The sequence below is a fragment of the Narcine bancroftii genome, chromosome 6 (genome assembly GCF_036971445.1).
Source record: "Narcine bancroftii isolate sNarBan1 chromosome 6, sNarBan1.hap1, whole genome shotgun sequence".
Taxonomy (NCBI): domain Eukaryota; kingdom Metazoa; phylum Chordata; class Chondrichthyes; order Torpediniformes; family Narcinidae; genus Narcine; species Narcine bancroftii.
The window spans coordinates 16,324,496-16,468,674 of NC_091474.1; the positions used below are offsets into that span (position 1 = coordinate 16,324,496).

General features: G+C 40.5%; 2 long non-coding RNA genes across 3 annotated transcripts; one reads left to right on the forward strand and one right to left on the reverse strand.

Moving 5' to 3' along the window:
* Positions 1-17,635: 17,635 nt before the first annotated feature.
* Positions 17,636-96,540, reverse strand: LOC138737429 (uncharacterized). Of its 2 annotated transcripts, none has more exons than XR_011340906.1 (4): positions 95,992-96,540; positions 94,240-94,592; positions 42,151-42,213; positions 17,636-18,159 (listed from the first exon to the last, which is right to left on the reverse strand). It is a non-coding gene; the product is annotated as an uncharacterized lncRNA (long non-coding RNA). The 2 variants fall into 2 exon arrangements; XR_011340907.1 differs by lacking the exon at positions 17,636-18,159 and adding an exon at positions 26,141-26,276.
* Positions 96,541-98,132: 1,592 nt separating this feature from the next.
* LOC138737430 (uncharacterized) lies at positions 98,133-109,350 on the forward strand. Its single transcript, XR_011340908.1, has 3 exons — positions 98,133-98,220; positions 106,017-106,118; positions 109,268-109,350. It is a non-coding gene; the product is annotated as an uncharacterized lncRNA (long non-coding RNA).
* Positions 109,351-144,179: the final 34,829 nt, after the last annotated feature.

Sequence of the window (144,179 nt, forward strand, 5' to 3'; positions counted from 1 at the left end):
GGGGGGGGATCAGTCACACTGACACTAGTAACCAAAGATCAGTAACACTGATCATGGTGAAAGATCAGTATTACTGATCTAAAAGAAAAGTGAGGATTGTGAGAGATGGGAAAATTGACCTAAAATTATGAACATGGAAGAAACTAAAGTTCATCAGTAAAATGGCTGAAACCAGTTCAAACAGGATAAGTTTGGGGCTTAGGATGCAGGAAAGCAGAGTCAGCACGATTAACATAAGAATCTTCTATCCTTTGTGACAAGACCATAGGACTAAGATAAGGAATGGTAAGGTACAATAGAATGTAGGAAGTTGAGGTAGTCTGGATCAGATAAGGGTCTCCTAGCCCTGGACAGAAGTACCAAGTCATACATTTCTAATTAGCTAACCATACACAGATTTATACATATGAAATTAGCCAACCCTAGATAGAATGAGTCAACCCTGCATATCAAGAGACTGTAGCCCCGAGAATCAGGAAGGTGTGAATAAGGACAATAACATGAAGGGACACCAACAGGATACCCCCCCTGGTCCTCCAAGTGTACTGAAACTGCACGTAGGCAGGAAGAATTACCTATGCCAAACCCATTCAGGGGGCAGAAGAATGTAAGGGGGAGGGCATTCTGATACTGAAATTGACTGTATAAAAGTTGGGTGAGCCCCAGTATGTGTGTGTATTCCCAGGGTAAGGGGAAGCACCCAACTTTGCATTGTTGTAGTAATAAATGTTCTTTGTTCTCAATTTTTGTCTCGAGCAATTTCTTTAAAGGTACTTTAATTCCTAACATCCAGAATATTGTTGTTTATTGTAAGGGAAAAATGAATATAGAAGTAAGGAGGCTTGAAACATTTATATAGGGCATTGGCAGACCTCATTTAGACAACTTTATATGGTGTTGCACGATTACTTCATGAAAGATGCAGCTTATTGTAAACGGTCAGGGAAAATGATATTAGCTTGATACCTGGAAGGGATAGGTTGTCTTTTGAGAAAATGTTAATGAGGCTCAGCCATATTCACCGCAGTTAACAAGAGTAAGAGAGATAATTTGTTTTAAAAAATATGTTGTTGGTGGAATGGATATGGTGGAGGTGAGTCCTCTTGTGGGAGAATAGTGAACCACAAGTCACTATTTAAAAGGCAGAAGCACATTTAAGATAGGATTTTTTTTTCCGTATATCATGGCGCAGATCAGTAGAATCAGAGACATGAAATATTTTTAAGGCAGATGCAGATAGATACTTTCTAAGAACATGGTGAAAGTTTGTCATAGATGGGATAGTGAAATCACATATGATCTTACCAAATGGCAGGTCAAGCTTATGGGTCCGAGGGACTCCTAATTTGCATGTTCATAATTAACAAATCAGTACTCAAGGCAAAAATGTTTAAGAAAAAATATATTATAAGGGAAAATGAGGACTAATTTTTCACATTGATAAGGTAGCATTGCCACACTTCACTGTGGATGGGATTTTAAAGCAGGATATTTCTGGAGCCTTTCACAAAGCGTGGATATCATAGACAATACAAGTGTTTATCGCCCCCCTTCAACAGTCCCTAATTAGTTAGCTTGGCATTTCAAGGGCCATTTAAGGGTCAGCCACCTTAAGAGTCCTTAACAGACAAGATAGAATGGTCCAGAATAACAGATTTCTTTATCTGAAGGGCATTTCTGAACCAAATTGTTTATTACAAAAAAAAACAGCTTGTATTTTCTTCCAAGGTTATTTAATTATTTTTATTGAAATTGCCCGGGGAGGGTCTTGAAGTTATATTGATAGATCAATTGTCACAGCTCTTACACACAATGATGGTAATGATCCTGAGTTTGTCATGTACAATGTACATATGCACCAAAATTTTTACTTGCTGCAGCCAAACAGATATTTGTAAATAAAACAACTCTAACACTAAACTTATAAGAACATAAGAAATAGAAGCAAGACCATTAAGTCTGCTCTACCATTCAATGTGATCATAGCTAATCTGATGGCAGGCTCATCTCCACCTACCTGCCTGCCTTTTCCCCCATATCCCTTAATTCCCTTACTCTGTAGAAATCTATCCAACCTTGTCTTAAAGATACTTAACCATATAACCATTTACGGAGCGGAAACAGGCCATGATGGCCTTTCGAGTCTGCACCGGATCATTGATTTTGTCCATTGGAGAAAGAATATTCTTGAACCTCGATGTGGTTAACTTCAGATTTCTATATCTTCTTCCTTTCATCATCCAATCATTTTACGCTGGGGATTTTCAGCCTCTACCCCCCACTCATATTCCCAGCATGCCGATTAAGCCAATGGAAAAAGGACAGCAGAAAGTCTCCTGTTTCCAGTTGAAGGTAGAACACTCCGATCTCTGGGGATGAGTGTGTTTAATGGAAAAGCAGTCACTGTCCTGGTAAAGGTGGCCCAGTGGAAACAACATAAATGGCTTCCTTATCCAGCTACACTGCATGGCCAATTAACTGGGATGCCAGTGGAAAAGGGACTTTTACTGAGGTTACCTCCACTGTTTCAATGGGCAGCAAATTCCACAGATCCACCACCCTCTGGGAAAAACAGTTCCTCCTCATCTCTGTCCTAAATTTACTACCCTGAATCTTGAGGTTACGTCCCCCAGTTCTGGTCTCTACTACCAATGGAATCAACTTTCCTACTTCTACCTTATCTTTGACTTTCATAATTTTATATGTTGCTATAAGATCCCCTCCCATTCTTCTAAATTCCAGCGTGTATAGAACCAAGCGACTTAATCTCTCCTCATAGGCCAACCCCTTCATTCCTGGAATCAACCTGGTGAGCCTCCTCTGCACTGCCTCCAAAGCTAGTACATCCTTCCTCATGTAAGGAGACCAGGACTGAACTCAGTACTCCAGATTGCAGTCTCACCAGCACTTTGTACAGTTGCAGCATAATATCCCTGCTCTTAAATTCAATCCCTCGAGCAATGAAGGCCAAAATTCCATTAGTCTTCTTGATAGCCTGCGACACCTGCAAACCAACCATTTGAGATTCATGCACAAGCACTCTAAAGTCCTTCTGCACATCAGCATGCTGCAATCGCTTGCTATTTAAATATTCTGATCTTCCCTAGTGGATGACGTCACATTTGCCAACATTGTACTCCATCTGCCAGACCCTTGCCCACTAACCTAACCTATCTATCTGCATACTAATTGAATTAAAAAAAACATATAATAAATAGATAATTCACTTAATAAATAGTAATAATAAATAAACAATCATAATTCTGTAATTTAATATAATTAAAATTGCTTTTATCGAAATGTATTTCTGACTCAAGGCAAGCTTGGAATACTTGGGCACAAGAGCAATTCTATTTTACCTGGGTTTTGTTTTTGGCTGAGTCCATCATCAACACTTGGCACAGTTTTTACTTCAGAACCTGTCACCAACTTTCTCCAACTTTTGCCATGCATTGAGGTGCAGAGCTTCTAGCCTCATCACTGTCCCTCTTTCTGAAAGTGCTGTGGGCAGGATGTATCCGATGAGTATATGACTATACTTGTGGTGTGTTGCCTTTCTCAGGGAACTGTCACTTTGTGCTCCTGTGCATCGTAAGCAGCCCCTTCACCATGGGCAGAGTGGGAGTTAAATTCAGTCTAGACAAATTCTTGATAAAGTGAAACTTAGGAAAATGAAAAGAGAGAAATTTGCAGATATGAATTTATATTTTATTTACTTACAGCATGGTAGAAGCCAATTCCAAACATCTTAATCCGTGCCACCCAATCACACCTAAATTGACCTACAACCTTTGTACGTTTTGAAGGGTGGGAGGAAACTGGAGCCCCCGGGGAAAACCCACACAGGCACAGGGAGAACCTACAAGCTCCTTAGAGACAGCGCGGTATTCGAACCCAGACTGCTGGTGCTGTAGTAGCATTACACTAACCATGAAGCTAATTGTGCCGCCCCTTCAGTAAATTCTTCAGTAAAATATTATTTAGCCTATAACTGCATAACCTTTTTTGGATAATTTGTGTATTAAAATTGACTATTTATGGATTTCTATTGAATGTTTAAATGTTTTTTTTGTATAGTTCTACTGTGAATAATTGGGAGAAAATATCTTGTTCAGTTGACATTGCTCACTGCACTTTGGAAAATGCAGTCTGCGGGTCTATATTCAAAACTTTTTTGGTTTCTAACAAAATGGTTCACAACTTGTCTCGCCATTTTAAGGGTAGTCTGTCCCCATGGGTATACAGTGACTGTTGAGTTCAACTGTGACTGGAAGATTCTCAATTTGGTGAAGAATGCCCTTTGGTCTGCCAGATTTGCATTGGTCTTGCAGTTGTCTTACAAGGAGATGTCTGGAACTCAAGGCAGTAGACTGGCATACTTCAAAGAACAGAACAATGATGAGAGCAGGCCTCACAGAGAAAGGGCCATCCCCTTATTTTTTCATTTCAAAAATATTAATGTATTCATCAAACTTGCAAATACATAAAAAGGTTACTTCAATGTTATCATTCACAGAACAAACCATATCATCCCATTTACGCTTCATCATAAAACCAATTTGAATTATATTTTTCTTGAGCAAACAGTTTAGTGGTCTTTCCTAAACCCTCACCGCGCAATGTTAGGAGGGCCTGAAACCTTGACCCTCTTCCTTACAGACTTTGCATTAGCTTCAGAGAATCCTTCATCATTAAATATTAGACCTTGAAATGTTCCAGTCCCAAACATTCAGTTGTCAACAGCTCATTACTCTGGAAAACCATTAAAATCCAGTCAGACTAGAGGATGGCTTTACAAAACTATTTATTTTCCTGATCATATATTTTGTTTTATTTATATACAGTTACACAATGGAGGATGTTGCTTGATTTTATTCACTTGCAAAATGCCTCCTTTGTTATAGAAACTACCTAGATGTTGCATTGCTACAGAATTTGCTGTTGCCATCTGTACAGTTTTAAATAGTATGTCCTTATGTGTAAACAATGATTGGACTGAGTGATTGCATGAAATTTTAAGTATAAGTAATTTTCTGTGGTAAACGTTTAGTGACAACTACACCAGGCAAGTTCCTACAGTGTCAAAACAACCTGCTGGGTGAATATTTTAATTAAGTAACAAAGTTAAGACTTTCCATTCAGCTATTACAACTAGACAAAATCTGATTAATAATGCATTATGCTTCTATAGACAGGAAGAAGATCGAAAACTGGAGGAGGTCTTTAATTTCCTTAGGGCAGTTTTAAAGAACATGCCTAATGATGGTAGATATCTGAGGATTCCAGACTGAACATCTTCAGTACCAGAGCTGAGATCAGCATGGGTGAACATGCATCTCACAGCTGTGGAATGACTCTACTTCAGGCCCCAACTTGAAGTTAGCTGCACTCACCACCCCTCAGTCCCAACTAGTCAAGAGGGTTGTATACAAGAGTCTACTTGTACATCCACTTTGATGCCAGCTCTGTTTGTTTCATTGTCTTCTTCTTTGGCTTGGCTTTGTGGACGAAGACTTATGGAGGGGTAATGTCCACGTCGGCTGCAGGCTCGTTTGTGGCTGACAAGTCCGATGCGGGACAGGCAGACACGGTTGCAGGGGAAAATTGGTGGGTTGGGGTTGGGTGTTGGGTTTTTCCTCCTTTGTCTTTTGTCAGTGAGGTGGGCTCTGAGGTCTTCTTCAAAGGAGGTTGCTGCCTGCCGAACTGTGAGGTGCCAAGATGCACGGTTTGAGGCGATATCAGCCCACTGGCAGTGGTCAATGTGGCAGGCACCAAGAGATTTCTTTAGGCAGTCCTTGTACCTCTTCTTTGGTGCACCTCTGTCTCGGTGGCCAGTGGAGAGCTCGCCATATAACATGATCTTGGGAAGGCGATGGTCCTCCATTCTGGAGATGTGGCCTACCCAGCACAGTTGGATCTTCAGCACCGTGGATTCGATGCTGTCGGCCTCTGCCATCTCGAGTACTTCGATGTTGGTGATGAAGTCGCTCCAATGAATGTTGAGGATGGAGCGGAGACAACAAGGTTCCTCGGTTCAAAAAATGTATTGGTGAAGACACATTCTCAGCAGTCAGTCCATCCAAGAACATCAGGGAATCTCAGACAATATGAGAACATGAGGGAATCTCAGACAATTTTAATGATTGGCCCTTGATTAGCATGCACACAATTCCTCTCCCCCCCCCCCCCCCCTCCACACTGATCCTCCAGCATACTGTCTTAACATCCAGTACTCCCCTTTACATCAGAGAAACTGGGCGCAGACTGGGTGATCACATTGTTGAGCACCTCGGCTCTGGCTGCTTCAATAACATGGCTCTCCCAGTGACCACCCATTTCAATTCTTTGTACCATTCCCTTGCTGATATGTCTGTCCATGGTCTCGTGCACTGCCAGACTGAGACCACCCGCAAATTGGAGGAACAACACATCATATTCAGATTGGGCATTATCCAACTGGATGACATTAACATTGACTTCTCTTGCGCTCATTAAACACTCCCCTCCAGCCCTGTCTCTCCCCCTTTTTTCTCTGTCTCCTTTCACAGAGCCAAGATCAATTCTCAGCTCTCCTCTTATCATATCCAATTAACACCCTTTGTTGGTCTGAACTCCTTGCCCAGCCAGCACTACCTTTATTCTGAGGTTCCCTTTCTTTGCTTATCCCTTGAAGAAGGGCTCAAGGCCAAAATGTTGGAAATATATCCATCTCCTATGGACACTGCAAGACTGGCTGAGCTCCTCCAGCATTTCTCTGTGTTTGTCTTAACGTTCCCACAATCTGGTGGGATCTGTAGAGGGCTGCGCAGATAAAATCCACATTCAATGTCGGAACACTCTATATAATGGAGCCAAGAGAAGCTTGTATCAATCACTTGCAAATAAACATTACAACTGCACAGGAAGTGTGCTTGATGTGATGCAAGAGAGGTCTGAGAAACATGCACATGGAGGATTTCACCGTTTGACTGCAGATTTGTCACAAGGTGGCAGTAAAAGCTATGAACTGTACTACTGGAACAAGCAATAGATCAGCAAATTCATTATTGTAAGTTGTCCTTGGAGAAAGGCTATAAATGTATTCAATTTTTTTCGAGACAGCTGCATAATTTACAAAACCTTCAGCTTTATTTATAGAATTATTTCAGTGTAGAAATGATAATAATAATAACTCCAGCAGCTAAACCTCGAACCAATATATGAAGCCAATTCATGATTTTTATAAATATACTAAAAAATTATTTAAAAAGATCCAAACTTTAATCATCTAATTTTGTAAACAGTTCATTTCTAGTTGCACTTCCCTTTGATTTAAAAGTATTTTCCAATTTAAATGTTTAAATTTTAAAGAAATACACATGTTAACTGAACCTAATCCACTGTAAAGACTTTTTTGGCTGTGGTTTGTATGGTTTTCTGGCTGACATCAATGCACGTTAATTATGACCATTACATCTTAAATGAAGAATATGTAGTTATATATTTTTCAATTGCCAGGTACTAAAAGAACAAGATAATTGACTGATTTCTTCATCTTCCACTTTGAAGGAAGACATTGAGGCCCAGTTCATAGGGATATAGATTTGAAATGAATACAGATTACTCACCGGGTTGGGTAGAGAGAAGAACAAAGTTTATATTTCTGATGTTCCATCAGAATATCTATTATTCAAATTCATAAAAAAAGGCCAATAAAACAATTTTGTAGATAAAGAAAGTGAAAATGAACTTACAAAATAATAATGTTTAATAATCGACTTAAGATACATTTGAAATTAAAATTGATTGAGTTTTTCACTGAGATAGCCTGTTTCTGTTAAGTCAATAAAATGTTGTCAGCCTTTTTCAAAATAACATTCACTTGTGCCATATGTAAGCAAAAAAAGGATTCAGTATTATAGCTGCGTAAAATAACCAGGTAAGTACTATCATAAAACTCTGCTGCAGACTGGGGACTTCTAATGGAGTACGCATTTTCAATGGAGTCAGAAATTCACCTGCTTGAGAACCGGTGAAGGGTTGATAAGCTGTGGAGTGGCTGGGCCATGACTGGTGGCCATTACATGGAGGCTTTTACATCCATTTTGAACTGAGTTGGGGATGCAAGTCTCTCATTGTTTTTACACCTGAGGAGATGCTGGAGGTCTTAAGACCAATGAAAGCTGATAAATCCCCACAGCTTGACCAAGTGTGCCTTAGGATATTATGAAAAGTTAAGAAAGAAATTGTAGGAGACCCAGCAGAGAGATTTAGCATTGACATTCAGCTTGGGTGAGGAGCTAGAAAAATTAGGTGTTGTTAAGCTTGAGGTTTTACTTAAAAGAAAGGCTCCAAAGACAACTAAAGGCTGAAGTAAAAACGCAACATTCTGGAAAAACTCAGCAGGTCCTTTATGGAGCAAAGGTACAAATACAACATTTTGGGCTTGAGGCCTTTATCAGGTATTAGAGAATGCTAGCAGGTATCCGAACAAAAAGTAGGGGGGTGGCAAAGGCAGGAGATGATAATGGAGGAAGGAGGGATGGAACAGCAGTAATGAGGGGGAGGAGGGATAGCTGGGTGGGTAAGGGGGAAGGGAGGGGAGAACTGGAAGGACAGGAAAGGGGGAGGGGAAAGAAAAGGCGAGCAAGTTTAGCAGAAAGCAGAGAAGTCAATGCCATCTGGCTGGAAAATGAAGTGTTGTTCCTCCAATTTGCAGGTGGTCAGGGAGGGATAGTCCAAAAGGCCATGGACAGACATGGGAGTCTGGGAGTGTGACTCACTATTGAAATGGTTGGCTACTGGAAAGTTGCTGTTGTTGCAGACCGAGAGGAGGTGCGAAGCGAAGCGATCTCCCAATCTGTAACTGATCTTTCCATTGTAGAGAATGCCACAAAGGGAGCACCGGATGCAGTAAATAAGTTATGAGGATATACAATCGATGTGTTGCTTCACCTGAAAGGCCTGTTTGGGGCACCAGAGTGAAGTGAGGGAGGGGCTCATGGGCGCAAGTGTTGCACCTCCTGCTGCCACAAGGGAAGGTACTGTTGGGGGGGGGGGAATGATAGGTGGGGAGGGATGAGTGCTCAAGGGAATCACAGAGGGAGCAGTCCCTGCAGAAGGCCAAGAGTGAAGGAGATGGAAAAATATGCCTGGTGATGGGATCCTGTAGTAAGTGTTGTCAATCTGGTGGATAATGTAACTACAGACTTAATTGGCAGTCATTAGGGCTAGGATTAGGGTTAGGGCACTCTGAGAGACAAATTCTACTTGCATTTGGAAAGCCAAGGTATGATTATGGATAGTCAGTATGCTCTTCTGTGTAGAAAATTGTTTCTTACAAATATTATTGAGTTTTTAATGAAGAGGTGACCAAGATGGAGGCAGGGTGGTAGATGTTGTCTATATGGACTTTAGCAATACTTTTGTCAAGGTATTCCATGTAAGGCTCACCAGAAGTTCAGATTGCATGGGATTCAAAGTGAGCTTGCCAATTGAATATAGAATTTGTTGAATGTAGAACACAGATGATGTTCGTTGAGAGTTGAAGGTCTGTGATCAATGGTGTGCTGCAGGATGTATGCGGAGTCTACTGTGGCAAAGTAGTTAGCACAATTAAAGGGTTTTCAGATGGCACCTAAATTGATGGCATAGTGGACAGTGCAAAAGTTTATCTAAGATTAGAACAGGATCCAGATGAACTGAGAAAGAGGACCAAAGAATGGAATTTCACTCAAAGAATTGTGATGTGCTGCAATCTGATGGATTAAACTAGGAAAGGCCTTGCATGGTGAATGATAAGACCCTGAAGACTGCTGCAGAACAGAGAGACTTCGGGTTACAGGCATATTGATCTACGGAAGTGGTGACATGGGAAGACAAGGTGGTGAAGAAGGCATTTGGCATGCTTGCCTTCATTGGCCAGGGATGTCATGCTCAACCTGTACAAGATGTCGGCGAGACTGCACTTTGAGTGTTGTGCATGTGGTACATAGTTCTGATCATTGAGCTCAAGGAACTATATACAGTAATTAAACTGGAAAGGGTGCAGAAAAGATTCACATGCATGTTTCTGGGATTGATAGGACTGAATTACAAGGAGAGGCTGGAAAGATGGAGACATACACCAAAGTGAGAACATACTTTGTACAAAGTATAATTTAAAATATTTGGCCAATCAGATATTTGTATTAGAATAAATGCTGCCATGATTCGAAATAACAACCTATTTATACTGTTAGAAATTCCTTTAATTGGAGACAGCTCTATTATCAGTGGCATCATCAAAACATAAGACCTCTTTTATTTCTTTATTTGGGGTAAAGTCCTGCTATGTGCAGTACAATAATTTGAGAGTTTGGAAGAACACCCAATATCCTTCCCACCCATGACCTGTTTCTAAGTTAAAACACAATGCTGGAGAAACTCAGCAGGTCAAACAGTGAAATAGAAAAGATAAAGATACATAACCAACCTTTTGGGCTTGAGCCCTTCATCACGGTAAAAAATGTAGACAGGCACCAGAACAAAATTGGCAGGGGGGGGGGGAAAGCAGGAGGAGCACAGTCCCAAAGGCAGGAGGTAATAGGTGGAAAAGAGAGGGAGGGCACACCCACGAGCAGTGGGAGGAGGGCCAGCTCTGTGAATGGAGAGGGAAGGGGGTGGCGAGCTGGAGGAAAGAAAATAAAGGGAAAAGGAAGGGATGGAGAACAGAGCAGGCTAGCAGAAACCAAAGATGTTGATGTTAACACCATCCAGTTGGAGAGTGTCCAGGATGAAGAATCAAGTGTTGCTCCTCCAATGTATGGGTGGTTTTGGTGGGACAGTATGTGAGGCCATGGACAGACAAGTCTGCAACTAATTAAATTTAGACTTGCATACATAGGGAATGGTGACAGGCCATTTCGGCCCACGTGTCCGTGCCGCCCAATTTACACCCAATTAACCTACATCCCCGTACGTGGTGGGGGGGGGGGTGGGGGATGGGAGCCCTCAAGAAAAACCCACGAAGACATAGGGAGAATGCATAAACTCCTTATAGACACCGAGGGATTTGAATCCTGGTCCCAATCGCTGGCGCTGGAAAGGCGTTGCACTAACTATTACGCCAACCGGGCTGCTCAATGAAGTGAAGGTGTGGACAGAGCAAAGGTGCTCAGTGAAGCAATCTCCCAGTCTGCACCCTGTCTCTCCAGTGTAGAGAACCTTCTAAATACCTGGACACAAAGCTTGGTAACAGGCTATTTTGGCCCACAAGTCCGTGCTGCCCAATTTACAGGATTATCAGCAAATCCACTGGTCCAATTAATAGGAAGTAACATCTGTGGTTATAATTTTTCACAGTATATTCCAAAATACTATCTATTTCATACAATAAATAAGCTATTTTAATTGCATCTGTAAGATTGGGTTTACAGCAACAGTCAATAACTCTTGTGAGTTACCAGCTCAAAACTCTTTCAAGAAAATAACCTGAAAGTGCATGGCCAGTCATTGGGCTGATTATACGTATTGAATGCAGTGAGCATTTAGTGGGAGGTTGAACCATTTTTGTAGTCTGCATTCAAAAAAACAGCATGTGCTAAATGTGTCCAAAACTGCAGAAAGCAGAATCAATGTAATACAGGTAATAGACAAAAGTGCTTGAGAAACTTTGCAGGTCCTACAGCATTCACTATAAAAACAGGGAGAAGAGGGAAGGAGCATAGGGCAACAGTCAAGAGGCCAAAGGTTTAGTACATGGATAGGAGGGCAGGAATGAAAATTTGAGGATTGACCGCAGGTTGGGAGATTGCTTTGTTGAGCACCTTTGTCTTGTCCACTCTAATAGCTGGAATGGTGGCAACCAATTTCAATTCCCTATCCCATTCCGACATGCAACCCCATGGTCTCATGCACTGTCAAACTAAGACCACCTGCAAATTGGAGGAACAACATCTCATATCTGTCTGCATACCCTCCAACCTGATGGCATTGACATTGCCTCCTCTGGTTTCTGTTAGCACCCCCCTCACCATCTCACTTCTCGCCCCAATGCTTCTTTTCCTTCAGCTGACATTTTTCTCTCCCCCCGCCCACCTCCCTTCCTCCAGTTCTGAATTCACAGATCTACCCCCCCCCCATCAATTCTCAGCTTTTCTATCCTGTCCTCCTATCCATATCCACCTATGGTGTTTTCTCTGTTGGCCTGTACTCCTTCCCCTGCCCCTTATTCCCTCCTTTCCCTACATTTTTATTCCAATGCCTGCCTCCTTTTGCTCATATCCTGATGAAGGGCTCAGGCCCGAAACATTGGGTGTCTATTTTTGACTTCTCCACACACTGCAGGATCTGATGAGTTTTTTCAGCACTTTTTGTGCATTTACTACTATCACAGCAATCTACAGACTTTTTTTGTTTCACAGATTATTATTAACCAGTCTCCTAAACATCAACTGATGGAAAGTGCCAGAAATAAAGCAAGTGTCTATTCTCCAATAGCCTCCATGTCATTGCTCAATTTAGGCTTCACCAAGACAACTTTGCTCCAGTTGGTAATACTTCCTCAATTCACAAATGAAACATAGCTTGAACTCCAGAAGGCAAGTGAGAATGACTGTCCTCGAAAACAAGGCAGCATTTTACTGATTAAGATATCAAGAGCCTTTATAGAACTGAAGTCAGGGGAAAGTACTCCAAGCACTAGGAGTCATAGCCCACACAAAGGAAAGTGAATAGGATCAATAATCTCTGCTCAGTGATTCAAGAGGAAATTTGTAAATTTGCCAGAGGAGGAGTTTGAGGACTCTTCCAAATTTTGACAGGTGAACCATGGAGAACATTCTCATTGGTTGCATCAATGTCTGGTATGGAGGTGCCAATACTCAGGTCAGGAAAAACTTGGCCTCTGCCATCACAAGCATCTGTCTCCATTCCATCAAGGGCATCTACCAGAGCTGGTGCCTTAATAAATCAGCCTCTATCCTCAAGGACCCCACCATTATGGGCATGCGCATGAAATAAGTTACATCTGATTTGTGGGTTCAGTTAGACGCCATCTTGAACAGAACAAAGAGTGATCACAGTTTGTATCATGTAAGACTATTCTTTAGGGTAAATACACAACAGAATTGGTGACAAGGTGAGGGCAGCTCTATGAAACAACACCATCTCGGACAAGGTAGCCCATCTGATTAATGTCTCATCTCCATCAGCCTATACATTTTCATCTCACCAGAATTTCACACTAATTGCAGTCTTCTCCTTCCAAAAACTGCACCCAGTTACTCTTCGATTTCAACCCAGTATATTTTCAGTCATGGAGTTTATCTTTTTTCTAAACCCTGCATACATAGAGTATCTTAAATAGGAAACAAAATCAGACCCTTCTTGAATCTTCTGATGCCTGATAGACCAAATCCACAATTGCTTATCTCTTGAACCTTTCAGCATTTTTCTTCCATTGGTCCCGGATTGACAATTTCTATTTAACTTTCATAATTTAGTTTCTAATTTTCTCTTGCTTGTTGTAAACACATTTAAATGATTGGTTTCCTCAGGCATGCTTGTTTTTGTACTTGATAATAGTTGTTCCAAACTTTAGTGGAGTTACATCATTGCACATCTCTTGGGGCAGTTTAACTTTATCTTAAAGTTACATACCAACCTCTTCTGCTGAGCCATAGCAACCGGAGATTGATTCATATTAACCAGTTTCCTTTGTCCAATGGATCATGTCTAACGGCATCCCTCTTTATCAGCTTGCATTTAGTGTGGAGAGTTTTATCACTAAAGGTCTTCTAATAAATCATTTTTATTTCCAGGAACCATTGTATTTCGCTCTTGCTTTAGAGAACGTGAAGTTGTTAAGGATTGTTAACAAGCAGCAGGATGTACAAGAGAAAAGGAACTAAATGTTTATACATTTCATTCATTGAGTGATAGATTGAATATTGCTGGAAAGTTTGGGAATCTTCTGATTAAGCACCATACTAAAACAAGATGTAATTAAAATGCCATCAGGATTGAAGAATAAAATTATGAAACTACATTTGAGTTCCTGCACTACTCACGACGAAGGAGGGAGCTAGAATAAATTAAATAATTTTCAGTGTGGAAATGTGGAAAGAGGCTAGATATTTTTGTAGGAAGCTTTGTTCAAACAAGTAAAAAAAGGTGAAGGTTCCATTATTGTCACGTAACACTACATTTAAAATGTAACATACATGAAATTCTTTAACTTTTGTCTACCTTAAAGCTGACAGTTGTCTAGCGCCCCTCACAGAAACCTACAGAACCTGGTGTTCTTATAATCTACTTTACTATAGGCTGAAGCTATTGTGTCTTCGATTTGATGAGGAAGAACAAAGCTCAACTAATTTTATATGTTACTAAAGAAAGATTGGGATGGTTACATAAGATTAAGATAGAATCTAAAAATTATATACAAATAATAAAGAAAACTATATTATTGAGCATATATGGGACGGCATGTTTAGTGTTGTGTTTAGCGCAGCGACCTGGGTTCAAATCCGGCCCTCTCCATAAGGAGTTCGTATGTTCTTCCTGTGACTGCATGGGTTTTGTCTGGGCGCTCCGGACAAAAATGTACAGGAGTTGTAGGTTAATTGGGGTATTTGGGTGGCATGGGCTTGTGGGCCAGAAGGTCTTGTTCCCATGCAGTGTGTCTAAATTTAAAATGTAAATATAAATGAGGGAAGTATAATCCACCTGGTTAAAATAAGTTATTTGGAGCTAGGTAGATTGGCAAGCAGCAATTTTATCTCAGTATAACATTAAATACTCACTTTGTAACTAAATACAGAAATCTCTACATTGATTTGGAACTAGTACATATTCTCAAATACTTGGATTGTGCTGGACTCACCTGCAAAAGCAAAGCAAAACTTTTTATTGCATCTCTGTTCGTGACAATAATAATAAAATTCAATTGAAAAATACCAGAGCTTCATTATGAGTGCTACATTATTGGCAACTTTGGGACATCCTCTTTTGAACAATGCAAGTGCAAAAATCTCAAACTTGTTTTATATTCATGGTGTGATGACAGCAACATTATGAAGGGTAACACCGAGATGAGCAACCTTCAAAAAAATGGAAATAATAGAGGTCTCACAATATCAGCACCAAGAATCACTAATGGTGACCATGAAGCAACACAATTGCTGTAAAAACCCATTGAAATCACTGATGTCTGGCAAAAGGATGTCAGAACATACGTGGTCAAATATGAACGCTCTCTTAAATGGCCAAGCATTACTCTCAATTCAGAGGCATTGAGAAATGTTGATTCAGTCAGTAATGCCCACAGCCTATCAGGTCCTTGCTGGCTTCCAGGAAAATAATCCAAAAAGTTCCGTGCTGCTTCACCTTGTTTTTTTTGTAAAATTTAATGAGCTCGTGCCTCCTAAATACATCAATGAACCCACGATCCCTACACATTTTCGAAGAGTGGGAGGGAACCAGAGCACCTGGAGGAAACCCATGCAAACACGAGGAGTACGTGCAAACTCCTTACAGACAGCTTTGGATTTGAATCTGGCTCACTGGCATTGCAATTGCGATGCACCAACCTCTACGCCAAACGTGCCTCCCATTTTCCTGGGCCCCTGGAATGTATTTCGTCTCATTCATGTCCACCAAAATTCCTTCAAGTCTTTTGCCACTTCCCCCTACATTTATGGGGGGAAATTATTCTCCCAGCAGGTTTTTGAAAGGCAGGAGGAAAAGGACCACGTGCTGAGAAAAGCTGTGCAGTCACGGAGTGGAAGGTCTGACTCTGCACGCACAGCACCAAAGGTCAGGATGGAATCCTGGTCCTTGCATTTGTGAAGCAATCCTGTTAAAAAAAAATCATTGAAAAAAACCAATGTGCATGAATTTCATTATTTCCATTAATAAGCCAAAATTAGTTTAACCTGTTACTTACAGCAATAAAGTAAAAATTGAACAATATTGCTGCAAACCACAGATGTTCAAATGGAAAATTAGCTTGTAGGTTTTGGACAAGTTTCACAACTGAAAGAGTTCTGGATATATTTATACATTTATTTTCATTTAGCAAAATGAAATACCACTTGTAAGTTGTGCTGCATGACTAGCAACGTGAAGATTTTATTAGTTGAGGGCCATCCACCTCCCTGATGCAAGGCTGTGTCTATAAATCACTTCTACTAATGAACTGATTGAATTCTCAGACTTGTACTGCATTTATGAAATCACAATGTGTACATGAAGTCCAAGGCTAATGGACAATTCTGCATTAATACTAAACATAGCTGCTTTCTCTTCTCTTCCCCCACTGCCCCCCACTCCTCCCCACACATACTCCCCTCCAACATAAAGTAAGACAATTTCTGGTAATAAAGAAATGAGTGATTTGATGTGCCTTGATAAGAGTAATGACTTTGGATTGTGCACTTCCCTTCCTAATGGTAGATGATCATTTTTATTCAGTGCAGCACTGGTGCTCATTTAATATATTGTAGAACGAATAAACAAAAATATATAGTCACAGCAGAAGTAGGAAGTTAGTCAAATCCTGTCATCAGCTGTATCACTGAAATTGAATAAACAGTACTGATACAATTTCAATTTTACAACTTCTAGAATTTCATTTCTACAAGTTAAATGGCATGATAGTGAGGTCATCAAAATTATGACGCTTAAAAATCTAATTTGTGCAATATAGTACTTAAGACATTATAAACAGCTTGGCATTGCTTGGTGATTGAGCAACATTCCAGAGAATATGAAATATCTTTGGAAGAGTATGCCTACATTAAAGGTCACCATGAGGACAAGGTCAGAAGATAGGGGATTAATCTAAAATAAATATACAAGGAAAGGAGAAATTGGATTCAGATCTTGAAACAAGAAAATTATGTCAATTATCCATGGATTATATGAACTTGTAGAAAGACAAGCTAGTTGGTTGTGAATTTCTTACTCACTGCTGCATGTACAGTGTGGAACTCCAGTCAAGAGTTCCATCTCCAGTCTGCTGAGTTGAAGTGAATTAATTCCACCCTGTGTCACATGTTCATGAAAAAAAACCTGTCCGCTTGATTTCTATTGCTCAATCAGCTTCCTGCTGATCCAACTGCTTAAGTCACCTGACTCCAATTAATTGGTGCAGCTGTCAGATAAAATGTCTGCTGAAGTCTACTACAGACTATTTAATCCAAGGGACCAAAGCCACACCATCCTATGTACTTTTAAAACATATGCAAACACACATATCAGCCCCCAAGGACCAAGTTTTTAATTTTGTTTCTCATTAGTGAAGCCAAAATAATGGATAGCAATTGGTATATATTGTTTAAAAAGCAGTTGCATAATATAGGATGTTATATAAAAAAACTAGGACCATCCATAAATGTATCCTGTTTAAACTTATAACACTTAATGATGGCCTCAAATAGCCTTCTCCAAAATGATTTGACACCTCTGTGCATGGGACACACTGTTGTATTGGACAGGGTTCTTTCAGACTTTGATTTTAAAAATAATCTGATAAAGCAACTTGTTGAGCAGCTAAATTATTAAAGTCTACTTCTAGTTAATAAAACAAAGGAAAATAATCACAAATAAATAAAGATTGGACCATACAACTATTGGAAAGGTCAGAATGAGAATCAGAATTTATTATCACGAAATTCAGTGTTTCAAAGCAGCATCATAGAGCAAACATTCATATTATAACCATCTTACAACATCAGATAGATAAATAAATAAAAAAAATTGTGCATGAAAAGTTAGGCAGTGTCTTGGGTTCATTGATTATTCAGAAATTTGTTGGCAGTGGGGAAGAAGCTGTCCTTGTTCTGTTGAGTGCTTGCCTTTAGGCTCTTGTACCTTTTTCCTGATGGTAGCGGAGTGAAGAGAGCTTGGCCTTGGTGATGGGGGTCTTTGAGGATAGAACCTGCTTTTTTAAGACATCACCCGATATAGATGTCCTCGATGGAGTGAAGTCTGGTGCCTGTGATGTCATAGGCCAAGTTAACAACCCTCTGGAGTTTATTCTTGTCCTGAGAGTTGGCGCCTCCATACCAGGCAGTTATGCCACCAGCCAGAATGGTCTCAACAGTACACCTGTAGTTTACAAAAGTCTTCGGCGACGGATCAAAGAGTGCAATGTGGTGTAGCTCGATTTCACAGGCAGCAACTTTGAATTTCCATCTTTAGGGTGAAGAATTTTGAAGTGTAAGCCTGCACAAATCTTGATTGGTCTATATCATAACAAGCACATGCATGGCAATTGTGAAGTAACTATTAGTTTAATGGGTTGATGATGAATTCCAATGGTTTTATCAAAAGCCAAAACATTTGAACAATTAGTACAATATACCAAAGATGCCAAACTACTGGAGAATATTTAACAATGAGAAAAGCACCAATATTATGCAAAGAAGTTATTAAAAATCTTGTGGGATGATATCAAGCAACAAATAATCTTTAATATAAAGGATGAAGTTATGTATTTAGCAGGATGAACAAAAATATAATCTCTGCATTAGCTACAAAGTGGAATGAGTCAGAGCAATGGTAATATGGTAGAAAATCATTAAAACACCAAAGGATAGAAAATAAATAAAAAATGCTAACAGTTTTGTGATTTATTGTTTGGGGGGTGGGGGCGGGGGTTGTTTTATATATTGATTGTGGAGGAACATATGACCTTGTCCAAAATATATTCAGAAGTCGCAGCACCTGCCAATCCAGATTGGACTCTGGCCACACATTAGTGCACACCTTACTGTTGGCTCATTTAAATGATTCAGTGTCATTATTAGCCAGATGCCCAGTTCAGCACAGTGTAAAACATTGATGCATATTACATTTCTTTCTCTCTGCCTCCTGGTCCAAGTCCCAGATATCACTCCACGCCAGGTATCTACCGTGGACATCACTGGAGGTGTCATGGGTAAGGTGTGCACTTCACTGAAGCTGATCCATAGAATTGCGATTGATCAGTGCTTGCAGAGAGCCACACCCCCATTAGTACAGGGAATCAGGAGTGTGTTTGAAAGCCCCTGTTTGTAAGTGTTTATAGTTGCTTAATAGTAATTAAGTATCTTTTCACATCTTCTCCTGTTTGTCTCCCATGTGTTCAAAAAAGTTACCTTTGATTGTAACACTTATGTCCAGATGTGTCTCTTTGTGAACCCACAGAATTTGATACTTTCCAAAAATGACAGGGGTGAAGAATTCAGAATATGAGTTTGATCAGTTCTCATTCATAATGTCATATAATTGAGTCTCCATGCCAAAAGACACGTAAGAAAGTAAATGGAAGACTTACAAATACCAGAATACTAGAACTGAGAGATTGCAACAACTCAGAAAATTGAGCAAAAAAGGGGGTATTATTCCTTTAAAATTAAATTCAGATATTTTTAGTCAAAAATGGGATTTACAAGGCCGATATGGAGGAAATATTTCTGCTTGTTGGAGAATTCAAAAAGGAGGGCATAACTCAAAAGATGTCGATAGCAAAATAAGAAAATTGATGTGTCAGAGTGCATTTAGAATATGGAATTGTCCACCACAGGAAGTAGTTAAGGGGAGTAACAGATTTTTATAAAATATAATACAGGAGAAGAAAGGAAATAAAAAGTTACACCAGAAGTCAACCCAGACAAGCTAAGCAAAATAAAGTCTTCATACACATGTTTATAAATGTTCAATATATTTATATGCATATTTACTAACTGCATTCTGTGTACAGGTACTCCACATACTGCCAATAGATTTGGGTGCTACTTCAGGCAAATTCTATTCTTATTCACTGACAAATATTAGCCCTTTCTAACCTTCTCAGTTCAGCTGTAAAGTAAGATACCATGGTTACCAAAACTAAGAGTTAATAATAGAAGTTGTGAACATTTACAATTGTCATACAGCATCTCTGCATTCAAGGACAATCTTTGTTACAGATTTCCTTCCTGAAATCTCTCTGGATGTCACCTCAACAGATAAGTATAGTATTTTGTGTTCAAATGAGTGTTTTAGAGGATTTAATACATAGATACTTCAAAATGCTCACGCCCATCACATTTAACTAAACGAGGATATGTTGTTGTTTATAAAGGATCAACTTTTCAATATCACCTATGCCAGTTCAAGTACAGAAAACAATAGCTGATATTTTCTAAATGTTAGGTCTTGTGTTAAATCAATGGTTTTCCAACCCTTTTCTTTCTACTCACATATGACCATAAGTAATCTCTATGCCTTAGGTGCACTGTTATTAGTAAGGGATTGCTTAAGGTGGTATGTAAGTGGGGAAAAATGTTGAGAACCACTGCTCTAGACCCGATTGTTACCGAAATAATTTGCTTGAAAAAATTGTCATTGGCCCATTTCCTTTGAAGTTATGAAACTGTGCACATAATGAGTCAATTAGGTACGATTAAAATATTTTCAAGAATCTTTGGTGACATACCAAATCTCTTCAAACTCCTCACGATGTATAGTCGCTGGCGAGCCTTGATTGCATCAACATGGAAACCCCAGGACAGATCCACAGAGATGTTGATACCGAGGAACTTGCCCCTCTCCCCTGCAGGGCCCTCCATGAGGGCTGGATTGTGTTCTCCCGATTTCCTTCTTTGGAGACAGATGCTTTGTCTTCATTATCTTTCTTCAACAACCTTCTGAGCTTCTTTCTTTCAAGTACAGCTTTGGGTATCATACTGATGTGTTGCTCCTTTCTCTGCAATACCAATATACTTAACATTTTTGCATTGGTTGTGAACGATGATTTTTATTTTAAGATTCACTTCTTTAAGAATTGTGTCAAGTGACTGACTGCTTTCTGGATTGCAACTTTTTTTTAAAAAAAAGGAAAGTTCCAGAGCTAGTTTGTGAAGATAGCAAGATTAAATGAGAATACACTCACATTATTTGCGCTTCTCTTGCAAAAATTAGAAGCAAGAACAGGCCATTTAGCCATCCAGGTTCTTCCACCATTCTGTAAGAATATGACTGATCTTTCACTTGTCATCAAGATTTGCTTGATAGCTAAAAAGCTATCACTTACATTGGTAGTTGGAAAACTATTGGGAAAAAGGTCTATAAGGGATAGAAGTAATCTTCACTTGGAAATGCAGCATTGATTAGGGACAATCATGGGAGAACCTGTTCAGAAATTTGATGAATATTTTGAAGAAATGTCAAAGGATAGTATAGAAGATATTATTGATATAGAGTTTAGTTCAGCCATTCATAAGCAATGTAGCAGGAGAAGGTTAGAAAAGCTGGGATAGGCAAGAGCAGGCTAACATAACAATGGAGGGCTATCTTCTGATGGAAGTGTGTGACAGGTGGTGTACCAAAGGATAAGTCCTAGATCAGTGGTTCTCAACCTTTTGCTTTCCACTCACACATCACTAAGTAATCCCTATGCCATCGGTGCTCTGTGATTAGTAACGGATTTCTTAAGGTGGCATGTGAGTGGGAAGGGAAGGTTGAGAATCACTGCTCTAGACCCAATTGTTACTGAAATAATTTGCTTGAGAGAAATTGTCATTGTCCCATTTCCTTTGGGGTTATGAAACTGCACATAATGAGTCAATTAGGTATGATTAAAACAGTGCTTTTCAAACTTTTTCTTTCGACCCACATACCACCTTAAGCAATCCCTTACTAATCACAGAGTACCTATGGCTTAGGGAACACTTACAGTGTTATGTGAGTGGAAAGAAAAAGGTTGACAACCACTGGTTGAGATATTTATGACATAATTAACAATTTGAATGTGTAAAGTATGATAAGTAAATTGGTAGATGATTTGAAAATTGGTTGTGGATGGTGAGAAAGGATGCCTCTTGTTGAAAGCACAGTGTTAGCAACACACTGTTTCTGTTCCACTCTCCACAGAGGCTGCTTCACCTACTGAGTAGCTCCAGCATTTTCTGTTCTTTTGTATGGTTTGTCCTGTCTGATGTTGTGTACTTTGTGATTTCAACTTTATTTTTTAAGATCCCTTCCATAAAATATGGAGTTGCCTGTCTAAATACAATTTGCTAATTGAGAAATTGATTTTTCAATTATTTTCACATCAATTAATCGCATAATTCTGTTTACAAGAACCAATTCAAATGAGAAGACAGTGGCTAAGTTTGCCTCAGAGTTTCAAGTCTCAACTCCAGATTTATATTAACATCATTTGAGGTGAAACCAAAAAAAAATTCCATGTAAATACCAGTTTGATGTACACAAATAAGTGAACACAAGAAGGAGGAACAGGTCAAAAGTCAAATCAAGTTTATTGTCATCAGATTGTACAAGTTTAACCCGATGAAACAATGTTCTCCTGTCCTTGATGCAACACAACTAGACATAATACACAGAGAGATAAATGATATATATGCAGGACAGGTGTTTGATCTATACAAATAAATAAAAAATCTTGCTTTACACATATGAGAAACTTGGATGGTTCATGTAAACTGTTCCTTTAGTCCTCCAGCATCCTCATTGCCCCTGGGAAGAACCTGTTCCTCAGCCTGGTGGTACTGGCTCTGATACTCCTGTACATCTTCCCTGATGAGAGCAGCTGAAAGATGGAAAGGGTCCTCAATGATTTTGCGCACCCTCTTCAGTCAACAATCCCGGTAGATCATGGGGAGGAATGGAAACTCCAGTGATCCTCTCTGCCACTTTTATGGTCCTGTGGATTGACCTCCGATGCATTGCTTGGCAGCAACCATTCCACACTTGGAGGCAGCCAGCCAGGATGCTCTTGTTAGAGCTCCAATAGAAGGTTCACATAATGGTGGCTAGTAGCATTGTCCACTTCAGTCTTCTCAGGAAGTGCAGTTATTTTTGAGCCTTCTTGACTAGTGAAGAGATGAGAGTCTACGATAGGTCAATTTAATGCCCAAACCCTGCTCTGCCATTCAATATGGTCATGGTTGAACAGATCATTGCACCACTCCATTTTCCTAACTCTTCCCCACAATAATTGACTTGCCCAATTCTCCAGAAATAAATTGCCACAGCCTGCACACTAGATGGGTCTCACACCCAATTCCTTTTCCCGAGAACAGACTACTAGTCATAGACTCTTCCACTGCAGGAACCCTCACAGAATCCATCCTGTCAGCTTTCTCTTCAAGTCTTGCATGTAGTATTTTCATTAATTAATTCCTAGGTCAATAGTTAGTTTAATATTGCATGATACCTACATCAATGCCATTAATCCAAACACTAGATAATTTAAAATCTCTTATCTGAATTCAAGCAAACAGCAACCTTAAGCAACCGGCAAAAAACAATCACTGAAAATAAATAAGTCACAAATACAAAAGTTTAAAATTGGCACCTTCCCCCTCACCCCAGCGGTTAGTTCACCAATTTACACAACACACAATTTCATGCATTTGGAACATTCAATGATCAGGCATCTACTAATCCCCATAGGTATCAGATACAGGGAGTTCTACTGTATTTTCTAATTAAGCCTTTGATAGAAATTTCAGTCCACAGTGACATTTGTCACACCCATTCCCTGCAATGGTCCTTGCCTCACTTTTTTTAAAAATGAGGATGATTTTTATTGCTTAAACGTTCTTGTATAATGCCCCAAGGCTCATGAGCGTAACCATAAATTTTAATTAATTACAGACTCCATCAGTGCACAGAATCTTTCAGAAGCGTATTTCTTCCGTCTCGCCAAAGTGGTTACCATTCCATAAAAATTCTGAAGTGTTTGGCTCTGTAAGTCCACACGAGTTTTGTCCGACGTGTACACTGTAGTTCAGATTCCAATCTGACATGCCCATTCCATTCCCATTATCATGTAGAAGATCAACTTTGATTCAATTGGATGAGATGCTCAATTCAACAAGGTACAACTGAACAATGCCCTGGGCAAAGGGGACAACCAGACATCATCGGCTGAATTGATATATAATATGGTGAAACTAATACAAATGTTACTTATCATCAGCATGGTAGTTTATCTTAGCTAATGTAGGTGTTCAAGCTACCTTTCAGCATTTCTAGCTTCATGAAAGGGCCTCTTTTTTTTAGGCAGTAGCTCAATACAGATTATATAATATTAGCTCCCCATTGTCCTCTCCTTTTAAAAATCATTATCATTGACCCAATAGAACTGAGGCTGGAAACATAACACGCTAGAAACTAAAACTGCTTCGCATGTTTTCTTCTCTGAGCTGGCAATTACTCTGTGTTAACAAAACCAATTAAGACAATTGGAAATTAATGAGTTTGTTTTATAAAGTTAATACAAGCGTCAGCAGAAATAAAAATGCCACAATGTTCTTATAAAAACAATGAAGGTTTTCTGTGATAACTACCATATTAGTTCGGACTCCCAGGTAAACTATTTTGCTGGAGCAGCATTGGCTTGCACCTCGATCTACCTGTCTAGGAAACAACAGAACACTAGCCTGTGGGACAGTCTTTAGCAATGATAATGTAACATAAGAAATGGGTGTAGGCCTTCTGGCCCATCGAGCCTGCTTCCGCCATTCGATGAGATCGTGGCTGATCTGATGATAGGCTTATTTCCACCTATCTGCTTTTTCCCATATCACTCAATTGTCCTACTTTGTAAATATCTATCGAATGTTGTCTTATATATATTTAAGGAGGTCGCCTCAATGGGCAGCAAATACCACAGATTCACCCCTCTATGGGAAAAGCAGTTCCTCCTCATCTTCATCCTAAATCTACTACCCTTGAATCTTGAGGCTAAGTCCCCTAGTTATAGTCTCCCTCAACGATGGAAATATCTTACCTACCTCTACCTTATACATGCCTTTCATAATTTTATACATTTAAATGATCTCCTCTAATTCTTCTAAATTCCAGCTCAGTCTCTTCTCAAAAGCCCCCTCAACCAGCTAAACTTCCTTTGCTTCACCTCCAAAGCCAGTACATCCTTCCTCAACAAAGAGACCAGAACTGTAGGCCTCACCGTACCTTGTACAGATGCAGCATAATCTTCACATTGATCTGACTTGCTGATTACTGAACACTCTATGGTCTGGTTTCACCTCCTGAAGTCATTCTGTGCCTGACGTTTTCTGACTTTCCATGCTAGGAAGGGTATTGCAAGTTACTGCAAAAGAGGAGGCTCATATTTTGACCAAGCCGTTCCCCTTCTTTCAAAGACCATATTTTTGAATGTAAAGGCTTCATTATAATTATATTTTGGTGGTGCGTTAAGGAACCATTTTCTCAAATGCCTATTTGCTCATTTTCCCAGATGCTCAATTGTCTTCAATCTTTGTAGCTTGTCACATATGATTTTTACACAGCTGTCACAGTAATTTCCCGTCGATAATTTTCACTTACCCTCTGTAGTGGCCATTCAAACAGGAAGGACATTTACACTAAAATACCTGAGTGACAGTGATTTCAAAGGCTGGGCATCAGTCGACGACGATTGCATGTAGACCCTGCGTAAAATGTACAGCATCACTGCGTCACTGTCATCAGTGATGTCATCATGTACATCGTATTCATTAGCCCATGTCTGCAGACAGCCTGCAGTTTCAGCTGTCCGTGAAAATATCTAGGGCTGCCGCAAGAAAAATTTTGTGACGGGAAAGAGTCGCTCATTAACGTTCTGAACTTTTTATACTGCCTGTGTTGCGGGAAATTTTCAAAAATTTCCCATTATGCAGTGGCTGTATTAAAACCATAACAGATTATTCATATACTAAGCCAGCAAAGTTACTTTAAACAATGGAAAATCAGTATATTGTCAGTAGAAGCTCATGGTTCTAGAGTGGGAGCATCTCTACTGAGAATAGAGGCAGGGTTTTGCTTTGTCTTTTACAAGTCTCTGGATATTCTATAATATTTTATCGCCACTGGAGCACATTGGAATTGTTGTCACTCAAGTAATGTAAGAAAATGTGATTAGAAAATTCCATTAAGCAATGTTAAGTATCGTGTGCTTCTTGGAGTGCAACATTAAGTACACTTTAAACAAGTACCCACATAGGTGTCTTCACTCTGTGGAAAATGGAACCAAGTCCATCATCCTCCTCCACCTCGAGGGATAGCCACGACTGACATGCCATTGTATAGGGTGATCCTGAAACTTAACATTTTCACCTTAAAATCTGGGTCATCCTATACAAAGGTTGTAAAATTCTTACCTTGATGACAAAGTCACAACACAGCTGCCATCGTCCAGCGGGGTCTAATGCAATCAAGTGCATGCCCTGTTAGTTATTTGCGAATTCTCAATGCGCCTCCACGGGGTCCATCTGCTTGGTCCGATTGCTGTCAGCTCTGTACAGGCTTTAAACAGTCTGTTAAGGGAGCCAACATTGGCTTATTTTAAAATATCCAAATACAATTTAAATCTTTACATGATAACTTGTTATTAAAATATTGCGATTTGCTTTCAACAGCATCCACTGGTCAATGGTTAAGTGCCAGATTTTTGGGGGAAGGGAGGTGGGAAATCAACTTAATCAAAGTGTATTGTTGAAAACCACTATTTTATGTGGAAATTACGCAGTCGTACTTTACACCAGTCAACCTGAACAACGGCAAAGAGGGTATTTGATAGCCCTAACATATACCATTTCTTTCATTTTTTTTTTACATTGCAAATGTTTGTAATGAACAGTAAAATACACGGAGCACTGCATACTTTGCATTCTGCATTGTAATTAAAATCAATATTTGAAAATTTAGCAAAACTTCCAAAAATATTGGCTTTTACAATATTGTTTAACTGCGCAATTAAAACTGCATTTGACTAGTGATTTTTTTTTAATTAGGCAATTAATTGAAATTAATTACTGTTCCTTGCTCTACAGCTCCAATTTCTCCCATTGAGTACCTTGACAGCATAAACTCAATTCAAAGCTCCCCTGAACAGGGTCAGTTGATGATGCTCCCAAATCCATTCAAGATTAAGGATGATCAGTGAAGATGTCAATCATCTCCTCCTTGAAATTAACTGCATTTAAAGATCAAAAAGAATGAAGCATTCATTTCCCCAAGGTGTGACTGTTTGGTGCAAAGCATTTTAATGAGTCCCTATTGTCTGATGGCATAATTGGCTTTTGATTCACTCGCCAGCATGAAACTATACTGATAAACTCACACTTCATAGCAAGATTACAGATGCAGCTTGAAAGTAACTCGTATTTAATTAAAATAATAAATATATATCAAGTTGAACAATTTTTTTTAAAATTAGGTGTTCCTTATCTGGCAAGCAGATATGAATCAATGAGCAATCAATCATTTTACATTAAAAAAAAACAGGGTGATGAAGTGTATATTCTATAGGCCATGTTCCAGGAAAAGGTTGTCTATTCCAGGACATCTAAGATGCCCTCCTTCTTCAGGAAACATGGCTTCCTATCTATTGCCATTAACTTAGCCCTCACCCACATCTCCACTATTTCCCACACATCTGCACCGGCCCATTCTCCCCCTTCCTCCCCTCACCCTGAGATCTAATAAGGACAGGGTACCCCTTATCTTCACCCACCACCCTCTGCATCAAACATATTATCCTCCACAATTTCCATTGCCAACAATGGGATATCACCACCAGGCACATCATTCCCCCCCTCCTCTCTGCTTTCCATAAGGATCACTCCCTCTGGGACTTCCTCATCCACTCAGTCTTCCCCACTAATTGCCCCCTTGGTGCCTACCCGTTACCACAAGAAGTGCACTTACAGCTTCTCCCTTGCCTCTATTTGGGGCCCCAAACAGACCTTCCAAGTGAAGCAACATTTCACCCGCGTATCTGCATCCAGTGCTCATGTTGTGGTCTCTTCGTCAGGGAGACTGGAAGCAGACTGGGAGATCGTTTCCTTGAACACCTTTGCCCTGAAGATGAGCACTCACAGAGTGACGGCTTCTTCCTCACTACCATCAGATTCCTCAATGTTCAATGAACCTAAGACATTGACTAACTTTGATTTTTCATGCACTATTTTTATTTATTGTTGTCAGGTGGTTGATATGAATGTTTGCACTATGACGCTGCAGCAAAGCAACAAATTTCTTGACTTGTTCTTATCAATAATTCTCATTCAGTCCATGGCCTCGTGCACTGCCAAATCAAGGCCACCCACTAAATGGAGGAACAACGTCTTATATTCTGACTGGCTAATCTCCAACTAGATGGCATTAATACCGACTTCGCCCAATTTTGTTCACTCCTCCCTGTTCTCTTCCTTTCCCTATCCCTTTGTCTCCTTTTCTCCAGCTTCCCACCTCTTCCCTTTCCTTCTCCTATCAGAGCTGTCTTTCTTACACCCCCATCCTCCCCCCCCCCCATTTCTCAGCTTCTTTCCCTTCTACCCTCCCACCTGTATTCACCTTGTGGTGGTTCACCACCGGCCTACTGCAGGGGGCAACCTCTGCACCTGCAGGAGTGTAAGGGGACAGGATAACACCTAGCCGGCTGTCAATCAGTCAGCCTGAATGAATCAAGCCCCACCCGGTCAGGTGTCAATCATCCTCCGGGATATAAGACTGCGCCGCCCTCCCGAAGTCTCCCTCAGAGATACTGCAGCTACAGCCACCCTGGCTCTGTGGAAGTCTTTGCGGATTAAAGCCTGTTGTACAGTCTTTGCCTTGTGTCTGTCTGATTCTGGCTAACAGCACACACCACACACCTATAACCTTTTTCCTGTTAGCCTGTGTCCTCCAACTTCTCTTCTCCTCCCACCCCCCCCCACCACCACCCAACCCCATGCTACCATTACATTCAGGCATCTGCCTGGTTATCACATTTCCTGATGAAAGGCTCAGACCTGAAACCTAGGTTAACTTTTACTTTTGATGGATGCTACATCACCTGCTGAGTTTCTCCAGCATATTTGTGTACCCAGTCAGACATCATTGGGGCTTCACACTGGTACAGCAAGTAGTTGCTGCTGCCCCATAGATCCAAGAGAGTTAGGTTTAATTCTGACTTCTGATTCTGTGGGGGGGGGGGGGGGAGAGGAGGGGTTTTCCCAGTCCGCTCTGATTTGTACTTTCTCAGTTCGCTCTGATTTCCCCCCCACCTCCCCCTCATTGCTTAGTTATTGTCCACTGCAAATTACCTTCGCATATTTGGGGATGTGGGAGGTGTTGATGGCTCTATGAGAGAGAATAAGTTACTGGGAAATTCAATCTCCTGAACCACCACTTCAGACGGAGAAATGATCCACAGGACTATCCTGATAAGTCCCAATTGACCATGGTAAAGAGAAAATGGATAACTTCTTAATATTAACGATTCTCTCTGGTGTACTCCAAACACCCAGGCCCCACAATATGTAATACCGTACTTACAGAACTTAGCTCTCAAATGCACATCCGTGATCCCAAATTCAACAGGAGGCAGAACAATGCTGACAAAGGCCTATCTGCAAATGCTGAGCTGTTCAGGTTATTTTCTATCAAATCAACTCCATCCGTGTTTCCTCTGCACTGATCCCTTCCTCTCCTGCTTTCACTCACCAGGAAACACCTTGTTTGGAACTAATGTTTCTTTTCTCCCAAAAAAACTAATACTTTATGTCTGTGTGATTTAATTTTAATGTTATTCTTGCTTGGAATCTACTCCTGAAACTTTCATCTCCTCTTGAAACTTTAATCTCCTCATATTACTCTGTGTTGAAGTGGGCCCCTTAATCATTAATTGAATCATACATTTCAATGACCAATTTCTCTTCTTATCTAAAGCCTTTCAGTAATTCATTGGTGATTTATCTGCCCCTAGTAAATGCCAAATCCTTTATATTGCATTATTCTAAAGTTTTTTCCTTGAACTACAGTACTTAATAGGCAGTGCAAATAAAAGTATTCTCAAACATTCTTACTTGAATCTTCCTTGGCTTCTACATGCTGACTTCTGATTTCAGCTTTATTGTCAGAGTACATACATGACATCACATACAACCCTGAGATTCTTTATCTCCGGGAAAAGCTGAATTACCACTTATTGGTAGTGGAAAAAAACAACTGTACACAACTTACGCATGTAAACAAATAATGAAATGTAAAATGGCTGTGTGTGTAATAGAGAAATTTAAAAAAAATGAGTGAAGTGCAAAAGTAAGGGTCCTAAAATAAGTCCCTGATGGAGTTTGTAGTTGAGGAGTCTGATGGTGGAGGGGTAGCAGCTGTTCCTGAACCTGGTGGTGTGAGTCTTGTGGCACCCAGACTTCTTTGCTGATGACAGCAGTGAGAACAGAGTGTTTGCTGGGTGGTGTGGACCCTTGGTTGTGGGATTCATGAAATATTTGGGTTCAGAAGAAGGTGATGGGGGGGGCAGTTTCTGTAGTACATTTTCCGTAGTCCGGCACCCGTCAGATACCAACATTGATTTCACCTCGTATAAAAATTTCTAGGTCATTGTTTCTTGTTTTCAATATGTCTATGAGCTTTTAGAAGGATTGTTTATTCAGTAGGATTAATGGTTACATTTAGTAGTTATTGGGAGAATTTGTCAGAACTGCATGCTTGAATAGAAGAAATGAGACTTACGGAGTGGTAAAAAAACAATTGGTGAAAAGATCGCCTGATTTTGATTTTTTTTTGTTGACACCTGCAGCTAAATACAATACCCAGGATATAGAGAGAAGCCAGCACTTTTGAAATGGGTTAATACTATTATTACTGGGACAGAAAAGATCGCCACAGCATGAAAAAAAAGAATTTAACCGATCAATATTAAACCTACCAAATGGAATATCATGTTACCACAGTTGTTACAAGTTAAACATTATCATAAATATCTGCAGTGATTTACCAATCTTATGACTGCCTGCTGTACAAAAAAAATCTATTTACAGTATTTAAAAAATGTAATTGTTCAATATTAATTTCAAAGTACTGCAATATTTTCCAGTCCTTGGGATCAGGTACAAAATCATTCTTTGTTCTCTCAGAGTAGTATGAGGAAAGACTTGCTGAGCTTATCTCAATTTTTTTAAAAATAGCGTGTCATTTGGAAAAAAGTGTTCTTCTCTATTACACTGAGTAAATCGACCCAGAAAGAAAGTACACTGATAAACCTACAAATGTCCAGAATGTGTTCATTATCATACTGCTGTGATAACACGTTCATTTTTATCCTTGGGTTATTAATAGCTCTCCATATCTATTTTTAACTCACACCAAGCAAATTCAAATGGACATAAAATAGCTGAGATTTCAGCTACCCAGACACACTGTACACCTATGACAGGGATAAATAGTTTGAGCAACTGAATACTTCGTTATATATTCATGCAACACCTTCCATACATTGAGTTCATGCTGTTGCCATATTCCATTCATATCTATATTATTTTATTCTCCCCACGTTTACGTCACATTCTCATAAATTCTACCACTCACCCACATAACAGGGACAACTTAACCTGTCATCCCGTCTGTGTTTGAGATGTTGGAAATAACCCAGGTGGTTGCTGGCAGAACATGTAAACCTCACACGGAGGTCAGGTTTGGGCCCCATTGTTAGTCCACAAAACCATTGGAGTTTGGAACAGAATTAGGCCATTTGGCCCATTGAGTACACTCTGCCATTCGAAACATGGCTGATGTATTCTTCCTTTCAACCCCATTTTCCCACCTTCTCCCCTTAACCTTTGATACCATTACTAATCAAGAACTTACCAGCCTTCAACTTTAAATCTTTCCAATGAATTGACCCCCACAGCCATCTGTGGCAACAAATTTCACTGATTCACCACCCTCCAGCTGAAGAATTTCTCCTTCTCTCTGATCCAATGGAGTGTCCTTTTATTCTGAGGCTGTGCCCCCTGATCCTAGACTCTCCCACTATGAGAAACATTTTCTCCATGCCCACTCTATCTAGCCCTTTAAATATTTGGTAAATTTCAATGAGAGCCTCCTCTTTCAAAGATCATCCTTTCAAATTCTAGCTAACAGAGGCCTAGAGGCTCAGAGTCCTTCTGCGTTAGCTCTCTCGTCCCTAGGATCATTCTCGTAAATTGGAGAAACCATTCTTTTTTTTTCCTTTTGTTCCAGCATTGGCCTCTGTATTCCTCTGTTTGGAATTCTCTCAGTAAACATATCCAGGGCTCCCTTACCCCATGAACAGGTGATGTTAGAAATTGAAATATTTTCATGTAATGTCTTCTGCTTTCAACCTTATTTCTTTGGAAGCCAATCCATTTCATTGAAACTTTAACTTTATTCTTCCCTCCACAGCTGCTTCCTGGCCCCCTGCAAATATTTTCTTCATTTATTTCAGATCAGCAATATCTGCAGTGGACTATTTTTGCATCCAATTATTTCTACCGATTTTAGCTCACCTTTACCTTTAATTTTTTTTTGTTAGGTAACAGGCCATTTTGGCCCATGAGCACCGAATTGACCTACAACCCCCAGTACATTTTTCTGAACAGAGGGAGTAAACCAGAGCACCCGGAAGAAACCCATGCAGACACAGGGAGAATGTACAAACTTCTTGGAGAAAGCGCCCAATTTGAAGCCCAGTCTCATTTACTGGCCCTGTAACAGCATAACACTGTAACACTGACCATGCCACATGATGGCAAGATTTAAATGGAATTTTGTCATAAATTGTTAGCAGCATTTTTTTTTTGCAGTATATCAGTGTAACCTGCCAGTTTTGCTATTTGAAGAAATGGTAACCTATAACGAGATAGACAACAGACTTGCCAAGGCAAATAGCGCCTTTGGAAGACTACACAAAAGAGTCTGGAAAAACAACCAACTGAAAAACCTCACAAAGATTACCGTATACAGAGCCGTTGTCACACCCACACTCCTGTTCAGCTCCGAATCATGGGTCCTTTACCGGCATCACCTGTGGCTCCTAGAACGCTTCCACCAGCGTTGTCTCCGCTCCGTCCTCAACATTCATTGGAGCAACTTCATCTCCAACATCGAAGTACTCGAGATGGCAGAGGCCAACAGCATCGAATCCACACTGCTGAAGATCCAACTGCGCTGGGTAGGTCACGTCTCCAGAATGGAGGACCATCGCCTTCCCAAGATCGTGTTATATGGCGAGCTCTCCACTGGCCACCGTGACAGAGGTGCACCAAAGAAAAGGTACAAGGACTGCCTAAAGAAATCTCTTGGTGCCTGCCACATTGACCACCGCCAGTGGGCTGATATCGCCTCAAACCGTGCATCTTGGCGCCTCACAGTTCGGTGGGCAGCAACCTCCTTTGAAGAAGACCGCAGAGCCCACCTCATTGACAAAAGACAAAGGAGGAAAAACCCAACACCCAACCCCAACCAACCAATTTTCCCTTGCAACCGCTGCAACCGTGTCTGCCTGTCCCGCATCGGACTTGTCAGCCACAAATGAGCCTGCAGCTGACGTGCACTTTACCCCTCCATAAATATTCGACCACGAAGCCAAGCCAAAGAAAAAAGAGAAGAACCTATAATACAAAAGGAAGCAAAAAGCAGAAAATTGTGGAAATACACAATAGGTCAGGCAGCATCTGTCAAAAGCAAAACAGGATCCACAGAGGGTGAAGCATTTACATTTTACCTGTCTTCACAGATGTGTCCTGACCTTACTTTTGATTTCTAGTACCTGCAACATTTAGTTTTGGAGTCTGAAAGTTAAGTCAGTGGTTTATGAAAATAGATAAATTACAAAATAACAAATCAAAGCTCCATTGCTATATAAAAATTACAGACAAGGCAATTTGTTAATTGTTGCTTAACATTATTAATTACAAGCTCAGAATATCAGGTGAGTGTTCAGTATTTCTTCATTTTTATCAAAATTGATCACGAGACAACTAATTCAATTCAAAAGAAAAAAATCAATTGTCGTAGAGTAGGCTGAATGGTGATTTTGGTAATTTCTTGGGTTTTGCACTAATAGCATTCTGGGTACAGTCTAATGGGAGAGCATTTACTGTCAGAATGAACCTTATTTTTTGTAAGGTGTCACATGTCCTATTAACATTTCAGAAGACATCATGGCGTCAGTATTTTTCTTGCATCAGATCAGAGAGCTATGCTGGTGTCATTCATGTTTTGGGAAAGGTACATTTGCAGAGAGACTGCAACAGCTGTAATAATAGATTCAAAACCCATCGCTCTATTTCCTTACAGGCAAGCCCTAAGGGAACAAGTAATGATTTTCGTCTATCAAGGTTAAATTGGACATCAGATTTTTTGCCGTGTAAAACAGTGCTACATTCCTAAAGCTATTTATTGTGTTCACACTTTTGTGCCAGTGGGTTAATTTAAAGGTAAAATTGCAAGATCCAAGGGACTGTGATAAAACTGTTTATTGTATTTATGAAGAGATTGAAAGGGGGTTGATTGTAGCACATAGAAATTATTAAGGCAGATTGTGTTCAAGCAAACAAGTTGCTGCACTTCCTCAAATAATATCCCAAGTGCTTTCAGCCTGTGCGCATTTGAAGACATATGATGGTTAAATATTTTCAATTTGAATCAATACCTGCATCCATCTATTATTTTTAGAGAAACAAATTGAACAGGAATGTAGTCTGGTGTTAATTTTATACTATGCTAAATTCAGATTTTCAGACACAGACACAGAGAGAGAGAGAGAGAGATTGAAATTATTTGGGAATTTCATTAATCTAACAGCAATAAAAAGTGGGGGAAATTTAAAAGCAGTCATTTGATTTTGCAATTGGAACACAATCATGGGAATAACACAATATTGACCATAAAACTGAGAATCTGAAATACATACAAAAATAGTCTAATCTTCATTTCAATTAATTAGAACTAATTGCAATAATAAAGTATGTTTATTGCAAATTGTTTTGCTGATTTTCCGTAAAGTTTGTTCTGTTTAATGGCAAAATAAACAATATTAGATGTGGACTCCCACAACAATTTCATTGATCAATCATTTCAGACGCTATATGCTCTTAGATAAAACCTGTGATCCCATTTTATTTTAAAAATTGTACTTTGAGTCAATCCCCTCTTGAATGTATAAATTGCCTGCAACCTTAAATTTGCACTTTCAGAACTTATGTTTAAATAGAATCTTACGAGAGAGCCAAATACTTATCTGATATCCTGGTTGGTGATTTTACTTGGCATGTTTCCGAATTGGTGAAAATACCAGGGATTTAGAGCATGAAATAGCTATAGACTCAGTGATTATAGCATAAGGTAATTGGATTTTATTAAATATTCATGTTGATATGTAGTATTTAACTGCAGAATGTTTTAATCATGTATGAAAGCATCAAAAATTAATTATACTTTCCATAATGTCCTCTAGATAAATGTAAGTAGCAAAATGAACTAAGTAGCCTCTGTAATGGTGACAAAGTATGCCTATTGATATCAAAGAGCCAGTTAAACCACAGTCATCCTCTGAGCATTCAGGCATATTAGGTCATAAATTGCCATTTCAATAATCTATAGAGTGACTTTCATGGAAAGATTTAACAATCAAGGTTATGTAAAATTATGAGGAGCACTTCGCTGTGAAGATTCTTCCCTCTCTTAAATCTACTCTGATCCCCTTACCAATCCATCGACTTCAGTCCTCAATTCTCTCCCCTTTTCCTCTTCTAACCTTGGCTCTCCTTTCAACCCAGGTCCTTAGTTTATTTAATTTCCTTTGTGTGCTTCACAACCATGAAGTCTTGAGCATGCAGGGCCTGTCAATAATGCGTCATGCTTTGAGCATCATGTGCTGGAGAGAGGCCTTCATACAAAAAGATTATTGACCTGTTTCATGCCAATGAAATAATGCACCGTTAGAGGAACCAACTAAATCAAAATGTGCCCATTTAAGAGTAAAGATAAAGAGATAACATTATTGGAGGCGCAATTTCAGACAAACATATGAAGCTAATGTTCAAACAAACAGGGAAAATTTATATTGAATCCAATTCTAGACTTAATAGGAACCCATCAATCAATCGTTCAAAATGTACTAGGGGTGTAAGCGGGTGGCGCAGGCTTGTAGGCCAAAATGGCCTGCTATCGTGCTGTATGTCTGAATAAAAAAAAATTTATCAAGTTACTTAAAAGGATATGGGGTGAATTGACATGTACTGAACTATCGATTCAATTCTAGTGAATAGGTTCACAATCCTGAAATCATTTATATAATTCATACTGCAATTATTTAAAATGATCAGTGAGCCTCAGTACAGCAGTGAATCACTAACAAACTCTCCTTCCAATTTAAAACAGTGCATATTTTGCTATCCAATAGGCTCCAAAATGCTCAATCTATTTATTCAAACTAAATTCACTTTGATGGATGCACTCATTTTAAGTTGAGTCAACCTATCCATAAGTTTATTTTTTTCTCTGCAAGAAGTCAAGATCAATGACAAAGATTAAATGTACAACAAGGTTAGGAACAGTATGAGAGAAGAAGAGGTAAATTTTCAATCAAGAATGAGCTGTGGGATTAAATTCTTAGAGATCGAAGGGAAGGTTATAATTGAGGAGGCAAAACAAATCTATTTTTTTGAGGCTTCAGAAAAAAAAAATCAAGAAAAGATGAAAATCAGGGTAATTTTCTTTAATGGGAAGTGATTACTGTAAAAAAAAGGCTTGCTGCCATCTGCAGTAAGTTGATATGTATGCTGTGCCCCATAAAAAACACTTAGCATGCCTTAATAGTAGTAAAATAAGACTGGTGATCACAGTTGTAGTCAGAGGAATTTACCCTATGATGCACCATCAACAACTCCAAAAGGGCTGGAAGTTATGTAAAACTGTTAGGCTTTTATTAGCAATAGGAAACATGTCTCTGCTGGTCGACGATCCTGAAGAGGGAAGGGGGCTGTGGGGTAGTCACCTTTCATTCAGGAGTCTGTGGGAGGAGCCACAGGTACAGTCAGCTAAGGGGCATGTCAGCCAGATAGCTAAACCTACATACAGTGGTTTATCACACTTTGATTATATTGGCAAAATCCTTGGATGCTACTTGATTTGATGGCCAAGGTTTTACTGGATGCTTCCTTCTTGACATATTTTATGTAAGACAATTCAACAGCAAATGAATCCAATTGAGGAAAGGACAAATATGTCATGTTATTGTCATGGAAAATGAGAGGACAGAAGGCAGAGAGGGCCAAACAGCTAATCCTCAGGCCCAAAATGCCAGTTACATATCTTTACATCCGATGGATGGGTTACTTCAAACAGGCTGAGGATTCTCACTGATGTATAACAATGATTAAAAAGTTTAAAGGTGAGTCTGCTAGTAGGTTTTCCTGCTCTGTTCCCACTTCCAGGGCTGTCTGTAAGGAGTTTGTATGATCGCCCTAGGAATGCATGGGTTTCCTCTGGGAGCTCCGGTTTCCTCCATCCTTCCAAAGATACAGTTATAATTGGGCAGCAAGGGTTAAATGACTGGAATCAGCTTCTACAGTGCTGTAATTACATTTTAAAACATTAAAAAAAAGCTGATCTCTTTCTCCACTAAGCCCCACTGCCCGGCCTTCTCCCCATAACCTTTGATGCCCTGCTAATCGAGAACCCATCAATCTCTGTCTTAACTATACCCAATGACTTGGCCAACAAATTCCACAGATTTACCACTTTCTGGCAGTAGAAATTCTTACACATCAGTTCACATCACTTCAATTCTGAAGTGGTGCCTTCTTGGCCTAGATTCTCCCACCATGGAAAATAACATTTCTACATCTACTCTCCATGCCTTTCAATGTTTCCAATGCTTCAATAAGATTCCCCTCTCATTCTCCTGAATTCCAATAAATGTAGGCCAAGAGCTGTCAAATGCTCCTCATAATGACAACCCTTTCATTCCCAGGACATCCAACTCAAGCTTCTTTGAACCCTCTCCAATGTCAGCATGCCTTTTGTGGAATGAGGAGCACAAATCAGCTCTGTGGGGTCTCACCAGTGCCTTAAAAAGCCTCAACATCACATCCCCACTCTTATATACTATTCCTCTTGAAATTAATGCCTCTTTAAATTGACTGGAATGAAAACATAACATTTTGGAATCACACTGCTGGTCAGGCAACATCTGTCGAAACAAAAATGGAGTCAAGTTCTAGGTCAGAGATGCTTCCTCAGGATAAACTTCCATCTTACAAGGGGGCATGGATCCATAGGAGGGGACTACAGCCAGTGCTGGAGGGGAGTGAGCCATAGTAATCAGTACAGGGCAGAAGTGGGAGTGGGAAGGGAGAATGAGAAGGGACATTCTAGTGCGAGTTGGAGTGCAGGACAATGCACAACAGGCCATGAAGGAAGGGGTGGTGCAAGAAGAGAATATCGGTGCCATGGTCTGGCTGAGAAAGGTTTGGAGCTTCCTCAGGAGGTAGAAATCCCACTACTCCTCACCGACAAGCAGATGACAATGGAGCCAATTTTCATGCTGTTCATAAGTTGATGCTTTCAGCATCTAATTCTGGCAATCTGGAGCTGGTAATCCCCTGGCAAACAACAAACTTTAAGCCTTAATTAGGTCCCCATTTGCCAAATCATTAGCCCCTTTTCCACTATTCCAGGAATTAACTGGGAATTTACTGGGGCAGGGTCCAGTGGAAAAGGAACACTGTCTGAACACTGGCGTTAAGTGATGTCATTTCACACTGGGGATTAACCGTCTCTACCTGATGCCAGTGCACTGATAAAACCAGTGGAAAAGGGAGAGCAGAAAGTCACCCATTTCCAGATGAAGGTAGAGCACGCCTACCCCGGGGATGAGTTGTGTTCAGTGGAAAAGCAATTAGTGTCCCAGTTAAGGATGGCCTAGTGGAAATGGCATAAAGGGCTTCCTATTCCAGGATACTGCAGAACCAATTAACTGGGATGCCAGTGAAAAAGGGACTATTGACTGTTGCAATTCCTGAAAGGACTGAAGTGGGCAAGGCTACCACTATCATATCAACCTTCTGCAGGAGCTCTATCGAGAGTGACCTGGCTGGCTGCTTCACAGTGTGGTACAGTTGCTACTGAGAAATGGATCAGAGATCAATCTGAAGGACCATAAGAGTGGTAGAGAGGATCACTGGAGTCTCCCTTCTGTCCCATTGATGTGATCTACCGGGATTATTGTCTGAAGGTGTGCAAAATAATTTGAGGACCCCTTCCATCCCGCAACCAGTATCTTTCAGCTGCTATTGTCGGGAAAGAGATACAGGAATATCAGAGCCAGCACCACCAGGGTGAGAAACAGCTTCTTCCACGTGCAATGAGAATGCTGAACAACCAAAGGAACTGTTCACACTAACCATCCGAGATTTTCATTTGCAAAACAATTTTAAAAATTTTATTTATTTCTATTTATGAATACTTGCCCTGCATCTGTATTGTTTGTCTGTGTGTGTGTGTGTTATATCTGGTTGTGTGTCTGCATGCTTTGCACCAAGGATCAGAGAAACATTGTTTCGTTGGGTTGGCATTGTGCAATATAATGACAATAAACTTGATTTGACAATCATATGCTTCATTAGCTGTTTGATTTCTTCTATAATGTGATTGGGTTACCTGATATTTAAGTCCCAAGCTCCCTACACCTTTCAACTGTCCCTCATTCACTCGGTCTGGGTTTCAATCAAGGCAAAATACTCTCATTAATTATTCATTTTTTTCCCCCCATACTTAACATTCAAGATTTGATAGAAAATAGCTGATGTTGAATTTAATAAAATATCCATTTCATAGGATCACAAAGCTTTGAAGATAAAAACATCTTTTGCTTTGAACCATTAGTTTTATTGCCTGAACATTATCTTAAGTATTAGAAGATTGACCTCTTACCGAATACTTACCAAAAGTGATTAGACACTGGTCAAAAAGAGGCCAATATACATATTTCATAAATAGGAAAATTGGTCATTTTAGCAACCTTGCTATGGAATTTTTATTAGATGTGACAATAATGGACTAAAAATAACCAAGGCTCATTACCAGCTTACTGGTGAAAATAGACCTTTTGCAGTCTGACTCTGTGCAGACATAAATTTCACACTTTGTTAAGCAGAGGGTTCCCTGTAGAAGCCATCCTAATACGGTTAGTTGGGGATTTGACCTTGTGTGTTGGAACAGTAATGTACTCTGTTGTAATCTTTACACATCATTCTAACTTTGACTTTGTAGGTTAAAATGCACAGCTGGGATTTCTCCAGTGGGACAGCCACACATTGAATACAGCCCTACCTTGTACATAAATGCTTTGGAAAGGTTAGTCTGTACAATTTTCTGGAATATGAAGAGAGGGTAATTGATGACTAAATTAATTAATAACTCCATCACCAGTTCCCCTCCCCCCCCCACTTAAACTCATATTCTCTAGAATGTGACATTTTTACCCTAGAAATTTGCTTCTGTCTCCCCATCAACAACTCTTATCATTTTATAAACTTCTATCAGTTCTCCCTCAGCTCCAACATTCCAAAGAAACCAATCCAACTTGTCTAACCTCATATAGCTCATGTCCTCCAAATCTCTCTTGTAACCTTTTCCAAAGCCTTCATATCCGTCATGTAATGGGGTATTCAGAGATGCACACAGTTCTTCGTCAATGTAACCAACATTTTATATCGCTGGAACAGGAATTCCTTACTGATTGCTCCACTCAATTAAGGTAAGCACGCCATACACCTTCATTACCACCCGATCTACTGGTGGGGCTTAAAGGGATATTGGCTGAACACAGATAAATGAGATGAGCTTGAGTCTATATGAACAAGTTGGGCCAAAGGCTTGTTACCTTTTTGTAACTCAGGGGAGGCGAAACCTTTTTGGTTGTAGGCCACATACAAAAATATTTAAGGGGTCACAGGCCAAACAATAAGATGCCTGGCAGTTTTCAACAAGTTATACTGCAAGAAAAACAGCATTGTTTCTATTTATCTCTCTATTCATCCATCCATTTATTTATCCATTCATTTATCTATTTATTATTTGTTTATTTACTTCTTCAATAGCTTCTAGTATTGAAACTAAGTGCAATGCACATAGAGTGTAATTTCTTGTGAGAGACTATGTTCTAATGGGGCACTTAAAAATGGTCAATGGGCAGCAGTTGGCCTGTGAACTTTAGTTTTGCCACCCCTCAGTGCCCTTATTAAAAAAATATTAAATAATATAAGATGTAGTTAGTGGCTGTAAGGAGAGCAGTGGATATCATCACAGAATCTGCCCACAATTCTCTACCCATTCGTGTTAAAACAAATGCATTCCATGTGAAAGTTGCTCCCTTACAGAAACATATTCTGGAGTAGACCACCCGCTCCTTGTACTTCTACCACTATTTTGGCTAATCATTTCCTCAGCCCCATGGATCAAATTTTGATCTCTTAATGGCCTGATAAAGGTCCATCAATCACAAATCCTGAAAAATTTAATTCATTACACCTGTTGATATATTCTACTCGTGGAAACCATTTCTTTCAGTTTGCCATCAAAAAGTATCTCTGTGCACTTGCACCATTTGATTCAAACTTTGCTTTCAAGATGATAGATCTAATGTGCAACTTATAGATGAAATCTCAATATACAAGAGTCTACATTGGAAATACTTTAACCCAGTTGTTGTCAACCTTTTTCTTTCCATCATATGCCACTTTAAGTATTCCTTATGCCATTGATCCTCTGTGATTAGTAAGGGATTGCTTAAGGTGGTGTGTGGGTGGAAAGAAAAAGTTTGAAAACCACTCGTTATGTGCACGGTTTCATAACTGCAAAGAAAATGGGCCAATGACAATTTTCTCAAGGAAACTATTTCAGTAATAATTGGGTTTAGTGCAGTGATTCTCAACCTTCCCTTCCCACTCACATACCACCTTAAGCAATCCCTTACAAATCACAGAACACTTATTGCATAGGGATTACTTAGTGGCCTGTGAGTGGAAAGAAAAAGGTTGAGAATCACTGCTAAATTTGCAAAAATATTTTGTCACCAAGGGCAACTTTTCTGTGTGGGGAACTTCCCAAATGCAACCAAAATAAAGTGGTTCAAACCCAGTTGGTTGAAAAAAACCCTCAATGTTTGATCAGGTCAGGAACATGATGATCATATTGTCTCAAACTGTTGGCATCTTTTGGTTATATGGGTAAATTCTCAACCCGAGCAAAGGAAGATGTCTTTAAATAAATGCACTCAGAATGAAGTAGATGTCGGATGGGCTACTCAATATAAAGAATGTCTCATTAACCTTTACACTTTTCTTCCTGACTCTCTTATCAGATTTAGTTACCTACCTTAAACTAGGTATCTTATTTTCAGTGTCCACAAACTCCACATCAGGAAACATCAGATGAAAGCTGATGAATAGACAAAATGAGAGGTTATATAACTCATGGCATTCACAAGGTCATTAATTCCTGGTGTTTTGTAAACCTTTTAACAGCTTGGAAAATTAACTTGTGTCAGAAACTCAAATGTATGAAAAATATATAAATAAAATGCTGCACATTTATTTTACAAAAGCAAGGACCTATGGACATACAGATAAGAGAGAAAATGTTATAAACTACATAAAAAAATGAATTAATTTTCATTTTATCATTATTATTTATTTTAACAGATGATTGATACATTTGAAGCAATCTACATATATATTTACATATATTAAAGCATCAACATGGGAAATAGCACTTGAAATGATAAATGGTATTTGATAATATGCTTGGGTCCATTGAATGGAATTCAGTTAAAGATGAAAATTATGGAAACATAATGCTTTTAAAGTAATTGGTTCTTTCTCCAAGGTCAAAATATTTCAATACTTTGAATTAAAAATCTATTGCATGCCTTTTGATAAATCCCAAATGTTAACAAATTTGTATTTTAATTCATATTGGACAAAATTATGAAAGGCACAGATAAGATAGAGGTAGGTAAGTTGTTCCCATTGGTGAGAGAGAGACTGTAACTAGGAGACACAGCCTCAAGATCTTGGGTAGTAGATTTAGGATGGAGATGAGGAGGAACTGCTTTACCCAGAGGATGGTGAATCTGGGGAATTCACTGTCCATTGAAGCAGTGGAGGTGACCTCAGTAAATATATTTAAGGCAAGGTTGGATAGATTTGACCATAGTTGAGAATTTAAAGGATATGGGGGAAAATGGCAGGTAGGTGGAGATGAACCTGTCATCAGATCAGCCAAAATCTCATTGAATAGTGGAGCAGGCTCGAAAGGAGGATAAGCATATGAATACGTTGCAATTCATTGGATTTGTAAATATGTGAGTGAATTTCCACTGCTGCACAAAGTTTCAGAATGGAGTCCAAAACACTGGCTATCTGAGCTTCCATGGAGTTAGTCATTTCTGCCTGTCCAATATCACCCTCCCAAACTCACAAGTTCTATCATCAAGAAGGACAAAGTAGCAACATCTGTAGGTTCCTTCTGACATGAAAACACATCATTATCCTCTCACCTTCACTGGAAGTCCCTACCTATCAGCATTGTGGCAGCTTTCTCACTAGAAGGACTGCAGTGGTTCAGGAAGATACCTCATCTCCACCTTTTCAGGCAAAATTGTGGATCGCAATAAGTGCCAGCCTCGCCAGTGTTGGCGTGATCATAAAAAGTAATTAAAATAATTCTGTGGCTCCACGCCAAACATTACAGCACACTACGGGCCATTTGGCCCATGATGTTGTACTGACCGATACAAACCTATTCAACAAACTAAACCTTCCCTACCTCACACCCATAACCATCTACTTCTCCTGCATCCATGTGTCTAAGAGTTTTTCTTTAACATGTTCCTAGTGTATCATCCTCCACCACCACTCCATGCAATGCATTCGAGGCATCCACTACTCTGTGTTTTAAAAAAAACTTACTCCTGATGTCTCCCCTCACCTTGTATTTGCTAGTCTCACCCTGGGAAAATGATGCTTGCTGTCCATCCTATCAATTCCTATCATGTTCATGTAGATGTCTATTAAGGTACACAAATCTTGTGTCAAAAGGGAAGTGGATATATATGCAAAGAACACACTTGCTGAGCAGTGGCATAATGCCATAGCTAGTGCAGCATTATAGCTCCAACAACATGGGTTCAATCCTGACTGAAGGTACTGGCTGTGGCATTTGCACTTCCCTGTGATTCACATTCTCTGGGTGCTCTGGTGCCCTCCCACATCCAAGGATTTTAATTGGCTATATGAGTAAATTCAGGAAGAGAATTTAATGGGAATGAGTTTCAATCTTTGGTGTAGAATCAATGTCAAACAACCTTTCTGTTCCATATGAGTTAATCAATGAATCATGTCAAACATCCCAGTTCTGTGCTATTTGATTGCAAATGGCAGCTGCAAAAATATTGTTGTTTCCTATTGCAGGTGTTAAACTTATGAATCAAAGACATGATGTGCATGATTTGAACTTTGCCTTGAAAATATTGTTCCATTTAATTTCCTGTTCTTTTGTAACTAGTTATTTTTGCAATATCCAACCCCTGGTAGCTAAATGATAAAGCGCACTATGATCAATGATGATGTGTGAGACCAGCAAGTAAGCAGATTTGTAGCATTCCTGGTCTCCGCTGTGATCACGTTGAGACCTTTGGGGAGCTGGTGTGGAAATGCCCTCTCTTTCCTACAGTATCACTCATCAGGGAAAAAAAAGTGAAGTGAACCCTGGAATATAATGCATTTGTGTTTGAATAGTCTGCTGACAAATGATTTCAGCAAGACAAGGGATAGTATTGGTACCTTACAACTTTATTCTGATTAGTCCATTGCTGGATGAACAAAAAGAATAAATGAGAAAGGAACAAACAAAATACAAGAAAATTAATGTCCTTTTTTGACAGAGTCATGGTGTTATACAGCAATAAAACAGGCCTCCGTCCTAATGTGTCCATGCTGACAAAGGGGCCTTCTGAACTGGTTCCATTCAAGTTGGCGCAGTAGTTAGCGCAACGCCTTTACAGTGCCAGTGATAGGACCAGGTTTCAAATCCCACACTCTCTGTAAGGAGTTTGCATGTTCTCCCTGTGCCTGTGTGGGTTTTCCCTGGGGGGCTCCAGTTTCCTCCCATTGTTCAAAATATATCAGGGCTTGTAAGTCAATTGGAAGGCACAGATTCATGGTCCGAAATGGCCTGTTACAGTCTAAATTAAATTTTAAAAATAATTAAATTAAAAAATTAAATTATCATAAGAACATACAAAATAGGAACAGCAGTTGGCTGTGCCATTCAATGAGATCATGGCTGATCTGATAATGGGCTCATCTCCACCTTAAAAAAAACATACTTGCATTCAGCCCACATCCTTTAAACATTTCCTATCTATGAACCTGCCAAAATGTCTCCTAAACATTGTAATTGTACCCACCTCTACCACTTCGTACCAGAGATCCAACAGTGGTCTTATTAAAAAAAAATGGATAAAATCTGAAGGGCTGAAGGCTTTCTGATTGTATCGGAGGTTTCAATCCATTGGCATCTGCAGAGGCTGGAGGAGTGCTGAGGATGAATCCATGGGCACTCGGTAACTCTGAAGGGACTCTCTTTTGCTTCTCTTTCTCTTACTGTAAGGGGCGAGGACAACACTAATGGCAATTCTGCCAGCCTTACAGAAGACTAAAATAAATTTTGTGCAATAATACATTTTCTATTTTATTACATGAGAATAAAATAATTTTGAAATTATTCTGAGTTTTGTTTCAATTGCATAATTCTGGTGTTCAATCTTATTGTAATCTTCTCCTGGTTCATTTTTATAAATATTTATCCGTGACATCACTGGCAAAGATAGCTTTTGTTATTCACCCACAATCACCAGTGAATCGAGGAGGCAGTTAAAATGTAATCACATCGATGGGTCTGGAGTCACATATTGGTCAGACTAGGAGACCTGATTCTCTTTCCTGAAGGACTTTAGTAAACCAGATGTTTTTTTTTTAAAAAAGACAAAATGGTAGTTTCACAGTCATTGTTATTGCCTCTGGCCTTAAGGAAATTCAACGACATTTAATTCCTTGAACTGAAATTCCTCAGCTGCCAAATTCATCTCTCTGTCTTAACAGTCTGTGACCATGGCTGATAGTTTGATAAATTAGCCACAGAACTATCATACCCGGTGGCTCAAATGTAAATGACTTGCTATGGTCTTTGGTTTATAATGTTTGTCTCTTCCCGTTTCTGTCAAATTATTCCACTATGCTCAGAGGCAGAAGAATTTGGGGACTGAAACAAAATGCTGTGGACGTTGGAAATCGAAATGAAAACATGCTGGAAATACCCAAAAGGTTAGGCAGCATCTGTGAAGAAAGACAGAGTGAATGCTTCAGGCCATTACCTCAGCAGAACTAAAAAAAAAAGTGCTTGAGCTGCTTCAAGTTTGAAAGAAAAATTACAGTACTGCTGGGGTGGACCCGTGGAGAGCAGGGAGTGAACACTCAGTGCTTCCCCAGAGAGTCCACCACCCATTCTGTCTGCTGTCAGCTCTGTACCGGCTTTAAACAACCTGTTAAAGGAGCTGACAGTGGTTTATTTCAAAATCTTGTAACCATAGGGTCTGGCTCAAGTTGGCGGCGCTTATGGTCACAGTGGCCACGAGAGATTGCAGACTCCGGGGAAATGGAGGAATTACACAGGGCACCAGAAAACAGGGAGATGACCTTTTTGAGAAGGAGAAGCAGAGGAGATGACCCTCGGGATGGTGACTACAGTGGCGGACCAGTGAGGGGCTCAGAGGCTGATGAACAAACAGGCGGCAAGCTATTGGTGACTTGAGGTGAGGTACCCATGCAGGCTGTGGACCGCTGACGACTGCGGTCATGGGATTCAAATTGGGCTGCAGACTGCTAGAGTCTGGCTGAAGGGAACCAGGTATCGGAAGCGGGGTGCGGGAGGGTGCTGGAGGTTTCCTGATCATGTCAGAAGTGTGCATCTGGTCTTCAGGTTGCTGATGGTTCAGTCTGAAGGCTGTGTGGCTGAGGGAGTGGTGGAGGTGAATCCACGGACATTCAGAGAATATAGAAACTCCTTAAAGATGGCGCCAGATTTGAACCTGGGTCACTGGCGCTGTAATAGCTTTGCACTAACCGTGCTATCTTTTAGCCATTAATGATCTAGAAAATTTTTGAATATTGCCTTTGTTCTTCCAATAACTACTGTTTAAGAAAATATACCACCAAGCCATCACTATGCAAGGCACAATGATAAATGGTTCAAACTCAAAGTGCTGACTGACCATTCCTTCCCAGGGATGGTATCTGACCTGCTGAGCTCCTCGTTTAATTCCTTGCTTGAGACCTGCAACTTTTCAGTTTCTCCAAAACGAAACAAAAGTTGATCATTCAATGTTTTTTGCCAGTGTTAACATGATGGGCCCAATGGCTTAAATTTTAATCTGACATACAGTCCTGTCACAGCCCCTTCTGGCCCATGAACCCATGGCCCCCAAACATACGAATTAACCTACTGTATAATCCATGTACGTATTTGAAGGGCAGAAGGAAACTGCGGCACCCGGAGGAAACCCCATGCAGACACAGGAAGGGGAACTCCTTAGAGACGGTGTCAGATTCAAACTTGGATCGCTGGTGCTGTAGCGGTGTTGCACTAACCATGCCACCCTTCTGCAGGTAAATCTATCTGATTCTAATATCTGAAAATTTTTTTTAGAGAATATTCAATGATTCATGCCTCTATTTTAACTGTTAATTATTAAATGATTGCATGTTTTCCTTTCAGGATATATAATGCTTCTCCTAATAAAGTAAAACACTAATGTAAATAAATGAGTGCTTGGAAACAATATAAAATATTGCGTCGTCTCAGCAGGGAGGTGGTTATCAGCTTGTACTTAACATTCATAAAATATACAGTGATATAATTGGGACACAAAATTCAGGATTACAACATATGGAAACAGACCACTCAGCCCACTGCATCACCTGTTTACACTAATCCTACATTAACCTGATATTTCTTTTATTTTGCCTACATTCTCATTAATTCCCTCCAGATTCAGCCACTCACCCAGGGAGGAGGAATAAATGACAGTGAGATCAGTTCCTTTGGGTGCTCAGCATTCTCACTGCCCATGGGAAGAAGCTATTCCTCAGCCGGGTGGGGCTGGCTCTGATACTCGTTAATGTCATTTGGTTGGAGAGGGCTGAGACACAGAAAACAGTATTAATCAGCTGCTTTGAATAATTTGCTGCAAACACCGCTGAATCCCTTTCTGAAGTCCTGAAAGAGATAGACAACAGCCACAAGCCCACCACAACCATCCCGAAGACTGCACGTGATGGGATTGAGACTTTGGGTGGGCATCAAGAACTTGACAGGGTGGTCCTTCTCACCACCATTCAAGTGAGGTCTTGGTGCTCATTTGAGAGTTCTGGAGATGCATCACGTTGCCAGATCTTCTTGAAATTTGCTTGAGGAAGAATCTGACACAACCCATCATCTTCTTTCCTTCAGGGGCCTTGGGAATATTCTATGCAGACCACTGCCTGACTAACACATTGAAATGTTTCTACAAAGGCAATGGTCAAATTGAGTGGAATGTCTCAGGACAGTGAGGTCAAGGCTACCATTCATAAACTTAGAGACAAGTAAAACCTCAGTCTTTGTAGGTCCAAGCTCCACATGGAGTCTAACGCAACACTGCACATTAAGGTGCTCCTCCTTTTTCTGGAGACTCGTCTTCACTCCCTGTTGCCACTCCCTAAAAAAAATGGTGGTGCTCTGGGCAGTGGAGATACAGCAGTGCTCTGCAGGGTCCTAACACTTAGTCCTGATGTGAAGAGCTCTGTACAGGCTTTAAATGGCCTGTTGAAGGAGCCGACAGAGTGTTTTATTTTTAAAACCTGCAACCGAAGGACCTGTGCCCAAGATGGTGGCATTTGTGATGAGCAGCGTACAACAAAGGGCGCAGACTCCGGGGGAGCAGTGGATCTGTGCAGGGCACCAGATATGGAGAGGACAATCCCCCCACATTGAGAAGGAGAAACATAGGAGATGACCCTACAGGAAGGTGACCACAGCAGTGGACCAGCAAGGGGCTCAGCCACTGAAGGAGCCACACAGGTTGAAGGCAGTGGGCGATTTGTACTCCAAGGACTGTGCTTTGCCATAGGTTGGCTCATGGGAACCAGAGTTCGGAAGAGGGACCTGAAGGCAACAAAGTGCTCCTGAAGGGCCTCAGGCGCTGAAGACTTCCTGATTGTATTGCAGGTTTGGAGCTGGGTGACCAATGGTTTGAATAGGAGGCTGCTGGGAGCACTGGAGGAGAATTCACGGATACTCAGACTCATTTTGGCTTCTTTTTCTCTTATTCTTAGGGGTACCTGACAAAGCTCACGGTGCCCCTTTGTTTGCCTTATGGAAGGAAAATGTTGGAGTATATCATTTATATTAGATTTTTATGTATTATGTGACAATAAAAGGAACTTGAGCATTGCTGTAGACATGATACACTTTAGACCTCCAGGTGAACTAGAAGATGATTTGGATGACTCTTGCATCACACGAGGAGGGCATGGGCCTTACTGTCACCAGACACAGCAAAATGAGATGCACCTCACATTTAATAATTCAGTTCCTACAAATGAAAGGAACATTCCCAGATTCTTGTAATATGAAGGCTGTTCTATCCAGCCAGGTCTTGCTGCATCCCCAGATCCTCCAAACTGTATCCCCAGCACCATTAGGTGATCAGAGCTGACAGTGAGAGGAACAGTTGATCAGTGGGACGAGTTGCTTCAATCTTGTTGCAATGGATTCTGATCTCCGCAGCCAGTTTAAAGTTCTAATTAATCTGTGGACTGACAGTGGACTCGAGTCCACGCACAGCGAGGTTTTGACCTGTGTGTGTCTATCTTATGGACTCGTTGCCTTGCTTAGTGACCTCTCTTGGACTTGGCAAAAGCTCAACACATGTATTGTCTTGTCTGTATGTGCATTATGTCCGATTGCATTTTGTACCGAAGAATACTGTTTCGTCTAGTTGTATTTGTACAATCAGATGACAATAATCACGATTTGACTTGAAACAGCCCAGAGAGGGCTCGGCGTAGAAAGCAAATATTCTGCGTAGAAGCAAGAATACACAATAGAGGACACAAGGTCAAATAAATGTGAAAATGATCAAAACTGGTCAATCAAAAGCCACAGACAATCTGGAAGAAAGTAAGGCTTTTGCTTCTGAAGCCTTTGGTGCAACTCACATAAGAATCTCAAATTAATTATTTGAAGTACTGGGATTGTAAATTGCCATCAAATATGGCTGCCCTTTATGTAACAAGATTCTATGAATGAGTTTGGAGATTTAGATAATTTAAAGAACATGGTCAAGTGTATTAAATGGACTTCAGTTTCTCTCTGTCTCATGTAATGGAATCACTGACATTTCACCAATTGTTGCAACAAATAAACTAGTCCAGAAAGAGGCTCTTCAACCCATTGAGTATGTGTGGTGATATAACCACAGCACTAGGCCATGTGCCCACCAGCCTACTGCAGGGGGTGACCTCTGTACTGCAGGAAGAACACCTGGGACGCTGACTCCACCTGGCCAGCTGTCAATCACCGACTTGAACCGGCCCCTCCCGGGCCAGTCACACGTGGTGTACAACAGAACTCGAATAGATTAAAGCCTGCAGTCATCTCCATTAACAATGGCGTGAAGCAAGGCTGCGTTCTCGCACCAACCCTCTTTTCAGCATGATGCTGAACCAAGCCATGAAAGACCTCAACAATGAAGACGCTGTTTACATCCGGTACCGCACGGATGGCAGTCTCTTCAATCTGAGGCGCCTGCAAGCTCGCACCAAGACACAAGAGCAACTTGTCCGTGAACTACTCTTTGCAGAAGATGCCGCTTTAGTTGCCCATTCAGAGCCAGCTCTTCAGCTGTTTTGCGGAAACTGCCAAAATGTTTGGCCTGGAAGTCAGCCTGAAGAAAACTGAGGTCCTCCATCACCCAGCTCCCCACCATGACTACCAGCCTCCCCACATCTCCATCGGGCACACAAAACTCAAAACGGTCAACCAGTTTACCTATCTCGGCTGCACCATTTCATCGGATGCAAGGATCGACAACGAGATAGACAACAGACTCGCCAAGGCAAATAGCGCCTTTGGAAGACTACACAAGGGAGTCTGGAAAAACAACCAATTGAAAAACCTCACAAAGATTAGTGTATACAGAGCCGTTTTCATACCCACACTCCTGTTCGGCTCTGAATCATGGGTCCTTTACCGGGATCACCTACGGCTCCTAGAACGCTTCCACCAGCGTTGTCTCCGCTCCATCCTCAACATTCATTGGAGCGACTTCATCTCCAACATCGAAGTATTCGAGATGGCAGAGGCCGACAGCATCGAATCCATGCTGCTGAAGATCAAATTGCACTGGGTAGGTCATGTCTCCAGAATGGAGGACCATCGCCTTCCAAAGATTGTGTTATATGGCGAGCTCTCCACTGGCCACCGAGACAGAGGTGCACCAAAGAAAAGGTACAAGGACTGCCTAAAGAAATCTCATGGTGCCTGCCACATTGACCACCGCCAGTGGGCTGATATCGCCCCAAACCGTGATTCTTGGCACCTCACAGTTCAGCGGGCAGCAACCTCCTTTGAAGAAGACCGAAGAGCCCACCTCACTGTCACAAGACAAAGGAGGAAAAACCCAACACCCAACCCCAACCAACCAATTTTCCCTTGCAACCGCTGCAACCGTGTCTGCCTGTCCCGCATCGGACTTGTCAGCCACAAACAAGCCTGCAGCTGACGTGCACTTTACCCCTCCATAAATCTTCGTCCGCGAAGCCAAGCCAAAGAAGAAGACAGTCTTTTCTGTGTTTTGTGTCTGCTTGCTGCACTACGGTGCTCCACAGTATGTCCTGACCATCAGACACTAATCCTACACATATCACATTTTATTTTCCCCACATTTCGATCAACTCTGCTCAGATTCAACTGTCAGCGACACATTTGGTCCAATATGATGTGCCAATTAACCCCCTAACCTGCACTTTTCAGTTATGAGACAAGACCAGAGCACCCAGAATAAAGCCATAGGGAAAATATGGGCACAACCCAAGGTTAGGATTAACCCCAGGTGGTTGGACCTTTGAGGCACCATCCCTATGAGCTGCAACACTGCCAGGATTTAAAAAAAACAACTCATCCCTTATTCTGTTAGCTGCAAGAATGGAGCACCAAACTAATTTAGGGTGGTTCCTCGAGTTTGAAACTGCAGCACATTATGAATGAATATTTGCTTTTAGTCACTTATTGGACAGTGGACCAGCTTTGAATTTGCATTGGAGAACAGAGATTGGCTTGTGCTATGCCTGATTTTTGAGAGAAAAAATGGAGAGTTGGGATACCAATTTCCAGTAATTGTCCTGCCTGCCTTCCCTATCCTTACAAGAAGCCAATTCGCTGCTAATTACTTCCAAGGCTAGAAATTATCAGCTAACGAACCCAAAATTTACATAGGATCCCAGAATTCTGCTCTGAGGATTGTCATGGCAAAGTCTTCCTGCTTCCCCAGGAGGATGCAGGCAGAGAAAACAGAAGTCACCATACATGCTTGTAATTGGTGCAGAGCTGTTCAGGGGAAAATAGAACAGGGCACTCGCCAAGTCTTTTTGTGCCAAGAATGGCTTCTGCAGCAAAGGCAAGAGGGATTAAAAAATACTTCTCCAAAATGGTTTTGCTTTTAAAATTTGGCTATATTATTTTATTATGCCTGTTATTGTTGCATTGGTTAAACATGTGATAATCTCTGCTGACACATGCATGGTCCTAAGAAAATGCAGTTTTAGCAATCTCTGGTGAATTGTGTTGTTAATTGGGGGTGGGGGTGGGGGTGGGGAAATCAAATACAAAGCCCTGGTTCCACCTTTCTGCCAATGAGTGAAGCCAAACCATCAGTACAAATGCGACTGTGTGCTGAGGATTTGTTCCATTGCAAACCGCAAAGCCAGTAGCTCAACATCAATAAAAATCACTGACAGTGATGTTTGAATTCCATTCAGCAAAAGGGGAAGAAGTTGTTTGCTCGCAGTTTCAATGAAACATTATCACAATTCACTTAAGGGAAAAAAAATATTATTACAGAGAAGGAATTTGATAGAAGAAGGAGTGGATGGCTTGAAGAAAAGTTAAGTGAGACAAGTTTACTATTTGGTGTTACACCAGCCTTCAATTTTCCAGCTAAACCTCAGGCCTATGCAGAAATTCTGGGCATGAAAAGTTCAATGTTACCTCTATTATCAGTCAACCCCATGTGGTAGAAAATGTCTGCAGGAATAATTTGCATGCCAATTACATCTCCAATTAATCAAATTTTTAAACATGTCAAGTCATACTTTGATTCATATTATTTGAGAAGGAAGGGTTAAATAATATTGCTGTAGGTATAAACATTGGGCAGTAGTTTGTGTATCAAGGGACCCACTTCATTAAAATTTCAAAGGCCTGGTACTACACAGTTAAAAATACATACGAAAAAAAGTGTTGTCAGGATATTGGATGGAAGGACATCCAAAGATGGGGGAGGGGAGGGGGGAAGACGAGATGAATGCAATGTTTATTTTCGGCTCTATGTCTGAGGCACCATCAAGGAAAAGAACAGAAACGTACATAGCACATTGAGTTACCATTTATAAACATGTAAAGCGAGATATACAAAAAGAGTCCGTGCTCAGTATAAAATTCAATCATTCACTGTATTTCTATCAGGTTATACAACAGTTTTCTTTGGGAAACAACTATGAGAGTATAGCCCTTAGTGGCTGTTATTGAATTGGATTTTGAATACAAGAGCTGTGATATCACAATACAGTGATGGTATAAAGGAATAATTATGGAAGTTTATTTGCACACTTGGATGTAATAAAATTAGTGGAAGGAGTTCAACTGACAACCCAAAGATCATCCATCATACCTGACAGTTTGTCCCATGAAGCACAGGCATTTCCATCTTATCTGCCAATATCTATTTTTCATTCGCTCATGGTCCTGAAGGTTTGAAGGAAGCTGTTTGCAAAAAAAATTATAAAAAAACCAGCTGATGGCAGAAATCTGAAATAAAACCCAAATTGCTGGAAATGCTCAGTGAGTCAGGTGGCGTCTGTGAAAAAAGATGACTGAGGTTTCCAATCTAAGTCTTAACTCACAGCTACTTTTTAAGCCTGAATGTTAAATATTACCACCAAGGTTAGACATGCATTCATTAGGCATTGATATGAATGGATATGAAATACGGTGTGTAAGCTTCTGAAATACTTTGGCCAATACATAAAAAACATGTGGATGCTTCTAGGAGTCATAAAGCAGATGTTGGAAATATATCACAGTTATTGCTCATCTAAGAAATTAATTTAGTAAAGGAAATCTTTGAAGAGTGATAACCCAATTAGGACATTATTCAAATCCTATAATTATCATCCTTAGTGAACATATTGAACCATATTGGAAGTAAATCTTGGTTTCTGCTGGAAGGAGGATTTGGAGCAAAGGGCAGAAAGGAGATTCTGAAGTGTTATTATAAGAGAAGAAGGAAAGAAAGTGAGCTTGGGGTGAGTGAAACAAGGAGTTACAGTGAAAGCAGACACTTCTGAAAGAGCTGCTGGATCTATGAGGAAATACCAAACATGATAACAGCAGCTTAACTTTTATGCATCAATTTAATAAAAACCACCTGCACTCAATGGAGATTGTAAGAATGAATTGGAACCTCACTTCAAGGATGTTATTGGCAGCTTTGGTAAGATCAGATACAGTACATTGGCAAGAGCTAAAACAAAAACTGATTGGAAGGATTCAGACAAGATATCCTGGGAGTGGTCTTTGATTCCTAAAGTGAGAATGATCTCGGCTCAGGAATACTGGAGGCACATTTGAAGATTCTCAAACCCATGGTCTCTACTATCTAGATAGACAAAGACAGCAGGTAGATCAGAACTCCGTGACCTCTAAATTTCCCTTTGTCGCACACAATGCTAATTTGGATTTCTATGGCAATCATTCTTCTGCACTGGGATTAAAACCCTTGCCTGCCAGCACTGTATGATGATTTTCATTTCATTGACTGGAGTGCATCACGCAAAAGGTCACCCACTATCTTGCTAAGGGTAACTGGTGACAGATAATAAATGCTGTGCTAGTTTGTGATGTCTATATCCTGAGAATAAATTTTAAAAAGATGAATTTTCTGCTGTACATTTCCAGTGAAGACCATGGCTTGTGACAGAAGATGTGGGGACATCAAAGCCTCTCCCCACATCATTTTCCCACATGTACATGAGATTCTTCTGTGAGCTCCAAAGCAAAAAATGTGACTGCATCGTGTATGAATTGGGAAGCAGAGGGATTGACTCAGCATTAGCTCTACCTTTGGTCTGTTAATGATGACTGGCATAGGTGTTAACTTATCAGCTTTGCACTTGAAACTTCCATGAATATAACACCATTATTTAACTGAGAAGAATGTTACACACTGAATGACTCGAATCATTCATTTGCAACTCTACTGCTACTTCCCAGCTTTTGCTAAGCCATGCTTATTCACTGTTTATGTGATCACTGATAACATGTTACATTGATACTTTCAAATCTTATCTTCATTTTCAGTTTTCTCAGTGGTGTCTCTCTTCCACATTTCTGAATCCTCCCTTCAAACCACAATTTTAATGGGAATTTGATCTCATGTATCCTTGTTGCCCTTAACTCTCCAATACTTTGCTACACGGCTCAACTTTGTCCTGTTCTTGCTTTAAACCATTCCTTAAAAGTTAAGCAATTTACTATCTAAATACCAGAATTCGTGCTTCAGAAACCATAGGGTTTGACAATTTTACTGCGTTAAAGGCATCTATAAATGCAATCTGTTTTAGTTCATTTAAATATCTGAATAGAAAAGATATGATCAGTGTGCCTTCTGCTCCAACTATTCTTCATTACTAATTCTGGAATTTAGAAGAATGAGAAGTGATCACATTGAAATTTATACGACTATGAGGTGGACAAATGCTGAAAGTCTGGTTCCCCTGGCTGGAATTAAAAAAAAGAGTACAAGGTTAGCTAGTGAGAGTGCCTTCACTTGGAGGTTTGTGAATCCTTCAAATTGCCCAGCCAGAGGGCTGGAATGATCTGCTGTTGAATGTATACAAGGCTGAAATCATCACATCTGGGGATTAAGCTTGAAAATTGAATTTAGTTAAAGGACAGTGGAACAGGGTAAAGGGCTCTGTTGTTTACTTTTGGCCCTACTTAGAACATAAAAGCATAGTATAGGCCCACAATTTTGAGCTGACCTACATATACCTACTAAAATAAAGAATCCTACCTACCTCATAACCCTCTGCTTTTCTTTCATTCATATGCCTAAGCATCTCTTAAATACCCCAATTGTTCCAAGTTGCAACCCCCCCCCCCCCCCCCCCCCGGATATGCATCCTTAACACCCACAAATCTTTTTTAAAAACTTACCCCTGATATCTCCCTAAACTTCCCTCCTTTCACTTAGTACGGACATCCTCTGGTGTTTGCCCTGGGAGAAAAGGTGCTGGTTATCCACCTTATCTATGCCTCTTACAATCTTGTAGAGCTCTATTAAGTCCTCTGTCCTTATGAAAATTCTGCATCTTATTGAACTGATTCCTAGTTTCATTCTTTAACTGTTAACCTTTCCTGATACCAATTGCAAGTTCAGCAGATCCTGGTGCCTTCAGCATATGAAAGGCTGCATAATTAATGATTATAATTACTAATTTATGGTTATAATTGCACTCTGCAATTACTGAAAAATTAACAACCAATGTCTGAAGTAATATTGAAGCGCATACATAATTCTGAATTGGTTTTGTGGCTGGTTAAGGCATCAACAGTGTCAAGGCCAGAAGTTGAGAGAGAGTTCTTGGAGACCTTTAATTAACATTGACTAAACTGCATGCTCAATTGCCCAAAACGTGTCTCATCACGATGAGTCTACTTTACTATGGAGGCCTCTTCTAATGAGAAAAAATTGCAAGCTGCATTACATGAACAACAACCCATAATTGCCTGAGGTCAGTGGTAAAGCACTAATGGAATTATGATGTGCACTTTGATAAAAGGATGCATACTCGTTATTGTATTGCAATGCTCAAAGAACACTTGACATTAAGCGGTCTTGTTTATCATACAAAATTGTATAATCTAGTCTGAATTCCCTCTCCGAACAATGATAACGAGACAGACCTTCTGCTTAAAAGACATCAGATCCACTTGGCTTTTGAGTACTTAACTGGGCATGGTTCCCAAGTGGAGCCTGATATGCAATCTTCTACCCCAGGACACCTGCATGGTGTTGGATGACTTATGAAATGTAATGGGGCAGCACAATCCTCACAAGAATCCTTAGCTCCTTGTAAAGTGAGGTTTGCACAAACAAACCTTCCCATTGAAGCTGCCAGAACACCAAGTTGGTTTAAATGAATTAGGTTATCTGTATTAATAAAAAACACAGAAATGCTGGAGAAACTCAGCAGATCTTGCAGTATCTTGCAGGCCTTTCTACCTTGAGGCTCAGGCACAGAACATTGGTTATATAAATTTACTTCTTACGGATGCTGTGAAATTTCTTAAGTTCCTCCAGCATTTTTGTGTTTTTAAACTATAAATCACAAGGATTGCTGACTTTAACATTTCATAGTTTGAGTATATGTAAATAGATTTTAGTTTCATTTTTATTGTCGCCAACAGTTGTGCATTCAGGGATTTTTCACACACTTTCAGTATTAATGAAATATGGTGATCTTTGGGGTGGAGTGGTAGTCAAAGCTGTTCTGGAATAACAATCCCCACACTGGCATTCAGGGAGACAGAGTCATCAACTGGACCTGGAGATCAAATGGGACTAAAGGCTACACCATGTCAACCCATCCCACCCCAATCTCTAGTGGAAACCTACACCTTAGACCAGGACTTTTTGTATGGTCCAAGCATAGGGAACAGGTAAACTCAGGTAGTTTACCAGTCACAGAGTATGTAAACCGTGGTCTGGTTTTCTCTCTAGTTACACAATGAGTAACGAGAAGATGGCTCTGAAAGGTGCAAAGCCTAAAAATTTGGCTTCGTTAGCCAGTTGTTCACTCATGTGTTTGTTAGGGGAAGAATTCAGCCACTGTTTCCTATACTTATTTTCAACTGCTGTAGGAAACTCTAAATTGGCTGTTGTTACCAGAACATCACAGTTTCTGTTACACTTTTGACTTAAGCAGCTGATATATTGTGATCTACAAAATTACTTACTTTGGCTTGGCTTCGCGGATGAAGATTTATGGAGGGGGTAAAAAGTCCACGTCAGCTGCAGGCTCGTTTGTGGTTGACAAGTCCGATACGGGACAGGCAGACACGGTTGCAGCAGTTGCAAGGGAAAATTGGTTGGTTGGGGTTGGGTGTTGGGTTTTTCCTCCTTTGCCTTTTGTCAGTGAGGTGGGCTCTGCGGTCTTCTTCAAAGGAGGTTGCTGCCCGCCGAACTGTGAGGCGCCAAGATGCACGGTTTGAGGCGATATCAGCCCACTGGCAGTGGTCAATGTGGCAGGCACCGAGATTTCTTTAGGCAGTCCTTGTACCTCTTCTTTGGTGCACCTCTGTCACGGTGGCCAGTGGAGAGCTCACCATAGAACACGATCTTGGGAAGGCGATGGTCCTCCATTCTGTAGACGTGACCTACCCAGCGCAGTTTGATCTTCAGCAGCGTGGATTCAATGCTGTCGGCCTCTGCCATCTCGAGTACTTCGATGTTGGTGACGATGTCGCTCCAATGAATGTTGAGGATGGAGCAGAGACAACGCTGGTGGAAGCGTTCTAGGAGCTGTAGGTGATGCCGGTAGATTCAGAGCCGAACAGGAGTGTGGGTATGACAACGGCTCTGTATACGCTAATCTTTGTGAGGATTTTCAGTTGGTTGTTTTTCCAGACTCTTTTGTGTAGTCTTCCAAAGGCGCTATTTGCCTTGGTGAGTTTGTTGTCTATCTCGTTGTCGATCCTTGCATCCGATGAAATGGTGCAGCCGAGATGAGTAAACTGGTTGACTGTTTTGAGTTTTGTGTGCCCGATGGAGATGTGGGGGGGCTGGTAGTCATGGTGGGGAGGTGGCTGATGGACCTCAGTTTTCTTCAGGCTGACTTCCAGGCCAAACATTTTGGCAGTTTCCGCAAAACAGGACGTCAAGCGCTGAAGAGCTGGCTCTGAATGGGCAACTAAAGCAGCATCGTCTGCAAAGAGTAGTTCACGGACAAGTTGCTCTTGTGTCTTGGTGTGAGCTTGCAGGCGCCTCAGATTGAAGAGACTGCCATCCGTGCGATACCGGATGTAAACAGTGTCTACAAAATACACCAATCATAAAAGCATAACATCTATGTTGAAGTAGAAAATTTGGTCTCTTGTTTTTTTTTCCCTTTCCCCAGAAAGGAAATACATATTATCCAAAACAAAAGCCAGATATATTTGAACCCTTTAGACTTAAGCCATTTTTAACCTTTCATGATATAATCTGGATTAGGCTGATGGATAAACTACAGTACGGACACCAGGAAGGTTGGGTATAAAGTTAGTTCTAGAAAACAAACCTGGACTTGCAGGTAGACCCTGAAAACCAGGTCATGGAGTGTATGAGCTTGTTGGTAGACCCTAAAAACCGGGTCATGGAGTGTATGTGCTTGTTGGTAGTCCCTGACAACCAGGTCATGGAGTGTATGTGCTTGCTGGGAGACCCTGAAAACCGGGACACGGTTAAGTTTTCCACTTTTCTTGATTTTTTTTAGTAAGTGTGCTAAATTAATTGGCTGGATTTTTTTTTTAAGTCAGTGATGAACCTTGCCTATTGACCTTGAAGAAAGTTGCCCACACAAACCTGTCTTGCAGAGTTACTTTGTCTGATTTTAGTAACCCCTTGGGCATCATTTCAAAATAATCCCTGGCATTGGCCTGTGAGATGCATGAAGCTGTTTGTCATAAACACACACATAGAGCAAAACAGGAATTGTAAAAGTGCAATTTTTACTAGGTATTATATAATTTTTTAAAGCACAAAGTTAGAATTGCAACATTCACATGGAATTATTTTGCAAATTCAACAAATCAGCAATTAAACTATAGAAGAAATTTAGAGAAAGAAAAGAAATCCATTAAGTTTTGAAATATTTGTGCAATGGACTTAAAAAGCAACTATTTTAAACTAGAGTTTGCTTAACAGTAATTATGGCTTAGTACACAATTAAAACATCACTAATTGTAAGATTTTCAGAATATCTTCCAGTTATTTGAAATTTCCATAAAAATGCCAAAAAAAAACCTGGATTACAGTGGAAAAGGATCAACACAGGATTAAATCACTGCAAAAGCAAATCCCTGAGCATTTTGGCAACATTACAACTGCAGAATTTAGGCTGCTTTCTATCCAAGTTTTGTTAATGCAACAAAGAATTGTTTCTGGACTCCTAATTTTACTTAGTAACTGGCCGCAAATAGTTAATGAAGGAGTTATATTGAAATCAATACTAATTACAGACACTTAACAACTTAGTGTTGTTCAAATTAGTCTGTTGAACTACCACTGTGAAGCTTACTGTGCAATTGGCTTAATTAAGTACATTTAATGGCCTAATGGCAAAGGTACTTAACCACTTTGCTTCTTTGCTATTTTGCAAATCACTCAGAAAGAAAAGTTCACATACTTTTGAATATCCTTTGTATTTTAAAATGTTGGTTTCTAGTTTATTCCACCTTCACATATTTTGGGTTTAAAATATATCAGAATTAATGTTTCAGGGTGAACACCATTTCTGCTAAATTCTTTGATTAATGATGATAATCCAGCAAATGCTACATACATATAATATATATTATATATATATATATATATATATATATAGAGAGAGAGAGAGAGAGAGAGAGAGAGAGAGAGAGAGAGAGAGAGAGAGAGAGAGAGAGAGAGAGAGAGAGAGAGCTTTATTTCAGAAACATGTATCTTCTGTTTTAAGAAAGATGAGGGAGGCGAAGAAAGCCCATTCAGCTCCAGTTGTTCAGACATTCCTCTCAACCTCATTATTCAATTGTATCCTGGATGATTCAAGATTTCTCCTATCTAAGGCACTTTCAGGTGGCCAAAATACACCGATGTAAAGCCGCCTATTGTACTATTGCAGCTATTGGGTGGCCACCTGAAAGTGGAGAACCTGGCCAGGAGGAGCACTGACCTAACCCTCCTCCTGTAGGTATAATCTCCGGCACCGAAAGCAGCAGTGGGACTACGGCCACAGTCCACAGGAGCCGATGTTCGCTCGGACGTGGCTCTTCTTCAGCCGGCATGTTCAGGAGACAGAAAGGCGTCTTCTCCGTGGCCACCTGAAAGTCTAAGATGCACTCCCCCAGCCGCGTCTGCCAGCACATTATCTGCGTCCGAGCACCTGAAAGCGGCTTCTGTTATATAGTCCATTACATGCAGTTGATTTCTTGAGCTGAAGATGACCTTCCTGAATCCTAAATGTGTCCATTAATATTTTTAAATAAGAGACAAATACTGTAGATGGTGGGTCAGACAACATTTGTGATGAGATAAATGGAGTTAACACTTTGGTTTGAAGACTGTATCTCAGTGCTCAGGAGAGGATTATTTTGCTATTTTGTGTACCCTCATTTCTAATGAAAGTTCTGGCTTTGAGTTTTATTTGCATTCTTAAATATTGCTTTCACAATCTTGCGGCTTGGAGGCATGTTTCTCTATTGTTATTTTCGTCAGAATTCTGATCCCTGACTCTTGCTGCACTGCTTCCATTCCCTTCTGCCTTGGTGCCAGAATGATTATTTTACTCCAGGCTGACAGAAGATGCCTTAATTTAAGTTCCAAACCGAGATGTTCTCTGAAACTTTATGTGCTGAAGGAGATGGTCGTGATTGTTGCTGGGATGGAGTGTCCCAGTAAAGGGGAATCTCAACTTTAGCTGCCTAGTTTAGGAATAACAAATTAGCTCTTTTAAGAGGAGGAAGATTCTCTTCTCTCAGAGAGTGGCATCTCCACTTCAGAAGGCTACAAACATTGAACCTTTGAGTGTTCTGAAGTCTGGAAGAGGTGAATTTTATGAGACATTTTGGGGGAAGGTGAGAGTTGTAGAGAACAGGCAGGAATGTGGAAGAGACCAAACCAGAGTAGCACGACCTTTCTGAATGATGAATTCAACTTGAGATATTGTATGGTCTACTTGTGTTCCATTTCTTATGTTCTTGTGTATCTTACATCTTTTGTTACATATATTGGATCAAACCCATCTATTTTTGAATTAAAATAGAATTACTCTGCAGTTCCTTGGATATTACATTTCCCACATGGATTTTCATTAAATTGGTAAAATGAACATTCATCAAAAGTACAGTAGACAAAAGAGGTGGAAGAACTCAACAGGTCATGCAGCATCCATGGAAGGCAATAGGCAGTCAATGTTTTGGAGCTGAACCCTTCTTCACAAATGAGTTTCTCCAGCACTTCTGTATGCTGCACTTGTCCCACAGATTTCTTGTTTACTCCTCAAACTTAAATGGGCAACATTAATTTGACTGATCAAGTCTTGGAAGTCTCAAAATCTACTAAGGTGATTCTCAGAAGGGTTATCGAACAAAATGCTACCAAATGGTGGTGTTCCTGGTGTTCACCCACTTGCACTAAGTTGGTAGGAATATGAAGGGCTGGCTGAGTTAATCCTTCATATTCTCATGTCCTCTCATGATGTGAAGCAGGCTAGAAGTAGCAATTACATCTCAGGTTGAAGGTCCTGAGTACTGGCTTCAGAATGTCCTGATCCCCACATAATGAAACATTACGACATACAATCAAAACTTGGTTCAACAGACAAGTTACAAGGAGTATCTTAAAAAAGGAGAATGATAGTGAACTTTAAGAATTCCAGACATCGGCTAATGCCAGGGGCACAAATTATGAGGCAATTAAAATTAGGCATGCACATGATGCTGAATTTTAAGGAGTGCAAAGAACTTGATAGATTTTAGGATTGGCAGAGTGGGATACAGATCTGAAAACATGGATGAGAATCTTAGAATCGAGTTCTCACCAGACTCAGAAGACTGGCACAATGGGTCCATGGGATTTGGCGCAAGTTAGACGAGCTCATGCTTATCAAGGATGCGAGCTTCTTGCACCCAGGAGAGCAGAAAAGTGATTAAGTTCTGAAGTAAGAAAAGCATTCAATTAAACCAATGTTACATTTGGTCCATTTATGAATGATTCAAAGACTTTCCTGTAGGGATGGAATAAATGAGTTAGAAATTATAGTGGATGGGAGTAAGCAATATTACTTTCCACACTATAATAAACAAGGCAGTGAATATTACACTTAATTCTTCTGGATTGTTTTTATATCCAGCAGTTGCTTTAGACAAGGATCCTTGTCAACAATGTTTTAGTCAGAATTTGGCTGGTTAATTATCGATTAAGACCAAGCATGTGAGGAATTTGTTTCTGAAATAAAGATCAGTGTCACATTTGAGGAGCTAATTTAGCCATTGGTTAATTATGCTCAGAAATCAATTGGAAAGTAGTCCAAGGTCAGATAAAAGAATCCTTCCTTTAGCTATTGTCTGAATACAAAAGGCTTCTGCAGAGGAAACAAACAGCATCACTCCTGCTTTTAAATTCAGTTTCATTGATTTTGCTGCATGTGGATTGACAGAGGCTAGTTGAACCTACACTAATACCAGCAATTTCCAATCTATAGGAATATTTGGTCATACCTAACCTCCATTGATTGTATGTTGGTATTTCACCGAGCTCTTTCTTAAGAAAGAAAAGGACCGCCATATTTTATATCTTTCAAAAATTGGTGTGACACATCCCCTATCATGAATGACTTACAAATTATTCACAAAAGACATTTCTAATTATTCTCAATAATGGAGATTAAAGACAAACTCTAAGAAAGCTTATGCTGCAAGTATAACCTATCTTATGAGCTTTTAATGTTTAATAACCTTAGAACACACAACTTTAACAATATACATCCACATTGGTGAGTAAAGGCAACATCAAAGATTTGATGCCAGCTCATTTTATTGGTCAGAGGCATCAATTGAAAACATGGAAAGAGACTGGATATTGGCAGAGGAGGGGGACACAGTTGTAAAAATAGGCTTTGCAAATACAGACAAATGTAACAATATTTTGAATTTATGTTATTGCCTTATCATTTGCAATGAAAAGTGATATGGATAATTTTGTCTCCCTCAGAATGCAACTATGGAGGTTGAACAGTTGAACTCAGTTGATCAGGGAAAGTGATCTTCTCAAAATTATTGCATTTCAGAAGATATTACACTAAGAATGGCTAAAATAAGAGATCCCATACTATTTATTTGAAAGATACGGATTTTTCAGCATATCTGGGCTAACACATCTTCATGACCAAATAATAAGAACTCAAGAATGCTGGAGGGAATCAGCACGTCCACAGAAGATAAAGATATACAGTAAATCCCTAGTTATCTGGAATTCAAGCAACTGGCAAAAAAAAAAGCATGGCAAATAAATGGTAAAAAAAATACAAAAATTAAAAATAATTGCCCCCTAGCAGTGGTCATTTTGCCAATCCACGCAACATGCAATCTCAACCAACCAGCAAATTCACTTATCTGGCATCTATCAATTCCCCATAAGTGCCGGACATCAGGGGTTTTACTGCACAACCCATGACCAACATCACCGCAAAGTCGCTCCCAATCTCAGGGATTTATAAACAATATTTAAATATTGTAATCAGATGTCACATGTTTCAGGACACAGCAATGATATGATTATCTGCGGGGGGGGGGGGAGAGAATTCACGGACACTGGGAATCTCTCTCTTTCCTGAGATTCTTCCTGAATCACGAGCCTGAAGTCAATAAAATGTAAACAGAATTGTGCAAATGATCAAAACTGCAGTGATAAAATGTCAGAAATGTATTCACAGAAGTTTCTGTACAGAATAGAGATAGCACTTCATATGTTTTAATGTTATCTATTTTCATAATTAATGATCCTTTACCCTCCATTAAATGTCAATTAAATTCATCTGCATAATTTATATCTGTGGAGCCTGTAGTAGCTTCCCCTTTATTTAAGGTGTCTTTGACATATTTATACAGTCATGAAAACATGAGAAAATTATCTTTATTTCAGATTCCAGTTTTCTATTTATATACTTCCCTATGAGTTCTCCTAAATACCACTTATAGCAAATAGGCTTAAAGCACTACCCCAATTAATAGTGGCACAATGACATGCTGGATGTGTGACTGAGTTCATTCTGAAGTGCGTCTGTCCCTTTTCCTAATTTTGATTGCACAATAAGAGGACAAGCTGAGGTCAACCATTTTCCTGTAGGAATAGAGGAAGGCAGTTAAAAGGCAGAAGAGAGTTTCCTATTATGAGAGGCACTGACTGTTAAATAGAATTGGCATTGCAGGTGACTGGAGCAAATTGTTTATGATATCAGGCTGTGTAACATTCTGTACAAGCTCAGGATAAATTTGGGAATTTGTTCATGATTTGTTAGCAAGTTGACACTTTCAAAATGCTCCCAGGTGACAATTTAAAATATGTTAGGCAACCTCTCCATCACCCCATCTTTCATCATTCAAACATATGCTTTGTTTATAACTGGGTGACACAGTTAGCGCAGGGGTTAACAGTGCCAGTGACCCATTTTAGATTTGGCGCAGTCTCTAACAGGTTTGTACGTTCTTTTCCTTGTCTGTGTAGGTTCCGTCTGGGTCCTCTGGTTTCTTCTCTCGTTACAAAGATGTATGGGGTTAGTGGGTCAACTCGTCACATGGATGCTATTGCGCGGCGCAGGCTCATGGGCCGGAAGAGCCTGTTACCATGCTGTGCCTCTAAATTCGTCTTAAAATAATTAAAAATGTAATAAAAATAAAATGTTCAATTTTTATTTCTTTTTGTGTTCTTTGGTCCCCATGCGCCCATATCTAGTTTATGGCCAGCTGTTTTTTTTAATGTCTGTCTATTTCTGCCTGTATGAATTTGAGTCACCCTTTCTACATGTGAGCCAACAAATCTTATTCATGATTTCCAACTGCAGTAAAACCCCCGATATCGACACCTACGAGGGCTGCAGATGCCAGATATGGGAATTTTCCGGTGGACTGAGACTCACTCTTCCAAAGCCTAATACACACAACTTAAAGACAAAAGACAGTGCAAAATATAATTTGACAAAAAATAGTCTTTAAATATGCAAAGTTCACTTTAATCAGGTAATTCCCGTAACTTACAAAATTTAAATTCGAACCCCAGTCACTGGTGCTATAAGTCTGTACTAACTGGGATCTAACCATGCCACCGTCATAATTAAAACCCTCCCCCAAATTTACAGAACAAAGCCTTACTAATATACCTAATGCTAATAAAGACCCTTACCAGGTAGAGATAAGGAGACACTTTGAGAGAGTCGTCCCAGTGGCATTGGTGGCTCTTCATCCTGGGCACCATCATTTCATTCCAACACAAATTTATTGAAACTTTACCACCTTCCTCGCACTGACAACCCAACTCACCTCCACGCAAATGTCCCGCTCAGGCCCTCAGCACACCTTTGTCACGCTGACAAACCGGCTCACCGCCACACAAAATGCGACAGTGCATGCATAGCAATGCATTGCTAGTTCAGTGGGCAAAGCTTTCTTTTTCAATCTTTAAAAAAAAAATTTAATAACAAATACAGTACAATGAAGAAAAAGGAACAACCATGGTGTGGTGAACGGCAAGATTTCAGATTTATAGTCAAAGTACATACATGACATCACATACAACCCTGAGATTCTTTTTTTCCTGCAGGCGAGGCAGGTTTACTACTTATTGGTAGTGTAAAAAAAACTTTACACAATGTATACGTTAAAAAAAAATGCAAAGAACTGACTGTGCAATACAGAGAGGAGAAAAACAAACAAACAATAAAGTGCAAAAGTCAGTGTCCTTAAATGAGTCCCTGATTGAGTTTGTGGTTGAGGAGACTGATGGTGGAGGGGGAGCAGCTGTTCCTGAACCTGGTGGTGCGAGTCTTGTGGCACCTATGCCTCTTTCCTGATGGTAACAGCAAGAACAGAGCGTGTGCTGGGCAGTGTGGATGGTCAGCATGTTGTCAGGTCTACCTGAACCATACAAGAAGTGGGGAGGGATCCCATCTCCATGATCTTATGGGAGGTTGTGTCCAACCAGGAGGTCATCCCATTCAAACAGGAGATCATACAAATTTCTGCATTGAAGGTTAATGTCTGCTGTACAGGTGACAGCGGTTCCACAGGCCACACAACAGCTTTCTGACAGCAGACATGAACAGAACATCCAAAAGTTTTCTGACTACTGGCAACCTCATGACATCCAGTCTTTGTCTCTGTTATATAGGAACAGCTTGAAACTCCCTAGAAAATAATATGCTGCCAGGGAATAACTCCCCCATCCATAGCAAGGGAGAAGGCTACACAGGAACTCATGGTTCACCAGGACCAAAGGAATGCTGCACAAGAGCAGATTGCAGGTCTTCGTGAAGCATGAGCAGAGATGTAAGGAGCAATATGGAGGTTTTGCACATGTGAGCATCACACACATGCCGAAGCAGAGATATGCCACTACCTCTCTCTCCATTTGTCCCAACACACCAATCATACCTGAACATCTACACACACACACACACACACACACACACACACACACACACACACACACACACACACACACACACACACACACACACACACACACACACACACACACACACACACACACACATTGCTCAGAAAGTTGACCCTGAGAGTAAGAGAGAAGATAGCAGGAATCTGTGACTGGGGATCTGTTGTCAGCCTGGCTCTGGGATTGGAGATTGAGCCAATGTCTGATGATCAATGCATCATTCTCCCTCCCCAGTTCCCTGAGTGGTTGCCGGGGTGCAGATTCAGGACATTGAGAGCCCTTCATGAGGTCAATAATTCACCTCCCCCGATGATCTTTCAAGCAGTACATTCGCCTTGTGACCAAGAGACCTCATCCCTGATTGTTCCTTCATTTGCTTGAGTATGAAAGTTTGAAGCCATCCATCCAGGACCAGTTTCTCATGGGCATAAACAACATTAGTGTGCACACATGTGAAAAGGGAGCAGCCTTTTGTCAGCCAGATTGTACTATGGTGAGAACATTGGGACATCAAAGTCCACCTAAATGATAATCTAAAAGGAAAGTGGATGGTTGACATGAAAGAAGATATTTGAGATTCAGGAGCTGTTTGATTTCACTTTATTATAATTAACCCTTATGAGATTAGCATAGGCATGAATTCTTTCTTAGCATGCGGGAAGAAGCCAGAGTTATCTGGCAGCACTCGCACTACTGCATTCCCTATAATACCTCATGCAGTTGGGTTCATAATGTCACACATATAAGGTCAATGTATTCAGGACACAACTTGCATAGTTGCGAAGTGTTTGTGATAGTATGGGATCCTAGTACCACTGTATATATTTGCATATAAGTGATAATGATTGGCTGAGAGCCATAGCCACACCTACTGGCCAGTTCATAAAGGGCTGCACCAAACCATATCAGGTTGTCCGGGTCTGCCCTTACAAAACTAAAAAATGGCAGCATCGGTGGAGTCCACTAGGAGTCTTCAGTTTCTCAAAAAGTTCACATTGATGAGATGGAACATCTGCATGTCTCCAGGACCCCTGCCCCCATTCTATGCCAAGGGTTAAAGGTGTTGCTGGACAGAAATGAATGCTGAATTCAAACCCTGTAACGCTCCATTTTTTGTGAGCTGGGTGAATATTTACGAGACTGTTTGTTTAATTATTTATTTGTAGGTATGAATAGTTGTTCTGGATATGCATTGTTTGTCTGTATGTGTTGTTACGAGTCCAGAAGACCCCAAAACCCAGCAGCAATAGAAATTCACCAAGACAAATGGTTACTTAAATAAAAGTTCCCTTTAATTTTCTTTAAACATAAAAACAGAATCAAACTTTAACTTATTACTATTAACTTAACTTAACCCCCCCTCTAATTCTAAGTGCACATGTATGTAATGTATATGTGTTCAGGAAAGTTCTCTGATTTAATAGTCCAATCTCACTTCTCACTCCTCTAATTCACTGGTATCAGGAAATTTGTATACTGTGCATAGAATTTAACATTTATGAATTTTCACCAGGCTCTGGTGCTTAAAGTTAAATGGTTACAGCTCAGGAAGGTTCTTGTGGTTTCAGAGAGAGATTTGTTGCTCATTGGAAACGCACACAAACTGATTTCCTTCAATCAGCCGCTTCATTGTCTTGCCAAAGAAACATAGGTTTTCCAAATGATAACCTCTTCTTCCAGGTCACCACAGAGTTCCTCCTATCTCCCCTATTTCAAGAGAAACACTCTAGCCAGCTATTTCCTCTTGTAAGGACTGCAAGGGTTTTTCAACAGACTGAACTCAGAACTCACAACCCATCTTCAAAATGGGGTCTTCCACAAGCTTCCAAAAGCCACTGCAGAAGTCAGTTCTCTCTCTCTCTCTCTCTCTCTCTCTCTCTCTTCTTTGTCTTTCAGAGGTGAATCCTGTTTGGTTTTTTCTTCTCTCTTTGCTTGCAAAATCAGAACTCCTTGCAGGGCTCCAAACCCAATCATTGAAAGATCTTATCAGCCTCTGAGTGTGGAATGTCTATTTGCACCTGATTTTTAAATCCTTCTAAAAAAGTCCCATTGTCTTTTGCAAAGCCACTGGTGCCTGCGTGACCGGCTTCAGCCAAGCTCTTGCAATTTAAATGAGATGTGAAGTGTCACTCTGTTTGTGGTGACCGACACTACACCCCCCGCCCCTCACCCCCACAATCTATCTCTTTTAAAAGCATATTTATATGTAATATAAAATATAACCCGTCACAGTGTGTTATGTCTGGTTGTGTGTCTGCGTGTTATGCATCGAGGACTGGAGTACACTGTTTTGTCGGGTTGTACTTGAGCAATCAAATGACAATAAACTTGACTTGAAATGATTCTACTGCTGTGAGCCCATCATTTCTTCCCCATTCTGTCTCTTGAAACAATCAAATGGTTCAGTGACTTAAAATACATGCTATTTCTATTTTCATGAGATTTCTCATTTCTGAATGAGTGTGAAATTCATTGGCATGAAATGTTTGTTCCTCAATACATCTCCATACTCACTGCATGCCAATCTGAGCATTATATTGTGATTTGTTTTACTTTTAGCCTCAGTGAACATGCTATTGAATATCTGCCTTTGAATGATGAACAGCAGTCGGAAGAATTTAAGCTCTCGGCTACTGTTTATACCTGCGAGATGAAGTTCCTCCAAGATGTGCATTTTGTCTGCAGGTCAGAGTGTGTTAAGTGAGGAAGGAATTTCATCAAGAAATATAGAGATGCATCAAACTATTTTAAGTAATTGGAATGAGGATTAATTCTTTGCAGATGAACTCTGAAAACTCAGATGAGGAAATACTTGTGTCATCTGGGCTCTATTGGCTGGTTATTGATATACTAGGGTGGCGGGAAAGGGTGGTGAGAATCATTGGGTTTACACTGATACTTGGGAAGAGAGCGTGAGAAGTATTGTTATGTAGGTCGAATCCCTTGTTGTCCTGCCCATGTGGACAATGTCTCCCTCCTTCCCTTGGCTTGAAGTTGAGGCTCCTGATGTTGAACAGGAGCTTCTATGCTCTCCTTATAGGGTCATATACTGTATCGATACAGGCACTTTGGCTCAATATCCATGCCTTCCCTATCTAGACCCATTGACCTGCATTTGCCCATATTCCTTTAAACCTTTTCTATCCATGGGTCTATTCAAATGCTTTTTAAATCTTGTATCCATATCCACCAGTTCCTCAGGCAGCTCCTTCTATACATTTCTTAATGTCTCAATGACCCTCAGGTCTTTTAGCTCATCCCCTCTCATATGTAATCTCTGCCCTCCAGGCAGAGACTCCCCTACTTTGGGAAAAAGTCATTGAACATCCATCTTATCAGATTTCAGATTTATTGTCGGAGTAGATACATGACATCACATACAACCCTGAGATTCCTTTTTCCTGTGGGTGCGGCAGAATTACCACGAATTGGTAGTGCAAAAATAAACTGTACACGTAAACAAATTGAAGAACTGTGAACAGATAATGAATGTAAACAAACCGATTGTGGAATACAGAGAGAACAAAGAGAACCAATCAATAAAGTGCACAAGTAAGAGTCCTTAAATGAGTCTCTGATTGACTTTGTCATTGAGGTAGAGGGGTAGCAGTTGTTCCTGAACTTGGTGGTGCAAATTGTTTGACACCTAGACCCCTTTGTTGATGAGCAGCAAGAACAGACCATGTGCTGGGTGGTGTGGGTCTTTGATGATTGCTGCTGCCCTCCATTGGCAGTGTTTCCTGCAGATATTCTCAAGAGAGGGGAGGTGGGCTGTGTCCACTACCTTATCTGTGCCCCTCTGCATCAATGCCCCACTTTATCCTCTGGGCCCTACCACTCTTCTCTGTGTGCTTCCTGACCCTCAGGCCATTTGCCTTTGGCTGCTCTCCCCCAGGAACTGGCTACTGCTTGCAAAGTTATGCCACATAGAGCATCGCACAACAATATATTTCTGCGACTTGATGAGAGATGCAGGAATTTGTTTGTCCATGTCCCTGAAGCCTTTGCTTTTTCTTGATGATATGGGTTTGTGAGGTGCTCTTACAGAATCCTGGGCACTGCATTTGGTAAATAGGACAAGATTCGGACACTGAATGTCAGTGATGGTGGGAATGACAAATGAGGGCTGTTTCAAGGACTCCACTAAAGTGATATGGATCATGTAGCACTCATGAGTGTTCTGTATCAACAATTCAAGCAATTTAGAAAGTATTCCCTAACACTCCTGACTTTGCTTATATGGAGAAAGATTTTGCATCAGACGATGTGTCCATATGATTCGTGCCATTTCCTTCCCCTTTCCTCTTGGGTTCCTCCAGTGAGAATCCTTGGGCTCTGTCCTCTTTATCCCATTTCACCCATCTACACTGGGGCCATGTATCATGCCTCCTTTTACATAAAACAAAAGTAGGAAAAGAAAAAAAGAGAAAGAAGAAAATGAAGATCTATCAAGTTTGAAGAAAGAGGTGATTAAAGTTTATGATTGTCTTTTGGGTCTGGGTTTCTAGTGGTGAAAATACCTCGATATTACAGCAAGTGCTAAAAGCAGAAAGGAACGTTCTGTATTCCTTTAGGAAAAGCTTTGGAGAGAGAGCTTGAGCACAGATCACTTCTGTGATCAGCCTAATTATTGCAGTCAATGACAAATAATTCCCCTGTGTGTTATATCTCACAACTTGAGAAAGGTGCAGGTATCCTTTGTCATTTTTTTTAATAAACAACTTGTACGGTTCTTTAAAGTAATGAGAGCTTTGGGGCTGTGTATAAAGACGACTAATGGGCAGCAATTTGGAAGGGCATGTTTCACTTCAAGCAAAGTCTAGTTAATGCATTAACTTTTACTGGTTAATTTGCTGGATGAGGTTTGTTCTGGCATCTTGTCAATGATGGCACCCAGTGATTAATTGAGTATTAAGTTACTTCGTAAGTTGTCTTCACATTTTCATATCATTGCATGCTCTACAGCTACCTTGGGGATAAGACAGATTTAAAATTTAAAATTTAATTTAGACATACAGCACAGAAACAGGCCCGTCATGCTACCCAAATACATCAATTAACCTATAAATTTTCATACGTTTTTGGAGGGTGGGAGGAAAACAGAGCACCAGAGGAAGCCCATCCAGACATGGGGAGAATGTCCAAACTCCTTTCAGACAATGCCGGATTCAAACCTGGGTCTCTGGTGGTGTAATAGCATTGCGCTAACCGTTAAGCTAACCATCCCGCCCCGCAGAGGAAGTGTTCAGTTTTGCTAAAGGGCAGAGCTACTCAGTTCATTGGCCTTAGTAATTCGAACACCTGGATTTAACTGGGATGCCCACCAATAGAATTAAGTTAACATCTTTCCAGAAGAGAAAAAAGCTCTTTAAGAAACTGAATAGTTATTACAATTCATTAATACATAATTAATGTTGTTAAAGTATGGTTACATCCTGTAACCCAGTTTGGTGGGTACCGGAGTATTGGCTTTTTCGGACCAATAAAGGCCTTTATATTCAGCTCAGGAAATAATTTCCTGTCAATTTGTTCCTGATACAAATCCCCAGTATCTGGCACCTATGGAGATTGGTAGACGCTGGATAAGTGAATTTGCCAGTTGCTTGAGATTGGTGAACAAACCGCTAGGGCAGGCCAATTTTGTAATTTTGACCTACCATATACGATGATGTATAGGATAACTCTATAAAGGATGGGACCGCCCCCCCAGAATCTCCACCTAAAATGTATATTTTGAGTGATGATTCCCCCTCCCCCCCCCCCCAACAAATCTGGCACTTACTGCTGACCAGTGGATGCTGTTAAAAGCAAATCACAATTTTTTAATACCAAATTACTTTGTAAAGGTTTTAATTTTATTTGCATGTTTTAGAATAAACCACTGACAGTTTTGTCACAGACTGGTTAAAGCCTGTACAGAGCTGACAGTAGTTGGAATGGGCGGATGGACCCCACGAGGGAGCACTGATACTTTGTTGATAACTAACTGGACACGCGCAAGGGCCAGGGTAGAAATAGCGTAAATTGGCGTAGGTATAGTAGGTTGAAGAGCCTGTTTCTCTGCTGTCTCTTCCTTTGGTCATACAGGAATGATGAGATGGCTCAACAATAAATGAAATTGTTTTGATCCTTCCAAATCAATGTTGGTAACTTGCCTAGGGAAAAACTCAAAGTGGATCAAGAATCTTTAATTCTGTCAGTTGAACTCAGTAATTTGACAATAACCAACTTTAACCTGAATTGCCTCCAAAAGAACAAATGCAAAAGTAAAAAATAACTGAAGGCACATTCAAAATTATTTGAATGGAATTGTTGTGATTGGGGGACAATTAAAAAATGTATTTGTAATAATTTTCTAATCAATTGTCAAAGCAATTATAATCATACTTTGTACGCATTCTCAGAGTGTGAAACTACAGATGATAAAATTCTATATTTGATGCTTTGGCAGTGTACAATTCCAGGCTACAACGTTTTAAAATATCGGTATTTAGTAGATTTGTCTAAAATGTAAGAATTAAAATGGAAATCCCAGATTTGGTTATGAAAATGATGCTTATTACATCATGTGTCCATCAATTAAAAATGTTTAATCAGTCTGTTGTGACTGCAAATTAATTAAGATGACATGGCACTTGAAGGGCCATTTATGGAGATAACAAGATTATAGTAATTCTCATTAACTCATTAGTATCACATCAATGCTCATTACAGTTGGACCAGGACAACATTTCACTTACAAATATCAGCTTTGATTCCCAAGCTGTGTACTTTATAATGTTATAAAAGCACTAGGTATCCTTTAGTAGGGTGAGGGTGCATCTCCAACTCCACACATCCAGAATGACCAAGCAATGGAGCTCCCACAGTGAAGCATCTCTCATGTTGGAGATGTTTTTGTTATTACGAATTGAGGCAAATTAAATAAATAAGATTAATTGTAAAATCACCTGAGCTTCTTTAAAAGATGTTGGGAAAATGGTCAATGCCCTCAAATGCTGTAACATATGCTCTATACTTGTGTTTAAATCTTTGGGTTAAGAATAGATGTTGAACTGGGATGCATTTTCCAACCATTTTAAGTAACCTAAACAATTATTGCTCGGATTGGTTTTTATTTCACATGCCAAACCGCAAATTAATATCTTAATAATTTAACAGGGAAAATTGTGGTTTCTGAATTATGAAATAAACTATTGCCATCTGAGTACCATTTGGCACAACTCAACTCTTTTTTTGTCCAAACTATCCAATAGTTTTGCTGATGTCAATCGTTTATGTTAACCTTCTCACCAGACCACAAGAAGCTGTCAATTCTGTTTCAATCTCGGTGACATAGCTCTATATTTAAGACAATCCAGTAGTTTGATGATGGATTCTAGATTTATCTTTCAAGTTTTCTTCATTAATTGAATTTGAATCCTACTGGCAACATGTGGTTGGTAGGAAACACGTGAATCATGAGTAGATTTCAACACATATCTGTGAACCAGTTTGCTATTTTATTAATAACCGGTACATTGCCATAGGCTCAATAGGCATGCTGATCAATATATTGCCCCAGCACTAAACTGAAAACAGATAGAGGTACGCAGAAATTAAAATGATGTTGAGAATTTTGATACGGTGAGAATAATTTTAAAGGAGGACAATTTATCTATGTTAAACACACCATCTAGCTATTGGTCAAATTTGCATTTTTTAATGACTATTTTCCTCCTTTCCCTCATATCTACAAATAGGTTAAACAATTAGATGAAAGGATATCAGTTCCAAGTGCATTACACTTTGAAAAACAGAGCCCAAAATCTGATATGTTAGGATGTATGATTGGTAATTCAGTCATCATAACAGAGCAAAAAAGCAAAATGGGGCTGTGTATTTAAGAGCCTGTTCTTTTCTTAACCTCAGATATGTGGAATCAATATCATGCCTCTTGGATATCTCTTTGCCCTGCTATTGGATAGATATGACATACTTCAACTGTTTTTATTTTAGATTGTGGAGTAATATTTAATTGATTATGAACATGGCTTCCAATAGCTCTTGCCTCTGCAATATCATGTATAAACTTTAAGAAAAGAACTGGCTGTTCAAAGTCTTGTATTGGGTTTTCTGTTCAATTCAATTTCAATAGAAAATTAGGAGTATTTACAGCACAACCTGCTTGCACACGAAAGAGGCAGCCTAAATATCTCAAAATACTACCTACCAGTAATTTATCCATTTCTATCTCCTCAGTAATAAATTATTTATCTTCTATACTTATCGAAATCTGAATTAAGCCATTTTGGTTAAAGGCCATCTCCTCAGATAGTCCAAAAATAAAATGGTTAGATAACTCAATGATAAATTTGAGCCTTCTGTCTTTATTGTGGAAATAGGTATGAACTATCTTTTGTGTGTTAGATCTTTGTTGCAGAAAGCTGGAAAAGATAGAACTCTCCTTGTTTGATTAGTCATAATTACACTGTTCAACAAAGAGACAGGCCTTTTGCCCTACCATGTCTATGCTAACCTGTACTAATCCCATTTGCTTGCATTAATTCCACATCCCTCAATGTTTTGCTCATACCTTCATGTCTCTTAAATGTTGTTACTGATCCTGCATCCAGCACCATCTCTGGCAGCTCATCCAGATACCAACTATTCTTCATGTGAAAAATTTACCCCTCAGGTTCCCTTTAATCCTCCTCCTCCTCCTCCTCCTCTGCACACTAAACCTAGTTTTAGGCGCTACTACCATGGGAAACAGACACTGACTATCTACCCTACCTATGCCTCTCGTAAATTTATATCCCTCTATCATGTGACCTCTTTGGTCCAGGGAGAACAGATTCATCCAATCTTCCCTTAAACTCATGCCTTTCAATTGAGACAACTTTTTTGAAAAACTTTTCTCCACCCCCCTCTTGCTTTATTGGGGGTTTCCCACAGTATGGTAACCAGAAATGTGCACAATCCACTAAGTGTGGCCTAACCAACAATTTGTACAACTGAAACATAACTTCCCAACTCTTGTACTTAATACCTTTGGCGACAAAAATGCTATCCTCCCCACTCTATCGATCTGTGTTGCCACTTTCAGGGATGCATGTACTTGTAACTGTTCATAAACATTCTCCAGGGCCCTGCTATTCACTGTGCATTTCCTTCCCTGGTTTAACTTCCCAAATGCACCACTTTGCACTTTTCTGAGTTAAGTTCCATCTGCCAATAATTTGCCCACTGTTGGAACCTTAGCAAACCTTTTTCACTGACTGATGTACCACTAATTTTGGTGTCATCTGCAAACTTGCTGACCATGACCTACATTCTATCCAAATAATGACAAACTTATAAAAGACCCAGCACCAATTCCCTGCAGCATATGGCTAGTTACAGAACTCCAACATGAAAAACATCTTTTGACTCCTACCACCAGGCCAATTTTGTATCTAATTGACACGCTCATGGCATTCTAAACTTCTGAACCTGTCTACCGTGTGGGACCTTGTCAAAGTTCTTGCTAAAGTCCATGGAGATAATTGCAGTTGACCACTCTATTCTCGTCAATCACCTTTGTCACCTCTCAATTAAATTCGTGAGACTTGAATATGTTGCTACCTATGAGAATCCAGTATCCTTGCTTCTCCACAACCTTCACAGATCCAATCAACATAGAAGCAATGATTTGACATGAATCTATGAATCTCAGATTTATATATCATATTTTTGAAAAAGTAACACTGAAAATGTGAAACCTCATTGAATAGGGTGCAATGAGATTTTATTGGTGTATACTTATGGTGGAATACCACTCTCGTCCTCGAAAATGAAATCCCCCATGCATGCCGTCTAATTTCATCAGAATATTTCTCTTAAATGACCCTGGAATGTTTGGCTATATTAGAGCTCAGTAAACTTGATGACGCAGAATGCCAGAGGTCCCAATAGAAAATGTCAAATAGCGAATAATGGAAAAGAGACAATACATGCACAAGATCAAGGACAATTTTGTGAGAAGAATGTTTTCCTTTCATTTTAACTGGAAAATTAGATCACGATATATCTTTTTATGCCTGGTAATTATTTTGGATCATGTACAACTTCTACATCTCCTTACATTATTGGTTTACTTCGTGAATGAAATATTTAATTGACAAAATTAAATACATACATTGTTTTTGTATTTCTGATTACTTCTGGTACAATTTTAGATTTCTTAAATGAATAAAGGATCAGCTGGATTCCATTGGCAAAATAGTGTAACTAATACATTCTTTTAGATGGTATACTTTGGAATTAATCAGACTATATATTGAGCAGTTGTAACTCATTGGCAAATTAACTTCCGTCATTTTTTTATTCTGTAGTTAGCTTGTATTTTTGAAGCCAGTTTTGCTGACTTGTAAGAAAGCTGATTCTTTATGGCTAGAATCCACAGATAATTGATATAAATAACTTAAAACAAGTCATTGTAACTGCTTAAGACCAATCAAAGGACAATTCAAAATGATTGTGGGATTAGGACTCCAATCCTGCTTGATTGGTTTTCATCTTCTTTTATCTTAACAGAAATGTCACTACTGTACCAAAGTGTGAAGTATCACCCTGACCCATGCATCAATTCATGGAATAGATTTTTTAATCTTACTGTTGCTGGCTGGTTGCATCAATGCCTGGTATGAGGGCAAGAATAGAATCCAGAGGGTTGTTAACTCAGCCTGCGACATCACAGGCACCAGACTTCACTCCACCGAGGACATCTACATGAGGTGGTGGCTTAAATATGCAGCCTCTATCCTCAAGGACCCCCACCACCCAGGTCATGCCCTCTTCACTCTGCTACCATCGGGGAAAAGGTACAGGAGCCTAAAGAGCATTCAACAGCTGCCATCAGACTCCTCAATCTTTGGCTTGGCTTCGCGGACGAAGATTTATGGAGGGGGTAAAAAGTCCACGTCAGCTGCAGGCTCGTTTGTGGCTGACAAGTCCGATGCGGGACAGGCAGACACGATTGCAGCGGTTGCAGGGGAAAATTGGTGGGTTGGGGTTGGGTGTTGGGTTTCTCCTCCTTTGCCTTTTGTCAGTGAGGTAGGCTCTGCGGTCTTCTTCAAAGGAGGTTGCTGCCCGCCAAACTGTGAGGCGCCAAGATGCACGGTTTGAGGCGATATCAGCCCACTGGCGGTGGTCAATGTGGCAGGCACCAAGAGATTTCTTTAGGCAGTCCTTGTACCTTTTCTTTGGTGCACCTCTGTCACGGTGGCCAGTGGAGAGCTCGCCATATAACACGATCTTGGGAAGGCGATGGTCCTCCATTCTGGAGACGTGACCCATCCAGCGCAGCTGGATCTTCAGCAGCGTGGACTCGATGCTGTCGACCTCTGCCATTGAGGTCGACAGACTCCTCAATAGTCAATGAATAAATGACACTGCTTTTATGTACTATAATTTTTATTTTTTTTCTATAGAATGTCATACAATAGTTAATAATATGAATGTTTGCCCAATGACGCTGCCACAAAACACTGAGTTTCACGACGTTCAAGAGAATAAATTCTGATTCTGAATAATCCAATAGAATGGAATAAATTGCAAATTCAATTAGATTTGTAGAAAACATCAGATACTCTGCTCTGCAATGTAAATGACCCCGCTGTAATCTCAGCACACATGTATGTGCAGGAATTATTCATTACTGTGTTTGTGGATTCACTCATAGAGAATTACTATTAGCAGTTGGTATTGCTTGGTGTTAAGAATAAAAAGAGAAAGAACTAACTCCCCCATATGCAGGTAAAAATAAAATCTTATCCTTGACAAACCTTAACGTGGGTGCATTACAAATGAGATGATACAGTCAGTTTGTGTTAACAAGGTTCATTTTTTGCCTTGCTTTAATATTTTGACACATCATGAATCACATTCAGTTCTGCTGCTGCTATAATTTGAAGTACTGCTGGAAGGTTTTTGCATTGTAAATTAAGCCTATATTTCTACCAAACATTAGAGGCAATCTAAATCAGAGCCAAACTCCGGAGAGTTTGAAGAATTCTTTGTAACTTTGAAACAAACTGAGCTCATAGAATCTAATGAGTTTGTTGGTCTGCAGGCGTGAACTGCGACTGCTCACAAAGTCCCTCACCAACAAAGGGGTTGACCACTTCAAATTAAGTTTGTTTTAACTTGAAAAGATCCAAGAGATTTTCATTAGGCAAACGGTATGTGCAGGACATATAGCATATACAGTAAAACCCCTCGTATCTAGAATTCAAGCAACTGCCAGCCTCAAGCAACCGGCAAAAAAATTGAGGAAAATATATTTAAAAAATTGAAATACATAATATAATAATAGGTAAAATATTCAAGTTTAAAATTGAAAGAATAAATATTCTCTGAAGTAACACATAAATCTTTGGTGAAGATAGGAGCAAATATTCAGCAGTGGAAGGCCTTGGCCATGCTTTGCTCACAGCAGCTGTTTGAATAAAGCTGTGTGAAACAGCAATGAATTCACCTCGGATGAAGAGCTGGCTGATGCCAGTCGCCATTGGGTCGACTCTCTCAGTGTCTCCTTTTCCCTGCTCAGTAAGAGTCGTTCCGGTCAGAGGCTTTATCAGTAAACTTGAGGGGTGGGGAGCAAGGGGTGGGGTTCATTATCTATAATGTTACTGTTTGTCTTTCGGGCGGCTCCGTGGAGGGGGAGGAACCTGCAGATGCAGTGATGGTTAAATGTTTTCAAAGAATGTGACTATAAAAGCAAAATGCTTTAATGTTTATATATTCTTACAAGTTAAGTTTGTTCAGTGTAAGTAACAATAGAGTATTTTTGTCTTTTAAATAGTTATTCTTATTGGAGGTGTATTTGTAAGGAGTAAGTCTCAAACAGCCAGAAAATACACATATCTGGCATTTACTAATCCCTCCTATAGGTGCTGGATACCAGGGGTTTTATTGTATTCACTAATCAATAAGGAGTACATACCAAAGATGAAATTAATTGATCAGTCCAGATTCTTTGCATGCGTGGATCGAAATTGCATGTATGAGAGAGGTACATTTACCTTCATAATAAGACAACTTTCCTTGCAAAAGAGGATCATTTTTGACGAACTTTGTAAATAATACTTGATCCTCTTTGTTCTATCTTTGTTTGAACTTAATGGATGTAAACATGAACACAAAGTGAGACTGATATGGTTCCCTTCTTTAAAAATGAAAACTGCAAACTTTATTTTATTGTTGCATTAAAACTGAGAACCCGTACTGATAATCAAAATATCAGAGAATTAGACTGCACACATTCGTCATTCCTTGTGATGCATCTGAAGAACTAGAAACTAATTTGGCCAGATCATGTTCAGTGTTTTGATACATATTTAGTGACTTCTTTAAACTGTCACGTTGAATGGATGCTTTAGCAGCTTGTTGTTACATTTTTTGTTGTGACATTTTTTGTCGTGCATTTCATCATTGTAAATTTCCAGGAACCCATGAAAATGGTGGTTGGGGTGAAAAGAAACTGGATGGTGTCATGAATTGCATTGGTTTTTAAAATCTTGACTCCTCTTTGGATAGACAGATGGATTGTTGACCTTTTTGCCTTCTGGCTTCAACTATCATCTTCCAATTTGACATGAATCTTCACCCTAAAATTAACCCTAATTCAATTTAAAACACTGCTAAACTAACGACTCTTACTTGGAAAGCTCATGATGTGGCTGTTGAATGAAGTGAACAACTGTTGCTGTGTAAAATGAGGTCACGTGATGGAGTTTGGCAGAGTAAGGGAGCTTGCAGCTCAGCAAGTCGCACTATCCTGGAGTGCAGTATGAAAATCTGCTGAAGCTGTGATTGTAGTAAAAATGCAGAAATGCTGGAGGAACTCAGTCAGACTTGCAGCGTCCATAGGAGGTAAAGATATTTGAATAAAAGAAATGGCAGGGGGAGGTGGACAGACCAATGGACAAAAGGCTCTAAGATAATTGGATATGGAAAAGACTCCAGGAGAGAGGGAAGGTGGGTGCTGCCTGCTTTTTCCATACCTTGAAGAAAGGCTCAGGGCTGAAACATTGGTAATATATCTTTACCTTCTATGGACACTGAGAGACCAGTTGAGTTCCTTCAGCATTTCTGTGTTTTTGCATCTATCCTGGAACAGTTGATGGAGCCAGAATGAGGATGCAGCTTTTACAATAAAAGAATCCTTGACAATCGTAATAATGAAAATAACAATGTTGTAGTGATTCCAGTGAACCAAAGAAAGGAGATTAAACCATTTATTTATATAATCAACACAAAACTTGTACACGTATTGATTAACCAATATTACAAGCCAGCTACATAAAAAAAGATATTGCTTTGATACATCATGATTGTCCTGTAAGGGGGGGAAAAAGTCTCAGAAGGAATTGCCAGGATAAAGATTTCTCTTTCTGTATACTCTTAGCTTTTTACAGGCCTGCTTGATGACAAGGGTACAGCCTAACAGTTTACATGTGCGTGATATATTTGCAGGTGTCAAGCATTATAATTTCCCTATTGACAATGTCTTCAAAGTTGTTTGTCTTCAGCTATCGTTGGCAGGTTGGGTTCAGGCCTGTTTTCTGTCTCCTGTTCACGCTGAGGCGACCAATGCACAGCTACAGCTGGTTGAAGGGGACCAAATCCATAGAAGAGTTGATTTGGTTCCATTTTACCAGCTTTAGCAAAGCATTTGGCTCAAGAAAACTCAAATGTTTTATCTGAAATATTGATTTATCAATTGAAGTAAAAAAGATTCAGTCACATTCAAGCCAAAATGCAATCAAATGATCATTTATTAATCATGGTCCATCCATGCAAATTCAAAGCAACATGAAATAAAGATGAAACTCTTCAACTCAATAAATTGAACTGATTACATTTCTGTCTGTTCAAACTTTTACTTGTTTCGTAACCTGATTACTATTCATTTCTCAATGTGTTTTTGAGTTTTGTGTCACATGATTGATAGGTTATTACAGCATTTGAAAGATTAGCTACAAGAATTATTGTATCCCAGAAAGTTGGAGACTGGCACTTTTCTCTTCTACTTGCCCAAGGACAGAAAAGATAGGACAGGTTGAAACCCTCTGGTCCAGTATTCTGTATTCTGTGCACTAGCAGGGTTTGAATTTACAGCACAATGCTCTACAAATTAACTGATTTTAACTGAAATCTAATTAAGATTTAAAATGAACTTAGATCTGTACCGATGGGGTGGCACAGTTAGAGCAATCCCTTTACAGCAGCAGTGATCAGGACTGGACAGGGGTTTGAGCCCCTCACTGTCTGCAAGGAGTTTGTATGTTCTCCCTGTGTCTGCATGGGGTTTCTCTGGGGGTTCCAGTTTCCTCCCGCCATTCAAAATGTACCAGGGCTGTAGGTTAATGGGGTGCAAAATTGGGTGGGCCAAATGGCCTCTTACCATGCTGCATGTATGTCTAAATTTAATCTGTAGCAATTTAAGAAGACAGCGTTTCTTACAAATGGAAATTTCAGCCTATGGGCAGCTCTTGTTACCCCTTCACTCTTTTCACAAAATTGTCCCTCCATAGTTAAAAATTACACTTCTCCTCCTCGGAGGAAGAAGATGAACAGGGGTCCATTTCTGTCATCTGTCTGGGTCAGGTACAAGAGGTGCCAGATTAGAGAGTTTCAACCTGTATGGTTAAATTTTAAAAAAATTCTTATCCCTGCAGATCCAGTTGGGCTCTCAATGCCTTAATCCAATTCCATCAATATCTATGATGAATATTAGAGCTCCTTTTGCACTGTAAATATCAATCAGCAAAAAAGCATCAGGATGTCCATCAACATCTCACTGTCTTACCTCTCCTCCATCCATACAGGATGTCTTACCTGTCTTACACTGTCTTACCTCTCCTCCATCCATACAGGAGCTTAGAGAACATGAGAAACGGTGAATGGCAATAAATAGAATGGTTAAAAAAAAGGGGGATATTAATATTTAGCATTTATCCAATTTGGTTACAATATCAAGTTGATGCAGGAAAATTAAAAACATCCAGGAACTGATTGGTTGCAGAATGTATGTACTGTATATTGAAATGAAGCATGAATGCTGAAGGTTAATATCTATAAAGACTTAATATCAAAGACACACATTGGACACAATGCTACTGCTTTCCATTCCAGCTTTTTTGCTATTTTCATAAAAAAAACTTGGCATCATTGGTTGTAAAGACAACTCAGAATAAACACAAAATTTAGCATGAATTTTAGATAAACATTTAACCAGGCCAAAGGAGATTCAAGAGGTACACAATATTCAAATCTAACACTATATCAAACAGTAATGTTCAACTCTTAGTGTGAAAAAACCCTATTCCCTGAGCAACAAATTGATTTGCTTTAAAATCATTGCAAAGCTTACAGCAATACAGTAAGATGAGAAGATTTTTAAAAATCAGATATAAAACTATGATATTAAGTTCAGCCACCAAAATATTGGTAATAGAGTTGGATTTTAAAATGTCTTAACGGGGAAGGAGGAGTTAAAAAAAAATTGTCCACTGTAAAGAGCCCATGTACCTGAAGGAAAGGATTTAATGGTAGGCTGAAAGGTTGGTCTTAATCTTGGCTTATGGACCCTGTTTTTAAAATTAACATCTACTGTCAATATAACTATTGTTATATTGTTAACTGAGTAATTGGTTGCAAAAGAATAACAGTTTAGCTGAAAGGGGTTGGTTGGAGTACAAAATGGGAGTAATGGCCAACAACAGATAAGTGAGAGTCATTGCAGATAAAATGAAGTTCAGAGCCTAGGAGAAAGTCAGGAAGCCTTTGTGAGCAACTCAGATGGAGATGCTAACAGAATAAATGGTTTTTATCCTGGTGCCACTGAGGTCTTGGCAGTTTTTAGAGGTCAAGCCGGAGATTATATGAGACAAACAGGTGTTAGTTTATTGAAGAAAGACATCTTGAATTTCTAGAATTATCCCAGACAAAATTAATATTTTATTTTTGGAGGATGGTGAGACTCGTCAAGTAGAAACTTGGCTTAGCTCACTGCTGTTAAAAGAGTGAGACATGATCAGAGCAAGGATTGACATGGGAGATTTGAGAGGCTGTTTTCTCTGGTTTGATTGACTAAAATCAGCGCAAGATGAGTGCAGTGAATATATTAGGATAATAGCTATTATGGACTGAAATAAAGAGGGTTCATTTTATAGAGGACATTGTAAACCTTTGGAATTTTTTTTTTTTTACCTCTGAGGGATGTAGATTTTTGATTCCACCAAGGGCTGCAAAAGTTCTGTCACTGAGTATATTCAAAGCCAAAAACAAAACATTTTTATACACTAATGTTACTAGAAGGGGAAATGGACTTCTGACATAAGGCCAGTTATTGGAAGGGCAAAGTCAATGGTAGCTGTGAAGCCTACTTTTGGTTCTATTTCTTACAATGACCAAGTCCGTTGAATATATGACAAACTCCACGCTGAGGCTCTTAATTTAAGTTGAGAATGAGGAATATGAGATGCAAATAACAAAGAGAAACTGAAGGTATTGGTGGGCAAGGGTTTCAAAAGTCATGATGAAAGAGTAGGAGAAGCAAGTCAGTGTATTGCAGGGATCCAAAGCCCAAGAGTATAATGAAGAGGTCACCTTTCTGGAGTGGATCCTGAAACTGGTTTGGAATGGGCTGGGTGGATAATGAGGGCAACTTACTTACCATAGTGTTTTTTTAAAAATTAGCCATTAATTGGGTTCATGTCATTAACCTCAATAAATACACTTTGCTAAATTTGACCATCAGTAAAAGTAAATCAAAACTGATGATCAAATAATTCTCAACACTTTCTTGGAATGGTTTCCTTTCCTTTATAATTTCACATGATTAAGAACAAGCCTGAGAAATATAATTAAAATCTATTTAATTAATGTGAAAAATGAAATTATACCAATTCACTGAAACTAATTCATTATTTTTTTTTTAATCTTCTGCTATCTTAGCATTTAAAACATTAAAGCAGACTGGAAATCTTTGCATCTCACTGCAATACAGGCGACATATTTTTCAACCGATGCAGTGTTCCCACAGCAAGAAATGCATGAAAATTAGGTGTATTTTAATGGGTTTATTGAGATTAACTCTAATAATATTTATGTCAGAGGTATGCAACCATGGTGAAGTTAATTTTCAATGCATTACAATATTTAAACATTTTACCTTAAAATGTGTTTCTAATTAAGTAAACAACTAATTTATCATGTTAATGATGTTTAATATAATTACCTGAGGAGTAATAATGATGTATTGTTCTGGAATACCATCTGAAAGGGTGTCAGTGGAAGATTAAATAGTAACTTCCAAAAGGCAAAGGTGAGCCACACACAAAATGTGGAGGGAACTCAGCAGGTCAGGCAGCATCCATAGAAGGCAATAGACATTCAACAGTTCAGGCAAACCCCTTCTTCAGAACTGGCAAGAAAGAGTGGCAGAAGCCCAAATAAAAGTGTGAGGGAGGTGGTGAATTAGGAGCTGGCAGGTCATAGGGGAACACAGGTGGGGAGAGGGAGAAAGTTAATGGAGAAAGAAATGGGAACAGTGAAAGAAGCTGGGAGGTGATAGGAGGAAGAGACAAAGAGCTGAGGGAGGTGCGCTCTGATAGGAGAGGACAGTACATGATAGAAAGAAGGGTTGATGAGCTACTTTAAGTACTCCCTATGCCATCAGTGTGCTGTGATTAGTAAGGGATTGCTTAAGGTGGTATGTGAGTGGAAAGAAAAAGTTTGAAAACAACTATTTTAATCGTACCCAATTGACTCGTTATGTGCACGGTTTCATAACTCCAAAGGAAATGGGCCAATGACAATTTTTCTCAAGCAAAATATTTCAGTAACAACTGGGTCCAGAGCAGTGATTCTCAACCTTCCCTTCCCACTCACAGACCACCTTAAGCAATCCCTTACTAATCACAGAGCACCGATGGCATAGGGATTACTTAAAGTGGTCTGTGAGTGGAAAGAAAAAGGTTGAGAAACACTGAGCTAGAGAAATGAAGGTGTGGGTGACAGGCAGCCAGAGAGGATGTGGAGGGACAAAAGGAGGAGAGGGGTCTGAGGGATTAGGGAAAGCAAGGGGAATATAAAGCAAGGTGGGCGAGGTTGCCATAAACTGAAGAAATGGTTGTTGATGCCAACTGGTTGAAGACTGCCAGTAATTGGATATAAGGTTTTGTTCTTGCTGAATTTGTATGTGGTCTAAAATTGCCATTGAAGTAGGCCATGGACTGACATGTCAGTACAGGAATGGGAAATGGACTTGAAATGGCAAGACACCAGGAGTTCCTGGCTGTTTCAATGAATGGAGGAAAGGTACTCGACAAAGTTATTTCCCCCCCTGACCAATGTGAACCTGGCAAAAGTTATGAGGAACTTCTGAGGGAAGTGAATTAATGAGGTTGGTCCTTCAAAGAATCAGGGCAGCACCACAGGGTCAAAAGCTTCTTTCTCCATTCTATTTGCAGACATTTGTTGGTATTTTCTGCATTAGTCCCAGTTGCAGAAATAATATCATTGTGGAAAATAAAAAAAAGTAACAAAACATAATATTTGGGAGTAATTGCTCAAAAAATATCTTTCCAAATTTAGGCTCTCTTTGTGACTTGCACCCTTTTACCCTGTGATTATTTTCCTGGAGAATTGCCAGGCTATGATTTATTCACCACTAATTCATTCAGTGTAAATATTGCAGAGAATTCCCCCTTCTGAATTTTGTTTGTTTTATTTTCTGTGTTCTCTGAAATTCTAATCTTGATTCACACCAAGGGAGCTGAGTAGTCTATTTGAATGCGACTGATACCAAACCACAAGTCTAATTTCCTGGCCCGACCCCATAACCTGCAGATTCCCTTGGTGCCCAAAATTCTCTTGTTCGTGGTCTTGGGTATACTCAGTGACTAAGTATACACGCCTTTTGCAATTGAGAGTTGCAAAGATCCATAATCTCTGGTGAAAAAAGAAGTCTTCACTTACTTCTAAATGGATGATCACTTTCTTGAAACATCACCAGACAATATAGCCTGAAGAAGTAATCTCTTAGCATTCTACCCTGTAAACTTATCTCAGAAAGTAGGAAGCCTCAGTGAAATCATCTCTCATTCTTCTAAACTCAAGAGAGTAATAAACAATCATAAACTCTCTTCATATGACAATTCCCAACCAATACAAGGAATTAATTTAATCTGTTTTACTTGATTTCCCTGTAATAAGATTGAAATACTTCACAATTATAGCATTATAATGGGAGCTAACAAACTTACATTAACTTACTAATATCCTTGTACATGGCCAACTGATTCTCAATTGATGGACAAAATTTTATTAAGGCAAAGAGGTATAATGTTTATTTAACTTGGATATGATCTTTTGTTAAGATGATAACTGTTTCTTAATTTGCTAAGATTCCTTTATAATTGGATGCTCTGTGTTAGTTGTATAATTTGTCAAATATCAGATTACTTTGATGACAAAAAAGAAACATAAAGATACGAATGTCAGTGTAGAATTATGACATGGGGTGTTTTGAAGTATCTGTCTTATCACCCAGCAGGGGTGAGATATCTCTGTGTTGCAATGTTCTTGTTTCAGATCTATACCAGAGAAAGATGCTGAATGGAATCAGAGAGAATGGGTAGTTGGAAATGTCAAAGTGAATTATGCTTGTTAGCAGTCAGCACAGAACTGAATTGTCAGGGCTTCGGAAGTTAGCTTCTTGATTTAATAGCCACATTGGCACAAAATCAACAGTGAGCTTCTATTAACCTTTTAGTTTCATTAATATTTGCACTTGTATTTCCTTTTCATGGAGTATCCATTTATATTTTGATTAAAATTGTTGTGCTTTCCACAATCTAGTTAATGAGGATGAGAGTTACACCTTACAAGTTTCAGAAATAAATCTTGCTGTCGTTAATGAGTGAGTTGAACGACTCTTTCATTCTTACTCAACACATCAGCTGTTGGCATTCGCTGTTAAAATTATTGCTCATTTCTAAATGTTAGATAATTTCCATCTTCACATCCTAGCTACCATCTCGTGTATTGTGGTGTCTGTACACAACGTACATTGGCCTCATATTGCAGATGTCAGCAGGATTCTGAATGTGGTTCATTCCTGGTGTCCACTGCTGGTTGTCTTCATGCTGCTTGTAAAATCTCTTCTTATGTGAATTTAATTCTCAAAGTATATTGTACACTATCAGTCATTTCCAAGTTCAATAATTCTGATCAAAAAAATAAATAGAGCAATCCGCCATTCCCAAGTTTAAAGCCACTGACTATGTGGAGGTGGGGAAAGCTTTGATCCACCTCACCTTATTTTCCTTTGAGAGAGAGTACATAACTGCTATTATTCACAATGGAATTAAGAAATTCTAAATTATATTTTCCCTTGATGACATCAGTTTGGTTTTTTTTTGAAAATATGTTTGTAACTTTGCTTGTGGTTTATGGGAAAACATTTATTATTTAAAAATTCCTTTGGCTGATGCCTCAGTATTCTTAGGGTTGAAGGCTAACACTTTGGACGCAAGAAGATCTTTGTTTAAAATATGTGATCTTTAACTGTCACCTTTATTATGTAATTTAGAGAAAAAGGAGATCACAAAGTGTTTTCTGCAAATCTACATTTTGTATCATTAAAATAGGCACACTTTTTAGATGGAAGCCACATTGATGTAATCAATTCACTATATCATAAACACACTCAATGCAAAGGAAAAAGTGTTAATTGTAAAATATGAAATGGGTCCCTGGGGTTTTCAGTTTTAATATTTATTGAATTGTATTTATTTAACAATATACTTTAAAATTTATCCACTTAAGACAACCCATGTGGATTGTTCATTTAGGTCAATTGAATGGAATACCATAGTAGGAGCAGAGCGTTTGCTGAATTCGAGAATCCAAAGTTGCATTTAAGGTTTCAATTTTGTTTAAAATACAAATATGAGCTATGTAATTTTTGAGGTCCTCCCTGGTACTAATCTTCTGCCAGTATTTGTTTTATGAAGTTTAAATGTAGAAAGCAAATAATCATTTTCTGAATATGCTATTAAGCTCTATACCCAAGACCATGAATCTTTTAACTTTGAAACAACAACATTTGTATTATTAATGCAAACAGGGCTGAAAAATATTATTAAGCCAGAAACCTTTGACATCACAAATTCAATTATTTAATGAGAACATTGCTCTGCTAAAATATTAATTCTTCACTTAAAATCTCATTCGAAAAAAAAACTGCTTACATATTGAACCAAATCAATGAGAATGAATATTGACTTCAAATGGTTTAAGTGAGCTCTGTGGCTAGAAACAATCCTGCAAATCTACTTACTGTTGTTCATTGTACAGTTCAGTGTCCTCCCTGGCAATGGCCTGAATTTGACTGTCAGAGAGCACTGTTTAGCTGAACAAATAGAAGGTCATAGCTTTGGATAAACTCAAGTTAGGCTCAAGAAGTAAGTTCAGGGATTGAACATATCTTACTCAATTGCTACGTGACTGATTTTGTCATAAAGTCACACCTACTAAAACGAATGGTTGTAAAATAAATCCGTTTATTCAGCTAATCCTTTAAAAAAAATTACACTGAGTAAGTGTAATGTGCAGGGTTATAAATGTGTGTTATTAAATAGAATTGTTAGTTGGCGTAGAATTTAATAGATGTAGAATTTCACCGTGAGTTAAGGCAGTGTATTGTTAGAGATAATTCCAAACGGTTAAAATGGCCACAAATAATAATGATTGATGCTTATATCTCTGAATGAAACCCATATAGTTTTGACAGGCTAAAATAAAGTAAACTTGCGATACTTAGAAAGTATGCTATTATTTTAGAACTTAAAATTCAAATATTGCTGATTTTGTTTGATAGATTGCAAAGGGAAAGCATAGGAAAAAATATAAAATAAATTCCGACAGCTTTAACTTTAAAGGTGATTTCCAATAACAGGAATATTTTAGATTTATTGTCCCAGCTGCTCAACTACCAATCATTGTGTGACTGCATTTGGTTACTACGAGAAGCATTTCCCTCTTCCTTTACGGGGGTGAGTTGAGGGTGATTTCGGCACCGAGGGCAGCTGAGAATGAGGACTATTTATATCAGCTGCTGTGGCGTTCTCGGACACATTGAGCTACTGGGGTGCTTATTTAGACAACAGTGCACTTCCATGCACTGCCCATATCAGGGCATGGTGAGTGACTTGCACGGGCAGATGAGTGCTTCGTGAAAAGCTGCATCTGTTTGGAATGTCAATCAGGCTTTCCAAAAAAAAATCCTTCAGTTACAACATAGTCAGCAAATGTTCAGGGTGCCACACCTTTTGGGAGGCAACAGTGAATAAGAGTAGGTGTAGAAGGGGAGGGGTAAAGTTATTCACATGGTTGGAGAAGGCCCTACTCAGTTCAGTGATGCAATCACACTAACATAATGGAAGATTTTTGAGGGCTCGGGGGCCTTTTTCACCCACTTTTATTCACATATAACTGTGGAAATAGGGCAACACTAAATAGCCAGGCCAGTGTCCGATGCATAAAGAGATACTGCACTGCAGTGCTAATCTTTCTGCAATAGGACGTGCACAGCCCAAACTCTGAGTCGGCAGATTTCTTTGATTTGTTGACCCAGGTACCGTACTCTCAATTTATGCCAAGGCGGCAGCTGATGTTTCCTTTCTTTAACCTTTACCACACATAAAATGCACACTTCTGATCACCCTGAGCGTTCCACACCAAACTTTTTGCATCCTAAAATTTTCAACACGTTCCTAATTTCATTTGCGCTCTTTTTATTTAAATTAATTATATCGTGCAATTGTCCAACCTGATGGGAAAGAACTGATTGGCTTCTAATGCAAACTGCTGAAGTATCGGTCCTTTGGGTCAAAGTAATCATGCTTAATGGATTACTTCTTAACTCAAAATCTTTCACTTTGGGACAACAGTTTAAAATGAGATTGTATATGCACCATTCACTAATACTTTTGCTGGGGCCATGCTTAGGGTTTTAAACACATGCAATAAAATGCTTACTGCTTTCGATTTTTAAGCTGTAAAATATGGATTATAAGCTATTGTATCTTTGATAAATGCTAAAATTTACAGGTTGCTCGTTTACGAAGCAGCATTCATTGGAAAATATCATTGACGATTGTGGTTATTAAAAAAAATAAATTAACCATAAATACTCCGTATAGGGATTCTTTTCCAAAATGTTTTTATGCCTAAAATAAGATGCATTTCAATTTTGAATTAAAGTTTTAAAGTAAAGAAAAATTTCTAAAACTTTCTTGATTATATTTGAAAAATATGGGCAAGGCACAGTACCTGTTGCAATTACTTGGGATATTTCTACATTCAAGGTCAGAATCAACTGGCAAGTTAGGGTCTGAAATTAAGAGAGATATTTAAAAAGTTTTAGTTTCTACTTGCTACTAAAAACAATTGAACTCTCTGAGGAGCTAATACTGAGCAGTAGATAAAATGCATGAACCAAATTGCCCAACATGGTCATCAAATGCTATTCAAATCTGCAGTGGTCAAATGGACGGAGTCCTTAGCCAAGAATGCAGACGTGTTTTCTGCAACTGTGTCAGTCAGGATGGATTGAATTTAACCCACAATGCCTTTCTGTACCACTCAGCAAAGGTCATCCTTTCGTACCATAGAATGTTCTCAATCTAGTCTGTCACACCTGTTGCTGCCAAAGTTCCTCTGCAGGACTTAACATCAGTAGGATTCTCCTGAAGATCATATGTCACATGACGACTGACTAATTAACAACTTTTGCACCCGCTGACCTTTCTCAAAAGTTACCAACTTCAAAACGTAATTGCCTTTCCGTGAGAGTACATCATAATAGCTTTTTTTTTCTTTTTGATGCACTTAAAAAAAACATAACCTTGTTTCATCAATTATTAGTGGTGTTCATTTGTAACTAACAAGTTTTTTTCCTAAATAAACCATCAAAATTGTAAGACATGACATGTAATTTATTATCATGGATAATTTTTAAGATGTGCACATAGCCATGCATAATGAAAGCAAAATGTAGTAAAGAGTCATGCCATCTGTGAAACATTAACAAAAAATATCTCATTTGCAGGGTGGTATCAGACATTCGATAAGAATGGCATGCAATTTTTCAATTTACAGTTTTAATTTGACATCTATTAAAACATTATAAAAGATCACCAGGTCCAATTTAAAATAGAATAAAAGATCCCGACAACAGTTTTACATTTTGGTCTCAAAACTTCCATTGGAATGGAAGGTGGTTAAAATCTGCATAATTATTTAAATCTAGAATATCTGTATTGATTCTGTGACAAAATTTTTTGATTTGTATAAATTCCTTCAAATTTAGGTTAATTTTTCAAAACAGAAAATTCCCAATCCACAATATACTTGCATTTTTGTAGAACTTGCCTCAACCTCATTTCACCCCAAAATGCTTCACAGCCAAGGAAGTTATTCGAATATAGTCATAGTCAAAATGTTGCATTGAAGCAAAGGCTGCTTTTTGCCCCTCGTATTTCATTTTGAGAAATACATTGTCAAAAACCTTTGAAGTTTAGAAATATAAGAATATCCTACTTGCAAAATAGATAACTGCAGATTTACTGAAAACTTTTAATATTTAACTTGTCAAGTTTGTTGATACCATCTAAAAATCACCAATATTTAAATTTATTTAGCCAAGAGAAATGAAGTCGCTGATGAATTCTACGAGACGTATCTAGACTTCTCAGCTTGCCCTGAAATTTAAAGTCTGATGTGGCTGCCTGACTAAACACAATTCACTTGGACAATACTTCTTTTCAAAATAAATAAAATGAACTCTATCTTGAATTTGGTTTGTTAAAACAAATGTGGACAGAAAGCTCTCCTCCAGCCTTGCATTTCAAAGCACTGCCGCAGTCAGCATATTGAATATTTAATGTCCTGATGAGCAATTCCACCTGCTGACACAGGAAAAGTGACGGAACAATACATGCACTACAACAACCTCATCAATTGACTCCACATTCAGCGAGCCCAGTAAGACAAGATTTTTTCTCTCTCTCTCTCTTTGGAATGGTCAATCTTCTCCGATGAATATTCCCTAAAAGAAATACATACTTCTTTACATTCCATAGCTTGCAAGGTTCATATGGGCATATAAAGAAGTATGTGCTCCAAATAGGTAATTGGCCGATGAGCTTCCTTCATGTAAGTAAAAATGCTGATTCAGAATCCTTGCTCCCAGGATCTGGGTTACATGCAACAAATTTAAAGCAGCCGTTAAAAGAGTTTTTCTCCCCTCCATTTTGCTTTGAACACTAATATAAGGAGCTACACTATTGAAACACAGATTGTGTCACACATTTTCCATGGATTAATAAGCATTCGAGTTTGGAAGGAGGGGGAGAAATTATAGTGAAAAAAATGCTACAGTTGACAATGTTTTAATTAAAGGACATTACTGCAGTCATGACATGTTGCAAATTTTAATTCCTGCTGAGATCAATAAAGGAGCATTTTAATTGTCCAAACGTACTGTTCATCACACAATTTAGAAGAAAAGAATATTTTCTTACCGATGTTAAAGTGCAAATTCCATATAATAGGGCGGTAGAAGTCAAAATTTTATGGATTGCCAGTGCCAGGAACATTTCTTGATTGCAGGGCGCGAGCACTTTTAGACTTGGCGCTGCTGTGGCACACATCTGTTGCCATTTCTGACAGTTCACTTGCAAGGCGCTGTTAGACACTGAGGCTTCCCCACAAATAAAAGGCTGTACAGAGAACCAGCTTGGCCCCTCGTGATTTCAAGTCCCATCCTCTGCTTTCAGTCGCTCTCTCTCCGCCTCTTGTCTTTTTTCTGTCTGCTGCACAGTCATCCCGGGCTGAGCTTTAAACCTCCCCTAACAATGTGGCCAGAGTGGCGATGCTGAAAATGATGATCAGACTGAATAAAAGGCTATTATGGGCAGGATTTAGGCACTAAGGCAAAAGCAAGAGGTCACACGGGGCACTTAATGCTCATTCAGCATTGCTGTAATGGTATGCTATGCTTGTTCCCTCACCTGCTTTGTTGACTGCTACTCCATCCAAGCCTCACAGATCAATACCAATTTACAGGCAAATGAAAAGCAAATGTCTTAGTGTTAATGAATTTTACTTTCGCACATTCTTTTGATCTCAACTACCAGGATAAGGCTGGGGGTGTTGCTCTTTAAGCAAACTTTGGCAATAATCATATAAAGCTGGTGGAAAATATTACTTTCCCAAAAGGTCCTGCTATTTTCTTCCACTGTTACATCATTCTTGGTCACTCATTTAACAGAAGAAACTTGTGCAAAAGCAATTCCTATTGATAAAGGCACTAACTTTCTTCAGGCAGCAGGATGCCTCAGCTGCACTGCATTCACTCAAAGACAGGACAGCACCACTAAAATATTTCACACGGAAATGGGACCATGGCAAGGCAAAGACAAAAGTGTGACACATTCCACTCCCATTCGACGAACAAGAGGGACAGGCAATGAGGAACAAATGGTATCGAAAGCTGCCCGTGGATGATCTCACTATACAAGCTGGAGTGCAATGAACATGAGGGCAGAAAGAAACTGACACAATGACCCCACCCCCCCACCCCTCTAACCATCACCACCGCCCCATTCACCCTTTATCCTTTACTCTTCTCTCCCCACTTCCTTTAGTGTTCCATTTCACTGTCCATGTTTAAGAATTCTCCAGGCAGGACATGGGTTGAAAGTTTTTATTTAGCTTTAAGGCACCTAGCATCTTCCTAACTCCAGTTACATTGTAAGGTCCAGTGATTAATCAATTATTGTTACTATTAGTTATCACTAGATTTTTTTGCTCCATCATTCCAGTCAGAATCCATCAAGCAGCCTGTCTCAGCATTAAGCATAAAAGGCTTTTTAACCTTTCAGAATGAACGCATGACAGAGGTCTCATATTTCTGTTTGGATCATTCCAGTCCATTGCTAGCTCTGCAGTATTTTTTAAATACAAAGTACACCATGGCAGAACTAAACCATACAACCTCCCACACACACACACACACACACACACACACACACACACACACACACACACATACACAAACGCACACGCGCGCGCGCACACACACACACACACACACACACACACAAACACACACACACACAGTCACATCAGGATATATGCACAGATACAGTCTCACAGACCGATGAACAGGCACACTGACAGACAACAGACTGGCATGTTGCATGGGCCAGGGGCTCAACTGAGCCCCGCTAGCGGATGCAAGTGCAGTTAGAGGAGAAAGAAAGAAGACATACCAGATCAGAGATTCTGTTACAGCAGTTGTGTCACCAGAGCAGTAGCTGAAAGCTGAATCAGCTTTGGAGAGTTAGAGATGCATAGAGGAGGGTCACAGTATCACGAGGTAATAATGCACTTCATGCGGCAGCTGTCAGCCTTTTCTCAGAGCCAATCTCTTATGCAGAAAGCAGGGGCCCTGTGATGGTGTTAGTCCTCCGATGTAAAGATTCCTTCTGAACTGAGCAGCCCCTAACTCTTTCCATCCTGCTGCAGAGGAGCCTTGTCGCTTTGGTGTGTGTAAAAGGTATGACAAGCTGCAGCTAGCTGAAGGCAGGGAAGGAGAGAGAGCAAGAGACAGACAGAGACAGAGGGAAAGAGAGGCAGACCACACAATGAAGGACAAAACCAGGAGTTGAGGAGAGGCAACCTTCACTTGAACGAATGCTGCAGCGCAGAACACCTTGATTCCCATGAGCTGCACTGAGCAGGAGTCTACCTTCTCCCCTCCCAGAGGTCAGACAGAAGCAGAGGTCAGCACTCACACACACAGGAGGGGGCTGCTGAGAACACTTTCTAATCAGAAAGTGGGACCACATTTCTAGTACTTATATACCCAGCTAAGCATCTGAAACATGCACTACCGGCAACCAGTCTCTTCAGTGTTGCTCCCTCCCTGACCATATTTAGTCAACCATGGCAAAAAATAGCCTGTCAGCTGCAGATTGCCGAACCTGGAGTATTTGGAGTTCAATCGCTTGCTCAGCCCATTGACTGCTTGTCCTGTGGTGCTCTGACTGCCATTTGACTGCTATTTTTAGCCAGGCCAAATAAAGAGGTATCTCATCTTACCGCTAATGTGTCCTAGTGATTCAGTAGGTCCCTACTATGTATGGTAAGCATCAATATAATAATAGATATCAACAGAAACTGAATCTTTTGAAGTTTTGTTTTGCTGTAGCAGACAATGGGAATGTATTAAAGGGTGGAACTCGGAATGATATTGATTTTATTTTGTTCTTTCTCGCTCTTTCGGCTGTCTGTGCAATTAAGCAGAATGTTCTTGGGAACAATTAATTTTTAAGATGCAAGTCAGCTAGGCTGGCCACATGTCCGTTAGCTTGCCATGACGCTTCTCTCAGTAATAATGGGATAACACTTGTTGTCCTTTTGGTTGACTACCCGACAGTCGGAAAAGATCAGGTCAGATCAAGCTCTGTGAATGTTCCCCTTGACTCTTCATGAGGTGCTCTGGTGAGACTAATTTGCCATAGAACTTCCTATCAGAGTTTAAAAAAAATGTAAATCTCAGGAGAAGAAGCTTAAGTTACCGATGATAGCTGTCCTAAAGAGGATCTCCAGATTCCAGCACTAGACGTTAGGCTCCATAGATAACTGCCCATGATTAAGACCAGAGGAAACATTGTGCTCAATGACAGATTCTTCAGGCAGTGTTGGGGGTAATGAGAGTCCTGATTTATTTCCTCACTGCAACCAGCTGTTCAGTATTGAAAAGAAACATGTGAGCAGGTTTTAAAAATGTAAGCGCACAGCTGTAAAACTAACCATGTTTCACCTTTCCCCTGTGTGCCATAATCTGTACAATATTTTTGCAACATGCTCCAAAAGCAGGAGGAATTTGGATCTTCATTATTGGTCCCAGGCTTATTCCTGTGACTGGTTTTATACCAGGCACATCTGCACCACACAATAGCTCCAGTACTGCAAATAGCAGATAATATTTTATCCCTTGTCTATGGAGTTTTTTTTTTCATGTAAGCTGGAAAGTACAGCTCCATGAATTGGTTTCAATGCATTCAGTTATATTTTGTTCCCATTTACACGAATCTTTATGCATTAGATATGAAAATGGACAGATACACAAACACACAACCACCTTTCCATATGTGCACTAAACTACTGTGATTTCCATCCAACTGCACGCAGCATCTCTGGAAAGGTAGGCCATCTGGAAAAGCCTATGGATAATTTGAAGCTCTGGTGTTCTGCAAGAATATATTTAGCACAAACAATGCGGCTGGTTTGGTTTGCATTACACACAGCTACTGATGAGATAAATCATAAATCTGAGACAACAGAGGTGCTTTCGACTTAGTGAAGAAAGAGCTTAATCATTTCCTACCTTTTTTTTCTTTCTCAAGGATAAGCACTGCAGAGAAATCTTACTGATTTGGAATGGAATGATCCAATGTTATTCCCTAATGATTCCAGGATGAGGCAGAAAGAAGGTAAAACATAGGTGAAACATTTTATACCTGATGTTTGCAATACCTTGGAAATATAGAACAAGATTTATAGTGAGGCTGGGAACAAGTCAAATCTTATTTATTCTCTGTTTAATAAATTTCGTGTTTAACCCTTAAGAGAGTGCATAGAGCAAAAATTGCCCTATTTTAAGGCATTTGCAAATAGACCTATTAAGAATTCCTGCATCCCATAGCTTTGAAACCACAGCCACTAATTTTTTTCCATCCATCACTTAATTAGATGATTCATTACCTTTTTAACATGAGAATTGACATCACACACTGAGGGAGAAATGTTTATTTCTGTATTTTACCTCTGTTTATTGACAGTAAGCATGCATAGCAGGAGTAGGTCTTGTTCAGAGTTTCTTTACAGAGAATTCTCTACACTTCAATTTTCAGATTAGATTAATTTTTTTTAATTTAGACATACAGCACCGTAGCAGGACATTTCAGCCCACAAGTCCATGCTGCCCAATTTACACCAATTAACCTATATCCCCCGGTACGTTTTGAAAAGTGGGAGGAAACCGGAGCCCCTGGGGAAAACCCATGCAGGCACGGGGAGAATGTACAAACAGACACCGCAGGATTCGAACCCAAGTCCCATTTGCTGGTGCTGTAAAGGCTTTGCTCTAACTGCTATGCCAACCGTGGAAACATCCCCCCCACCCCCCCCACCAACCCCATCAATCTGCATAATCCTGAAAGAAGTATTAATTGTTCTGTCTCTTACTATTTGAATGTAGGTAACAATGAAGTTCAAATCAAAGTGGTTGGGAAAAAAAGAACAAAGCACAAATCTTGCTCTACTTCTAAGTTTGCTGAGTACATCATCAGTAAATGTGAGGTCATTCATTTTAGAAAGAAAAATGGTAATGATGAAAATATTGCTGCATGTTGTTGTACAGGGAGACCTGGGCGTGCTTGTGCATAAATCACGGAGAGTTAGTTTGGAGATGCAGCAGGTAATCAAGAAGGTAAATGTAATCTTGGCCTTCATTACAAGAGGAATTGTATTTAACTGCTGAGAAGTTCTGCTGCAACTGTTCAGGGTATCAGTGAGCCACACCTGGGGTCTTAATGTGCTGTTCTTGTCTCCTTATTTGAGAGATAGTTTTGGAGCAGGTGCAGAGGAAGTTTGCCAGGTTGATTCTGGAAATGTAGGGGGTCATCTTATGAGGCGAGATTGAGGAGCCTGGAACTATTGTCATTGATTTTAAAAGACTGATGGGGGATCTTATAGAGACTTATACAATTAGGAAAGGAATAGATAAGATTGAAGCAGAGAGGCTGTTTCCACTGACAGATGAGGTGAGAATGAGGGGACATAGCCTCAAGACTCAAGGGAGTATCGTTAAGACAGATATGATTTTTACAGAGCCTTCGCGGGATTTTACCATAATGAGGAGTCTCCGACATCCCTGTATCAGTCGTTCACACTGGAAAGACCAAAACCTGTAAATCTCCATTTTAGTCCACCATTTTATACAGCATACTGTATGTAAAGAGGCGGGACGTGCAATGCCACTGTGTCAATGTCAACTGTGATGTACAACATACGTGGGACCTGTTGGGGCTGAGCGATAAATAGGTGCCTTTCTAGTGAGCTCACGGCCCCTTCAAGACAAGTTGGTCAGTGGGCTAATGATGATCACACTTTATCTTTGCTGATGGTTTTGGGTTTAAACCAAGAGGATAAGAAATGATGTTGCAAATTTGAAATAAAGAAACAGAAACATGCCAGATCAGGCAGCAACTGGCACAAAGAGAAGCAGAGTTAACATTTCAGGTCTTCAAACCCCCTGACCGTTTATGAATCTATCGGGAAAATAAATAAGTTAACACAGTTAACATTTGTAATGAGAAACCTGCCTATTTTCTGATTTGACTGCAGATTTGCTGGATATTTATTCCTGGGAAATGCAATTTCTAAATCTTCCCATACTTCAAACAAAGTGGAAAGTTATATCAATCCGCAGAATCGTTATATTGTCACAGCATGACTGGGTGGTCCCCAAAACAGTCACCCGTCCTTTCAGTGTAACTTGGGAGGGAAACGAATCTCCCCAAACCTCAGGCAAAAATCAAGGGAAGCAGATTTCCACAAACCTCAAATGTATAGAATCATTTCCCTTGAAATAACCAGTGTTTAAGGTTTCAACAAATAGGATTTGAAAGGCTAGCTAATAAGGCCTATGGGTTGCTGGGATTCATTAATAGAGGGATTGAGTTCAGGAGTAGAGAGGTCATGTTGCAATTCTACAAATCTTTGGTATGACCACATTTAGAATATTGTGTTCAGTTCTGGTCACCTCATTATAGGAAGGATATGGAAGCGCTAAGAGGGTGCAGAGGAGATTTACCAGGATGTTAACTGGATTGGAAAACAAGTCTTATGAGGCAACTTTGGCAGAGCTGGGACTTTTCTCTTTGGAGCGTAGAAGGATGAGAGGAGACTTGATAGAAGTTTGCAAGATTATGAGAGACATAAGATAACACCCAGCACCCGTTTCCCAGGACAGGATCAGCAAACACCAGCAGACATGTGTTCAAAGTTAAGGGAGGGAAGTTTAGGGGAGACATCTGTGATAAATATTTTGCACAGAGAGTTATGGGTGCCTGGAATGCCTTGCTGGGGATGGTGGTGGAGGCTGAAACATTGTGGGCATTTAAGAGACTCTTATACAGACACATGGATGAAAGTAAAATAGAGGGTTATGGGGTAGGGAGGATTTAGTACTTTTTTAAAAAGGAATATATGGGTCAGCACAACATTGAGGGTCAAAGGGCCTGTACTGTGCTGTAGTGTTCTATGTACTATGTTAATCACCAATTTTCCACCTGTGCACTTCTCCTGCAGAATAGGCAGATCATAAAGACAGGCCAGAAAAACTAACTGCAGGTGAACACACTTCCCTCTCCTTTCTGTCCTGAGACTTAAAGCAAGGGTTCCACCCTTGCCTGTCTGAATTCCAATTAGATGCCCATTAAACTATTAACCATTTTTAACATTGACCCTTAGCCAGGTGATGAGCAGTGGAACTCAAGACTATCTGTCCCAGCAAATGAAACACTTGCCCCTCCGCATATATTAACCTTCCACAAAATGCAATTAAACACATCGACATAAGGATTTGCCTAATGGCGGAACTGCTTCAACGACAACTTTGGCATCACATTCATTAGGTGAGTTGGTCCCTGAATGCCTGCAGTGCAGTTTACGCTGCAGGTGTTCCGGGAAAATTACAAGAGGTCTCGACGAGAAAAAGACCTGAGCTTTTGACACAGCATACATTCTGGGAAGAAGGAATAATTTCCCAGAATGCAGCAGCTATGTAAAAAAAACATAAGAGATAAGGAGAAACAGTTTCTCCCATACAGTGGTAAATCTGTGGAATTCTCTGCCCAGTGAAACAACTGAGACTATCTTGTTGAATGTACTTATCAAACAGATAGATAGATTTTTGAAGAATTTTGGAAAACTGTGAGCTGAGTCCCTGGCCAGATCAGGAATGATCTTATTGAATGGTAAAGCAGGCTCAATGGGTCAGATGCCTAATTCTGCTCCTATTCTATTGTAACCAGTCACAGAGAGATTTTGTTAATGAAATAGTTTTATTTGTTTACTGACTTTCCATTGGAATAATTTATGTGGATAGTGAAACAATTTTTACTGGTTATTATTTTCTCCTTTTAATTACATCTAACAAAGTGATGGCTCAAACAAGAGGAAAATCACAATATGCTTATTTGCTTCTTGACAATGTAATTAGAACTCAAGATTGCACATTATTGAGCTCTGAGGAGCAACTGCACAAGTTTTGAACTTTGGGATAACTCTGAAATTGATAACTGAGAATTGATGTTTTAGCAGTAAACTGTTGGATTAAGTTCTATTAGCCATGATACCCTGGATGACTTGATTCCACAGGAAAGGTCTAAGGTCAGGCTGATGAGAATGTAATAATATCAAACCATGTCACTACACTGGCATCTTATTATCTAGGGGTAAGTAGTAAAGTTGGAAATTCATCTCCAATATCAGAATGACAAGATGTACTGAAATTACAATAATTACATAGCCATGAGGAGTTAGTAGGATCCTTTTTCAGGTGATTGCAATATTCCATCAACTGCCCATTATTTCTTTTTAATTCAAAATGAATATGAGAATTATTTAACACCATCTAATCTGATAATGACCACTTTACACCATCATCAGATGTCAAATTTACCGTCAGTATTTGCTGTATGTGGCTTTTATAAAACATTTACCCAAGAAATGGATCAGATGTTCCCAGAACAGTGTCTGCAATATTAATGGTGAACATTAATTAATGCTTTAAATTTGTCTCCCATTGTATTATCCACTTCCTGGACACATTAATGTACATGGAAGGTTCCCAGGGCATTCTGTAAATTGACCTTCAACAAATTGTTCACACATTGTTTGAACTTCTAGCATCTCACATGTATCAATCTGCAATTAATTCTATTGAGGATCAAGAGCTGACAAGAATAAACCAACTTCATATTGATTCCTGTTCCTTTCTTTTTAAGATATTTTTATTGAAGTTTGCAATAATACAATTATATATTGAAATACTGTTCCTAAATATTTAAGTGAAACTTTGCTTGTTTAATGATTCAGGGGGGCTTATCCCTGAGCAGTGTTGAATGGACTTATCTCAGATAACATGGCCCCACAATTCAAAAAGTACGGGGGGAGGGGGTGGGTGTAGGTTAATAGGATGTAAATTGGCCGGCATGGACTCATGGGCTGATATAACTACGTTGTATCTCTAAATTTAATTAAAAAAAAAATTAAACACTTGCTCTGAAGTAAATGGGACTAAAGTTGGCATGGTGGTAAAATTGACCAGTTCCTGCAACCCAGGCTCAGTCCTGACTGTGAATTCTGCATTTGTGGAGTTTGGTCTATCTCCCCAGAACCATGGAGATTTTTCCTGGATGCTCCAGCTTCCTCCCACATCCCAGATTTGAAGCCTAGCTGGCCAACTGTGAATTTCTTCAAAGGTGAGGGTGAGTGGTGGAATCTGGTAGGACTTAATAAAAATATTTGGAAGATAAAATGGCATGGTATAAATGGGAAAAACCACAATGCTGGGGAAACTCATCAGGTCAAACAGCGTACTTTATAGAGCAAAGATGTCTGGAATAAATGTGTGCTAATGATCTGAGTAGATTGTGGGCTACAGGGCCTGTTTCCATGTTGCATGACCCTCTGAATTCCCATGAGTAATTAGCCATCAATATTCTGATTTGGATTTTCACTCCTGTGATCATTTGGGCTTGAGAGTGAATTCAAGGTTAAATTTGTTGGCAATATCATGCCCGAAATCCAACTCCAACTTGATCCTTTCTGGACTTACTGTAAGTATGTTAGGCTTCCTCTGGGAGAAAACTTTGTCATTTTCAATAGATATTAATGACCAATTAGGAGCTCTGAACTATTAACCTTCTATTCAAGGTTTTCTTCATCTTCCTGGAACTCAGCAGTGAAAGCAGCTCAAGAGTGTAATGAGCTGAAGGGTCTGAAGAGCTGGTTGGCAAATGGGAAAGTGGGTACAGTGAACCACCTGCCATTTTGAGAATTTCTGTGAGAGGTTCTGTTCATGGAGGCTGCACAGAGAAGTTGTTTGGGAAACTGGAGCATGTCTTCTTTTTGAGCTAAATTTGTAAATTCTGAAACCAACCATTTGTGAGCTAATGTTGTAGCTCTCTGAGGTGACATCAGCTGTTTACACTGCCGTGGGATTGACAGGAGGCCGGAGACAACATGCCAATTACTGTCCAAGAGAAGGGAAGATGCTGGGGAAAAATAAAGTGTATCAGTGAGTGGTTTTTATCGCTCAGTTCCTTGACCCTTCTCAGACTCATCCATGTCAGAGGCATCCCAAGATTCCATGATACCAATAAACCACAGAGCAGTTTATTGAAGATCAGGACAAGATTAAAGATCCTTGTACCCTGTTCAGTGTAGACGTTCAGGATTAACCCTCATGTCCCTCACCCACCATGCATCCCCACTGCCAAGAAGATCTGCATGCATTCTGTTCTATTGTAATATTTGATGGTCCTTGCAAATGATCCAATATTTCAACAGATTAGAATATTATCCCAATTCCCCACAGCATCATATCTCTCATGACTGTGGCAGAACCTCAGTCCGTCTACAACTGTGCTGTGCGATTTAGATGCCTGCGAACACACCCCTAATTCTCTGCTGCTGTTGGGCAGCACCCAAGATCTAGCACACATGTCATAAAGTCATCCATGCTGGTCAGGATGCCCATTTGACTACATTTAGCCCATCTCTCTAAATGCTTCCTATCTGAAATCAAAAGGTCCAAAGGTCTTTTAAATGTTGTAAATTTACTCACCTCTGCCACCTCCTCTGGCAGCTTGTTTCTCATATCCAACCCCACTGTGCGAAAAAGTTCCCCTCAGCCATCCCTTAAATCTTTCCCCTCTCACGTTCAACCTATTCCCTCTTGCTTAAGACTCACCTGCCCTGGAAAATTAGACTGTGACAATCCATCTTATCTATGTCCCTCATGATTTTATAAACTCTATAAAGTCACACCTCAGACACCTTTGCTCTCGGGAAAACTGTTCCAGTCTGCCCAGTCTCTCTGTGTAACTCAACCCCCCCCCCCCACCCATTCCTGGCAACATGTCCAGTGAGCAGAGCTCGGTGGACTCCAACATGGGCTGAAGACATATTCCTCCTATTATGTGAATCACCACAAACAATGTGACTTTTACATGATAGAGGAATTAGGGGATATGGGGAGAAGGCAGGTAGGTGGAGTTAGGTCATAAATTAGATCAGCCGTGATCGTATTGAATGGCGGAGCAGGCTCGATGGGCCGAATGAGGTGATAGAGGAATTAGGGGATATGGGGAGAAGGCAGGTAGGTGGAGTTAGGTCATAAATTAGATCAGCCGTGATCGTATTGAATGGCGGAGCAGGCTCGATGGGCCGAATGAGGTGATAGAGGAATTAGGGGATATGGGGAGAAGGCAGGTAGGTGGAGTTAGGTCATAAATTAGATCAGCCATGATCTTATTGAATGGCAGAGCAGGCTCGATGGGCCATTTTTGGCCTACTCCTGTTCCTACTTCCTATGTTCCTATGTCAACCTACTGTCTCTTTTACCGGACTCACCAAAATGTGACTCTCTGAGCTGGGCAGGAGTTTTGTTCTCATACCCTTATCAGCAGCGAACATATTGTAACATTAAACTAAAACTCTGCTGTTTTCACACACATCTCCTTCTATTCCATGCATGCCCATGCATCCAGAAACCTTTTAAATGCGACTGTCGTATCTGCCTCCACCACTGTCCCTGGCAGCCCATTCCAGGAACCTACCACACTTTGGTTAAAAACTAGCCCCACACATCTCCTTTAATTGCAACCCCCCCTCCCTCCCCCCCCCCCCCCCCCCCCCCCAACAGCCCTGCAAGTCCTCACTGGCACTTGCCTGAGTGAGTGTGGTTTTACCAATTCTCAAATTCAGCATATCCAGGAAGATACAGCCAACTTGATTGGAACTTCATCCATCACACTAACCATGCATTTCTTCTGCCCAAGTGCACAGCAGCTGCAGTAGGTAGCGACCCCAAAGTTTCAGCACAGATTAGGTCCCAACCTACCAATAAGGATAACTGCTTCAGGCACAAAATAAGATATTACTACAAGTTACACATTGCCTTGACTTGAAAAAATATTTCACCCTTTCTTCACAGGCTCCATACCTTGCTCAGCACCACAGTGGAAGCATCTTCACAGGAAGGATTGCATTTGCTCTAAGATGTGATTGACCACTACCTTCTCATGGGAAAGTAATGGTGGGTAAGGGATATTGACTTTTCATAAATTATAAAAATAAAGAGTATAAGGGGTGAAAAAAAAAAAAGAACCTCTGATTCCCCACTTCTAATGACCAGTCATCTCTGGCCCGGGATTCTCAAAAGAGGTGGTTAGTTCTGGCTAACTTCCTTTTCTCGGACTTTTATCTTCTCTTGTTCTGCAAGGCAATAAAGAAGCATTCAATGACAGAGTGGGATGATTGGTATTGAAGGAGTTCAATAGCCCTTAGAGCACACATGTCAAACTCTGGCCCGCGGGCCAAATTTGGCCCGCGATATAATTATATTTGGCCCGCAAGATCATATTAAATATATATTAGAGTTGGCCCGCTGGCCGCCGCGCCAGTATAGCGCATGCACACTGAAGGTGAAAATGAAGACGCCGGAGGTGTGGAGGGATCTCAGAGTCCCGAATCCTGGGGATCGGAGCGCCGCACTCAGCCCGCCCGGCTCCTGGACACACAGACGCGGCTGGAGTTGGGGACCATCCTCGCTGGGTCTGCGCTTCAGCGACGATGCCAGACTGAACGTCTCGTTGGCGATGCCTTCCGCCTTGCTCTGTGCACGGCGGACCCTGCCTCCCACTCCTTTTGTTGGAGACGAGCCCGGCGCCGTGAGATCGCAGTTTAATCCCTCTCCAACCATGGGAGGGGGGTGGGAGCAATGCGCTCTTCTCAGCCAATTCCTCCACCGCCCCGGATGCCGGCGTTTCAACGGGGGGTTCGGGTGCCTTTGTCAGGCGACCGACCTGTTGGTCCAAGACAAGGGGAGAGCGTACAAACTCCACACCGACAGCACCTGAACTCGGGTGAACGTGGAGCTGCGACCCCACATTCCACATCAGGGCTGTGTGTAAGATTGGGAGCAGTGAGATGGAAGCTTATTTTGTTCATATGATTTAAGCCTTTCTTGAGGGGGGGTGGTCCTTCTCTGACCACTTGCCTAACAATTAACCTAATCAGATGTGGAGTTACCATACAACAGTTCTCAACCTTTTTCTTTCCACTCGCGTCCCTGTGCCATTGGTGCTCTGTGATTAGTAAGGGATTGCTTAAGGTGGTCTGTGGGTGGGAAGAAAAAGTTTGAAGACCACTGCTTTAATCATCCCTCATTGACTCGTCATGTGCACGGTTTCAGACGCTAAAGGAAATGGGCCAAAGACAATGACAATGAAAGAGTTTATCCAAAACTATTATTAAACATTTATTTTAATAAGAAAAAGTTTAACATTACATATGTTGAAAGAAGAGAAAACATGCAGATGTTGTTGAAAATTTTCAATAAATATTTAGTTCGGACCTCGACTTAGTCCAAGTTTTTAATTTTGGCCCTCCGTGAATTTGAGTTTGACACCCCTGCCTTAGAGTCTTGACTTTACTTGAAGGCAAGTTCATTGTCAATGGTAGATGAAGTAGTAGTGAAATGAAAGCAGAAATGTTTTCCATGTGAAACGGCTACAACTTGTTCCTTGACTCTTCTCCAACTCATCTATATCGGAGGCATCTCAGGCTTCCAAGATACCAACGAGCCACCGAGAACTTGACTGAAGATCAGGCCAAGATTAGAGATTCTCCTGATTATTTCCAGCCATTCAGGTGTTATTTCAGATTGCCAGTATGTGCAGTTTTTAAAAAATTCATAATTGGGACATGTGAAGAAATGCATCATAGATCATTCCACCTTTACAATAAATTACAATACCATTAATTTTTTACTTTTCTCTCAGATATAATTTCTGGTTGACATAATTTTAAGACTAAGATTTGAAGATAGAATACTTGAGCAATAATATCAGAGGTTATCAGATGCCAACAGTAGGAGAGTGAATCATGCAATCATGAATAGAGTTACAGCCCATAGCAATGATAAACGAAACAATTAATGACCATTGGGGACTTTTAATAAGGAGGAAAAAAAGTTGTATCATCACTCCCATCTAATAAGGAGTTTTATGTTTAAATTTATCTGTCACAAAATTACCTCTCGAGGGTTCGTCTGCAGACAGGCCAACAGATTATCTCTAATATTCATGCTGCCACTTAAAAAGCACAATTTACAGAGTATAGGATGGTGATGAAATGGAAGATCTATTAGCACCAAGAAAGGGTTCATTCAGGAGCCCGATGGCTGTGGGGAAAAAAACTGTCTAAGCCTGTTGTTACATGCTTTCACATTCTTACGCCTTCTCCCTGATGAGAGACGGGAGAAGGGAGCAAGTCTCTGGTCTGTTGTGTCTTTCAGTATGTTGGCTGCCTTTCCTAGGCAGTGGCAGAAAGATGGAGACCATGGAGGGGAGGGGAGTTTACATTATGTTCTGCACTTCTGTAGTTTCCTCTGCTCTTGAGCAGAGCAGCTCCCATACCATGGTGTGATGCATCCAGCACGTTTGGATGGTTCACCTGAATAAGTTATTGAGAGACAGGGGAGCATGTCAAATCTCTTTCATCTTCTGAGAATGTAGACACATTTTCTCAAACATCAGATCAACGTTCTTGTCTCAGGTCAGGTCAACAAAGATATTTATTGCTAAGAATTTGAAGCTATCTACTTTTCCAACTTCAGTATCATTAATGTGGACAGAGGTGTAGACGTTGCCTCTCTCCTGAAGTAAGGGATCACCTCCTTCATCTTAATGATGCTGAGAGAGATGTTGTTATCTTTGGCACTTTGCCACTAGACTTTCAGTCTCACTTCTAAAGTCTCACTGTATACATAAAGATTGGTGTTTGCAGGAAAGGTGTTGACAGTCCCTTGTGTGCTTACCCCACAATGATGAAGAAAATCCATCAAGGTTTCACAGTTCTAAATCCTTTGCCATGATTCCATAGTGGAAAATACTTCTGAATACCAAGTGAGGACAGAATCAGGCTCTGTACAAAAATTATGAATAGAAAATTAAGTGTGAGGTTGAGTTGCATTCCAGTGTACTGTCATCTCTTTCGATTAGATTGGGCTTTAGATGTTATTAAAAGCTATCAGGAATATGTTATCAATTGAAGTCTTCTATTGGGCAAAGAAGAAATGATTACTGGTTGTTTAGTGAGTTAAATACTGTAATGGTTCTTAAACAGGCAATGATATATATTCTATTAAATTCAACCCAGAAATGGATATATTATTTCATTCAGGGCTGCCTATGCCAGAGCAGGACAAAATGGATCACTGTTGCATTATTCAGATTCGATGAACAAGAAATCCAAACAACAGGCAAGAAAAAAACCCAAGAAAATAAATAAAATTTAAAATAAATGAGAATAAATAAAATATGAAGTAATTTTTTAAATGAAAGTTTGAAATTGTAAGAATATATGTTCTTCAAAGTAACACACCACCCATTGGTGACAACGGGAGCAAACATTCAGCCAGCGGATCACCCCAGTTGTGCCACGGCCGCATCAGTTGTGTTTGAATAAAATGCTGGTGCCCAGGATGAAGAGCCAGCTGGTACCACTTGCCATTGGGGTGTCTCTCCCTTCCTAGTAAGAATCTTTATCTTTATTTGTATCAGGTATATTAATAAGGTTTATCTGTAAACTTGGGGGAGGGTGGGTTAATTATGACAGTGATACGACAATGCGGCTACAGCGACCAGGGCTCGAATTTAAAATGTTGTAAGTTACAGGAATTACCTGAATAAAGTGAATTGTTACAATACTGATTTTTTTTTTTCAAATTACATTTTGCACCATCTTTTGACTTTTAAACAGTGTCTTCTTCATGCAGGTGTATTAGACAATGTGTCTCAGTCATCCGTAAAATTCACATATGCGGCATCTGTGATTCCCATAGGTAATGGTTACTGGGAATTCTACTGTATTATATATTAGCATATGACCTAAAGATCAAAGCTTCAAAAATTCAACTGAATCGATGAGAAAACTTATCACAGTTAAATTGCTCCTTTGTACCTAATCGGGATATATCTTTATTCACCTATTTGTTAATATTTAATCAAGTGCGATAATTGCTCCTTTGAAAAATATTGTCAGTGAAAAATTGGGATGGCAATCGGGTTCCACGATGCAATTTTTTTTCTGGTACGAGAAACAAGGAGAACATCACAAATTGAAATCAGGGTGCTTGTAAACATAATGAGAAAAGTTGCCATTGATTCAAATTAATAGAAAAAGTATAAAAGTGACCTGGTAAAATAGCATCGAGGAGAGTAAACAAAATACTTCTGCATTGGCATGGTTTTGTGGTAATGAGTTCTGCTTTTTAAAAAATCGTTAAGTCATTGTCATTCCCATATTACCCATAAATATGTACTTGAGACACTTTATTGTCTCAGAAGGAACCGATGAGGTTTCAGAAGCTCACTTGCGCTGTAAAATATGTCAGCGTTACAAGAGGATTCATAACTACACTATGAGTATTTTTATTGTCAGCTTACAGCCCCAGACTGGCATTGATGCTTACTGCTCTCAGCTGAACTCCTTATGGGAATCTGAAGCAATCCATTTAAATGCATATCAAATGAACATATTATTGGGAGTTTGTATTATATACCTCAGCATCAGCCAAATGGTTCCTATGCCTTGTTAGATGTTTTATGGATTAAATAGCATGCTGGATGCATGAACTGATGCATTAATATCTGGCCTGTAATGAATGACCAAGGATTTTGTGTGCTGTCAATTCCGCAGCTTTGGAGTTTGGTAATTAAATTGTCAACATATCCAATTATGTTTATTGTTTCTACTTTATTAGGATTATTTGAGTTATTTAAAGCAATATTTGATTTTAGGGGAGGCAGTTGATAAATTCAATAATCCATGCCAGACTAGGCCTCCCGAGTGGCAGTAGCAAAGAGCAGGAAAAATGCAAAGTAATAAACAGATGGGGATATGTTATAAGGCGGTGAAGGAGGTGTATGTGACATCATGCAAAGGTTAGAGCATGGCCTTTTAATTCATTCTTCTGGATTTCTTACTCAGATAACAGAGTGAATTCAGTGATATAATTCTTCCAACAGGCAATTTTACCCAACAGGAGCACAAATTACAGAGCTGTCTTTGTCGTGCTGCAGCCTTGACTTTGAGGTGTAACTCATTACCACCTGTGCAGGGGCATTGATAGTTTTATTGCTGATTTTGCACCAGCTGGGAAAAGAAACGTTGGCGCTGGTGGAGCTGAGGTAATGGCAGCAGCGCCGCTGGTGTGGACCCACGGAGAGCAGGGAGTGGAGACACGACGCTCCCCCAGGGTCCAACTGCCAAGTCCAACCCCTGTCAGCTCCAAGTGGCCTGTGAATGGAGCCAATGGTATTTTTATTTTTAAAAAATCCCCCAATGGTAGGGTCTGCACCCAAAATGGTAGCGCCGATGATTGCCGGCACCTATAAGAAGTTGCAGACTCTGGGGAAGCAGATGACTGGCACAGATCAACAGAACACAGGGAAAATACTGCTCCTCCCCCACCCCCGTCTGAGAAGGAGAAGCAGAGGAGACAACCCACCGGTGATGATCACGGCAGCGGACCAGTGAGGGGTTCTGCAACTGAAGGATCGACACAGGCTGTCGGTGACTTAAGACGAGGAACCCATGCAGGCTGTGGGCTGCTGGCGACTGCGGACAAGGGACAAGCACCAGGCTGTGGACGGCTGGAGGCTGGTTCGAAACTGGCTGAAGGGGGTACCGGGATATGAAAGGATGACGAGGGCGCTGAAAGGTTCCTAATTGTATTGTAGGTTTGGATCTGGAAATCAGGTTGCAGATGGTTTGGACTGGACACTGTGCGGCTGCGGAGACTGCGAGAGCGCTGGAGGTGAATCAATGAACTCTAAGAGGCGCTTCAGGTAATTTTGTGTAATATGACACTGTTTTTATTAAGTGACAATAAATTGAATCTTGATCTTGAAGCTGCAGAATGCATGGTTGAGAATTATAGTGGAGAGTCCAGGAAGTTGCAGATTAAAGTCCTATAATCCAGGACCTGTAGCATTAGAGCATGTTGTTTGGGAAGGGAAACGTTCGGTGAGTTCAAAGAGAAATGAATCTCTACACAAGCTGAACGCAGAAATGATCCTTATTAAAACACACGTAATTGGATCGCTAGAGAGATAACACGCACTAATACTTTCAATCACAATTCACAGTATAATCAGTCACATCGGACTTAACACTACCGAAACTATCAACTGCGTACACTCCTACAAACACCGTATAATCAGTCACAACTGACTTAACATTACTGATGCTAGCAAGTGTGTACAGACTTATAACAACCAAAGATTACAATAAGCGACCTGCCGTTCCTTGTCAGATGTGGGCACTGCTCCAATGCTTTCTAACAACCCCACTCCGTCTGCAATGCACACCTTACCAATGAGTCCTCCAATGTTGTCCACAGTTTGTGATCTGGAATGGAACATGATTTGTCTCCAGACCAAAGAGCAAAGAGCTACTGCATGTGATGGACTTCATAGTCAACTAAGCTGGAGGGTCCAGTCCAGGCAATCAGTGGGTGATTCAAAGGGTCAGTGGTTAGATGTGCACCAATGGGTGAGCAGAGTCCAACCTTGATTGGCAGGTGATGTGACTTCCAACTAGAGTCCAGATGGAGAGGTCAAGTGGCCCTCTATAGTCCACATTCCCACCAGGTTCCAGATGGAGAGGCCACATGACCCTCCACAAAAACACACCTCAGCTCACTTTGCAGCACCAAATGAATTAAGCCACACAGTGTTTTTAAGAAACATCTGTTTTTGTCAACCTCCGTATTGTTTATTTAATTCAGGTGATTTATCGATGTTCAACTTCTCATCCCAACTGATTCTGTGCAGACTGCAGTCACTTGATTAGTCATATTGAATAAATCCACAAATAAACATATAAAGCTGTTACCTCAGATGAATAAACTACCTCTTTCTTTTGCCTATGTATGATCAGATGAATAACGTAGGCTTTGAACAACTGTCTTTATAAAGAAAATCAGGCATAATTTAAAAATAAGATCAATGGATTGATAGGCTATCTCTATCTCGGTATATTTGCTAGACCTGCTGAGGGTATTCAACATTTTCTGTCTCATTTCTAGTGCTCAAATGCTTTACAACTATTGATGGTTTTGAATTGTAGTCCTGAGGAGAATTGGAGATCTCTTGGCTCTTATTTTTGAACACAAGAAACAAAAGAGGGAGTTAATCTTCTGATACTCTGTGCCTGTTCAAATGAGATCTTGGCCTTAGCTCACATTCCTGCCTCATCCCCCAGGATGCATCACTCCCCTAATGGCTGATTATCTTCCAAGTTTCAAATACATTCAAGGACTCAATCTCCAGAGCTCTTGGTGGTATAGAATCCAAAGGGTTTACACCGTCAAGGAGAAGAAGTCTCTCCTCATAATCTGCTTTCCATGGGCAACCTCTTATTCTTAACCACTAGTTCTGGATTTCTCCATAATTCATAAAATAATAAGCATCAAAGTAATGAGATCATGAGAGCTCATACAGTTCAAGTTCAAATTCATTATAATCTGATTACACAAGTACGACGTGATGAAACAGTGTTCTCTGGTCCTCAGTGCAAAACATATAGGCACACAAGCAGACATAACACACATACAGACAAACAATGCATATGGCAGACAAAAATACTGTACATATATAAATAAAGAAATATAAAAATACCCTAATATTGTAAAAGTATCCTAATATTGTACTACATTGCTAATTTTGATTTTGCACTGAACTCTATTAATTGAGGTTTGAACCTATAACTTTATAACACAGAACCAAGATGCTTCTGACTGAGCCAAGCCTCTCAGCTTGACTGCACTGTGGTCAACTTATCATGGTGTATAACATGACCCTTGTAATAGTTTACGGATTATCATTTCTCTTTAATCACCCTCTGCTGGAACATTTAAGCAGCAAGTAAACTTCCTTCCCCAGTACGCCAATCACTTAAACTTAACTGGATTTATTTCTCTCAATGCTGGGCAAATTACTGTGAGCCAAGAACACACAAAAAGAGCAGACTGGTGTCAAATCAGTGATTATCATATGTCGATGTGATCCTGCAGGTTCAAGGTTCTGATGTAACCTTTCGAGTCTAGGTGGAATGTTGGCAGCTATTCGATATCCTATCGGACACGGTTATTCAATGAGATGGCTGTCGACACATGCTTTGGCACACCTTCAAACAGTGAATATATATCCAAATGTGCTCTTGGAATATCGGGGCAAAAAACCATAAATCTTCCAATTTCACTGAACATCAAAACTCCTCCGAGAAAGTGTTCAGTATGCTACAGGCAATAACAGCTGCAAGTGGAAATTTAAACTGGAAGTATAAATGTCATCACATTCAGATTGTCATTGGAGAATGTAGAACACAGATGTAGACGATAAGTTATTGCTAGCAGCATTATATGATAAATATCTTCACAAGTAAGCCTGGATGGTTATGGAGAGCTTCAAACAGAAGAAATTTGTCACCTCACACTGTTGGCTGAAATGTTATATTACATAATTTTAACATATTTTCAGCTGAAATAGAGCATTAAATTTTTTTAAGTGACAGTATTGTTTTGGAGCAAGTTTGTTAAGTTAACTGATCATATATTCCTCATTCCTAGATGATTAGATGCAGAATAAAATTCAATGTTTTCCTCTCTGGCTACAGCAAAATAATGTTTACCAATTTCCCACTTCATTCAGCCTATGATCTCGCAAATAAAATTGCCAATGAATCCAGTTTAAGGAATAGTTCTGTGCAGTGGAACTTCACAAACTCAGAACCAGATTCATGTCCCATGTTATCAGTCACATTGATCAATGAAATGCCTGTCTCACACCAAAAAATCAGGCATTAAGCAATGAGATTTTGGCGCCATAATTCAGATACCTAGCCAACCTACCTTAGTTACCAAGGAAATTGAAATGGATATTGTGAAGTATTTTAACTAATAGATTATTTATTCCAGTGATTGACCACATGAATTTTTATAACTGCATTTGGGACATATGAATGATGGGAAAAAGTCATCTGGGACATGACTTTCATTGGAGGGACATGATCAGACATTACCAGGCATGGAACGTTTCAGTCATGAGGAAAGACTGTAGACTGGGTTTGTTTTCCTCAGAGCAGAGGAGGCTGAGGAGGTTCTTGATAAAAGTGAACCAAATTCCGAGAAGCAGAGATAAGGTGGAGATCCCAGAGGGCATCAGTTTATGGTTAGGAGTGAAAAGGATAAAGAGGCTCTGAGGAAAAGGGGTGGATGGGAGGTGGGGGTTTTGCAGTCCTACTCTGCTCTGAGGGCAACATGGGAACGTCATTCAAGAGGGTAAACCCTCACAAGGCGTTAGGCCCTGACAGGATACTGAAAATCTGTGCCAACCAACTAGCTGGAGTGTTCTCAGATATTTTCAACTTCACATTGTGGCAGTCAGAGGTTCCCACCTGCTTCAAAATGGTATTAAGCATCTCGGTATCAAAGAAGAGCTGTGTGAGCTGCCTCAACCACTTCCTCCCAGTAGCACTAACTTCTACTGTGATGAAATGCTTTCAGAGGTTGATCATGGCCAAAGATCAGGACCCACTGCAATTTGCCTAACGTCACAATTGCTCCACAGCAGATGCTATATCGCTGGGTCTCCACTCAGCTCTGGATCACCTCGAAAACATCAATTCATACATATGGCTGCTCTTCATCGACTACTGCTTAGCCTTCAATACTATTATTCCCTCAGTGCTGGTCAAGAAGCTACAAACTCTAGGCCTCTTTACCCCCCCTTCTGCTGCTAGATCCTTGACTTTCTCATCAGAAGATCACAGTGAGTACGAATTGGAAACAACCTCCTTTCCTCACTGATTATCAACACAGGCGCACCCCAAGGATGCTTGCTTAGCCCACTGCTCTACTCATTATACGCCATGACTGTGTGACCAGGCACAATTCCAATGCTATCTACATGTTTGCCGACGACACCACAGATGTTGGCAGAATCACAAACAGCAATGAGGAAGTGTACAGTAGGGAGATAGATCAGCTTGTTAAAAGGCTTTACGACAACAACCTTGTGCTTAACTTCAGAAAAATCAAGGAGATGATTGTGGCCTTGGGAGAAAGACAAGGGAACATGACCCAATCCTCCTCAAGGACTCAGTAGTGGAGAGGGTCAAAAATTTCAAATTCTTGGGTGTCACCCTCTCCGAGAATCTGTCCTGGAGCCTCCACGTCGATGCAATCACAAAGAAGGCTCACCAGCGGCTATACTTTGTGAGGTGTCTGGAAGATTCTCGTAAACTTCTACAGGTGGAAGAGCATTCTCGCTTGTTGCATCACTCTTTGGTAGGGAGGTTCCAACCCTCAGGACAAGAATAACTCGGTCTGCAATATCACAGGCACCAGACTTGACTCCATCGAGGACATCTACATGAGGTGGTGTCTTTAAAAAAGCAGCCTCTATCCTCAAAGACCCCCACCACCCAGGTCATGCCCTCTTCACTCTGCTACCATTGGGAAAAATGTAGAGGAGCCTAAGGATGAGCGGCACGAGGACAATTTCTTCCCATCTGCCATCAGATTCCTGAATAATCAATAAACCAAAGACACTGCTTTACATTTCATGCACTTTAAAAAAAAAACTTTTTTATAATAATGTTGTAAGATGGTTATAGTATGAACATTTGTACTGTGACGCTGACGCAAAGCACCGAATTTCATGATTTGTTCATGACAATAAATTCTGATTCAGAATCTTTTGATTCTGAAATTGAGTGTACTATCATCAATGCTCTGCACTAGTGCTGTACTTGAAAGATTTTTAAAACATCTGAATGCTTGAATTCAGTAGGTAGTTGTGAAGTGATGACATTGGCTGCTCTCCTGTGGCATGGCTCTCACCTTTCCTAAATGGCCTGACATTCCAGTGATGGTGATGTCATCAAACACGCAAAGCAGCCAATTAAATCACAATTGCAGTTAAATAGAAAAGTCTGCAGTCATATGGTAGCTCTTTTCTCTTGTGCCCACCCTCCCATATCTACCTGTAGTAATAGAGAGCTTGTGATCCTCCTGACCACTAGAGGGAATGAGATACTGGTTTGTTGCTGTGAAGGGGATTCAAGATGGATGCCTCCACATGATCCTGAGTGAGTTCTTTAGCTAATAAAGTATAGTTCTTTTAAAAGATCCCAAGTTTCTTTATTACAATAAAAGAAACATCACATGGTACCAGGATGGAAGAAAAGCCAAGAGTGTGCATATGGGAAGTGGAAAAAAGTGCAGAGTGAGAATCAGTCAATATCAGCAGAGATATAACCATATAACCACTTACAGCACAGAACAGGCCAGTTCGGCCCTACTAGTCCATGCCGTAGAAAATCCCCACCCTCCTAGTCCCACTGACCAGCACCCAGTCCATACCCCTCTAGTCCCCTCCTATCCATGTAACGATCTAGTCTTTCCTTAAATGTAACCAATGATCCCGCCTCAACCACGTCTGCCGGAAGCTCATTCCACATCCCCACCACCCTCTGCGTAAAGAGTGTAAAATATGCTGCCATTGTAAATTGGACTGGAAATGTCAACCACAGGTGGAGGTTGTTCAAACAAAGATGCATGCTGCACCTGTAAGCCATTGGCATCGATAGCAAACTGGATCCATGGAAGATCGCACTGCTATTTAACAAGGTGGGATCTCAAGCACTTGTTTTTGCCGAGTCAGAAAACCAGAGCAATTTCAACAATATCGAGATATTTGATGAACACTGTTCACCAAAGAAAATTTAAACGTTCGAGAGGTATGCTTTTTGCTTGCACACACAGCTGCAGGGAGAGTGCTTTGATACTTTTTCTTAATGAACTTGAAATTAAAAGCAAGAACATGCAATTCCTTCGCTGCAAGATTCAATGATAGGTGATCAAATTGTGTTTGGGATTATTGATCAGAGAGTGAGAGAGAGGTTGCTGTGAGAGACAGAGCTTACCTTAGCTAGAGCTGTGAAGATATGCCACTCCAGTGAGTTAGCTCAGCAGCACGTGGAAAAGTTTGATGAAAGTGAAAAAGCCAGTGAAACCGAAGGCATAACATAGCCACACACAAAAAAAAATGATATATACGAAACAACAAAAAGATGGAGAGACATTTAATTGCAAGCGATGTGGCACTCAACATCCACCAAAACAAGGCCCTGCCTTTGGAACAGATGACACTGGACAGAAGACAGAGTGCTTAAAAGCTAGACTGTGCTGCTTAAACCCGGACATTTGGCCACCCTAGTCCTGAGCCTCAGATGGTGGCGCCTGTGTTCAGTAGCAGCCACGTGGTTTGCAGACTCCAGAGAAGCAGAGGACTGGAACAAGGCACCAGAAAACAGGGAGTCCACCCCCAATTTGAGAAGAAAAAGCAGAGGAGATGACCCTATGGGATGGTACCCAGGCTAACGGACCAGTGAGGGATTCTGAAGCTGGAGAACACGCAGGTAGCGGGCTGTCACTGACTCATGGCAAGGAACCCATGCAGTCTGTGGGTTGCTGGCGACTCTCATCAAAGACTCACACCAGGATGTAGACGACTGGAGACTGGCTTGAGACTCGTTGAAGGGGTACCAGGTATTGGGACTAGTATGTGAGAGGGTGCCGAGAGCAGTTAGGGCTCCTGAAGGGTCTCAGGTGCTGAAGGCTTCCTGAATGTGTCAGAAGTTTGGACCTGAAGCTTGGGTTGGTGTTGGTTTGAACTGAAGTCTTTGTAGCTGCAGAGGCGACAGGACATTGGAGGCAAATCCACAGTCACTCAGTGACTCTAAAGGGACTCTCCTTTGCCTCTCTTTCCCTGATTGTAAGGGGAGCCAAGCAATTTCTGCTGATGGCTAATCTTTGTCTGCCTTATGTAGACTAAATACAATTTTGTATAATATTAAATCTGTTTACTTACATGACAATGAAAGAATCTTGAATAATAATCTTGATTTAATTTATGACATTCTTATTGGTGTATCTTACATACTGATATGTCTGCAGCAAGGAAGAATTTTGCTCAACTGTACTCACGTATATGACAAAAACTCTCATGGTCTCCATTCATGGCTGAAACATTAGGCCTTTTTACACAGAGCTTGAAAGCCGAATCTTCTCCACTTTTGAGTTCTGTGTAAAAAAAAAATCGGATTGGGGTGGGGGGGTCCAAACTCATCCGTCTTTGATCAGCCAAGAGGGGTACTGCCAGCAGTGGAGCGTAGCACTCCGTGACCGATCTAAAATGCCACACCCATCTTGCCAGGCTGAACTGGGAAAGGCTGATGACGTTATGATAATGTCTTCAGCCTGCCAGGAAAGTGCGGGAAATTCGAATTCATTTTGAGGGCGCAGCAGGGACACTTTCGGATGCGTACGTTTTACGTTACAGTTGATGCCAGCGATGATCCGATAAACATTCCCCCCCCCACCCCCCCCCCCCACCCCCCCACCTCAGGAAGCCGGCTTGCAGAGTGAAATATCTCTTGGAGCCTGCTATTTTGTGTACAGTGTGATCATGCCAGTCGGCTTCCCAAGGTGGGTCATGTCTACGGAGATACTGCGGCTATGCAGTCTAAAAAGGCCTAGTGCTGTGTATGGCTACCCTTACTCTTGTACTTTATGCCTCAATAAAGCTCAGGATCCTATAAGCTCTTTTAACTATTCTATCAAAATGCCTTGTCAATTCTCATGAACTATGTATATAAAACCATCCATCTTTTGTACAAATAACTATGTGCAAATAAAAACAAATGCATTCAGCAAGCAAACAATTATAAAAGTACTGACAGTACAATGTGAGTGCAGTACAACTCCACACTGGGATTTAAAGATCAGGAGAGTCATAGCCTCAGGGGAAAAAGGCCTCTTCTTAAGCCTGCTGGTTTGAGAGTGAAGGCTCCTGTAGCACCTACCGGATGGAAGAAGAGTTAAAAAGTTTATAGTTAGGGTTGAGACACATCCTTGGTGATGCTCTTTGCCCTGGCCAGACAGCGTTCCTGATCAATGTTCTCAATGGTGGTCAATTAATTACCAATAACCCGTTGGGCAGTTTTCACCACCCACTGAAGTGCTTTATGATCCAATATGAGACAATTGCCACACCACACTGAGATACCATAGGTAAGTGTGCTCTCAATGGCACAGGGGTAAAAATCCATCAATATCCTGGGACAGGGGTGCACTTTCTTCATGCTCTTCAGGAAATAAAGGCACTGTTATACCTTTTTGATCAGGATGGAGGAGTTCAAGGACCAGATGAGATCATCGGACATGTGAACCACAAGGAATTTGAAGCTTGATACATGTTCCACCATAAATGCATTGATGTAAATGAGGGTGGCTTCCAGAACAGCTGAAGTCCACATTGATCTTCTTGGTCCTCTGAGGGTTAAGTGCCAAGTTGTTGTCAGCACACCACGCGGCCAGGTGCTGGATCTCATCCTTATAGGCCATCTCATCATCCCCTCTGATCAGGCCAAACACCATGGTGTCATCTGCAAACTTGATTATGGTATTAGAACCATATACAGGAATGCAGTCATAGGGAAAAAGGGAATAGAGGAGAGGGCTCAGCACACAGCCCTGGGGCGTGCCAGTGCTCAAGGTGAGAAAGGAAGAGAAGAGTTTGTCTAACTTAACAGATTGGGGTCTGTTAGTCAGAAAGTCCAAGGTCCAATTGCAGAGGGATGACCTGATACCAAGCTGACGAAGTTTGATGATCAGTTTGGAGGGAATCCAAACTAAGTGTAGCCATACAATTGAATGTCGAACTAAAGTCAATGAACAGCATTCTGACGTAAAAGTTGAAGTTGTGCAAATGGGTCAAGGCAGAGTGAAGTGCCATAGAAATGAGAGTCAGGGTGGTGGGCAAATGGGGATTTGAAATGTGATAGAAAGAGTCTCTCACTTTGCAATGACGGGGGTTAGTGCAACTGGACAGAAGTCATTCAGACTTGTGACAGTAGGACACTTAGGCACTGGCATGATGGTGGCAAACCTGAAGCTCATGGGAACAACGGCCTGAACCAGGGACAGATTGAAAATGTCTGTGAAGACCCCAGCCAACTTCTCTGCACAGACTTTAAGCACACGGCCAAGTATACCATCCAGACCAGCTGCCTTCCATACATTCACTCTACTCAAGATGGCCCAAACATCAGAGATGGAAAGTGAGAGAGGCAGGTGGAAGATCCACTTTGAAGATGACCTCCTTCTTCTCTCGATCAAAGCAGGCGGAGAAATAATTAAGATTCTCAGAGAGGGAGGCACAGCTGGAAGGGGGCACAGTACAAGGTGGTTTATAGTCTGTAATGATCTATATGCCATGCCATACGCGCCAGGGCTCCAAGGAGTTGAAATGCTCGTCAATCTTTTTTTATGTTTTGCTTGAGAGATTCCCCTCCTTAGGTTGGCCCTGGCTGAGCGGGAAGTCTTTCAGGCTCCAGATCTGAAGGCTAAGTCTCTGTCTTTGAGCAGAAGGTGAACCTCGTTGTTCATCCATGGTTTTTGATTAGCAAAACATTTTTTATTTGTTTTTATGATGTCACTCCATCCATAAACTTGTTGATGTACTCGAGGACAGAGTTGTTACATAAATCAATATCAATCTGAGAGTCTGTGATAGCATGGGCGACAAACGCGCTCCAATCTGTGTGCTGAAAATGTTGCTGAAGGACAAAATCAACTCCCTCAATCCAGATCTTCATAGTCTTCGTTGAAGGTTTTACATATTTAATGACTGGGCGATACTTGGGAAATAGAAACAGTGAAAGATGGTCAGACTGTCCCAGGTGGGGGAGGGTAGTGGTTTGTAAGCATCAGCCACATTTGTATAAACATGATCTAAAGTTTTATTTCCCCTCGTGGTACATGATACGTTTTGGTAAAATCTTGGAAGCATGGTACATAGATTCCAATGGTTAAAGTCCGCAGCCACAATAAAGGCTCCATCTGGATGCAATGTCTGCAGCTTGCTGATAGCAGCACTGAGGTCTTTCATGGCTACTTTAGCATTAGTGTCCAGTGGTACATAAACTGCAACAGCAATGATGCAACTCTTGTGGTTGATAAAAATAATCAGGTATTCCAGATCCATAGAGCAATAAATGTCAGCAATGATAGAGTTAATACACCATGATCGATTCACATAGATGCATAAACCAGCCCCTCTACTTTTATGCATCGCTATTGCCGCTCCGTCAGCCCTGGAGACTGCGTGCCCTTCTAGTTCCACCATGCTGTTTGGGACATCGTTGCTTAGCCATCTCCATCAAAAACCTAACATTGCAATCCATAAGCTTTCTTTGTGTGAGGGTCCAAATCCTTAGTTCATCCAGCTTGTTGGTCAAAGACCGAACATAGGCGAGGAAGATGCGAGGTTAACGCTGGCACGCAGGCCTCCACGCTTCCCCCGTCTTTGCTTATGGTCTCGATGCCAGCACTGGATCCTTCCAGTCAGGGTGAGTTCAATATGTACCTGTGGTGTCCTTACTAACTCTGGAGGTATTTGGTCGAAATTGAATGAATAATCCAAATCTGTATTGTTGCAATGATAATAAACGTCCAAAGGTGACTGTCTGTTGTAGATGTAATTCACATAGACAAATATAATAAGCGTGCAAAAAACAGGCAGGTATTTTAGTGCTATTTTCCAAAGTCTCATAATACACAGCCTCGCGATATACATGTGCCACCATCTTGCCGAAGATATGCAAGAAAGTGAAGCAGGAGTAGATAATATGTCCTCTTGAAAATATTTTTACCTTCACAAATAATTTCCTGCATCAGAGCCCATTTTCAAAAGTCAAAGATATATTTCTCTTGCTCTTCTTCATTCTTCCATCTAAAATGCAACACTTCATTCTGCTCAGCATAAAATTTCGCTTGTCATCTCACTTGTCCTCACTCTGTATTTCATCCTGTCCATCTCTCCTTAAAGGAGAACATAGGACCACAGCTAAGTGGAGCTGCTACCTCACGGTTCCAATGACTTGTGTTCAATCTTGACCTCAGGTGCTCTCTGTGTGGAGTTAGTAGATGGTGACTGCATGGGTTTCCCCTGGGTGCTCTGGTCTCCTCTCATATCATGAAGGCACGATGATCTGGAGGTTAATTTTCACTGAAATTGGTTCCTAGTATGTGGATGACTAGAAGAATCTGGGGTGGGGGTGGGGGGGGGGGAGTTGATGAGAAGATGGAGTGTGTAAACATGGGATTAGCTTTATGGTCCGTGAGGACATTGGGCTGAAAACCCTGTGTCTGCACTGTCCAGATGGGTTAGGTTTAGGGTTAATGCATTAAGACTGAATCCATCCTGGGTTGCTACAAGAACTAAAGAAGGCAATTTCTGAGGCCTGGCCTCAACCATCCAAACATCTTTAGATTAAGGGGTAGTGCCCAAGACCTGGAATTTCACATCTCTGTCACTCTTTCATGATTTTCTCCATTAAATAGCCTTCCCCCATCATCCTCCAAGTTCATTCTCACCTCCAACTTTTAGTCTATCTGCAAATTTGGAAATTACACCTTGTTTACTGAAGTCCAAGTAATTCATGGTAATTAAGAAAAGAACGGAGCCTGGTACTTATCCATGAGGAACCTACTATGAACCTAGACCAAAAAAAACAATTGATCAGAACTATTTTTTGTTTCTTGTTTATTTCCTTGTTATTGCAGACAGGTAAAATCTAGATAAAATTGCACCCATGGCAGGCACTGAAATTTCACCCCCTCGCTAAAAAAATCACTTATTAAGTTAATGATTGGGCAATTTTTACATACAATAGGGCTGGTGCTAACTGCTAAACTAACTGAGCCATCTGGCATGTCTTTGCAATTTCATATGTTGCATTGTAATTTATTAGAAGTGTGATCGAGTATTTAGGGGTATTTTGGGAAGGATTATGAGAGCACGTTGCACATAAACATTTTAAAACACAAAATATTTGCAGGACTTTTGCAGAGTGCTTTTTTTGCAAAAAGAGCAACAAAGTTGCAGCATACAGCTTGCCTGGGAGACCATGTGACTTTTGTAGTCAGACAGAACAGTTTTGCTCTCAGAGAGTGAGGGTGTGAAACAGAGAGAAAGGAGACAGAAATCAGTTCCAGAAGGACAAAGCTGGCAAACCTTTGGAAGACTGCCTGGTCAAAGGAGAAGACTGACTGTCTGAAAGGTAACCTGAAAGAAGGAGGATCATCTGGAGAACCCTGAAGGGGGAAAGTTTCATCAGCAAGACTGATTAAACAGGAATCAGGTGCGGATGTCCTGGAACAAAAAGGAATCTCTCTGAAGACCAACAAGAACCCTCCTGAGTGGTAACCATTTGCCCGTTAAGCACCAAAGCCTGGTGAACTTTGTTAATGCTAACTTCTGTGCACAGTACAAGAATTGTCTGCAACCAGTGAGATTGGACAGTGATCCAAAGAACTTTTCTAATCTTAAATACACATTACACACACCTGTGCTTAGTATTAGAGGGAGGTTAAGTAGATTAGTTAGGTTAAGTAAGTAGGTTAAATAATAAGTTAAAGTTTAATTCTGTTTTCTTGTTCAAATATAATTAAAAACTACTTTTGTTTAAGTAACCCTGTGTTGTAGTACATATCTATTACTGCTAGTTTTTGGGGTCCTCTGGACTCCATAACAGAAGCGAACCAGTGGATTAACTCCCACCTGGGCCCCTAGGCTGAGCTTTAGTTAAGGGAAAGGTACCCCTTCCTCTCACTCCCCCAGCTCACTCCCCCCCTCCTCTTGCTCCCCCCTCCTCTTGCTTCCCCCTCCTCTAGCACCACCTCCCTGGCTCTCCCCTTCACTAACAGAACCCTCGATTGTGAACCATGCCACACCATGTTGAGATTTGTTATTCCCAGTTGCCAAGATGTGGGATGCTTCAGGCTCCAGTCTGCATTGAAGTGACCCAAGCATTGTGTTTATTACCTGCCACTTCTGGCTGGAAGCAGAAGCTTCCACAGGCAAAATGGCCGCTCTGTATTTCCCTGGCACTGGCAGAGTGGTTCCAGCTGTGTGGGGATTATGGGTAATGAAGATGGCCACTGCTTAGTTTACTTGTGCCCAGGGTTTGGGAATACTTCAATTCAAAAATTAAAAATCATGGACAGAATGCTTTGAATTCTAAAATACAACTTTTTTTTGTCTTTTCAATTCTGTTCTTATCTCCAATGTACACACTTTGAATGCATTTTAACAATCTGTTCACTCACAAGATGAACCGTGCCTGTGCATGCAATACTTAACCACGTAAAAATACATTTTTAAAAATTGCTTTGCGCAAGTATAGATTACTACTTGTTATAAAAAGCCTTTTTATAACAACAGGTTGCTCCCATGAAAATCAGCTGCGGGCGCTCTCACTCAGAAACACTGGAAACATGAGTGTAGAGAGTGTAAGTGACAACCCCTTCCACACTCACCCAGCACCATTAGTGGTCTGCTCGTATTCAAATGGTGCTGCGGAAATGCCAAGCCCTTGTCGACGAGAGGGGAGGCGGTGATGTCAGTAGCTACCAGGACACACACATGAGCTCAGCTGCAAAATGACCAACACTGGAACTAAGGCCGAGTTCCGCGGTGAGACACTCATACGATGGTCCTCGGCCTCTCTGTAACCAGCAGCACGCCCAAGCTATCCCCAGCACCAATCACCATGAAAGCTCTGGGTGGTGCCGCTCCTGGGTGCTAATGGACCCTGGCTGCTGAACATATCAACAGGCAAGGAAAACCAAAACACCCTCCCCAGAGTAAAACTCCAAAGTCTGCAGACACCATGAAACAATGCTGGAGAAACTCAGCACAGCAAGTTAAAACAGTGAGCATAGATGTTGGGCGGGCAAGACGAAGACAGCGGCGCCTCGCTTCAAGGGGTGCCCAGGGCCTGTGCCATAGCTGCCATACCCTAGATATGCCTATGATTGGAGACCTTTTGCTACCATGGGCTTCAATCATGATACTATGACTATAATGTGGCATATTATCAAATGTTTTTTAGCTTTCCATATCGAATCCAAACTTGTCCAGGCGATTGCTAAATCTGCCTCCGATTATTGTTTCTAGTGGTAAAAGTCTGCAGCTACCATAGCTCTCCTGCTTCCTTTCTCCAGTCAACCTGGTGCTTCACTTGTTGGAACAAACTGACAGCTGACAGACGTGTGAAATTCCAGGTCTTGGAACTTGTAACATTCCTGAATCCAGAGGGGTTTGGATGATTGTGGCCAGGTCTCAGAAACTGCTTTCCTTAGTCCCTACAGCAACCATGGTTTCATTCCATCTGGACTAGTTGATGTAAGTAGTTTTTTTAAAAAGCCGATTAGATTTTCCAGTAACACCTCAGAATCAATTAGAACCATGGAACAGTACAGCACAGAAAACAGGCTCTTCGGCCCTGCTAGTCAGTACCAAACTATTATTCTACTTAGTCCCGCTGACCTGCATCCAGTCCATAGCACTCCAAACCTCTCCTATTCATGTACCTGTCCAAATTCTTCTTAAGTATTAAAATCGAGTCCACATTCACCATATCAGCTGGCAGCTTGTTCCACTCTCTCATCACTCTCTGTGTGACGAAGTTCCCCCTAATATTTCCCCTAAATTTTCCACTTTCACCCTTAACCCCTATCCTCTGGTTTGTATCTCACCTATCCTCAGTGGAAAAAGCCAACCAACATGGAGTGTTTATACCCCTCATAATTTGAAGTACCTTTATCATATCTCCCTTCATTCTTCTAGGCAATAAAGACCTAACCTGTTTAACCTTGCTCTGTAACTCCGTTCCTGAAGTCCGAGCAAATCTTCTCTGCACTCTTTCAATCTTACTGATATCTTTCCCGTAGTTAGGTGACAAAAACTGGACACAATATTCCAAATTTGGCCTCACCAATATCTTAAATTGTCAGCTTATCCAAATTGTCAGCCTTCCTGACACTTCAGGAGTGTCATCTACCTTGGTAAAGATGCCACGTCAGGGCCGGATTAAGGTAGTGTGGGACTTGTAGCATATGCTATTTTTGCTACTACGTTAATCTAGTACTGTGACAAGTACTCAATGAGCATCACAACCTTGTATAGGTTTGGTTTTCAGAATCTGATCAGCCCTCCCAGATCATGCTTTTCCTGTATTACTGATGAAATAGGAACATAGGAAGTAGGGACAAGAGTAGGCCAAAAATGGCCCATCGAGCCTGCTCCACCAGTCCGTTCTCTTGCTCTTGCTTTGCTATACATTTCCGTTTTCACTTCTGCCCTCCTCCTGAACAGCTGTACTTGCATTAACAACCTGACATTTACCCTGTGCTTTTGATATTTTTAGGGATGGCTCTCTCTGATGATTGAAACTAGGTAAGTAGGTAAATCTGAAATAATTAACAGAAAATCTTGACCACACTCAGCGTGTCAGGTCACAGATGTGAAAGTAAAAAAAAAACAGTTAATGTTTCAGGTCAAAGATCTTTGCTCAGAACTGGGTAAAATGTTAGTTTTAAAGAGAGCAGCGGAGGGATGGATAAACCAGGAAGGATGAAGAAGGCTAAAGAGACTTTAATAGACAAAGCTCAGAGATCCTGCAACCAATGGATTAGATCACATCTTTTCAGACCTGTCAGACTCACCCAACAATTAAACAGATTGAGAAGATTCTAGGAATATTCCCAACTTTGACCTTGGGATGACTCAGAAGGTGCATACCAGTGACAAGACTAAAGAATTTGCAACACATTTGGTCAGATGTACCAATTGGATGGCCCCATCTCTACTTCCCCCTGATTCTTAGCTGTTCAGAAACTAATCTAATTGATTCACTCCACTTGATATCAAGAAACAATATCTGAGTGGTACTACTGATTGGTGCTTCGGAAATACCTGCTCCCTAATCCAAGCTGCTTTCTACAGTTACAACATGGGCATCTTCCCAATGCTTGCCCAGGTATGTTCATCATTGAAAATACAGAAGAATTCTGACTAATTGCAGCCGAATCTGGCAACTCTCAATCACCACCAAAGTGACAGAAGGTGCAATCAACAGTGCCATCAAGTGGCAACTACTCATCAATAATCTGCTGTCAGATGCTCACTCTGAATTTCACCAGGACCACTCAACTCTAAATCTTCATCAGAATCTCCAAATATGGATCAATGAGATGGTTTATAAAGATAAGCTCAAGGTTTGACTGAGTATAGCATTAAGGAACCCTGGTAAAGCAGAGATCTGTGGACATTAAGAGCAAAACAATACAAGGGTTGGAGCCATTATTCACACAAAGACAAACACAGTTGCAATTGTGTAACACCAAAGTCTCAGACAAAGTCTGTAGTAAAAGCACATAGTAAATGCTCAAAGATCTCACCCTGTCTCACAAAGGGGGTAAAAGGCTTTTTCAGGTGCATTCTTAGCGTAGAATGCACCTGAAGAAGCAGAAGCGGCCCTTTAAATTGCCGTTCAGGTGGCAGCGTTTAAAGCGCAACGCCGGGCACCTGAAGGACACAGCTGCACAGGATGAGGCTCTGAGCCCACTCCGGCTCCTGCCCAGGGTCAGCTGTGATCAGCAGTCTGACCCTTTAACATCCGCTTTCAGCCAGCTTCATTCAGGTGAGCGGAGCGGAGCTGATTCTTCCTCTCGGAGGAGGGTTACATAGCTCGTCTCAAGAGCACCTCCTGCACATTCAGGTGGCCTCAAAATAGCCGCATATTGCCTAAACATGCGGCTTTACATGTGGGGCAATTGGCCACCTGAAAGTGCCTATATTATCGATGTTTCAGGCCTGAGGCATTCTTCAAGATAGAAGGAAAATGTAGGCAGTCTTCTCAATTAAAAACTAGAGAGGAAGGTCAATTAGCCCAGGTCAAATCATAACCAATGATGTTCTTTCCATTGTGAAGCTAGAAGTGGTAATGATTTCACAAAATTGTATTCCAGGCATGCATGCAATAAGATCTGGACAACATATCGCATTATAAGTGGCAAGTGAAAATCATAACACCTGTTAGGCATTGACCTCCTTCAATTCACCTTCCAGGGCAATATCATTGCTAACTTCCTCATGATCAAAATTCTGGGGATCAGAACCCAAATTAACCCATTACATGCTGTGCCTCAGGGCAGGCCTGAACTTGGTATTCTGTAATGAATGATTTCATCTCCTCATACATCAAAGCCTTTACACCAGGGGTGTCCAACTCAAATTCATGGAGGGCCAAAATTAAAAACTTGGACTAAGTCGAGGGCCGAACTAAATATTTACTGAAAATTTTCAACAACATCTGCCTGTTTTCTCTTCTTTCAACATATGTAATGTTAAACTTTTTCTTATTAAAATAAATGTTTAATAATAGTTTTGGATAAACTCTTTCCAGAAGCATTAACAAATGAGAAATAAAATATTCAATAAATAATATTTCTCTATAGAGGATTTGTCAAATGTTGCTAGTGTGCTGTCGAATAGTAAAATCTGAGGGCTATTGAGAATGTGGGAGAATAACATGATTCCTGAAACAATCAAATGGGTGACTGATTGTGGGCATGAACTCTAGCAGGGTTATTTGCCATGCCCTTTTTCCATTGGTACAGATATCCTTTGATTTACACACTTTTCAAGTTTTATGCCTAATGAGTTTGTATCCAGGTGCAGGACCATTTTTAACCAGGAATATATTTATCACTGTGACATGAAACTATTGGAAGATCATTTCATCCTGAGATTAAAGTTCATAATACTTACTCAGGCCTATGTGCGGGAGGGCGGGGTTTGTGGGCGGGATTGGGTTGGACAACGACAGTGCGGGGGCATCGGCTCTCGCTGCAGGGCGGCATCTCGGCGGATCAGCGGCCCCGTCACCGTGAGTCACGGGTCGGCCTGCGGCAGGGAGGGGGAGTGGGCAACGGTCCTGGCGAGGTCAGGCCCGAGGCCTCCGGTTCCGGGCGCTGGGAAGCAGCCTTGGCTTCCCGACACTGGCCAGGCCCCAAAACCAGAGTCCACGATGAGACCCTGCAACGTAAACAGAGGAGGTGGGGGCGATTAGCAGGCTGACGCCAATGCATTTTGGAATTTGTTGTATTACTGTGCATGCGCTATACTGGCGCGGCGGCCAGCGGGCCACCTCTAATACATTTTTGAAATGATCTTGCGGGCCAAATATAATTATATCGTGGGCCAAATTTGGCCCGCGGGCCAGAGTTTGACATGTGTGCTTTACACCATCTGCAAAACACGTCAGAAACGTGATGGGGTACTCCTTTTTTTCTGTATGAATGCAGCACCAACAATTCTCCAGATGATTAAATGCTTTCCTGAATTAATGTGGTTCCAGTGGGAGAGTGAATGTTGCATACATGGGCTTTAGTAAGGAATTTGACAAATCAAGCTGATTCAGAAGGTGCTAATGCATGATAAATTGATAGTCTGGACATGGAATTGGCTGGCTCATAGGAGACATGGTAGTGGGGTGGAAGACTGTGACCAACAGTCTTCCACGAGGATTGGTGTTGGGATCCCTGTTGTTCATGATACATATAAATAATGGATGAAAAAGTAGCTGGGTGGGTTCGTAAGTTTGTAGAGGATACAAAGATTAGTGGAGCTACTAGACAGTAGAGAGGGTTATCAAAGAATGCCACAGGACAGATATTGACAAAGAAGTGCAGATGGAATTTAATCCAAGCAAGTGGGAGATGTTTCACTTTGGGAGGTCAAATGCAAGGTGAATATTGGTAGGGCTCTTAAAACTATTGATGTGTAGAGAGATCTTGGGGGCTAGGTCCACAGCTCATTGAAAGTGAGCATGCAAGTGGATAGGGTGGTAAAGAAGGTGTATGGTATGCTTTGCTTTATGGGCTTCATGGGCAAGGCACTAAGTATAAAAGTAAGAAGATCATGTTGCAGCTATATAAAACTTTGGTTGGGCTGCACTTGGAACACCGTGTAATTCTTGCCCTGTTACAGAAGGATGCGGTGGCTTTGGAAAAGGAAATGAAATTTACCAAGGTATTGCCTGGTTTAGAGAGTATGAGTTGCAGGAAGAGAATGGACAAACCTTGCTTATTTGTGGAGCATTGCAGGCTGAGAAGAGAGGTGTTTAAAATCATAAAAGGCGATGATAGGGTGGATGCAAAACTTTTCCCCAGGGCCAAAATAACACAAAGTAGAGGACACGTGTTTAAGGTAAGGGGTAGGAAGTTTAAGGGAGGGGTGCAAATATTTTACACAGAGAGTGGTAGGTGGCTAGAACAGGCTGTCATGAGTAGTGGTGGAAGCAGATACAATAGTAACATTTAAGAGGCTTCTACAAAGGGTACTTGAAGGTGAAAGGAATAGAAGAACATGTATCTGGTGCAAGCAGCAGAGTTTTAGTTTGTTATGGACATCATGTTCGGCACAAGCACATGGCCAAAGGGCATATTTTTGTGTGTACTGTTCTTTGTTCTACATTAAATGAGCAAATTGGTAGGTATTAGAGCATGAAACTTGATATACCTTTTCGGCCATAAGGATCATTTTAAATTTGAAATGATGCTCCCAGATAGAACAATAGAACACTACAGCACAGAAAACAGGCCACTTGGCCCTTCTAGTCTGTGTCAAAATATTATTCCACTCGTCCCATTGACCTGCAGCCAGTCCATAACACTCCAGACCTCTCCCATCAATGTAGCTATTCAATTTATTCTTAAAACTTAAGAGTGAGCTTGCATTTACCATTTCAGATGGCAGTTGTCCCACACTCCCATCACTCTCTAAGGAAAGATGTTCTCCCTAATGTACCCTCTCAACCTTTCCCCTTTCACCCTGTCCTCTCGAATTTATATTTCCAAATCTAACTAGAAAGAGCCAACTTGCATTTACTCAGTCTATGCACCTCATAATTTTGTAAACCCCCTCTATCAAATCTCCCCTCATTCTTATATGCTCCAAGGAATAAAGTCCTAACCTGTTTAATCTTTCCCTGAAGACCTGTCAACATCCTTGCACTCTGTCAATCTTACTGGTGTCCTTCCTGTAGTTTGGCAACCAGAACTGCACAGAACACTCCAAATTTGGCCTCCCCAATGTCTTATACAACTTCACCATAGCATCCCAACTCCTGTACTCAATACTTAGATTTATGAAGGTAAAGATGCCAAAAGCTTTCTTTACATCACTGTCTACCTGTGACACCACTTTCAGTGAATTATGTACCTGTATTCCCAAATCCCTTTGATTCTGCTGCACTCCTCAGTGCCTTACTTTTTATTATCTATGTCCTACCATTTACTGTCTATCTCCTAATTGGTTTTTCCTTCCAAAATGCAACACCTCATACTTGTCTGCACTAAAGTCCATCTGCCATTTTCTGTCCCATTTTTCCAGTTGGTCCAGATCCCTCTGCAAGCTTTGAAAGCCATTCTCACTATCCACAAGGCCTCCAATATTTGTGTCATCTGCAAACTTGCTGATCCAATTTACCACATGATCATCCAGATCATTGATATAGACAACAAACAACAATGGTCCCAGCACCGATCTCTGAGGCACATCACTAATCACAGGCTTCCAGTTTGAGAAGCAATTATCCACTACCACTTCTCTGTCTTCTCCCATTCAGCCAATTTAAAATCCAGTTTACAACTCTCCATGGATACCTAGTGCCTGAACCTTCTGAACTAACATCCCATGTGGAATCTTGTCAAACCTACCCTCCAATCCTCCGGCAGCCATAAGCAACTGGCAAAAAAATCGAGGAAAATAAATAGGTAAAAAAATATGCAAGTTTAAAATTGGCGCGGCTCACTGTTAGTTACCTAATCATGAAACACGCAAACTCAGCAACTGTAAAATACACTTAACAAGCATCTCCCAATCCACATAGGAGCCAGGGGTTTTAATGTACTTTGATCTTTAGCTTTGTACAAGATTGGAGTTCAATCCCTCTGTCCATCAATGTCAGGATAGAGATCATACAGATATGGCTGGAGAATAAGATTTAAATTGTTTTTCAATGTAATTAGGTGATTGTCAGAAGTGTGCAGCTAATAAATGGCTTCTGTCCCAGTTGAATGCCATGGGCAAGCATCAAACTATCTCAGCAAAGAGAAAAAGTTATTTATTAACAATGGAGTTGATGATAAGCAGTTGAAGTGATGCTTTGTGGAGTTGTTGACTCTCAGTATAGCCACGGTTTATCCATCATTCAAAAGGAGAGAATATACAGAGCAATAACAAACATTGCAGAACATTGTTCACATCCTACAAGTTGTAAAAGCTTACATCTTCACAGGCTTACATCTGAACATCAGTGTGGTCAATGAATTGGTAAAAGAGGATTTGAAGACAATGGTATGCATGAAGTATAGAAACTTAAATGGGCTTGATCAATTTTAATGCCGTATCCTCAATACATGAATAATTATTTAGCCACTTAATTGGAACTCCATTAGATTAGGAGTCTGCATTTGTTTGAAGGAATGCTGCCTTAAAATTGCTCTTTTGAAGCAGTGATCAGGCATCATCCCATTCCCCGTGAGCACCCAAATTCAGGCTGGGGACCACCTGGGAAATATTAGGTGCAGTGATCTTGTGGCTGCGGAAGCAAATGAGCTTATCAGTGGAAAGAATTCAACAAAGATCTCAGTTGCAATGTTCTTCGCAAGTTTTGGCTCATTGCTGCAGATAGAAACCAATGAGAGAGAGAGATTGCCCAAAGATATTCTGATACTTCCTTGAATGTGGTGTTGGCAGCACTTAGAGCCACTCTCCTGCCCACTTGTGGTCACTCCACAGCTTGATCAAGAACTGGGAAAACTGGTAGAGGTGTGGAGCATCAAGCAGATGCTCTCTCTTAAATAATAAATAATAAATAATATAAGTTCTGCCAAATTCAGAATTAAAACACATCCCTGTGATTTGTTCACATTCTCCCAATATCTTTGCACCTTTTCCCTCTCAAATGTGCTACATGGACAATTTAAAAAAAAATCTGTTGGAGGAACTTAGCAGGTCAAGCAGTATTAGTGGGGGGAAAAAAAAGAATGGTTTGGGTTCAGAAACTTTCTTCAAGATGCAAAGGGTCCCCATGTGTATATTTATGTACACTTGAGAAAATGGTTTAATGTACCATTCAAAAATCTCAACTCAAGTGTATGTTTCAAAAGGCTGATTTATCACAGCATGGGTCTGATCTGGTTAATATGTTCTAGAATATTGTTTGGCCACACAGTAACAAAAGCAAAGAGTGTACACTATTCAAATACATAGCCCCAGTCACATTCAGCTCTTCCTAACAACAGCAATTATGAGTCTTCGTAAGTCCTTGACACCACTCGGGCATAACAGTAGTCTGAGGGAAAGAATGCTCGATCGGTCCAGGAAACATAACAATGCCCTCTGCTATTTCACAGTTCTAGCACCAGCAAGTGAACAGGTCCCATTTTGGTTAAGGTTTGGACCTCAGCATTACTTTCTACTCCAAAACAAAACCATTTCCTTCCAATGGGAAAATCTCATTTTATACAAATGATCAAACAACTTCTTGTCACATGACAAGTTTTTCCAGTCACATGGCAAAACATAGGCAGGCCAACTTTAATTCTGATGTTTAACACATTAACCACCAATGGTTTGTTTAATAACATTAGTTGCACATATCACAAAATGTGAATAATCTAAGTAGAATGTATATCCCTATTCTAAACCAATTACAATGTTTTTGCTGTCTTCTGCATCACTCGGTAATGTGGTTGCAAAACATAAGAATATCAAACCAGATTATTGGTCTAAAATTTCCTTGGGCCCACGGCTTTCTGGCTCAGAGCTGGAAGTGAACCATGATTGATGCCTATTGAGATAACAGAGTAAAACACTTCATGGAACAATTTGAAAAAGGAAAAAAGACTTTTTACCTGCATTCTGGCCAACAATGCAGCCCAAACACCTGTAGCACTACTGCAAAACAAAAAATTCGTGACATATTCATAACAATAAATTCTGATTCTGAAATTAAATTCTCTGCTCAAGAGATAGTAGAAGCTGATTCAGTTATGGCTTTTAAACCAATATCAGGAAAATAGAAAAACAACCAAGGAGTGGTTCTGTCTCTGTTGCTCCAATAGAGAACAGGCACGGCCTGTTGGACCCTCGTCATTTGTGATTCAATGGTAACATGTCTACATGAACAGTAAGTTACTTGAAACTGGAGGCTGATATAAAAATGTCCTCTGCTCAAGTCCACTCACATATATTTGTTAACATTTGTTATGTCTCAACTCAACAGCACTAGGATAATTGAATATATTTGAACTGTTTATTGCCATGTGTATTGATATACTCTGAAAACTTGGTTTTGCATGGTAGATTCAAGATTCAATTTTTGTCATGAAATAAAAACAGTGAAATATTACACAAAATTAGTTTTAGTCTGCCGAAAGGCAGACAAATTCACCATCAGCAGAAATTGCCTGAAACTTCTCTTACAGTCAGAAAAAGAGAAGCTAAAGACAGTCCCCTCAGAATACATGAAACAAAGGTTAGTGCAAGAATTAAAAAAAAGTGCATGGAATACTGTAACACAGTGCAGGGTATGTTATTAAAGAGAAAAGTATGGTTACACAGTGCAAGGCATCATTTTTTACTAATGAGGGGTCCATTCAAGTATCTGATAACAGTAGGAAAGAAATTATCCTTGAATCTGGAGGTGCATATTTTCAAACTCGTGCACTTCTGCCTGACAGGAGGTGGGAAAACAGAATGCGACCGGGGTGGGTTTGCCTTTTAATATGATGATTGTTTTCTCAAAGCAGTGGGAGGTGAAGATGGAGTTGAAGGGGAAATAAACTCTCCAGTTTCTGGTGGACTTGCAAAAGCAGTTCCCATCCAAAGCTGTAATGCACTTGGATGGGATATTCTCCATAAATTAATTGTAAAGCCAAAACCATTGAGACAGAAAAAAAGATGGCATTGCAGAGAAATGTAAAGAACAATAAACATTGCTAGAGAGTGTAAGAGGTTTGTACTTTCTCCCCGTCTCTGTGAGGGTTTTCTCCAGGGCCACCGGTTTCCTCCCACCATTCAAAAAACTACTGGGCAAATAGCTTAATGGAGTGTAAATTGGGCGGCACAGATTCATGGGCCGAAATGGCCTGTTACAGTGCTATATGTCTAAATTTAAAAAAAAGAAAGCCAATCATATTCTCGCTGGTTGAAAAAGACCTACTCAGCTAATCCAACCTTCCAGCATCAGGCACCTGGCCCTATATGTCATGGATTATCATCAAGTAGACATCCAATCAAGTCAAGCCAAGTCAAGTCTATTATCATCTTATTGTACAATTACAAACCGATGAGCGTTCTCCAGTCCATGGTACAAACGTGCAGACACACAATTATACATGCAAACAATATATATGCCGTATTCATATATTACAGATAAATAAATAAATATTGTACCCTAAATATGAGAGTCTCAGATGGTTCATGTGAGCAGTTCCTTTGGTCATTCAGCCTTCTCACTGCCTGTGGGAAGAAACTGTTCCTCAGCCTGGTGGTGCTGGTTCTGATACTCCAGGATCTCTTTCCCAATAGGAGCAGCTGAAAGATGATGTGTGTCGGGTGGAAGGGGTCCTCAATTATTTTATGAGTGATCTAGAAACAGGCTTAGACCCATTCTCCATAGAAAATGGGCATTCTTAGTTCTTGCAGTGTTTAAACCCTCTGACAATGGCTAGTGAAGCTGCTCTGTTTGAGGAGATGATCCCTTCACAATTCACTGATGTGTTGTTAAATTGGTATCCTCACACTTTTATGTTTTTCACACAGCTGCTGCATTCCAAGAAAGTATTGCCATTTCCCTGGAATGTGTAAAAAGGTCGGAACAGGAACGAGGGTGCCATTCTGTTCCAATATTTTATCTCCCAGACCCCTAGTAAATTTCCTGGAATGCCTGCAGTCTCAAGTGAACTACAGGCATTCTGTGAAGAACAGAATGAATAGAATGTATCGATGACGTGCATTGCAAGTCCCACCTCATTAATTACCACACTTCCGGTATGCTGTCTAAACTCGTGTAAGTAAATCGAGATTTCAAGTTTAGGTCGTTTGTGTGTGAACGACCAATGCAAAGATGTCAGACATTCTTCAGACCAGTAAAATCACGCAAATTCTATCTCAAAAACATATTTGATTCTGTTGTTAAAAAGCATGGTTAATATCCCTCTGGAGGGCACTAGCTACAAAGTTGGACATCTGAAACAGTGCAAGCGTTGTTGGTTAATCCAAACTCAAGTCTAGACTGAGAAAGAACAATTCAATAATGCAGGATGTAAAGCATAAAGGTCTGCAGACATGTGGTTGAAGTAATGCTGGAGAAACTCAGAAGGTCCAACAGTGTACAGCAAAGATAAAGATAGACAACCAATGTTTCGGGCTTGAGCACTTCATCAAAGTATGGAAAAATGCCGGCAGGTGTCTGAACAAAATAGATGATGCAACATACCATATAACCATATAACCATTTACGGAGCGGAAACAGGCCATGTTGGCTTCGTTGCCCATTTTACATTGAATTGAAACAATCAGATTATGTCATAATAATCACATATATGCACCGGTGAGCATGAGTCTCCTGGAATCAATGTTATGAAGGTTTATTCTTTTAGATTTCTGAAAAAGGCTCAGATTTTCTTTTACATTTGTTTGGTGTCATTCTACTGGAGTAAATTGTCACCTGGTGCAATGATTGAAAATTTGCAACAATTATTCTATACTAATCCTGCAGAGTGGCTAACATTGCAACATTGGAACAGTTATATGGGTCATTGGGAATCAAATTATCCAATAACAATGATCTCCTCAGTTTGGTCCTTTGCCTTGGAGTCAGAGAAGAATTTTGTGTTTTTTTTTTAATTGCCTGAGGATTTTTCTGTGGCCTCACCCAGAATTTTGCATGGAGATTAGATGCACAGGACTTTCACCATATTACACAGGATCAGACTACCCTGATCTATACCTTACGTTCATGTATGACTTTTCTAATTCCATTTTGTGCTTAGATTCAGGTGGAAATGAGCATGTGCAGTGATTTGCTTAGGGAAGTGTAGAACCATAGATCAGTACCACACAGGAACAGGCCCTTTGGCCTATCGAGTCCATGCTAAACTATTTTCCCTGTGCTCCAATCAACCTGCCCCTCCCATCCATATACCTGTCCAAATTTCTCTTAAAAGTTTAAATCAAATCTGCATCCATCATGCCATACTTTCCCCCACCTCCTCTGAGTGAAGAACTCTCCCGAATGTTCCCCTTCAATGTTTCACCTTTTACTCTTAACTCATGTCTTCTCGTCTTATCTCACCCATCCTCAGTCACCCAGTTAGCTTTTTCTTGACTCCTAGGTGTGACTGCCTCCATGAAACCCTTGTCTGTCACCTCCCTCTGCCTTCCATATGATCCAGAGTTTATCAGGTCCAACTCCCTAACACAGTCTGTAAGGGGCTGAAATTGGGTGCACTTCTTGCAAGTGAAGTCATCAGGGACTCCAGTGCCTTCCCTGATTTCCCTCAACTTACAAGAGGAGCAAATTCCACTGCTCACACTGTACAACAAGAAAAATAATCAGCTCTTACCTGTACCTTCTGACTAAAGCCTTTCCCCCTATAGATCTGTTAACACTGCCAATCCCTGCACCTCAGTCATTCTTGCACAGACTTCAATTCCAGCATTTAATATAATCATTCCCCAAAGGCTGGTGGAGAAGCTGTGCTCACTGGATTCTGGACTTCCTAATGGAAAGACCACAGTCTGTCCAGGCCAGCAGCAGAATGTCGAGCACTGTCATGCTGAACACAGGCGCTGTGTGCTTAGTTTGCTCTTGTTCACACTATTGACCCACGACTGCAATGCCAGATCCAGTACCGAGAGAGTCATCAAGTTTGCAGATGGTACAACAATAGTTGGCCTCATCAGCAATAACAATGAGTTGGACTACAGAGAAAAAGTGGAAAATTCTGTGATATGGTGTGAGAATAACAACCTGATTCTCAATGTGCAAGACAAAAGAGATGATTGTGGGCTTCAGGAGGCTCAGGACAACCACCCCTCCGTTACACATTAATAGCTCGGTAGTGCACCAAGTTCCTCGGAGTCCACTTAACAAGTGACCTATCCTGAATATGCAATATCTCCTCACATCAGGAAGGCACAACAGCGATTGCACTTCCCGAGAAGACTGAGGCAGGCAAGGCTACGGGCCATCATCCTGTCACCTTTTTTCAGGAACTCGATCAAGAGTGCCTTGGCCAGCTGCATCACAGTGTGGAACAGTTTCTGTAGAGCATTGAATCGTAGGTCAATCCACAGGACCGTAAGACTGGCAGAGTGGATCACTGGGGTCTCCCTATTAACATGATCTACTGGGATCATTGTTTAAAGAGGGCTCACAAATTTGTGGAGGATCCCAAAAACATCCTGCACACAGCATCTTTCAGCTACTCCCATCGGGAAAGAGGCACAAGAGTATCAAAGCCAGAACCACCAGGCTGAGAAACAACTTTTTCCCACGGGCAGTGAGACTGCTGAATGACTAAATGAACGGGTTATACAAACCCTCCAAGAATCTACTATTTATTTAATCTTTATTTATTTTTATGTCTTCTTTGGCTTGGCTTCGCGGACGAAGATTTATGGAGGGGGTATGTATATACATACTGCACATGCATTGCGTGTGTTCAGTCTGAATTTGCGCTTGCATATTTTTGCATTGAGGCCTGTTTCGTCAGGTTGCACCTGGATAATAAACTTGAACTTGAGAGTACTTCTACAATGGATGCTTCACTGAACCTTCCCTTCCTTTTTAGTGGGTACAGATAAATAGTTAATTGTAGTCACTTTTTCCTGCACTTTTTAAAGTCCCTCCCTCTCTCTAACTCACTGTCGCACCAACTCCCATTGCTGAAATGCAAACTGACCGGCAGTGATGAGTTGCAACAACAAATTCAGTTGGGAATTGGATAGTATCAGGTGAGAAATGGGCTTTTCAGGTTCTTAAACTCTTATATTCTTCAAGAAGAAAAATGAAATATAATTATAATCAAATTTAAAAGAATATGTTACATAGAGCATATTGGACAGCATGAATTGTTATAGTTGATAAGAATAGCTTACATCACCAGTCTTAAGAAACGACTAACTTTAAAAGGTTTAGTGCCTTCATTTAAATCAAACTCCAAATTACTATATTAATAGAAGAGAAATTTTGCAGTTATTGTTTTAAGTGTACCAGCTCACAAATGTTCTTTATAATTGCATTTTTGTGCCATTATGATATCAGATTACTTTTTTGGTTGATGAGATGTCCTATGATACAGTCCCAAAATGATAATCAGTTGAATAATGTGGGACTAAATGGACATTATTTTTGTGAAATGGGAATGTAACCTAAATCAGGCTAATTCCAATAGAAGGATTTATGGCAAATTACTGCTTTGAATATGCTACGTTGCATTTGTATATTCAAACCAGTGGATCAATGTCTCTTCCTTGGAGACCGAGCATTAAGATTTCAGCAACTGAAAACTCCCAATCTCAAGCCCACAATCATTTCTCCTTTGACTCATCCCACTTTCTCCAAGTCAATTGGTCAGCCACAGGTACCCACGTGTCCTAGCTGGGCCTGCCTTTTTGTTGTCTAAGTAGGGAAATTCATGATATAACCCTGAATGGGCAAGGCTTCTAAACATTCTCTGCTACATTGATGACTACATTGGCGCTACCTCATGCAACCATGATAAGCTTCTCAACTTTTGACCTTATATTCACTTGGTCCACCTCTTTCTTGATCTCTCTGTCTCCGTCTCGGGAGACAAACTATCTACAGACATTTTCTTCAAACCCACCAAATGCCACATGACATCTCTTCACACCCTGGCCCCTGTAAAGATTCTATTGCATTCTCTCAATTCCTCCGTCTCTGTCTCATCTGCTCCAAGGATGATGTCTTCCATTCCAGAATATCCAAGATGTCCTCCTTCTTCAAAAAGTGTGGTTTCCCTTCTTCTGCCATTAACTCACCCTTTTCCACATCTTCTACACATCTGCCTTGGACACAACGACAGATTCCCCTTATCTTCCCCTATCACCCCACCAGACTCCTCATTCATTTATCCTCCACAATTTCCCCCACATAAAATGTGATCCGACTATTAGACACACCCTTCTTCCTCTCTCCACCCTCCACAGGGACCGTGACTCCCTCATCCACTCATCCTGCCTCAGTAATCGCTCTTGTGATACCTACCCCTATGAATACAGGAAATACTACATGTGCTCACACCTCCTTCCTCACTATCATTCAGGGCCCCAAATAGTCCTTCCAAGGGAAGCAATACTTCACTTGTGTATTTGCAGGGGTCACCTACTGCATCCAGTGCTCCTGTTGTGGCCTCCTCTATATCAGAGAGACTGGACGCAGACTGGGAGATCATTTTGTTAAGCACCTTTGTCCTGGCCACTGCAATAATGTGGATCTCCCAGTGTACAGTCATTTAAATTCCTCACCCAGACAGATCTCTCCATGGCCTCATGCACTGCCAAATTAAGACCACCAGCAAATTGGAGGAACAGCAGCTAATATTCCTTCTGTGCACTCTCCAACAAGATGGTGTCAACACCATCTTCTCCTGCTTCCATAGGCTCCTCCCCTGTCTCTCTCTTTTCCTATCCCTCTGTCTTCTTTCATCAAGCTCCCCACCCCCTTCTCTCTCCATTCAGAGCTATCACCTCCCCATCATGTCTCAGCATTTTTCACTTCTGCCCTCAAACGCATATTCACCTATGACCTCTTTCCTGTTGGCTTGTGCTCCTCCCTCCACCCCTTCACCCTTCTTCTCCTCTCCTCCACTATTTTATTCAGACACATGCCGCCTTTTGCTCTTACCTTGATGTAACACTCAGACTGAAACATTGGTTATATACAGTATCTTTGCTTCTTAGGGATACTGCATGGCCTTCTGGGTTATTTTTCCAGCACTTTTGTGTATTAAACTACAATGCAGTGTCTTCAATCTTCCTTGTTTGATTATTTTGCAACAGAATTGTCAAGGAATCAGTATGCAGGACAATAAGCCTGAGGATGAATTTTCAACTGCACCATTTGGGTGGTAGGATGGAGGAATGGATTGCCAAGCCATGCAATTTTGACTACTCAGTGTAAAATACAAGGAGCCTTCGCTGTACAGAAATCATTACATACAATCCCACATGCAACACCATAAAATCTGACTAAGGCTGATGGAATCAAAAGTCATGAGATGGATTAAAATCTGTTGTGATTAGAAGCAAAAAAACAAATAGAAAAAGATCAAGAAACTTGCTTTATGGAATTTGTGGGGGCATGGTTAGCGTAGAGTGGGTAGCACTGATGGCGTAGATGGGCAGCATGGTTAGTTGAACAGTCAGCACCAGTGACCTGAGTTTGAATCCTCTCCAGTCTGTAAGGGGTTTTTACGTTCTCCCCATGTCTGTGTGGGTTTCAACCGAGTGCTCTGGTTTCCTCCAAAATGGGGTATTTGGGCAGTACAGGCTCATGGCCAGAAGGGCCTGTTACCATGGCGTATGTCTACATTTATATGTCTAAATTTAAAATTTAACATTAATTTATGTTCTCATTACACTTTTTTCTATTCATAAATGTTTTGTGGAAGCTTTCATTGTCATTGACAACCTGAACATTAAAAAAAAATGTAGTCATGCAGCAAAGTTTCTGCTGCCTAGTTTACACCCTATTAACCTACACCATGATACATTTTTGAAGGATGGGAGGAAGCCGGAGCCCCCGGAGAAAATCCACCCAGACACACGAAGAACATACAAACTCCTTGCAGATATTGTGGGATTCGAATCCAGGTCCGGTCCCAATCACTGGTGCTGTAAAGGTGTTGTGCTAACTGCTATGCCATCTGTACTGCCCCATGCCATCTGTACCACCCACTCTCAGACTAATCTAATAAACATATGACCATTAATTAAAAAAGATTTATATAATTCAATAGTGAGAGTTAAAGTAAAGTAAACATGCAACTTTGGGAATCTTACTTTCAAGATTTCTTTCATTCCGATATAAATGATCGTGAGACCATTCAGAGTTCCATACAGTGACTATCTATTCACTGGGATTCCATGCTACTTACTGCTTTACTTGACTTATCTCACCAGTAACGCACTGAAAAAATCTAGCACCCTTCAAGTGTTCTGTCATCACAAAGAAGAAAGTTTTATGGTCAAATGTCTAATTTTAATTTGCATTCTGTCCACTCATTGAGGTTTCTTTGGCTTGGCTTCGCGGACGAAGATTTATGGAGGGGGTAAAAAAGTCCACGTCAGCTGCAGGCTTGATTGTGGCTGACAAGTCCGATGCGGGACAGGCAGACACGATTGCAGCGGTTGCAGGGGAAAATTGGTTGGTTGGGGTTGGGTGTTGGGTTTTTCCTCCTTTGCCTTTTGTCAGTGAGGTGGGCTCTGCGGTCTTCTTCAAAGGAGGTTGCTGCCCGCCAAACTGTGAGGCGCCAAGATGCACGGTTTGAGGCGTTATCAGCCCACTGGCGGTGGTCAATGTGGCAGGCACCAAGAGATTTCTTTAGGCAGTCCTTGTACCTTTTCTTTGGTGCACCTCTGTCACGGTGGCCAGTGGAGAGCTCGCCATATAACACGATCTTGGGAAGGCGATGGTCCTCCATTCTGGAGACGTGACCCATCCAGCGCAGCTGGATCTTCAGCAGCGTGGACTCGATGCTGTCGACCTCTGCCATCTCGAGTACTTCGACGTTAGGGATGTAAGCGCTCCAATGGATGTTGAGGATGGAGCGGAGACAACGCTGGTGGAAGCGTTCTAGGAGCCGTAGGTGGTGCCGGTAGAGGACCCATGATTCGGAGCCGAACAGGAGTGTGGGTATGACAACGGCTCTGTACACGCTAATCTTTGTGAGGTTTTTCAGTTGGTTGTTTTTCCAGACTCTTTTGTGTAGTCTTCCAAAGGCGCTATTTGCCTTGGCGAGTCTGTTGTCTATCTCATTGTCGATCCTTGCATCTGATGAAATGGTGCAGCC